This window comes from Chiloscyllium punctatum, chromosome 1 (assembly GCF_047496795.1).
Source record: "Chiloscyllium punctatum isolate Juve2018m chromosome 1, sChiPun1.3, whole genome shotgun sequence".
NCBI classification, from domain to species: Eukaryota; Metazoa; Chordata; class Chondrichthyes; order Orectolobiformes; family Hemiscylliidae; genus Chiloscyllium; species Chiloscyllium punctatum.
In genome coordinates this window covers 38,851,865-38,996,043 of record NC_092739.1, presented here as the reverse complement: position 1 = coordinate 38,996,043, position 144,179 = coordinate 38,851,865, and the positions used below count along the sequence as shown (strand labels likewise).

General features: G+C 40.8%; 2 protein-coding genes across 3 annotated transcripts in view; both read right to left on the bottom strand.

Annotated features, from left to right (window-relative positions):
• Positions 1-26,407: 26,407 nt before the first annotated feature.
• Positions 26,408-79,411, bottom strand: bmp3 (bone morphogenetic protein 3). The gene is made up of 3 exons (XM_072593808.1): positions 78,877-79,411; positions 31,251-32,158; positions 26,408-29,771 (listed from the first exon to the last, which is right to left on the bottom strand). Exons 1-3 carry the CDS (start codon positions 79,136-79,138, stop codon positions 29,580-29,582), a joined length of 1,362 nt encoding a protein of 453 aa, XP_072449909.1. The 5' UTR covers positions 79,139-79,411; the 3' UTR covers positions 26,408-29,579.
• A 27,983-nt stretch (positions 79,412-107,394) lies between these two features.
• The window catches only part of cfap299 (cilia and flagella associated protein 299), a 670,526-nt gene continuing 633,741 nt past the window's right edge, over positions 107,395-144,179 (bottom strand). For both annotated transcript variants that reach the window (XM_072593545.1, XM_072593613.1), the window contains exons 5-6: positions 110,692-110,821; positions 107,395-107,592 (exon numbers count right to left, since the gene is read on the bottom strand). In XM_072593545.1, coding sequence (XP_072449646.1) covers positions 107,497-107,592; positions 110,692-110,821 — 226 coding nt within the window. In that variant the 3' untranslated portion in view covers positions 107,395-107,496. The remainder of the gene's footprint in view (positions 107,593-110,691; positions 110,822-144,179) is intronic.

The following is a 144,179-nucleotide window of genomic DNA, read 5'->3' as shown; positions in this document are numbered from 1 at the left end:
TTAGTGGCCAGTCTCATCTCATGCTCTCTCTTTGCATTTTTAATTTCCTTTCTCTCTAAACTTTAGACAATCAGCCTGCTTCTCACTTGTATTGTCATCCTGACATCTGTTAAATATAACATTTCACTATTTCTCTGGTAGCAGTGGAGCTCCTCCAATCATGATCATAAAGAGAATTGTAGACTCTGGACATAGAAGAGCAGATGATAAGCTTAACCTGCACAAAGCTGAAATTTAAGTTGAATATTGTGCAAAGGATAAATCAAATGTCTCCACTTTCTGGTATGAATTCCAACCCCCAGTAAGTGATCATGTACTCTGCCCTGATCAATCTGAGAAACTTTAATTCCTTATTCTTAGATACCAACTAAATTATAATTCTTAAAAGAATAATCATGGTGTCATCGGAATAGGAATAGGCCGTTACTTCCTCAAACTCATTCCATTCTTCAAAGATATCATGGTTTTCTTGAAATTAAGTCTTTGCATCCACAATTGTCTCTTACCTTTTAGTAGGAAATCCCAGATGGCCTCCTATTTCAAGGACCGCAATTACCCCTCCCACATCATCAACAATGCCCTCCAGTGTACCTCCTCCATTTCACACACCTCTGCTCTTGAATCCTACCCCTCCAACCGCAACCAGGATAGAACCCCCCAACCCCATCCCGGACCTCACCTTCCACCCCAGTAATCTCCAGATATACCATATTACTCTATGCCATTTCTGCCACCTCCAATCAAACCCTACCAACAGAGATATATTTCCCTCCCCACCTCTATCAGCATTCCGCTGAGAACATTCCCTCCGCGACTCCCTCATTAGATCCACACCCTCCCACTAACCCACCCTCCACTCCCGGCACCTTCCCTTGCCACCACAAGAGGCGTTGTGAGATCTGTGGGACAGGGGAAAGGAGGGGTTGGAGTCACTGCCCACACCTCCCCTCTCACCTCAGTCAAGTCCCCAAAGGATCCTTTCACATTTGGCAGAGATTTTCCTGCATACTGAAACACCTTAACTACAATGTCCGTGGCTCTTAATGTGGTCTCCTCTACATTGTGGAAACAGGACATCAACTCACGGAACATTTCAGAGAACATCTCTGGGACACACGCACCAAAAAAACCTACTATCCTGTGGCTGACTACCTCAACGCCCCCTCTCACTCCGCCAAAGACATGCAAGTCCTAGGCCTCCCCACCGCCAAATCCAAGACACCCGAAGACTGGAGGAAGAATGCCTCATCTTCCGCCTTGGGACCCTCAAACCATGCAGCATCAACATCAACTTCACCAGTTTCCTCATCTCCCCTCCCCCACCTCATCCCAGAACCAATCCTCCAACTCGGCACTGCCCTCTTGAACTGTCCTCCCTGGTCATCTTCTTTCCCACCTATCCACTCCACCCTCCCCTCCAACCTATCACCACCACCCCCCCATCTGGATCTACTTATCACTTTCCCAGCTGCCTTGCCCCCACCCCTACCCTCCTATATATCTCTCAGCCCCCTTCCCCCCACACATTCCTGATGAAGGGCTCATGCTGAAACGTCGACTGTCCTGCTCCTCGGATGCTCTCTGGCCTGCTTTTTCAGTGCCACACTTTTAGTGTGTATCCTTTAATAACTTGGCTTAACAAACCTCCAGCAATTTGTGATTTCTGAGCACTGTTAATGATTTTATAGCCAATAGTCTTCAACTAAAACTGCCGTGAAAAATTATGATGATTTTCAGTCATAAAATGGCTGTTTCAAAATTTCTGTAGAACTGAATGTTCCATGACCATTTTTAAGACAAAGAACCCCCTCAGAGTAAACAGAATTTCAAATAATATATGCTTTCCTTCATTTACATCTGTAAAACAATGATTAAACTACTCTATGGATATAAAATTTGCAACATTTTTACTTAATTATCAATTCCTAAAATTAACCTTGGAGTTCCTAATTGTTTAAAGGAGGCAATTATAATTTATATCTATCCCACACTCAGAAACACTGAACTGGGTGTAGTCTGTAATTTACACCATAACCAGCACACAAAATGCAAAGTATCTGACTTGGGTTAGAATAAATACAGCTGCCATACACTTAATCTGAAAACTATTTTATAAGTGACTGCACCATTCAACAATCAACAAAAAGTCATCTTAACACAAGTTCACCATCTGCATTCAGTGGGTGGCAACTGGAAACGCCCTTTAAGTTATAAGATATAACTTTGGGAAAAATAAGTCTACAGGTATCACTAATTATTTTACATCCAATTCAATCAATTAATATTTTATGACTATTACAAATTGAGTTTTTGTTTTAATGATATCAGGATGTTGTTGGGTATGGAAAGTTTGAGTTATAAACAAAGACTGGGTAGGCTGGGACTTTTCTCAATGGGGCTTGAAATTGAGAGGCGACCCAATAAGTGTTTATAAAATAATGAGGGGTATCGATGGAGTGAGTGGTAGTTGTCTTTTCCCTAGGATGGAGGTATTCAAGACGAGGGGGTACATTTTTAAGATGAGAGGAGAGAGATTTAAGAAAGACATGAATGGCAATTTTTTTACACAGTTCACATGTGGAATGACTTCCTGAGGAAGTGGTGGATGTGGGTAAAATTGCAACGTTTAAAAGACACTTGGACAGGTTTGGAGGGATATGGGTCAGGAGCAGGTTGGTGGGACCAGTTTAGTTTGGCATAGACTGGTTGGACAGAAGGGTCTGTTTCCGTACTGTATGACTCTATGGCTATGACTCTATGTATCCTTCCTGAATATTTCCTGTTGCGTTATAGATTAAACAGACAAAACATTCATGTCAAGGAAGGACCATCAGGTCCATGAAATACTGGAATGCACTGTAGCCTCACACTTGCCCCCTCTCCTGCCAATCTCACCCATCCACCTTCAGCTGGCCTCACAATCTTCTGATAAATGCAAAAAACACAAAAAAAATGCAGGGCATTTTGGGTGAAACTTTAAAAAAACTTTGATACTTCTTCTCCAACAGGTCCAATTGATCACCATGACAAAGCATTCAGGATAAGGCTGATATGTAATTTAATAATGACAACTTTACTCACGAACATAACTTGCCACTTGCAGGACATGGTATAGGGAGTATAATTAGTTCCAATCATCAGGAGTATATAATATCTTCATTTGATACAATTCTCACCTCGGCAATACAAGGCATGACAAATGTTAGTTACCTATTATCAGTCAGACAGATTCACTATGATTTTAAAAATATCCCATTGATGGATGGATATTCCTTTAGGTTTTTCGGAAGGTGGAGGACAAGGTAAATTTCCAAGGGAGGTTAGCCTGTATATGAGGTAGTTAGCAAATATATGAGATTACCAAGAGAGGCTGATTCTTCAAAGTTTCTTACAATGTGAACAGATAATTGACAAGGAAGGATTATTTCTAGGCTGGGATTGCTCTCTTTCTCTATAGCCTACTTCAAGCAGCAGAAAAGTATCCCTCAGAGGCTGGAACATCAGAAAAAGCACATTGTCATTGACAGCCTGTATGCCAACCTAGGAGCCAGTGCATTAAGTAGCTATGTTGATTGTCCATGATTTGTTATGTTATGGATTAGAAGATGTACCTTTGTCCAAGTATATTATATTTTGTAAGTGTCCTGTTGTGAGAGATGGGATGCTCAGCAAGACTTGTATGATCATGTAATGGGTTGGCGCGGATGAGGTTTGCATGTGGAAGAGGCAACAATGCAGCAGACAATGTCTGCCATCCCAAAAATCCATGCTTTGCTTTCCTTCTCAGACTGATTGCAATCCTCTTATATGTGTGTATCCAGTTCCTGCAGATAATGTACACAGCATTGTGGTTATTTATCTCATGATGTCATTAATGTCCTTTGAACAAAGTACGGTGATATGTCAAACTGAACAGTCTCTGATTTGGCTCATTTAGCTGCACCTCCATTCATTATGTAGGAGGATGATGTTTTGTGCCACAGGCAGAGCACACAGCATTGTGTCTGACATGGCAAGTGACAGACGTACTTATAACAGCAGAGAAAAATGCTTCTCAGGGCCTGCACCTGGAAGATCTGACTTTATAAATTAAAAGGCTTAATCATTGTTTGAGGGCCCCTTTGTCTGGCATGCCATAATTTCAGATCCATAAAGGGACTTTCAAAAATATTAAATTGAAAAACAATTAGAAAAGAGCCAAACTAATATTATGTTAAATGAAATCTGTTTTTCAGATTAGCAGTTCATCGCTGAAATCTCCAACAAAGACATAATGTTTAAATGTTAGTTGAGGCTTCTAATTAAACTCATCATGGATGTAATCGTTGCTCGTCAAAAAGCAAAGTACTGAATTCACCAAGATGGGTAATAAGTGAATACCTAATAAGAGAATAAAGTCCAAGTCTATTTTCTGTCTGCCAAGCAACATGGAGGTTGATTCTCTTTTTTGGAGAAGTTGAGTAGTGTTGAGTTTTTCGGAAAGTTTTCCCCATGATTCCTAGCATGTCTTCTTATCAAAGTTACCTTATTAACTAAGTGAAAGTGAGGACTGCAGATGCTGGAGATTGGAGTCGAGAGTGTGGTGCTGGAAAAGCACAGCAGGTCAGGTAGCATCTGAGGAGCAGGAAAATCGACTTTTCAGGCAAAAGCCCTTCATCAACCTTATTAACTACCCAGGGACCCTCTACGCCCAAGTCCAGCTTTGCAAGGTTCCAATAACAACTCACCACTCAGAGGATAGCTGCTGAATGACTTCCCCCCAAATCATGTTTACAAGACTGCTGTGCACCCAGATGAGCACTGTCATTCCAAAGCTGCACCGCTTAGTCAGAGACATGTGTAGAAGATGTCAGAAAAGGGGAAGATGATACCATGATTCTACATTCACTGTAGATCGAAAGCGTGGTGCCAAAGAGGGCAGTTCTCTTCCCAAAAGGAGTGCCCATATTGCCAGTCCCTGGCAGCCCAGTCTGAGGTTGCTATCTAGGTCAGTGCTGTCTCCACACTGTGAGGGAATGAGCAGCAGTGTCATAAAAATATCAATGACCTTCTCCACACACTCTTCCATGTGTCAATGTCCATCTTGCACATTATCTCTGCTACTGCTTCCATCTGCTTCTTGCTCTCCCATTCTATCACCCTCATGTTCCCCAAACTCCCATACACCAACTCTGCATGTCCTCTGCCTTGCCTCCTCACTCCCTCAGAACACCTCACCTATATGGTCATGCGGGAATGCTGAGACATCCAGGTCCTGCCAACCAAGTATATCCCATTCTTCATTCTGCAGTAACTCTCACATTAAGCTCACTGTCAGTCATGACTTGGAGATGCTGGTGTTGGACTGGGGTGTACGAAGTTAAAAATCACACAACACCAGGTTATAGTCCAACTGGTTTAATTGGAAGCACACTAGTTACACTATTTACAGTGTGATGTAACTGAAATTATACATTGAAAAATACATTGATTGTTTGTTGAGTCTCTTATCTGTTGGAATGACCATGATAGCTTCACTTCTTTCATATATACATCACAAAAAGTTACATTCTCAGGTTAACTTTAACAATTGGTGTCAGCCCACATTATCTGGTATGTGATGTACATATGAAAGAAGTGAAACTAACATGGTCATTCTAACAGATGAGAGACTCAACAAAACAATCAATGTATTTTTCAATGTATAATTTCAGTTCCATCATACTGTAAAGTTTTGCTATCAATTCTGTATCTTACAATTGTGCCCTCCACAACCACCTGATGAAGGAGCAGCGCTCTGAAAACTAGTGCTTCCAATTAAACCTGTTGGGCTGTTATAACCTGGTGTTGTGTGATTTTTAACTCACTGTCAGTGTTATTCATTGCACACTAATGCATTCGGATAGCCAAAAGGGAGCGTTTGGGTTTGTATCCAGTTAAGTGTGTCTATGTGTCCACATGTTGACCCGCTCTGATCTCCAGCATATGGAGTCCTCACTTTCTCCCCTTGTCACCTAATCCATCCATTCCAAGTGTGGCCACAACCATTTTCTTCCCGTTTGCACACTTCTGATTTCCGGCATGATGGAAGGTAACAGTGAGCGCCTCAAGGTCAGTCATGTCCAGCTTCCACCTCCACAGGCCTAAACCATCTACATTCCCTTCCTGATGGCCCTTCTCATGAACGCATAGCCTTCACTCCTCCCCAGGACCCCATCCAACCTGCCTTTGTGAGCTTTCGCTTGTCTACATTTACTCTACAATCTCTGGATTATGAAGCGACCATGCCAGGTTTGCCTCTGTTACTCCACTACTTTGAAGCCAGGATGCTCTTGAGCATGGCTGCTTGACCATGGCCAATCCCCCGGACTAGAATCAGAGGCTGCACCGACACACTGCTGGGACCCCCTGACTGACAGGTGCCTTTCTGAACTTTGGTGAGGACCACTCTCCTGAACCCTTCGAGAGATGGTTGCCTGCTTGCTACACATACAATGTGTTTTCCACGTAAACTGAAGGTACAAGATGCAATTGTGAGCTTGATATAGCACACTGCCACACAGCAAGATGTCTGTCTCCTTGAATGAGGACTGCCTAGCGTTCAGAGCAAGCACACTGTCTAGTTATGTGACTGCACTGATTGGCAGAGCAAGGTGAGCCATTAATGATGTGAGCATGCTGGTAGATACTAAATGAGTGAGCACTAAGTGAGTGTGCAATAAGAGCAATAACCCTTGAGATACAGCGTGGTCCAATCCTTCACCTGGATCTCCCTCCCTGGGTACAGACTCCCTGCAGCACCCCTTCAATTCTAGTTACCAATGTGCCTTGTGATGCAAATCTGTGCTTCCAGAGTGCCAGGCCAATCTGTAGAGTGGTGCCATGATTGCTGTGCGAGGATGGCAAATGTCAGATGCCTATTTCCATGGATCAGGGCTGAGTGTGGCTGGTGCCAGTGGATGATGCCCTGAGAAGTTGTTTGGTTGGATTCAACATGGAGCAAGCACAAGGTGAAATCATCAAGTACCTGTTCTGATTTCCATGTTCTAGTTTCGTGACTTTTTATATTTTTATTAATATAGAAAACTGAATATTAATGAGTCAAGTTGGACCATCAACCAGGCTTGTAAGAAACAATAATCCCCTTTAATTGAGAACTCACCATTACCTTGTGAGAAACTTACCACCCTGCTTGCCCCTCAAGGGACTTCTCTTCAAACCTGCCACAAATCTCACCACAATCCATGTTGCTACAACATTCCACTGATGGATTTAGTGGGATTAGTTCCTGATGACCCCTGGTGGCATAACTTAGTATCTGTACATTTGCAAGCCAACGCTGTATGAGAAACAATCGGGCCAGCTGCACAAAGTATTGTCCCACTAGAATAATGAGGTTTTGTATTCATTAAATTCTTTTTTTCTAAAACTCCAGTTCTCCTTATTATAAAGTTTGCAAGTTGCTGAAAAGGTAGTTGTGTGAAGTTATAAGATTTAAAAGATATAGAAATCCTTACTAAATTTCATGTTCATTTGTCATCATTCCTTTTGTTTTTTTTAATGGAGTCATTCATCTTTAGCTTCTGCTTTCCCACTTAGTTTTAATTTCAATTTTGCTCCTTTCTAGCTTGCTGGCCACTCAAATCTCTTTAGCTTTGTTTTTTTTTGACCCTAAGTCCATTGTTTTGTCTTGAAAATTCCTTTTACAATTTGTTACTTCAGAAACTGCACTAATGTCACAATTCGTTTTGAAAGAGAATAGATCCTCTTCTTAGGATTGCAGTTATTGTTCAAATGAAAACTTATTGAATTAGCAGTTTTTCTCCATAGATTTATTGACAGAAGAAAATACAACGAAGATCATTATTATGGTGAAAAGTTCCTTAGTTATCAATCTCAATTGCTAGAATTTAAGGCTACTCAAAATCTTGCTTTTATATTTATTGGATTCCATTACATATTTTTGTGAATTCTTCTCATACTTCCTATCTGATGTCATAAAATTTAAATTGTATCAGTTCCAAAATTAAGAGTGAGGATGATAATGATTAATCAATGCCTGCTCATTGTACTACAGCTACATGCTAAACCCATGCTGCCTGCTTTTCCAACTGAATGTGAGAGCTGCCTACATTACCTATTTTTCACTGACTACGGGAGGCTTGATATGGCAAGTGGTTAGTGCAGCTTAAAGATCTCTCATCTCTTAAAGAAGTGGTTTGCTTTCACTGCAAGATTTAAAATGTCCGTTTTGTAAAGAAAGGTTCATCTAATTGTTAATGATATGTGAAAGGTTGTCATCATTGGCAATCACTTGCTAATGAGTATGATTGTCCCACGTGGAAATTCCGTGTTGCTAGTCACTGGTTCTGCGGGTCCTTGGCTCAATCCTAAAGTTGTATCTCCAATCACATGTTTGGCAGGTACTTCTGGGAGTTGGAATTGGTCCTTGGCCTCAAGATGGCTGGCATTCCTTTCCCCAGTTCCTTTCCAGCATTTTCTTTTGCCAATGGGTGTTTTCAAAGAATTGTGTCCTTCCTACAGGAGGTTCCACTAAGTCAGTTTCTTCTGAATGAGGATCTCCCAGGAATTGACATTTATGTTGAATTTCATGAGATAAGCCTTCATGGGGTCTTTATTGTGCTTTCTTTGTCCTCCACTTGCTTGATTGCCTTTCTTGACCTGGACAAAGATTTGCTTTGGCAGTCAGAACTCAGATATCCTAAACATGTGGCTGACCGAATGGAGTTGTTTTCAGATGATCACAGTCTCTATGCTGATGGTATTGACTCCATCAAGTTTGTACATGTTATACAACGATCCTCCTAGCTGTTATAGAGGTTTATAAAATCATGAGGGGCATGGATAGGGTGAATAGACAAGGCCTTTTCCCCAGAGTAGTCCAATCCAAACCTAGAAGGCAGAGGCTTTAGGGGAGAGGGCAAGATTTAAAATGGCCCTAAAGGGCAACCTGTTCACACAGAAGATGGTGCATGTATGGAATGAGCTGCCAGAGGAAGTGCTGGTCACTGATCCAATTACAGCATTTAAAATATTTCTGGATGAGTGTATGAATAGGAAGGGTTTAGAGGGGTATGGACCAAATGCTGGAAAGTGGGACCAGATCTATTCAGGATATCTGGTCGGCATGGACAAGTTGGACTGAAGGGTTTGCTTCCATGTTGTACATCTCTATGACTCTATGATGTAGAGAACCTATTTTAAAAAGTTTTAATGGCATGTCTCCAGGGTCTTGAGGTGGTCTCCATACATAGTCCAAGTTCCAAGGCAAATAGAAGAGATGGAAGGCTTACTGTCTTACACACAAGGGTTATGGTGTCAGTACAGATGTCAGGGTCATTGAAGACTAAGTTGCCTGAAGGTGCACTCACAGGTTGGATGGGGTGTTGGATCTCCACATTGATGTCAGTCCTGGATGAGAGGTGACTTTTAAAGGCAGCTTTGAAAGGTAAGCAGTGCAAAACTGATGATCACTTTCTTGAGTGTAAATTTTTCACTTTGCAGTAGATATGCTAACACTGTGGGATCTCTTATGCCAACCACAAACCAGACTTTAATTAGATTAGATTTTAGTTGAGCAATTTCACAGAATTCTGTGAACTGTATTGATGTAATTACATATTGATCAATGGATTTTTTTCACATCTTGGGCCCCTGTACTGTACATCAGTTATGTTCACTTGGACTTCAACATTTGCAAAAATTCTGCAGCCTATTTTCTTCTGTTCTTCAGAGAGATGTGGTTTGGAAACACTTTGAAAAAGTCTGTCTCCAACAATAACAGTGGAGCTATTCACAGATGACTTACCCAGTGATTTAGCTGAGGCCTGTATCTTTCTTTCTTTCCTGTGGCTTTTAGCAGCTTACAGCAGCTCTGAACATTCCTGTGGTCCTACTCTAGTAGAAGGTATTCGATATTCAATCTCAGTTCCACTGAGACACAGTGTTGTGATCACACTGAAACACCATCTGGATTGCATTGTGCTTTTATTGAACTGGCTGTAAGATTAGTCACATGGGAGAAGTCACATGCTATGACAAACCTAGATTAGTATTAATATACTATTGCATTTCTATCTCTAACACCAGAGACATTTTGATGTATACTTTTACATCCAGTCCCAGTATGTTGTCCCCAATTTGTCACAGTTCCAAGTAGGACACTTCAAACCATTAAGCCTCTGATTGGGAAGGATGTACTGGCTACCCCTTAGTTATTCGTCCACCCCTTGACTGGTTATAATAAGATCAATAATAAAAGGATTCCTTGCCTCCTGAATACCTTTTGAACCAAGTGAACTTGCTTTAAAAGGAATCAATGTGGCCAGACCTTCTTGAATTAACGAAAAGAGTGATTTCATTAATTACTAAGCATGAAAAGAAATAATCACGCAAAATCTTTCACAGAGATTGGAAATGAGAAATAAGTCCAAAAAGGTAGAACAGAGTCACAGAGATGTACAGCACGGAAACAGACCCTTCGGTCCAACTCATCCATGCTGACCTGATATCCCAATCTAGTCCCACCTGCCAGCACCTGGCCCATATCCCTCCAAAACCTTCCTACTCCTATGCCCATCCAGACGCCTCTTAGATGTTGCAATTGCACTAGCCTCCACAACTTCCTCTGGCAGCTCATTCCATACACATACCACCCTCTGCGTGAAATAATTGCCCCTTAGGTCTCTTTTATATCTTTTCCCTCTCACCCTAAACCTCAGCCCTCTAGTTCTGGACTCCCCCATCCCAGGGAAAAGACTTTGCCTATTTACCCTATCCATGCCCCTCATGATTTTATAAACCTCTATAATTTCATCTCTCAGCCTCCAACACTCCAGGGAAAACAGCCCCAGCCTGTTCAGCCTCTCCCTATAGCTCAAATCCTCCAACCCTGGCAACATCCTTGTAAATCTTTTCTGAACCCTTTCAAATTTTACAACATCCTTCCGATAGGAAGGAGACCATAATTGCACGCAATATTCAAAAAGTGGCCTAACGAATGTCCTCTACAGCCGCAACATGACCTCCCAACGCCTGTACTCAATACTCTGAACAAAAAAGGAAGGCATGCCAAACGCCTTCTTCACTATCCTAGCCACCTGCGACTCCACTTTCAGGGAACTATGAACCTGCACTCCAAGGTCTCTTTGTTCTGCAATACTCCCTAGGACCTTACCATTAAATGTATAAGTCCTGCTAAGATTTGCTTTCCCAAAATGCAGCACCTCATATTTATCTAAATTAAACTTCATCTGCCACTTCTCAGCCCATTGGCCAATCTAATCAAGATCCAGTTGTAATCGGAGGTAACCTTCACTGTCCACTACCCATCCAATTTTGGTGTCATCTGCAAACTGACTAACTATTCCTCTTGTGCTCACATCCAAATCATTTATATAAATGATGGAAAGTAGTGGACACAGCACCAATCCTTGTGGCACTCCACTGGTCACAGGCCTCCAGTCTGAAAAACAACCCTCCACTACACTCTCTGTCTTTTACCTTTAAGCCAGTTCTGTATCCAAATGGCTAGTTCTCCCTGTATTCCGTGAGATCTAACCTTCCTATCCAGTCTCCCAAGGGGAACGTTGTCGAATGTCATTCGACTCAACAAGTGGTCCATGTGGATCATGTCCACCACTCTGCTCTGCCCTCATCAATCTTCTTTGTTACTTCATCAAAAAACTCAATCAAGTTTGTGAGACATGATTTCCCACGCACAAAGCCATATTGACTATCCCTAATCAGTCCTTGCCTTTCCAAATACATGTACATCCTGTCCCTCAGGATTCCCTCCAACAAGTTGCCCACCACCGATGTCAGACTCACCGGTCTATAGTTCCCTGGCTTGTCCTTAACATCCTTCTTAAACAGTGGCACTACATTAACCAACCTCCAGTCTTCCGGCACCTCGCCTGTGACTATTGATGATATAAATATCTCAGCAAGGGGCCCAACAATCACTTCCCTAGCTTCCCTAGCTTCCCACAGAGTTCTCAGGTACACCTGATCAGGTCCTGGGGATTTATCCACTTTCATGTGTTTCAAAACATCCAATACTTCCTCCTCTGTAATTTGGACATTTTTCAAGACGTCACCATCTATTTCCCTTCAGTCCCCTACTTTTCTTACAGATAGCTGAGGTCCCCTTACAAATTTGTTTCTCAATTTCCCTCTGACTATTAGGATTATATAATACAATCCCAATAAGGTGATCATCTGTTTTTTATTTCTCAGTTCTACCCAAATAACTTCCCTGGGTGTATTTCTGGGAATATCCTCCCTAAGTACAGCTGTAATGCTATCCCTTATCGAAAATACCACTCCCTCTCCTCTCTTGTCTCCCTTTCTGTCATTCCTGTAGCATTTATATCCTAGAAAATTAAGCTGCTAGTCTTGTCCATCCCTGAGCCATGTTTCCGTAATTGCTATGATATCCCAGTCCCATGTTCCTAACCATGCCCCGAGTTCATCTGCCTTCCCTGTTAGGCCTCTTGCATTAAAATAAATGCAGTCTAATTTATCAGTCCTACCTTGTTCTCTGCTTTGTCCCTGCCTGCCTTACTGTTTGACTCACTTCTTTTCTCAACTGTACCAGTCTCAGATTGATCTCTTTCCTCACTATCTCCCTGGGTCCCACCTCCCCACCTTAATCATTTAAATCCTCCCGAGCAGCTCTAGTAACTTTCCCTGCCAGTATATTAGTCCCCTTCCAATTTAGGTGCAATCCATCCTTCTTGTACATGTCACTTCTACCCCAGAAGAGATTCCAATGATCCAAAAATGTGAATCCATCTTCCAGCTCCTCAGCCATGCATTCATCTGCTCTATCCTCCTATTCCTACCCTCACTAACTCGCAGCACCAAGAGTAATCCAGATATTACTACTCTCGAAGATCTTCTTTTCAAATTCCTGCCTAACTCTCAATATTCTTCCTTCAGAATATTCTCCTTTTCCCTTGCTATGTCATTGGTTCCAATGTGTACAATGACCTCATGCTGGTCCCTCGCTCCCTTGAGAACATTCTGCACCCTTTCTGAGATTTCCTTGATCCTGGCACCAGGGAGCCAACATACCATTCTGGTTTTTCGTTGCTGGTCACAGAAACGTCTGTCTGTCCCTCAGACTAAAGAGTCCCCTAACAAAATGGATCTCTTGGAACCTGACAAACCCCTCATTGCATTAGAGCTAGTCTTGTTACCAGAAACTTGGCTGTTTGTGCTACATTCCCCTGAGAATCCATCACCCCCTACATTTTCCAAAACAGCAGACTTGTTTGAAATGGGGATAGCCACAGAAGACTCCTGCACTACCTCCCTAGCTCTCTTACCTTTCCTGGAGTTAACTTATCTATGTGACTGTATCTGCAACTTTCCCCCTTCCTGTGACAGCCATCTATCACATCACCTTGCTCTTGTAAATTCCTCATTGCCTCTAAAGTTTTAAAAATAATGTACAAATCTGTTTCTGAATTGTTAGTGAAAAACAAATGGTTGAACCTGGTGACTATTGCAATGAAAGTTACTAGCAACACTGATGTTGATACTTAAACTGTCATTTTAGAGATTCCTGACTTTGTAGGTTGATTGAAACACTTTTGTTATGATTTCTCTCGGTAGTGGCTGTCTGGCAGCACTCAAACTGAGAGTGAGCTTTTTTCATTTCTTCACCCACAGTGCAGGGGTTTTTAAAATGGATTTTGTCAGAGCTAGGACAACCCAAGAAAGGTACAAAAGCTTTACACTTGTTAAAGAGAAACTAATTGAAGCTTTTAATGAAACAAATAAATTAGAAATGCTGGAGGATAAGTGAAAGATCTTTGGGTAGAACATCTTCTGGAGTTCTTTAATTTCCTGTCATGATTCTGTTACATGACCAATGAAAATCCCAGAGAAACACAAGTTGAGAACTTTTGCAGACATGGCGAGCTAATGATTGTCACTTGTCTCGACATCAGATAATGGACTGGATGCCATGACCAAGCAGAAAGGTAACAGAAGAGGAAATGCAATGTTAGCCAAACCATCCAATTAACAGCTGGAATGCCTGGGGACTGGCAAATAAAGGGGAGCAGGCAACGGGAAGCAACGGCACCTGAGAAACAAATGGGACATTTGAAGAGGAGGCAACTTCCTGGGTGTAAGGCTGCACAAGCATAAAGTGAAAGGAATGCCAGATCAAAGAGGTTGTAGCAAAATGGCAGCTTCCAGTGGAAATGTTATAAATATCAGTGTTCACTTCTTAAAACCTCTCACATCGCTCAATCTGAATACATAAGATACACTTTAGAAAGATCCACCAGTCTTCACACATTTGATGAGCCAACCAGGTTTGCTAGGCTCCAAGTTTTCATGTTGCAGTTGTATAAGACTCTGGTGCGGCCGCATCTGGAGTATTGTGTGCAGTTTTGGTTGCCATAGTATAGGAAGGATGTGGAGGCACTGGAACGGGTGCAGAAGAGGTTTACCAGGATGTTGCTTAGTATGGTAAGAAGATCATATGAGGAAAGGCTGAGGCACTTGGGGCTGTTTTCATTGGAGAAAAGAAAGTTTAGGGGTGACTTGATAGAGGTGTAGAAGATGATTAGGGGTTTAGATAGGGTGACCATGAAAACCTTTTTTCATGTATGGAGTCAGCTATTACGAGGGGGCATAGCTTTAAATTAAGGGGTGGTAGGTATAGGACAGATGTGAGGGGTAGATTCTTTACTCAGCGAGTTGTGAGTTCATGGAATTCCCTGCCAGTAGCAGTGGTGGACTCTCCCTCTTTATGGGTATTTAAACAGGTATTGGATAGGCATATGTAGGATAGTGGGCTAGTGTAGGTTAGGTGGGCTTGGATCGGTGCAACATTGAGGGCCAATGGGCCTGTACTGCGCTGTATTTTTCTATGTTCCATGTTCTAAGTCGTTATTGTGCTTCATTCAATCTAATCCTCCATGTACTACAACACTGCTGCTTGCAGTGTCTGCCAACACTGACCTGCTGCTGACCTCCCACCTCCTTATGGCCAGGGAGGCTCCAAAACTCCACTCTTCACACGTGGCCCTGAAAAAAGCCTGAAAACCCCCAAGAAGTGCCCCAATAGCCATGTCTTAGGGGACTCATTGGTATGTGGTACAAATAAGCAGGGTCTGCAACAGGTGGATTGGCTTTAACCAGAAACCTGCAACAGCAGTTATTCATCCATTTGGGACCATTTTCTTGCTCCACCTGCCTCCCAGTCCTATAGCCCAGCTTATGAGAAAATTATGCTTACTAGCCCTTGTATTATTGGCAGACCTTAATTAACTTGGTTGTTGACACCTTCAGTCCACAAAGGTTGAATTTCAAGAATTTCAGAACCTGAGTAATAAGCTTCACTTCTAAATGTATTGCTCACAAGTTTGAGACAAATTTACAGATTCCAGGATCTAATTCTCATCATACAAACGTACCAACAGCATGGTTATTTACATTTTTCTTGCAATAAAGCATATGTTTCCAATCTGCATTTTAAATATTCGAGTAGCAGAGCAGAATCCATTCTCATTTGGGGGGATCGATTGTATCCATCTCCCAAGCCTAATAAACGGTTGCCTGCAGACCTATCTTTAGTCGAGTGCGATTAGGATCAGATGCCACATAATGTGTCACTGTTCTCTGTTGTAATTTTCTACAGTTTCCTCCAACAGCTGGCTGAGATGTTAGATTTGCAGAATATGGGCTCAGGTTCAAGAAATGTCAACCTCAAATTTAAATGATGACTGAACATATTGGAATAAAAGCTACAAAACACCATTTAGGTTCACTTCACAATGTCTTGAAACGGCTATACATTTTATATAGCATTCATTATTAGTGGTTACTTTAGTCTAATACACAGAATATGCTAGTCTGCAATTTTATTCAGTAGCATGTCTAAAATATTTATTAATTCTGGTTTATGTACAAGTTGATTTTGAAGCGGTTCTGATAAATCCAATTTTATTGATTATCCTGAAATCATGAGGAATACACTGTAGAACTTCAAAAGACATAGACAAGTAGTGGAATGAGTGGACTGGGACATGATGAAATTAAGTGCAGAGAAGTCTGAAGTAATTCATTTTTATACAAAACACTCAGGGAGAAAACATAAAATAAAGGATACAACTCTAGTAGGGAGTAGATGCAGAGGGACCTGAATGGATGTTGTATGATTAGATTCCCTACAGTGTGGAAACAGGCCCTTTGGCCAAATATGTCCATACTGACCCTCTGAAGAGTAACCCACACAGACCCATTCCCCTACCTTATATTTGCCCCTGACTAATGCACCTAACACCCGACCTGCACATTTTTGAATTGTGGGAGGAAACCGGAGCACCTGGAGGAAACTCATGCAGACATGGAGAGAATGTGCAAACTCCACACAGTCGTTCGAGCTGGGAATCAAACCCGGGTCCCTGGTGTTGTGAGGCAGCAGTGTTAACCACTGAGTCACCATGCCACCCTCTATGAGTCATTGAAGTTAGAGAACAGGTTGAAAGAGTGGTTAAAAAGCATAAAGTATTGTAAACTTTATCAACAGGGGCAGAGAATACAAAAGTAAGATTTTGTTATAATTGTATAAAACACTGGTTTGGCCACAGCTAGTGTATGGTACCCAGAGTTAAGTAGTGTACCACACTTTCGGAAAAAGTTGAAGACGTTAGAGACCATATGTAAAAGATTCACAAGAATGGTGCCAGAGATGAAAACTTTCTGTCACAGATTGGTGAAGGTGTTTATCTAGACAGATTAGGTAGGAAGAAAAACTGATCCCATTGGTGGATGGATTGAAACTGAACCAGTATAAATTTGAAGTAATTGGAAAAAAAAAGCATTAGAGAAATAAGGAGAAACTTTCTCACACAGTGACTGGTTAAGGTAGAATCAAAGAGTCAGAGTGATCTATAGCATAAAAAAGGCTTTTTCCTGCCTATCGAGTTGGTCAAAAACAAACACCTAACTATTTTATTCTAATCCCATTTCCCAACTTCTGTAATGTGCTGCCTGAGAGTGCAGTTGATACAGGTTCAATTAAGACTTTGAAGAAGAAATTAGACTATTACCTGAAAAGGAAGAATGTGCAGTGCTACAGCCAGAAGGCAGAGGATGATCCCAAGTGAATTGCTCCTTCAGAGAGCCAGGACAGTACAGCAGAGGAACAGGCTCTTGAACCCATCATGTCTGTGCCAATCATGATGCCATTCTAAACTAATGTCATCTGCCTACATATAGTCCATGCCCATCTATTCCCTGTCTCTTCATGCCTAACTAAATGTTTGTTAAATGTTGATAATGCATCTGCTTCTACCACCTTCTGCAAGTTCCAGACACCTACCACCTTCTGTGCAAATAATGTGCACCACACATCTCCCTTAAACTTTTCCCCTTTCACATTAAACCCGAAGAAAAGACTCCAGCTATCCAGCCTATCCATGCATCTCATAATATTGCATATTTCTATCAGGTCATCCTTTTTCCTCTGACCCACCTCCCCCCACCACCAACTGAAAACAAGTTAAGCTTGTCGAAACTCTCTCTATAGCTAATAAACTCCAATCCAGGCAATATTCTGGTAAACTCCTTTTGCACCCTCTCCAAAGCCTCCACATCCTTCCTGTAATGTGGCAACCAGAACAGCATACAATATTTGGTCTAATGTGGTCTAACTAGAGTTTCATACAGCTGCAACATGACTTACAAACTTTTATACTGAGTGCCCTGACCAATGAAGGTTCTCAGAAAGTGACAACATGCTGTATGACTTATTTCCAACCTTATCTACTCCTGTTGGCACTTTCTGGGAGCTTTGGATTTATACCCCTAGATCCCGCTATATATCAATGGTCAGAAGGGTCCTGCAATTTATTGTGTACTTTCCTTTTGCATTTGACCTCCCAAAATATAACACCTCACACTTGTGTGGATTAAGTTCCATCTGCATTTCTCTGCCCAAGTTTCCAATATATCTATACCCTGCTGTATCCTTTGACAACCTTTCTCACTATCCACAACTCCCCCAATTTTCATGCTGTCTGCAAACTTACTAATCAGACCATCTACATTTTCATTCAAATCATTTATATTTATTACAAACAACAAAGGTTCCAGCATTGCTCCCTATGGAACACGACTGAACACAGACCTCCACTTAGAAAAACACCACTCCACAACAATCCTCTGTCTTCTACGATCAAGCCAATTTTGCAACCAGCTTACCATCTCATTGTGGACTTCATGAATCTTCTAGATCAACCTTGCACATTTGCCCTGTGTCTGCATGGGTTTCCTCTGGGTGCTCCGGTTTCCTCCCACAGTCCAATGATATGCAGGTTAGGTGAATTGGCCATGCTAAATTGCCCATAGTGTTAGGTGCATTTGTCAGGGGTGAACGTAGGGGAATGGGTCTGGGTGGGTTGCTCTTCGGAGGGTCGGTGTGGACTTGTTGGGCCAAAGGACCTGTTTCCACGCTGTAGGGAATCAAATCTAATCTAATCCAAACCTACCATGAGGGACCTTGTCAAATGCGTTAATTAAGTCCACGTAGATGACATCCTCTCCCCTACCATCATTTATCTCTGTCACTTCCTTAACAAACCCAATCAAATTTGTGAAACAAATTCCCTGCACAAAGCTGACTATCTTTCATAAATCCAATACATTCAGATTGAGTTGGGTGAAATAGCATGAGTTAGAGGGTGATAGAGTGTTTTGAAGTGAGGTAGTGTGAAGAAGTATGAATTTAAGTGGAATGGATTGAGTTGGAGTGAGGTAGAATGATTTGGAGTAAGGGTGAATAGAGTGAGTTGGAGTGACCAACAGAAACGTCCAACATGAAGGAGTGAGATAAAGTGATTGGGGCATTTCAGAGTGAATTAGAGTGATAGAGAGTGAGCTGGAGTGACATAGAGCAAGTTGGAGTGAGATGAATTGAAGAAGAGTGAATTAGACCGTGCTGGAGAAAGTGACCTGCAGTGAGCTCAACGGAGCAGGAGTGAAATGGAATGAGTTTGCAGTGGACATAGAGTGAATTGAAATGAGGTAGACAGACTTGGAGTGTATTAGGGTGAGTTGGATTGAAGAGGAGAGAGTTAAAGTGAGAATGAGTGAGTTAGAGGAATTTGGAATGTTACACAGTGAAATTGGGGTGATGTAGAATGAGCTGAAAATGTGTTGCTGGAAAAGCGCAGCAGGTCAGGCAGCACCCAAGGAACAGGAGAATCGACGTTTCGGGCATAAGCCCTTCTTCATGATTCCTGAAGAAGGGCTGATGCCTGAAATGTCGATTCTCCTGTTCCTTGGATGCTGCCTGACCTGCTGCGCTTTTCCAGCAACACATTTTCAGCTCTGATCTCCAGCATCTGCAGTCCTCACTTTCTCCGTGATGTAGAATGAGCTGGGTAATGAAAGAGTTTGATTAAGGTAGAGAGAAGAAGAGTGATTTAGAGTGAGTTGGAATGAGTGTGAGAGAGGAAGAGCAATTTGGAGTGAACCAGATTGAATTGGAGATGTAGAATGCATTGGTGTGAGTGGGAGGGAAGTGTGGCTATTTGGCGTGAGCATGAGTTGGAGAGTTATAGAGTCACAGAGTCATAGAGATGTACAGCATGGAAACAGACCCTTCGGTCCAACCCGTCCATGCTGAGCAGATATCCCAACCCAATCTAGTCCCACCTGCCAGCACCCGGCCCATATCCCTCCATACACTTCCTATTCATATACCCATCCAAATGCCTCTTAAATGTTGCAATTGTACCAGCCTCCACCACATCCTCTGGCAGCTCATTCCATACACGTACCACCCTCTGAGTGAAAAAGTTGCCCCTTAGGTCCCTCTTATATTTTGCCCCTCTCACCCTAAATATATGCCCTCTAGTTCTGGACTCCCCGACCCCAGGGAAAAGACTTTGTCTATTTACCCTATCCATGCTCCTCATAATTTTGTAAACCTCTATAATGTCACCCCTCAGTCTCCGATGCTCCAGGGAAAACAGTTCCAGCCTGTTCAGCCTCTCGCTATAGCTCAAATCGTCCAACCCTCATAACATCCTTGTAAATCTTTTCTGAACCCTTTCAAGTTTCACAACATCTTTCTGATAAGAAGGAGACCAGAATTGCACACAATATTCCAACAGTGGCTGAACCAATGTCCTGTACAGCTGCAACATGACCTCCCAACTCCTGTACTCAACACTCTGACCAATAAAGAAAGCATACCAAATGCTTTCTTCACAATCCTATCTACTTGTGACTCCACTTTCAAGGAGCTATGAACCTGCACTCCAAGGTCTCTTTGTTCAGCAACACTCCCTAGGACTCCATTAAGTGTATAAGTACTGCTAAGATTTGCTTTCCCAAAATGCAGCACGTCGCATTTATCTGAATTAAACTCCATCTGCCACTTCTCAGCCCATTGGCTCATCTGGTCAAGATCCTGTTGTAATCTGAGGTAACCCTCTTCGCTGTCGACTACACCTCCAATTTTGGTGTCATCTGCAAACCTACTAACTGTACCTCTTATGCTTGAATCCTAATCACTTATGTAAATGGCAAAAAGTAGAGGACCCAGCACCGACCCTTGTGGCACTCCACTGGTCACAGGCCTCCAGTCTGAAAAACAACCCTCCACCACCACCCTCTGTCTTCTACCTTTGAGCCAGTTCTGTATCCAAATGGCTAGTTCTCCCTGTATTCCATGAGATCTAACCTTGCTAATCAGTCTCCCATGGGGAAACCTTGTCGAATGTCTTACTGAAGTCCACATAGATCACATCTATTGCTCTGCACTCATCAATCCTTTTTGTTACTTCTTCAAAAAACTCAATCAAGTTCGTGAAACATGATTTCCCACACACAAAGCCATGTTGACTATCCCTAATCAGTTCTTGCCTTTCCAAATACATGTACAACCTGTCCTTCACGATTCCCTCCAACAACTTTCCCACCACCGACATCAGGCTCACCGGTCTATAGTTCCTTGGTTTGTCATTACTGCCCTTCTTAAACAGTGGCACCATGTTTGCCAACCTCCAGTCTTCCAGCACCTCACCTGTAACTATTGATGATACAAATATCTCAGCAAGAGGCCCAGCAATCACTTTTCTAGCTTCTCACAGAGTTCTCAGGTACACCTGATCAGGTCCTGGGGATTTATCCACCTTTAACCATTTCAAGACATCCAGCAATTCCTCCTCTGTAATCAGGACATTTGCAAGATGTCACAATCTATTTCCCTACAGTATATATCTTCCATATCCTTTTCCACAGTAAATACTGATGCAAAATACTCATTTAGTATCTCCCCCATTTTCTGCGGCTCCACACAAAGGTCACCTTGTTGATCTTTGAGGGGCCCTATTTTCTCCCTAGTTACCCTTTTGTCCTTAATATATTTGTAAAAACTCTTTGGATCCTCCTTAATTCTATTTGCTAAAGCTATCCCATGTCCCTGTTTTGCCCTTCTGATTTCCCTATTAAGTATACTCCTACTTCCTTTATACTCTTCTAAGGATTCACTCGATCTCTCCTGTCTATATCTTACATATGCTTCCTTGTTTTTCTTAACCAAACCCTCAATTTCTTCAGTCATCCAGTATTCCCTATACCTACCAGCCTTTCCTTTCACCATGACAGGAATATACTTTCTCTGGATTCTCGTTATCTCATTTCTGAAGGCTTCCCATTTTCCAGCCGTCCCTTTACCTGTGAACATCTGTCTCCAATCAACTTTTGAAAGTTCTTGCCTAATACCGTCAAAATTGGCCTCTCTCCAATTTAGAACTTCAATTTTTAGATCTGGTCTATCCTTTTCCATCACTATTTTAAAACTAATAGAATCATGGTTGTACAGCTAAATTTAATAGAATGAGTACAATAGAATGAAATCTCATGCCTCAGAGAACAGTCAAAAATCAGTGGATATATCAAAGTGCAAAGTGCATTCAAAGAGCTGTGGCAGACTTGGTTTTGACCAAGAAAGAGATGGTAGTGAAACCTCAACATTTCATAGTGAATAAGAATGGCTGAAAATACAGCAGGAGTTTCTATTGCTATTTTCTAGTTCAAAGAAGAAAGCTTTATGGAAATATATTGTTAAGTAAATAGTACTTATTCTTTCTTCACTAGACAATTTTGCCTGAAGCATGAAATATTGTGATCCATTTTCTTTGATTAATAACATTGAAAATAAAATTCAAATTCCCAGTTAACAGTGTCCTTGGAGATCACAACCAAATACATTTAAGTCAGATCCAGTGTAGTATTAATTATCCAGTATTTGATTATAATATTTATCAATAACTATTCAACCAACACCCTTGACTCGCTCATTGAAGAAATTCAAGGACTTTAGGGAGAAGGTGGGAAAGCTGATTTCAAATCCAGGTTTAGCCATGATCACATTGAAAAACGAAACAGGCTCGACTGGCCTTTTGGCACTCAATCACTCAAGAAAATCCAAGTCAAAGCATTCTGCATGATCAACAGTCCCTCCATTGCTTTAAGTATTCACTCCAGCAACAACCTTCACCACAATGGAACCAGTGTAAGATGCTCGTCAGGAACTCACCCTGCCTCCTTTGACAGTACCTTTGATACTCATGACCCTCATAATCTGGAAGGACAAGAGCAGTAGATGAGTAGGAAATGTAATCATCTCCAGCTTCTGCTACATGTAACACGTTATCCTGACTTGGAACTATGTCACTGTTATGTCACTCTCATTTGGTCACAATACTGGAAGAGCACTGCAGTGATCCAAGAAATCAGGCCATCACCACCTGTTAGGGGTGGGTCTGTTAGGGGTGGGTCTGTTAGGGGTGGATGAAAGATCTAGGCCTTGCCAGCAATGTTCATGAACACTTTAAAAAAAAATACAGGTTATAGTTTGTGGAGGTTTTGGTTGGGCAAGTTCAGGTCACTGGATGGATTCCATGTTTCGTATCAAAGTTTCTTGCTAAGACCTGGTCCTTGGGCAGGGTTCCCTAATTTACTTTTAATTCCAGTTTGGGGTACCCCCAGTTGTCAAGCTTCCAAGTGAGGAGGGATGAACCTGCTTCCTTTCTATATTTCCTCCACCTCGACTGGCCACAGCAAGGTTAATTTGAAAAGGATCTCTTCCCATGTGGATGCATTTCTCCCAGAACAAAAGAATTTATGATTTAAACGGAGGCAACGTCAGCAAGTTAAAGAAAGACTGACTTTATTAGTTACTAAACGTGGTAAGAAATGATAACACAACACATAAGCACACACTTTTGAAATAAGAGAAAAGATTTCTTTAAAAATCAGTTTCTTGAGTTCTGTGTAGTGTAGAAGATATGACATTGGGTGAGCCCGTGGCACTGCTATTTGTCAGTGAGCAGTTCATTTCAAGATGCTTGTTTTTCAATGACAGCTGTAAGATCTTTGTCCTGTTTCCTTTCGACTGCAGTTCCACTTGCTCTTGCTTAGAGCAACAAAAGATTTAGTGCTTTTTAACCTGCAGCATAGGAATGACTAGAGGTTTTCTGAGTTGTGACACTCCCAGTATATAATTTCACCCACTAGCACACACTGACCAGGGTTGAAATTGACATTTAGCTCTTGTTTTTGTGTGATCTTGAATGGAGAAAACACTAACCGTGTCTGCAGTTTGGGACATAAATTCAGGAAATAATTTTCTGCTGATGATGGGGTTGTTTATTCAGCCCCTCATTATCACTGTTGTTAAGGGAGGTTGTGTTCAATTTATTTTGATTTACTTCTCACCCTTTGAAGGGTCACTGTTTGCAATTCAAGTGTGCCATTCCAGGGTCCCACTCCAAAAAGCCATAGAGCTTACATTCACAGTCTTCTTTTGGCCATATCCTCTTTTTAAAAGGACATATGCTGTAATTAAATATTAAATGTGTTCATAAATAATTTGGCTTTCTGATCTGTTGTCATGATGTTCTTTATTTCAACTACTTATACTGAGTTTCTTCTGCTTCTAATCACATCCTGTGGCAACATCCAATGTCACTATATTATTGTGAATCAAATCACCATTAATTGCAGTTATGTAAGCCTTGGGCTCAACTGTCTGTTTGAATAGTATGTGCTGCAAGATTTTACGCATGAAAGTTTGAGTGAACTCAAGTTTCTCCTGGTTATCAGTGGAAATGTTGATGAAGAACACATACAGAGCTAAGCTTGTTGATGGCATGGATCATGTTGCTGTCTCTCTAACTGATATCTCTGTATTCTGATGATCCCTAATGCCTGCATGGTAGCTTTGTAACTTTAAGATTGGGCTGAAGTTGTTTAAGAAGACAGTGATTTGTACAATTGTGAACAGATCTTCATAGATCAGGTGCACAATCATAAAATTGAATATTTTATGATTCAGTACAGCTGCAGCTTTATGAACAGGAGCAGGCATGATGAGGTTTATAAAATCAGAAGAGCATTGATAAGGAGAATAAAAACGGTCATTTCTCTAGGGTAGGGAAGTTTAAAACCAGAGGGCATAATGAGAGGAAAAAGATTTAAAAGGGATTTGAGGGGCATCTTTTTCACATAGAGAGTGGTTTGTATATGGAATGAACTGACAGAGAAAGTGATAGATGTGGGTACAATTACAACATTTAAAAGACATTTAGAGGTACATGGATAGGAAAGGTTTGGGGGGATATGGGCCAAACGCAGGCAAATGGGACTAGTTTAGTTTGGGAAACCTGTAGCATGGACGAGTTGCAGCAAAAGGTCTGTTTCCACGCTGTGTGAATCTATGACTGAATGTATGCATTCAAAGGTAGTTTGATCTTTGGAGAATCTTGCAAACTGCAAAATCCTTCAGAACTTATCCTACTTGAAGTAGCTGGTGAAAGTGACAGAAATGTTAGCTGGGATATATGCAAATCACAGATGGATTGACCTGATTTGTGGCAGTATGGAAAGTGCTGGAGATGAAAAGAAAGTTGACGGTTGTCTGTAACTGACCTCTGAACAAGGTTTTGTGTGCAGTGCTTTATGTAGCGCTCTTCTACAGAATTATTCAATATGTTTTATTTCAATTACCTTTTCTTCTATGGCAAGTTGAATCTGGGAATAATCTTTATCCCTCATGTCTGTCTGCTCTCCAACATATTCTTTTGAAGGCAGTGAGCATTCAAGTGCTCCAAGTGCATCTTTACTTTGCAATAAGGCAGAATTATGATTTAATTGGATTTGAGATGATCGCACTATTTGATTATGTTTTGAGTGTAAGTTTTACTTTGATTTGTAAAACAATGATTGTTAGTGGCAAATATTTTCCCTTCTATCTTTAGACATGAGCAACCTCACATGATCAACTATCATAGAGTCGTAGAGATGTACAGTACGGAAACAGACCCTTCGGTCCAACATGGCCGTGCCGACCAGATATCCTAACCCAATCTAGTCCCACCTGCTAGCACTTGGCCCATATCCCTCCAAACCCTTCCTATTTATATACCCATTCAGATGCCTTTTAAATGTTGCAATTGTACGAGCCACTTCCTCTGGCAACGCATTCCATACATGTACCACCCTCCATATGAAAAAGTTGCTCCTTAGGTCTCTTTTATATCGTTTCCCTCTCACCCTAAACCTATGCCCTCTAGTTCTAGACTCCCCGACCCCAGGGAAAATTTCTTGTATCTGTATTATATCAAGCGATATTCTTTATCACATGGATCTCATTCAACCAACATCCCCTTGATCAATCTCTTCTGATATAAAGTCACTGGTTTTGACTCAATCAATACATTTTATAATAATATTATAAATATCTTGCTATACCATTAGGACCAAGCTGTCTTTTTAAATACTTCATAAGTCAAATGACATTCCAATTCAGCTTTTGGTTAGTGTGCAATAATGTCAGCTTTTAAAAGACTTGACCCTGGACTGATAGTTACATATGTGAACTACCCAATATGGACTTAAGTCATAAATATCAGGAACGTTCAAATTTAATCCCTCATCTATAGTTAGCTTGCTGATCTTAGCCAGGCCAGTGATGGGGCAGTGCAGTTCCAAAAGAGTAACTCAACTCAGATTTTTGCTCTTGATGCTCAATGAGTTGTCAATTTTGACTGTAATACCACTCTGCTGGCACTCACAATCATGTGCACATTGTGTTTTACCTGCGCAAGTCAGTGACTCCAGGAGAAGAGAAAATTGCAAATACTGTATGAGATTTCCTTTTAGAACACTTAGAGATAAACTAAACTGAATAAGCAATAAGAATGGACTGTAGAGAATACAGCTTTAACAGACAGAACCACAGAAAGAAAGAAAATAAATAAGCCTTATAAACGATACCTAAAGTGATCAGGATTTAGTTCTGATAAAACATTGTAAGGAAATAATGGTGATCTTGTTAGTTACATAACTAAATTTATTCATTTCCAAAGATAGTGAGGAAAGTTTCCATTAAAGCAATAAAACACTATTAAACCAGAAAGCTCAGACATCAGTAGTGACAAGTGCCCTTCACAGTTTCATTTCAGATGCTTTGTAGTGTTCAGGAAACTGAAACTCATATTATTATTGTATTTAATAAACATTCCTGCAACCAAACAGTGAAACTGGTCAAAGAAGGGAGGAAAAAACTGCAGCCAAACATAAAATAAATTAAAAAAGCATTTCAACAGGGTTTCTTACCATATACAAATATGTACTATTTTAAAACATATTGTACAATACGATATCTTAACTAAATGTTTACAGGAAGCTCTTTACAATGAATGAAATTTTGACTTTTAAAAAAATCTGCTGCAGTCAAATCAAAGTAACACACCAACCAAAACACACCAAATTTGAAAATATATTGTCATATATGTTCATAGACATAAAAATGCACTCAAAAACTATACAAAGCCACTTAATTTTATCCATCCTTAAATATCGTGGTCTTATGGCCAAAGTTAATGTTGGAAATATTGTTTTTAATAAATGAATTATAGTTGTGAATTGAGCTGCACATTTGCATTTGAAAACAGACTGATACACAGACAAGCTGCTTCACAGATGTCCGTGTATTACGACATACATTTTAAAAATTTATAACAGAAAAGCATGCAATTTGACTTACACTAGTTTAATGGAGTATAAACTATTCAACTCTGATGGAGATAGAATGGGAAACATTCATTCAATTGGCTTGTGTTTCAATTGGCAATTGATTTTGGCTGTTTAATAACACATCCAGTTTTGTAGCAAATCTAAGATAGAATTATGTACAAAGCTTTAAAATTAATAAATGCATTCAAATGTGTACCTACTTAAATAGCGAAAATATATTTGAATTTTTAAAAACTACTGAAAAATTACATGGGTGATTACTTCTTCTGAAATGAATATAAAATAATTTCCTCTAACAAAATGTTTGCTTATTGGATATACATACAAAGAAATTAAGGTTTTCTTTACTGTTATAAAGTGGTGAAAGCAGTTGACACTGGATCTAGAACTCACCTTTGGGAACAACATACGAATAAACCACCAATAGGCAGTATGTATGATAAGCATAAAAATAATATTGAAAAACAAAGAGCAAAAGAATACCTCTACTGGACTATATGAGCACTAATTAAAATATCAGTATTGTAAGGCACTATCCTCAACCGTCAATGTTCACAACTCTGACTCCATTTGGTTTCAGATACATACAAAATAATTTATCCAGACCTCCCTATCTGTGCAGACCAATGTCATGCATGATAATTGGATTTCTTTAGCCAGAAGAAAGTTTAGTTTCAAACAAGGTCCAGATAAGTTCTTCTTTCTCCATTAAATATTTGGAGTGACAAGTGGAATGCAATAATTTTGATTAAATCTTAATCATTTACACAGTTGGGTTGATTATCACTAAAATTTATCTTTACATTGAAGAGACAAATGGCATAAGCCAGTGGTTTAAGATAAAGTCAGAACTTAAGTTCAGTAAAAATAAAAACACAAGGTGATAGAAACTATGTATTATTATTGTTTGTAATGTTTGCAGCAGAAAAGCAGATTTTGTCCATTTTTAGAATTGTAATTTTTTTTACATATGGAGAATGGACATTCTAGTGATCTAAGTACAGTAGGTTAGAGTAAATATTATTACTGGGGTAATCTGTAGATATTGACAGCATTGTTGACTCGCACCATATATGATGGACAAATGTTGATCAGTTATACTGGAGGCTAACTTTAACCCACATATAATTTTTAAGCATCTTCAATTTTATTTTAATAATTAAATAGATTTTTTTTATTCTTTAAGAACACATATAGGTATGAAATTTCACAAATTACTTCCTTTCCACTGAGAAATAGATTACTCAAACAAAGCAACATATTTTAAGCATTGTTAATGAAGAACAGATGTTGCCTTTTTAATCTATATACAGAGCCTAGTCCAATCTGTTTTGTCTGAATAAGATGTAAATTGTAGGATATTATATGAACAAATAGTTAAAACAAAATTAAAACCCTAGATTATGTTAAGAAATATAGCAAAAATGAGCTAACTATTAACCAGATTTGATTTGAGGAGCATCTAATGGACTAATTTTGGGCCTGAGTGAATTTAATACTTTGCTGGGAAGTATTTTGTAATGAATGGAACAGCATTTAATGGGAGAGTAATTATTGCATTTGTGATATTCTAACATATCTCCAATTGTTAATTGATTTGGTATTAAGAAGGGCAATTCAGGAGGCAGGACTGGTGTAGGCTCTCTGTTTATCTTCTACTAATTTGGCTCCCTCACTTGATTCCTAGAGCTAACAAAATCCTGCTTGCAGAGCTGTTTCATTTGACCATTTGGGATTGGAATGGATATTTCTGAATTATTACAACTGTGGTAGTTACTGGAGCTCCCTGGTTTGTTTTAAGCTATATCAGATTTGTATTTAGCCATTTAGCAAACATTCTGTAACTCTGTCTGCTTGGAGTGAACTTTTTGGAATCATATAACATCTTCACAAATATTTTGTATTAAAATGCTGCTCACTGATATTAAATTAAAAATTGTGCACTGATCATGTGGCTTACTTTACTGTTGTAGTACATAACAAATAAATTGTTATTTTTCAACGAATACATTTGCATTGATTTGTATAGGTGATTTACATTTTGAATTACTTAATTATTTAAAAGATAATGAAATAAAATTCAAAGAATAAAATAAATTGCCCACAGCAATCTGTAATTGGCTGGGTGGACGAGATGGAGCTGAAGGAAGGGGCCAGTACATCATAAACAGTCTTGAAACACAATATCTTTAGAAGGGCAATGGCAAGAAGGAGTCTTGAAGCACTTAAAAAGAAATTTACAATAAACACAGTTCCATCTCAGAATTCTGAATTCCAGACACAAATGATCTACTGCCTTAATCTGTTGTTGGTCCAGAGAGTTGCACATTTAAATGCAGGTGAATGGGTTTGTAAATAAAATGATAAATTATCTTTCTTCTGAAGGCACCATTCAGTTTTCATTTGTTGGAAGACTTCCTTTTGATGTTCAGAATGAAAACGAACAGAAAACAAAATGTCAGCAGTGCAAACCCAGAACCAATCTGCATACTCCTGTGGGGTTATCTGCAAGCACATGACTCCACTTTCATGTTTGGGTAGACCTTCAGCACAATATTCTTGTTTTCATCGACAAAGAGGATGCTTAATGATGACATTTTCTCTGGTACGCAGCATGGTTCGGGAATCCCTGGGACCACGCCGACTGCTCTCACTATACTTTGAATCGTAGCGTGGTTTGAAGGCCTTAATGTCTAAAAGAAAAAGGAAATAAATAATTACAGAAACACATTTTAAGTGTTTTATACTTCTGTGTATCTTATGGTGACAGCTTGTGAATAAAATACACATTGTGTTCTGGCTCTTAAATCTTCAACATTTTGGAGGATAAATGAATGTCAGATACAGATTCATCATGATCTAAATTGAATAGTTGAACAGACTCAAGGAGCTAAATGGCCCATTCTATATTCTTACAAACAAACCTGTTTTACAGATTCAGGATTCAGATTTGTGGAGGTGAACTCCTGGTGCTGGAAGTTCACAGGTTTTACAACATAAATGAAGTAAAGAAAACCACTTAAATTTATAAGTTGTACAACACAGTATTTAGCACTTGATGAAAGTACGCAGCTTAATGCCAGCAATATTGCCTCACAAATGCTAGCTAATGGTTATTCTGTCACTTTTCCTATAACTTGATGAAAAGAAACAGGCTAATGCCTCCAATAAAATAGCAGGACCGTGAATTTGATGCAAGTAGATCAAACATTTCATTACACCTCTGAAGGAGTGACTGGTCATCCTCATCTATACAGATCTGTTAAGGGTAATTCTGCATCTCACATTAGCTGATTGTAACATTCCATTGGCAAATGCACTTAACACATACCATATTCAAATGCAGCAACATCTGGATAATATCCAGGCTTGGGCTGACAAATTGCAAAGTAACATTCGCACCACACAAATGCCAGGAAATGACCATCTCCATTAAGAGACAATTTAACCACTGTCCCTCAACATTCAGTAGGGTTGCCGTAATTGAATTATCTACTATCAACATCCTGGGGTTTACCATTCAGCAGAAGCTCAGTTGGACTCACTGTATAGATACAAGATCAGGTCAGAGGATAGGAATACAGCAGTGAGAAACTGGCCTAGTCAAGCAAATGATGGAATACCACCCACTTGCCTGGATGGGGGCAGCTCGAACAACATTCAAGAAACATGACAGCATCCAGGACAAAACAGCCCGCTTGATTGGTACTACATCCACAAGCATCTCTTCCCCCCACTGTCAATGCTCAACAGCAGCAATGAGTAATCTACAAGGTGTATTGGAGAAATTCAAAGATCAGACAGCACCTTCCAAACCCACAAGTTACATCCAGAAAGATAAGGACAGCAGATTCATGGGAAAACCATCACCTGCAAGTTTCCCTCTAAGTCACTCATCATCCTGACTTGGAAGCATATCGCTGTCCATTCAATGTCATTTGGTCAAAATCCTGAAATTCCCTCCTTAAAGGCATTTGACTCAACATACAGCATATGGAGTACAACGCTTCAAGATGGAAGCTCACAGTTACCTTCTGAAGGGCAAACAATGAATGCTGGCCCAGTCAGCGATACCCAAACCCCAAAAGTAAATTTTTAAAAATTGCTGGGGAATAGGTTGCCAACCAGATTCATAAGCTGCAAGTGAAAATATGAAAAAAATGAGCACCTACCTTGAGCATTGGGAACTGGCAGGCACCTGCACAGTAATAGGCATCAAAGGACTTGGGAGAGATTATCCACTCACTCCATCCTATGTCTGCAAAATCCACTTTCAAGTAACGGCGAGCACAGTTTCTGGGCTCATTCCACTGTCTCCGTCTTGCTTTCCTCAATGTTTGTTCATCATACTGAAGCGTCTGTGATTTCTGCCTGTTACCCTTCCTCTGCTTTGACTTTCTCTCCCTGTCTGCTGGCCGAGGATGTAGCTTTTTATATGGTCTTCTTGTGTCCCACGCAGTAGCTTCATTGTACTGGTATTCTGCACCAGGCAACTCATTGTTGTGCAGGGGCAAGAGTAAGTTAGTTGATCGTTTCCTTCTTACTTCAGATGTCCTGTTTGTGGTATTGATTCCTAAACCCTGCACTTTGCTAATAAACGATCCCCGGCGTCTTTGAAGAGTGCTCACCACAGTGTCCAGTTCTGAAATTGCAGAGTCAATTGCATACACCAAGATATAAGGCGAATGCTTTGAAAGTAACTGTTTCCAGAAGGTTGGAGCAGAAGGCATGATCTCAATTCCAATCAAAAGGTCACCATTTGACTTTAGATGGTTAATCACACTTGTGATGTCTTTCCACTGCCAAGACAGAAAGTCTCGATAAAAAGTGGATGCATTTAGCACATGATGACCCAGAATTCTGGTGATATTGTTAGCAGTGGCAAAAACCCAGATTGAAAGATCAATGTTGATTTGTTTTCTGCGTAAATGACGACTGCAGCCCTTTGAGGACGGGCAAATATTGCTTTTATTTTTTGCAAGATCGGCTGTATAATAATGTAAGGTAGCAGCCAAAATGTCTTCAGATTTTGACAGGGAAGTCAGATTAAAAGTATGAAGTTGCTTGTCTCCAATCCGCCCTATAATAATAAAACAATAAAAGACTTAACATCATCAGCATCAAAATTGAATAATATTGCAGCATAATGTCATTTATGACAGTTGACTGCTCACTTCATCCCAATTTATTTTATGTGTCATGCTTGCGTGATATCCTGTATTTCATAAGATATGTTCCACTGAAGTATATTAATTGACAAAATCTATTCACAAATGATAAATGATGAGATATCATCAACTTAAATTCTACAAGTTGCATGAAGTCAAAATTCTTTTCAAATATTGTATTTTTCTGAGGGTGTACATTTGAATAATAAAGGTTACTCACTACATAGGGGAGATCAGGATTCCAAACAGTGGTGCTCGATGCAACATCTCACTTTAACATTTTCAAACAATCAGCAGAGTTAAACATACAGAGAAGTTGTGAGTTACAAATGTTTAGGAAGTTGTATTAATGACCAAACTTATACCTTGTCCATTTAACACCTGTTTATAACAAGCTTTGATTCTGAACCAGAATATTGAAGACTGAAGTCAACAAGTTGATATTTGTTGGCAATGTGGCCATGATAGTCAACCCAAAATAAAAGCAGATTAATATTAATAATGCAGTCACATGCAGCCCTACCCATTTGAAGCAAATTGCTATTACCAATAGCAGTGTGAAGGCAAATCTGGGAAGGTCAGGAGAAAGGGTAGAGTGGCAACACTACAGAATGAACACAATATTGTGGAAGCACGGGTCTTGCTTTTGCTCACGACAAAATTTTATAACTGAGATTTCCAACTAAAACTTATCATACATCGTGGCATTTAAGTTAACCTTTGAAGCCTTCACAAATCCTATGAAAAGCAGCTTCCACTTATACACTCAGAATACAATGTGAAGTGCCAATGTGGGTGTAAATGGTCATTATTTTTAGAAGAACAATAACACTGGTAATTAACAGATAGTGTTTCATGATTTATTGGATAAATTAAATGTAAAGAAATATTTAATTACAATCAATATGTTTTAAAACTGCCAAATTATTGTCTTACCTGACACAATGTATGTTAAATTCATCCTGAATCATTTTGACAATAGCATCATCAAAAGAATCCCACTTTGGATCAGATGTGGTTCTTCACTTTCAAATTCTTCCCTGAGCAATAAATCAACTTGTTCTCTATCCAATGAATTCAATAATCCACATCTTTTGTACAATCTGATGACAGTTTGCGCACTGTTGGCACCACACAATTTGATAATTAAAAACATCAAGCAAAGCAGAATGCTTTGATTTTTTTGTTCTCTGTTGACCATCCACTTATGTGTGAATATGATTCTTCAAAGATTTTTTGAGGCCACATTTAAAGGTTGAACCATGAGCATTAGGCTCCTCCAGTACAACTGCAATGTGAATGTTATTTCTTTGAAAATACATCTTCATCTCACAGTTTATATGGGACATGAATCCCTTACTAATGAATGCTTTTCTTTATGTAGACCATCAGAGCAATCAGTCCACACATTATCAATCTAAAACCTCACTTCACCCACATCCATCCAAAGTATCACATTTTGTTGCTGAAAAGAGGAGTCAAATTATATGCCAAGCACATGACTTTTGACATTATCAAGATGGGGTTATCTAATCCACTGGGTCTGTGGTGAAATGTTTTGCACCTATTGGTGATGGCTGCTGCTTAGGAGCAACAGTCTTCCCAATGTGATTGAAGATAATTTTCATAGCTTAAACAGTCATGAACTCTTCCACCAGCATATGAAAGTGCCTTGCACTTGGTTAAGATGGCCGCCCAATGAGTGGGCCCAAAAGAAAACACAAGCATCCAGAAGGCCCATACGGATTGGATAAATACACTCCCATTGCCAACTTTGTCATTCTTCTGCCAGGTGTGCAACACATCCTGGAGTTCAGTGTACAATCTCAGATGACATTTCAGTTGAAATGTTTAACTGAGGCTCACTCTGTCTGATTTGGTGCTTCAGATGGGTGTTCTGCTTAGACCAGAACAGGAAAGTATCCTGGTGATATGGTTGATCTTTTCCTCAATCAGCTTATTCAGAAATGGATGAACTGGTTATTATGGTTTGTGGAAACCTTAACGCTGTATGCTGAATAATTGAAATGACAGTGATCATATTTTGATGCCATGAGTCATTTCTGAAAGATGGAAAGAACATCGCACCTTTACAATTGAGAAGCTGTATTTTTCCTCCTGCTCACACGAGATGGCGCTATTGAGCTATTAACAATAATCTGGTGAGGTTACAATTGAATTCAAATTCAGTAGGGTCAGGAGTTGCCAGTTCCCAACAATGATTAACTAAATTACAGATTTATTTACTCACTAATAAAATTGAAAGTTGCTTAATCAGACAAATATGTTAAGAGATAAACAAAAAGACCCTGAATCAAGCAAATTGACATTTTAAATTGAATACTATCAAATTCTTGTGGAATGTTGTAACGTACAGAATTTAGATAAAAAAAAACTATTCTCAGAAACATTTATAATTAAACTGAAAGTTTTGGTGACAGTGACAGTGAGTGTCCAGCAGTTTCTCAGTTATAAAGGCTTCCTCCGTTAGTTGTCTATGCGATGTTTCAGTGTATCTTTCAGAAATATATTATTGACAATGAAACACTTCCAAGATCAATAACTAATACTATGTAGTCAGTATTTTTTGATATAAAGTTTTCAATGTAATCTAAAGGTCCTGGAAAATAGTCATCTGTCCAGTGAATGGGAATGGGAATTTGAGCCTTGGAATGGTGATCACACGGAATCTGCCCTACTCTCTGTGCTCTGAGATATGTGCATACAGTGGTCTGGTCCTTGCACCACTTAAGGAGCCATGACAACCTGAATGTGGAGGAAACTGACAATGCAGCTTTATCATTTCACTAAAGCAGGAACTCAGCCAGCTTAAAACTGCAGAAGAATCAAACAAAGTCACCAGTTTCCAGAGGCTGTTTCTTATTGTCTGAACTGTAATATCCTATTCAGTTGTCAGATCCCACCTCCATCAAAATCAGATTCGGACACGTGCATCGGCAGAAATCTGGCCTGTAATTGTGGCCAAGTGATTTAGGCAATCACATTTTGGTCTCCCTGCGTAAGTCACCATCAATCATGGCAGGGGCGGGGCAGCTCTTGTGGTGCAGTGATAGTGTCCCAAATGCTGAGGCAGATGGTCCAGGTTCAAGAAACACCAGACCTAGAGGTCACAGAATCACAGCAGAATCAGGAAGAGGAGGCCGTTTGGCCCATTGTTCCTGCACCAGCTGTTCAAATGAAGATCATTATCCAGTGCTAGTCTCCTGCTTTTCACCCCAATACCCTTGCATGCAATTTTAATTCAAATGATATCCAATCCCCTCATGAACGTTTCAACTGAGCCTGCAGCCACCACACTTTATTTCACACATCAAATTTACTCCTTTGCAAACACTTTAGATCTCTGCCCTCCTGTTCTGGTTTCTTTTACAAGTAGGACACTTTGCCTCTACCCAGCCTACCCAGTTAGATCATGATTTTGAAAACCTCTATCAAGAATATTCTAAGCCTTCTTCTCTCCAACGAGAATAGTTCTAACTTCTTCTACCTATCCTCATAACTCAGTTCCTCATCGCTGCACCCTATAATTCACATCATGAACTCTCTCCAAAGTGTTCACATTCCACACTCTCTCCAACATGTTCACATTCCGCGCTCTCTCCAACATGTTCACATTCCACACTCTCTTCAACATGTTCAGATTCCGCGCTCTCTCCAACATGTTCACATTCGACACTCACTCCAACATATTCACATTCCAGACTCTCTCCAACATGCTCACATTCCACGCCCTCTCCAAAATGTTCACATTCTGCGCTCTCTCCAACATGTTCAAATTCCACACTCTCTCCAATATACTAACAATCTGCCCTCACTAAAAATGTGTACACATTCCACACTCACTCCAACATGTTCACATTCCGCGATCTCCTAACATGTTCACGTTGCGCACTCTCTCCAGCATGTTCACATTCCAGACTCTCTCCAACATGTTCACATTGCACACTCACTCCAACGTGTTCACATTCTGCACTCTCTCCAACGTCTTCACATTCCTCACTCTCTCCAACATGTTCACATGCTGTACTCTCTCCAACATGTTCACATTCCACACTCTCTCCCACACGTTCACATTCTGCACCGACTCCAACATGTTCACATTCCACATTTTCCGCAATATGTTAAGATTCCGCGCGCTCTCCAACATGCTCAAATCCCACACTCTTTCCAACATGCTCACATTTCATACTCTCTCCAACATGTTCACATTCTGTGCTCTCTCCAAAATGTTCACATTCGACACTCTCTCCAACATATTCACATTCCACAATCTCTCCAACATGTGCACATTCCGCACTCTCTCCAACATGCTCATATTCCACGCTCTCTCCAACCTGTTCACATTCCGTGCACTCTCCCACATGTCCACATTCTGCACTCACTCCAACATGTTCACATTGAGGCCTCTCTCCAAAATGTTCAAAATCTGCACTCTCTCCATGTTCACATTCTGCTCTCTCTCAAACATGTTCACATTCTGCACTCTCTCCAACATGTTCACATTTCACACTCTCTCCAACATGCTCACAATCCACACTCTCTCCAACGTGTTCACATTCCGCACTCTCCAACATGTTCACATTCTGCACTCATGCCAATGTGTTCACATTCCGCGCTCTCTGCAACATGTTCACATTCCTCACTCTCTCCAATATGTTCACATTCCACACTGTCTCCAACATGTTCACATTCCATGCTCTCCCCAACATGCTCACATTCCGCGCTCTCTCCAACATGTTCATATTCTGTACTCTCTCCCACACGTTCACATTCTGCACCGACTCCAACATGTTAATATTCTGCACTCTCTCTAACATGCTCACATTCCACACTCTCTCCAACATGTTCATATTCTGCACTCTCTCTAACATGTTCACATTCAACACTCTCTCCAACATGTTCACATTCCGTGCACTGTCCTACATGTCCACATTCTGCACTCACTCGAACATGTTCACATTCCACACTCTCTCCAAAATGTTCACATTCCACACTCTCTCCAGCATGTTCACATTCTGTACTCATTCCAACATGTTCACATTCCACACTCTTTCCAACGTGTTCACATTCCAGACTCTCTCCAACATGTTCACAATCTGCCCTCACTCCAACGTGTACACAGTCTTCGCTCTCCCCAACATGATAACATTCCACACTCTCTCCAACATGTTCACATTACGCACTCTCCCACATGTTCACATTCTATACTCACTCCAACGTGTTTACGTTCCACACTCTCTCCAACATATTCACATTCCACGTGCTCTCCAACATGTTCACAGTCCGCACTCTCTCCAACACATTCAAATTCCACAATCTCTCTCACACATTCATATTCTGCACCTACTCCAACATGTTCACATTCCGTGCTCACTCCTTGTTCACATTCCACACTCTATCCAACATGTTCATATTCTGCACTCTCTCCAACATGCTGACATTCCACACTCTCTCCAACATGCTGACATTCCACACTCTCTCCAAGATGCTCACATTCCACAATCTCTCCATGTCCACATTCTGCGCTCTCTTCAACATGTTCACATTCCACAATCTCTCCAACATGCTGACATTCCACACTCTCTCCAACATGTTCACATTCCACACTCTCTCCAACATGTCCACATTCTGCGCTCTCTCCAACATGTTCACATTCCACGCTCTCTCCAACATGTTCACATTCTACACTCTTTCCAATATATTAACAATCTGCCCTCACTAAAAATGTGTACACATTCTGCGCTCTCTCCAACACGTTTACATTCTGCACTCTCTCCAACATGTTCACATTTGGCACTCTCTCCAACATGTTCACATTCTGCGCTCTCTCCAAAATGTTCACATTTCACGCTCTCTCCAACATGTTCAAATTCCACACTCTCTCCAACATGCTCACATTCCATGCTCTCTCCAAAATGTTCACATTCCGCGCTCTCTCCAACATGTTCACATTCTGCACTCTCTCCAATATATCAACAATCTGCCCTCACTAAAAATGTGTTCACATTCCACGCTCTCTCCAACATGTTCACATTCTACACTCTTTCCAATATATTAACAATCTGCCCTCACTAAAAATGTGTACACATTCTGCGCTCTCTCCAACACGTTTACATTCTGCACTCTCTCCAACATGTTCACATTTGGCACTCTCTCCAACATGTTCACATTCTGCGCTCTCTCCAAAATGTTCACATTTCACGCTCTCTCCAACATGTTCAAATTCCACACTCTCTCCAACATGCTCACATTCCATGCTCTCTCCAAAATGTTCACATTCCGCGCTCTCTCCAACATGTTCACATTCTGCACTCTCTCCAATATATCAACAATCTGCCCTCACTAAAAATGTGTACACATTCTGCGCTCTCTCCAACATGTTCACATTCCACACTCTCTACAACATGTTCACAATCTGTACTATCTCCAACATGCTCACATTCCGCGCTCTCTCCAACATGTTCATATTCTGCACTCTCTTCAACATGTTCACATTCCACAATATCTCCAATATGTTCAGATTCCGCGCGCTCTCCAACATGCTCAAATTCCATACTCTCTCCAACATGTTCACATTCCCACTCTCTCCAACATGTTCACATTCCACACTCTCTCCAACATGTTCACATTCCACACTCTCTTCTACATTCTCACATTCCACACTCTCTCCAACATGTTCACATTCCACACTCTCTCCAACATGTTCACATTCCACACTCTCTTCTACATTCTCACATTCCACACTCTCTCCAACATGTTCACATTCCACACTCTCTCCAACATGTTCACATTCCACACTCTCTCCAACATGCTCATATTCCATGCTCTCTCCAACTTGTTGACACTCAGTGCTCTCTCCAACCTATTCACATTCCGTGCACTCTCCCACATGTCCACATTCTGCACTCACTCCAACATGTTCACATTGTGGCCTCTCTCCAAAATGTTCAAAATCTGCACTCTCTCCAACATGTTCATGTTCCACACTCTCTTCTACATTCTCACATTCCACACTCTCTTCTACATGTTCACATTCCACAATCTCTCCAACAAGTTCACATTCTGCACTCTCTCCAACATGTTCACATTCCAGACTCTCTCCAACATTTTCACATTCTGCACTCATGCCAAAGTGTTCACATTCTGTGTCCTCTCCAATATGTTCCCATTCTGCTCTCTCTCCAACATGTTCACATTTTGCGCTCTCTCCAATATGTTCACATTCTGTGCTCTCTCCAAAATGTTCACATTCCGCGCTCTCTCCAACATGTTCACATTCTGCACTCTCTTCAACATGTTCACAATCTGCCCTCACTAAAAATGTGTACACATTCTGCGCTCTCTCCAACATGTTCACATTCTGCACTCTCTCCAACATGTTCACATTCTGCGATCTCTCCAAAATGTTCACATACCACACTCTCTCCAACATGTTCAAATTCCACACTCTCTCCAACATGCTCACATTCCATGCTCTCTCCAAAATGTTCACATTCTGCGCTCTCTCCAACATGTTCACATTCTGCACTCTCTCCAACATGTTCACATCCTGCGATCTCTCCAAAATGTTCACATACCACATTCTCTCCAACATGTTCAAATTCCACACTCTCTCCAACATGCTCACATTCCATGCTCTCTCCAAAATGTTCACATTCCACGCTCTCTCCAACATGTTCACATTCTGCACTCTCTCCAATATATTCATAATCTGCCCTCACTCAAATGTGTACACATTCTGCGCTCTCTCCAACATGTTCACTTTCCACACTCACTCCAACATGTTCACATTCCGCGATCTCCCAACATGTTCACGTTGCGCACTCTCTCCAACATGTTCACGTTGCGCACTCTCTCCAACATGTTCACATTCCAGACTCTCTCCAACATGTTCACATTCCACACTCACTCCAATGCGTTCACATTCCTCAATCTCTCCCACAAGTTTACATTCCGCACTCTCTCCAACATGTTCACATTCTGCGCTCTCTCCAACATGTTCACATTCCACACTCTCTACAACATGTTCACAATTTGTACTCTCTCCAACTTGCTCACATTCCGCGCTCTCTCCAACATGTTCATATTCTGTACTCTCTCCCACACGTTCACATTCTGCACCAACTCCAACATGTTCACATTCAGCACTCTCTCCAACATGTTCATATTCTGCACTCTCTCCAACATGTTCATATTCTGCACTCTCTTCAACATGTTCACATTCCACAATTTCTCCAATATGTTCAGATTCCGCGCTTTCTCCAACATGCTCAAATTCCACACTCTTTCCAACATGTTCACATTCTGTGCTCTCTCCAAAATGTTCACTTTCGACACTCTCTCCAACATGTTCACATTCCACACTCTCTCCAACATTCTCACATTCCACAATCTCTCCAACATGTTCACATTACGCACTCTCTCCAACATGCTCATATTCCAAGCTCTCTCCAACTTGTTCACACTCAGTGCTCTCCCCAACCTGTTCACATTCCGTGCACTCTCCCACATGTCCACATTCTGCACTCACTCCAACATGTTCACATTGAGGCCTCTCTCCAAAATGTTCAAAATCTACACTCTCTCCAACATGTTCATGTTCCACACTCTCTTCTACATTCTCACCTTCCACACTCTCTTCTACATTCTCACATTCCACAATCTCTGCAACATGTTCACATTACGCATTCTCTCCCACATGTTCACATTCTATTCTCACTCCAACGTGTTTACGTTCCGCACTCTCTCCAACATGTTCACATTCCACGTGCTCTCGAACATATTCACATTCCGCACTCTATCCAACACGTTCAAATTCCACAATCTCTCTCACACATTCATATTCTGCACCTTCTCCAACATGTTCACATTCCGCGCTCACTCCTTGTTCACATTCCACACTCTATCCAACATGTTCATATTCTGCACTCTCTCCAACATGCTGACATTCCACACTCTCTCCAACATGCTGACATTCCACACTCTCTCCAAGATGCTCACATTCCACAATCTCTCCATGTCCACATTCCGCGCTCTCTTCAACATGTTCACATTTCACAATCTCTCCAACATGCTGACATTCCACACTCTCTGCAACATGTTCACATTCCACACTCTTTCCAACATGTTCACATTCCAGACTCTCTCCAACATGTTTACGTTCCACACTCTCTCCAACATGTTCACATGCCAGACTCTCTCAAACATGTCCACATTCTGCGCTCTCTCCAAAATGTTCACATTCCGCGCTCTATCCAACATGTTCACATTCTACACTCTCTCCAATATATTAACAATCTGCCCTCACTAAAAATGTGTACACACTCTGTGCTCTCTCCAACACGTTTACATTCTGCACTCTCTCCAACATGTTCACATTCTGCACTCTCTCCAACATGTTCACATTCTGCACTCTCTCCAAAATGTTCACATTTCACGCTCTCTCCAACATGTTCAAATTCCACACTCTCTCCAACATGTTCACATTCCATGCTCTCTCCAAAATTTTCACATTCCGCGCTCTCTCCAACATGTTCACATTCTGCACTCTCTCCAATACATTAACAATCTGCCCTCACTAAAAATGTGTTCACATTCTGCGCTCTCTCCAACATGTACACATTCCACACTCTCTCCAACATGGTCACAATCTGCACTCTCTCCAACATGCTCACATTCCCGCTCTCTCCAACATGTTCATATTCTGTACTCTCTCCCACACTTTCACATTCTGCACCGACTCCAACATGTTCACATTCCACACTCTCTCCAACATGTTCATATTCTGCACTCTCTTCAACATGTTCACATTCCTCAATCTCTCCCACAAGTTTACATTCCGCACTCTCTCCAACATGTTCACATTCTGCGCTCTCTCCAAAATGTTCATATACCACACTCTCTCCAACATGTTCAAATTCCACACTCTCTCCAACATGCTCACATTCCAGACTCTCTCCAACATGTTCACATTCCACACTCTCTACAACATGTTCACAATCTGTACTCTCTCCAACATGCTCACATTCCGCGCTCTCTCCAACATGTTCATATTCTGTACTCTCTCCCACACGTTCACATTCTGCACCGACTCCAACATGTTCACATTCAGCACTCTCTCCAACATGTTCATATTCTGTACTCTCTCCCACACGTTCACATTCTGCACTCTCTTCAACATGTTCACATTCCACAATTTCTCCAATATGTTCAGATTCCGCGCTCTCTCCAACATGCTCAAATTCCACACTCTTTCCAACATGCTCACATTTCATACTCTCTCCAACATGTTCACATTCGACACTCTCTCCAACATGTTCACATTCCCACTTTCTCCAACATGTTCACATTGAGGCCTCTCTCCAAAATATTCACATTCCCACTCTCTCCAACATGTTCATGTTCCACACTGTCTTCTACATTCTCAAATTCCACGCTCTCTCCAACATGTTCGCATTCGGCATTCTCTCTAACATGTTCACATTCCACACTCTCTCCAACATTCTCACATTCCACAATCTCTCCAACATGTTCACATTCCACACTCTCTCCAACATGTTCACATTCCGCACTCTCTCCAACATGCTCATATTCCACGCTCTCTCCAACATGTTCACATTCCGTGCACTCTCCCACCTGTCCACATTCTGCACTCACTCCAACATGTTCACATTGAGGCCTCTCTCCAAATCGTTCAAAATCTGCACTCTCTCCAACATGTTCATGTTCCACACTCTCTTCTACATTCTGACATTCCACAATCTCTCCAACATGTTCACATTACGCACTCTCTCCCACGTGTTCACATTCTATTCTCACTCCAACGTGTTTACGTTCCGCACTCTCTCCAACATGTTCACATTCCAGACTCTCTCCAACATGTTTACATTCCAGACTCTCTCCAACAAGTTCACATTCCAGACTCTCTCCAACATTTTCACATTCTGCACTCATGCAAAAGTGTTCATATTCTGTGTTCTCTCCAATATATTCCCATTCTGCTCTCTCTCCAAAATGTTCCCATTCTGCGCTCTCTCCGTCATTTTCACATTCTGCGATCTTTCCAACATGTTAACATTCCACACTCACTCCAACATGTTCACATGTTGCGCTCTCTCCAAAATGTTCACATTCCGCACTCTCTCCAAAATGTTCACATTCCGCGCTCTCTCCAAAATGTTCACATTCTGCGCTCTCTCCAACATGTTCACTTTGAGCGCTCTCTCGAATATGTTCACAATCTGCCCTCACTCCAACGTGTACACATTCTGCACTCTCTCCAACATGTTCACATTCGGCAATCTCTCTAACGTGTTCACACTCCGCACTCTCTCATACATGTTCACATTCTGCACTCTCTCCCACAAGTTCACATTCTGCACTCTATCCAACATGTTCACATTCTGTACTCTCTCCAACATGTTCACATTCTGTACTCTCTCCAACATGTACCCATTCCACGCTCTCTCCAACATGCTTCGCTTCTGCACTCTCGCCAACATTCTCACATTCCATACTCTCTCCAACATGTTCACATTGCTCGCTCTCTCCAACATGTTCACATTCCATGCTCTCTCCAAAATGTTCACATTCCGCGCTGTCTCCAACATGTTCACATTCTGCACTCTCTCCAATATATTCACAATCTGCCCTCACTCAAATGTGTACACATTCTGCGCTCTCTCCAACATGTTCACTTTCCACACTCACTCCAACATGTTCACATTCCGCGATCTCCCAACATGTTCACGTTGCGCACTCTCTCCAACACGTTCACATTCTGCGCTCTCTCCAAAATGTTCACATTCCACACTCACTCCAACATGTTCACATTCCGCGATCTCCCAACATGTTCACTTTGCGCACTCTCTCCAACGTTTTCACATTCCAGACTCTCGCCAACATGTTCACAGTCCAGACTCTCTCCAACATGTTCACATTCCGCACTCTCTCCAACATGTTCACATTCTGCGCTCTCTCCAAAATGTTCACATACCACACTCTCTCCAACGTGCTCACATTCCACACACTCTACACAAGTTCACATCCCGCGCTCTCTCCAACATGTTCATATTCTGTACTCTCTCCCACACGTTCACATTCTGCACCTACTCCAACATGTTCACATTCAGCACTCTCTCCAACATGTTCATATTCTGCACTCTCTCCAACATGTTCATATTCTGCACTCTCTTCAACATGTTCACATTCCACAATTTCTCCAATATGTTCAGATTCCGCGCTTTCTCCAACATGCTCAAATTCCACACTCTTTCCAACATGTTCACATTCTGTGCTCTCTCCAAAATGTTCACATTCGACACTCTCTCCAACATGTTCACATTCTGTACTCTCTCCAACATGTACCCATTCCACGCTCTCTCCAACATGCTTCGCTTCTGCACTCTCGCCAACATTCTCACATTCCATACTCTCTCCAACATGTTCACATTGCTCGCTCTCTCCAACATGTTCACATTCCATGCTCTCTCCAAAATGTTCACATTCCGCGCTGTCTCCAACATGTTCACATTCTGCACTCTCTCCAATATATTCACAATCTGCCCTCACTCAAATGTGTACACATTCTGCGCTCTCTCCAACATGTTCACTTTCCACACTCACTCCAACATGTTCACATTCCGCGATCTCCCAACATGTTCACGTTGCGCACTCTCTCCAACACGTTCACATTCTGCGCTCTCTCCAAAATGTTCACATTCCACACTCACTCCAACATGTTCACATTCCGCGATCTCCCAACATGTTCACTTTGCGCACTCTCTCCAACGTTTTCACATTCCAGACTCTCGCCAACATGTTCACAGTCCAGACTCTCTCCAACATGTTCACATTCCGCACTCTCTCCAACATGTTCACATTCTGCGCTCTCTCCAAAATGTTCACATACCACACTCTCTCCAACGTGCTCACATTCTACACACTCTACACAAGTTCACATCCCGCGCTCTCTCCAACATGTTCACATTCAGCACTCTCTCCAACATGTTCATATTCTGCACTCTCTCCAACATGTTCATATTCTGCACTCTCTTCAACATGTTCACATTCCACAATTTCTCCAATATGTTCAGATTCCGCGCTTTCTCCAACATGCTCAAATTCCACACTCTTTCCAACATGTTCACATTCTGTGCTCTCTCCAAAATGTTCACATTCGACACTCTCTCCAACATGTTCACATTCCACACTCTCTCCAACATTCTCACATTCCACAATCTCTCCAACATGTTCACATTACGCACTCTCTCCAACATGCTCATATTCCAAGCTCTCTCCAACTTGTTCACACTCAGTGCTCTCCCCAACCTGTTCACATTCCGTGCACTCTCCCACATGTCCACATTCTGCACTCACTCCAACATGTTCACATTGAGGACTCTCTCCAAAATGTTCAAAATCTGCACTCTCTCCAACATGTTCATGTTCCACACTCTCTTCTACATTCTCACCTTCCACACTCTCTTCTACATTCTCACATTCCACAATCTCTCCAACATGTTCACATTACGCATTCTCTCCCACATGTTCACATTCTATTCTCACTCCAACGTGTTTACGTTCCGCACTCTCTCCAACATGTTCACATTCCACGCGCTCTCGAACATATTCACATTCCACACTCTATCCAACACGTTCAAATTCCACAATCTCTCTCACACATTCATATTCTGCACCTACTCCAACATGTTCACATTCCGCGCTCACTCCTTGTTCACATTCCACACTCTATCCAACATGTTCACATTCCACACTCTCTCCAACATGCTGACATTCCACACTCTCTCCAACATGCTGACATTCCACACTCTCTCCAAGATGCTCACATTCCACAATCTCTCCATGTCCACATTCCGCGCTCTCTTCAACATGTTCACATTCCACAATCTCTCCAACATGCTGACATTCCACACTCTCTCCAACATGTTCACATTCCACACTCTCTCCAACATGTTCACATTCCAGACTCTCTCCAACATGTTTACGTTCCACACTCTCTCCAACATGTTCACATGCCAGACTCTCTCCAACATGTTCACATTCTGCACTCTCTCCAAAATGTTCACATTTCACGCTCTCTCCAACATGTTCAAATTCCACACTCTCTCCAACATGTTCATATTCTGTACTCTCTCCCACACGTTCACATTCTGCACCTACTCCAACATGTTCACATTCAGCACTCTCTCCAACATGTTCATATTCTGCACTCTCTCCAACATGTTCATATTCTGCACTCTCTTCAACATGTTCACATTCCACAATTTCTCCAATATGTTCAGATTCCGCGCTTTCTCCAACATGCTCAAATTCCACACTCTTTCCAACATGTTCACATTCTGTGCTCTCTCCAAAATGTTCACATTCGACACTCTCTCCAACATGTTCACATTCCAGACTCTCTCCAACATGTTTACATTCCAGACTCTCTCCAACAAGTTCACATTCCAGACTCTCTCCAACATTTTCACATTCTGCACTCATGCAAAAGTGTTCATATTCTGTGTTCTCTCCAATATATTCCCATTCTGCTCTCTCTCCAAAATGTTCCCATTCTGCGCTCTCTCCATCATTTTCACATTCTGCGATCTTTCCAACATGTTAACATTCCACACTCACTCCAACATGTTCACATGTTGCGCTCTCTCCAAAATGTTCACATTCCGCACTCTCTCCAAAATGTTCACATTCCGCGCTCTCTCCAAAATGTTCACATTCTGCGCTCTCTCCAACATGTTCACTTTGAGCGCTCTCTCGAATATGTTCACAATCTGCCCTCACTCCAACGTGTACACATTCTGCACTCTCTCCAACATGTTCACATTCGGCAATCTCTCTAACGTGTTCACACTCCGCACTCTCTCATACATGTTCACATTCTGCACTCTCTCCCACAAGTTCACATTCTGCACTCTATCCAACATGTTCACATTCTGTACTCTCTCCAACATGTTCACATTCTGTACTCTCTCCAACATGTACCCATTCCACGCTCTCTCCAACATGCTTCGCTCCTGCACTCTCGCCAACATTCTCACATTCCATACTCTCTCCAACATGTTCACATTGCTCGCTCTCTCCAACATGTTCACATTCCATGCTCTCTCCAAAATGTTCACATTCCGCGCTGTCTCCAACATGTTCACATTCTGCACTCTCTCCAATATATTCACAATCTGCCCTCACTCAAATGTGTACACATTCTGCGCTCTCTCCAACATGTTCACTTTCCACACTCACTCCAACATGTTCACATTCCGCGATCTCCCAACATGTTCACGTTGCGCACTCTCTCCAACACGTTCACATTCTGCGCTCTCTCCAAAATGTTCACATTCCACACTCACTCCAACATGTTCACATTCCGCGATCTCCCAACATGTTCACTTTGCGCACTCTCTCCAACGTTTTCACATTCCAGACTCTCGCCAACATGTTCACAGTCCAGACTCTCTCCAACATGTTCACATTCCGCACTCTCTCCAACATGTTCACATTCTGCGCTCTCTCCAAAATGTTCACATACCACACTCTCTCCAACGTGCTCACATTCCACACACTCTACACAAGTTCACATCCCGCGCTCTCTCCAACATGTTCATATTCTGTACTCTCTCCCACACGTTCACATTCTGCACCTACTCCAACATGTTCACATTCAGCACTCTCTCCAACATGTTCATATTCTGCACTCTCTCCAACATGTTCATATTCTGCACTCTCTTCAACATGTTCACATTCCACAATTTCTCCAATATGTTCAGATTCCGCGCTTTCTCCAACATGCTCAAATTCCACACTCTTTCCAACATGTTCACATTCTGTGCTCTCTCCAAAATGTTCACATTCGACACTCTCTCCAACATGTTCACATTCTGTACTCTCTCCAACATGTACCCATTCCACGCTCTCTCCAACATGCTTCGCTTCTGCACTCTCGCCAACATTCTCACATTCCATACTCTCTCCAACATGTTCACATTGCTCGCTCTCTCCAACATGTTCACATTCCATGCTCTCTCCAAAATGTTCACATTCCGCGCTGTCTCCAACATGTTCACATTCTGCACTCTCTCCAATATATTCACAATCTGCCCTCACTCAAATGTGTACACATTCTGCGCTCTCTCCAACATGTTCACTTTCCACACTCACTCCAACATGTTCACATTCCGCGATCTCCCAACATGTTCACGTTGCGCACTCTCTCCAACACGTTCACATTCTGCGCTCTCTCCAAAATGTTCACATTCCACACTCACTCCAACATGTTCACATTCCGCGATCTCCCAACATGTTCACTTTGCGCACTCTCTCCAACGTTTTCACATTCCAGACTCTCGCCAACATGTTCACAGTCCAGACTCTCTCCAACATGTTCACATTCCGCACTCTCTCCAACATGTTCACATTCTGCGCTCTCTCCAAAATGTTCACATACCACACTCTCTCCAACGTGCTCACATTCCACACACTCTACACAAGTTCACATCCCGCGCTCTCTCCAACATGTTCACATTCAGCACTCTCTCCAACATGTTCATATTCTGCACTCTCTCCAACATGTTCATATTCTGCACTCTCTTCAACATGTTCACATTCCACAATTTCTCCAATATGTTCAGATTCCGCGCTTTCTCCAACATGCTCAAATTCCACACTCTTTCCAACATGTTCACATTCTGTGCTCTCTCCAAAATGTTCACATTCGACACTCTCTCCAACATGTTCACATTCCACACTCTCTCCAACATTCTCACATTCCACAATCTCTCCAACATGTTCACATTATGCACTCTCTCCAACATGCTCATATTCCAAGCTCTCTCCAACTTGTTCACACTCAGTGCTCTCTCCAACCTGTTCACATTCCGTGCACTCTCCCACATGTCCACATTCTGCACTCACTCCAACATGTTCACATTGAGGACTCTCTCCAAAATGTTCAAAATCTGCACTCTCTCCAACATGTTCATGTTCCACACTCTCTTCTACATTCTCACCTTCCACACTCTCTTCTACATTCTCACATTCCACAATCTCTCCAACATGTTCACATTACGCATTCTCTCCCACATGTTCACATTCTATTCTCACTCCAACGTGTTTACGTTCCGCACTCTCTCCAACATGTTCACATTCCACGCGCTCTCGAACATATTCACATTCCACACTCTATCCAACACGTTCAAATTCCACAATCTCTCTCACACATTCATATTCTGCACCTACTCCAACATGTTCACATTCCGCGCTCACTCCTTGTTCACATTCCACACTCTATCCAACATGTTCACATTCCACACTCTCTCCAACATGCTGACATTCCACACTCTCTCCAACATGCTGACATTCCACACTCTCTCCAAGATGCTCACATTCCACAATCTCTCCATGTCCACATTCCGCGCTCTCTTCAACATGTTCACATTCCACAATCTCTCCAACATGCTGACATTCCACACTCTCTCCAACATGTTCACATTCCACACTCTCTCCAACATGTTCACATTCCAGACTCTCTCCAACATGTTTACGTTCCACACTCTCTCCAACATGTTCACATGCCAGACTCTCTCCAACATGTTCACATTCTGCACTCTCTCCAAAATGTTCACATTTCACGCTCTCTCCAACATGTTCAAATTCCACACTCTCTCCAACATGTTCACATTCCATGCTCTCTCCAAAATGTTCACATTCCGCGCTCTCTCCAACATGTTCACATTCTACACTCTGTCCAATATATTAACAATCTGCCCTCACTAAAAATGTGTTCACATTCTGCGCTCTCTCCAACATGTACACATTCCACACTCTCTCCAACATGGTCACAATCTGCACTCTCTCCAACATGCTCACATTCCGCGCTCTCTCCAACATGTTCATATTCTGTACTCTCTCCCACACTTTCACATTCTGCACCGACTCCAACATGTTCACATTCCACACTCTCTCCAGCATGTTCATATTCTGCACTCTCTTCAACATGTTCACATTCCACAATTTCTCCAATATGTTCAGATTCGGCGTGCTCTCCAACATGCTCAAATTCCACACTCTTTCCGACATGCTCACATTTCATACTCTCTCCAACATGTTCACATTCCCACTCTCTCCAACATGTTCACATTCCACACTCTCTTCTACATTCTCACATTCCAGACTCTCTCCAACACGTTCACATTCTGTATTCTCGCCAACATGTTCACATTCCACACTCTCTCCAACATGTTGACATTCCACACTCTCTTCCACATTCTCACATTCCAGACTCTCTCCAACACGTTCACATTCTGTACTCTCTCCAACATGTACACATTCCACACTCTCTCCAACATGTTCACATTCCACACTCTCTTCTACATTCTCACATTCCACACGCTCTCCAACATGCTCATATTCCACGCTCTCTCCAACTTGTTCACACTCAGTGCTCTCTCCAACCTGTTCACATTCCGTGCACTCTCCCACATGTCCACATTCTGCACTCACTCCAACATGTTCACATTGAGGCCTCTCTCCAACATGTTCACTTTCCAGACTCTCTCCAACATTATCACATTCTGCACTCATGCCAAAGTGTTCACATTCTGTGTCCTCTCCAATATGTTCCCATTCTGCTCTCTCTCCAATATGTTCACATTTTGCGCTCTCTCCACTATGTTCACATTCTGTGTTCTCTCCCACATGTCCACATTCTGCACTCACTCCAACATGTTCACATTGAGGCCTCTCTCCAAAATGTTCAAAATCTGCACACTCTCCAACATGTTCACATTCCGCACTCTCTCAAACATTCTCACATTCCACACTCTCTCCAACATGTTCACATTCCGCACTCTCTCCAACATTCTCACATTCAACACTCTCTCCAACATGTTCACATTCCACACTCTCTCCAACATGTTCACATTCCACACTCTCTCCAACATGTTCACATTCCGCACTCTCTCCAACATGCTCATATTCCACGCTCTCTCCAACTTGTTCACACGCAGTGCTCTCTCCAACATGTTCACATTCCGTGCACTCTCCCACATGTCCACATTCTGCACTCACTCCAACATGTTCACATTGAGGCCTCTCTCCAAAATGTTCAAAATCTGCACACTCTCCAACATGTTCACATTCCGCACTCTCTCCAACATTCTCACATTCCACACTCTCTCCAACATGTTCACATTCCACACTCTCTCCAACATTCTCACCTTCCACACTCTCTTCTACATGTTCGCATTCCACAATCCCTCCAACATGTTCACATTCTGCACTCTCTCCAACATGTTCACATTCCAGACTCTCTCCAACATGTTCACATTCCAGACTCTCTCCAACATGTTCACATTCTGCACTCATGCCAAAGTGTTCATATTCTGTGTTCTCTCCAATATGTTCCCATTCTGCTCTCTCTCCAACATGCTCCCAATCTGCGCTCTCTCCATCATTTTCACATTCTGCGATCTTTCCAACATGTTCACATTCCACACTCACTCCAACATGTTCACATTTTGCGCTCTCTCCAATATGTTCACATTCTGCACTCACCCCAAAGTGATGACATTGCTCGCTCTCTCCAACACGTTCATATTCATCACTCTCTCCAACCTGTGCACATTCCATAGTCTCTCCAACATGTTCACATTCCACACTCTCTCCAACATGTTCACATTCCACACTCTCTCCAACATGTTCATATTCCGCGCTCACTCCAAAATGTTCACATTCCGCACTCTCTCCAGCATGTTCGCATTCCACACTCTCTCCAAAATGTTCACATTCCGCGCTCTCTCCAACATGTTCACATTGCTCGCTCTCTCCAACATGTTCACATTCCACACTCTCTCCAACATTCTCATATTCTGCACTCATGCCAAAGTGTTCATATTCTGTGTTCTCTCCAATATGTTCCCATTCTGCTCTCTCTCCAACATGTTCCCATTCTGCGCTCTCTCCATCATGTTCACATTCTGCGATCTTTCCAACATGTTCACATTCCACACTCACTCCAACATGTTCACATTCCTCGCTCTCTCCAACACGTTCATATTCATCGCTCTCTCCAACCTGTGCACATTCCATGCTCTCTCCAATATTTTCACATTCTGCGCTCTCTCCAGCATGTTCGCATTCCGCACTCTCTCCAAAATGTTCACTTTGAGCGCTCTCTCGAATATGTTCACAATATGCCCTCACTCCAATGTGTACACATTCTGCGCTCTCTCCAACATGTTCACATTATGCACTCTCTCCCACAAGTTCACATTCTGCACTCTATCCAACATGTTGACATTCTGTACTCTCTCTAACATGTTCCCATTCCACGCTCTTCCACCATGCTTAGCATCTGCACTCTCTCCAACATTTCACATTCCATACTCTCCAACATGTCCACATTCCGCGCTCTCTCCAACATGTTCACATTCCACCCTCTCTCCAATATGTTCACATTCTGCACACTCTCCAATATATTAACAATCTGCCCTCACTAAAAATGTGTACACATTCTGCGCTCTCTCCAACATGTTCACATTCTGCACTCTCTCCAACATGTTCACATTCCACACTCTCTCCAACATGTTCAAATTCCACACTCTCTCCAACATGTTCACTTTCCGCGATCTCCCAACATGTTCACGTTGCGCACTCTCTCCAACATGTTCACATTCCAGAGTCTCGACAACATGTTCACATTCCACACTCACTCCAACGTGTTCACATTCCGCACTTTCTCACACATGTTCACATTCTGCACTCACTCCAACATGTCCACATTCCGCGCTCTCTCCAACATGTTCACATTCCACGCTCATTCCAATATGTTCACATTCTGCACTCTCTCCAATATATTAACAATCTGCCCTCACTAAAAATGTGTACACATTCTGCGCTCTCTCCAACATGTTCACATTCTGCACTCTCTCCAACATGTTCACATTCCACGCTCTCTCCAACATGTTCAAATTCCACACTCTCTCCAACATGCTCACATTCCACGCTCTATCCAAAATGTTCACATTCCGCGCTCTCTCCAACATGTTCACATTCTGCACTCTATCCAATATATTAACAATCTGCCCTCACTAAAAATGTGTACACATTCTGCGCTCTCTCCAACATGTTCACATTCTGCACTCTCTCCAACATGTTCACATTCCGCACTTTCTCACACATGTTCACATTCTGCACTCTCTCCCACAAGCTTATATTCCGCACTCTCTCCAACATGCTCACATTCCGTGCTCTCCCCAACATGCTCACATTCCGTGCTCTCCCCAACATGCTCACATTCTGTACTCTCTTCAACATGCTCACATTCCGTGCTCTCCCCAACATGTTAATATTCCACACTCTCTCCAACATGTTCACATTCCACACTCATTCCAACATGTTCACATTCCGCACTTTCCAACATGTTCATGTTCCACACTCTCTTCAACACGTTGACATTTTGTGATCTCCCCAACATGTTCATATTCTGCGCTCTCTCCAACATGTTCACATTCCGCATTCTCTCCAATGTGTTCACATTCCACACTCTCTCCAACAAGTTCACATTCCAGACTCTCTCCAACGTGTTCACATTCCACACTCTCTCCAACATGTTCACATTCCACACTCTCTCCAACATTCTCACCTTCCACACTCTCTTCTACATGTTCACATTCCACAATCTCTCCAACATGTTCACATTCTGCACTCTCTCCAACATGTTCACATTCCAGACTCTCTCCAACATGTTCACATTCCAGACTCTCTCCAACATTTTCACATTCTGCACTCATGCCAAAGTGTTCATATTCTGTGTTCTCTCCAATATGTTCCCGTTCTGCTCTCTCTCCAACATGCTCCCAATCTGCGCTCTCTCCATCATTTTCACATTCTGCGATCTTTCCAACATGTTCACATTCCACACTCACTCCAACATGTTCACATTTTGCGCTCTCTCCAATATGTTCACATTCTGCACTCACCCCAAAGTGATGACATTGCTCGCTCTCTCCAACACGTTCATATTCATCACTCTCTCCAACCTGTGCACATTCCATAGTCTCTCCAACATGTTCACATTCCACACTCTCTCCAACATGTTCACATTCCACACTCTCTCCAACATGTTCATATTCCGCGCTCTCTCCAAAATGTTCACATTCCGCACTCTCTCCAGCATGTTCGCATTCCACACTCTCTCCAAAATGTTCACATTCCGCGCTCTCTCCAACATGTTCACATTCTGCACTCTCTCCAACATGTTCACTTTCCGCGATCTCCCAACATGTTCACGTTGCGCACTCTCTCCAACATGTTCACATTCCAGAGACTCGACAACATGTTCACATTCCAGACTCTCTCCAACATGTTCACATTCCACACTCACTCCAACGTGTTCACATTCCGCACTTTCTCACACATGTTCACATTCTGCACTCTCTCCCACAAGCTTATATTCCGCACTCTCTCCAACATGCTCACATTCCGTGCTCTCCCCAACATGCTCACATTCCGTGCTCTCCCCAACATGCTCACATTCTGTACTCTCTTCAACATGCTCACATTCCGTGCTCTCCCCAACATGTTAATATTCCACACTCTCTCCAACATGTTCACATTCCACACTCATTCCAACATGTTCACATTCCGCACTTTCCAACATGTTCATGTTCCACACTCTCTTCAACACGTTGACATTTTGTGATCTCCCCAACATGTTCATATTCTGCGCTCTCTCCAACATGTTCACATTCCGCATTCTCTCCAATGTGTTCACATTCCACACTCTCTCCAACAAGTTCACATTCCAGACTCTCTCCAACGTGTTCACATTCCACACTCTCTCCAACATGTTCACATTCCACACTCTCTCCAACATTCTCACCTTCCACACTCTCTTCTACATGTTCACATTCCACAATCTCTCCAACATGTTCACATTCTGCACTCTCTCCAACATGTTCACATTCCAGACTCTCTCCAACATGTTCACATTCCAGACTCTCTCCAACATTTTCACATTCTGCACTCATGCCAAAGTGTTCATATTCTGTGTTCTCTCCAATATGTTCCCATTCTGCTCTCTCTCCAACATGCTCCCAATCTGCGCTCTCTCCATCATTTTCACATTCTGCGATCTTTCCAACATGTTCACATTCCACACTCACTCCAACATGTTCACATTTTGCGCTCTCTCCAATATGTTCACATTCTGCACTCACCCCAAAGTGATGACATTGCTCGCTCTCTCCAACACGTTCATATTCATCACTCTCTCCAACCTGTGCACATTCCATAGTCTCTCCAACATGTTCACATTCCACACTCTCTCCAACATGTTCACATTCCACACTCTCTCCAACATGTTCATATTCCGCGCTCTCTCCAAAATGTTCACATTCCGCACTCTCTCCAGCATGTTCGCATTCCACACTCTCTCCAAAATGTTCACATTCCGCGCTCTCTCCAACATGTTCACATTGCTCGCTCTCTCCAACATGTTCACATTCCACACTCTCTCCAACATTCTCATATTCTGCACTCATGCCAAAGTGTTCATATTCTGTGTTCTCTCCAATATGTTCCCATTCTGCTCTCTCTCCAACATGTTCCCATTCTGCGCTCTCTCCATCATGTTCACATTCTGCGATCTTTCCAACATGTTCACATTCCACACTCACTCCAACATGTTCACATTCCTCGCTCTCTCCAACACGTTCATATTCATCGCTCTCTCCAACCTGTGCACATTCCATGCTCTCTCCAATATTTTCACATTCTGCGCTCTCTCCAAAATGTTCACATTCCGCACTCTCTCCAGCATGTTCGCATTCCGCACTCTCTCCAAAATGTTCACTTTGAGCGCTCTCTCGAATATGTTCACAATATGCCCTCACTCCAATGTGTACACATTCTGCGCTCTCTCCAACATGTTCACATTATGCACTCTCTCCCACAAGTTCACATTCTGCACTCTATCCAACATGTTGACATTCTGTACTCTCTCTAACATGTTCCCATTCCACGCTCTTCCACCATGCTTAGCATCTGCACTCTCTCCAACATTTCACATTCCATACTCTCCAACATGTCCACATTCCGCGCTCTCTCCAACATGTTCACATTCCACCCTCTCTCCAATATGTTCACATTCTGCACACTCTCCAATATATTAACAATCTGCCCTCACTAAAAATGTGTACACATTCTGCGCTCTCTCCAACATGTTCACATTCTGCACTCTCTCCAACATGTTCACATTCCACACTCTCTCCAACATGTTCAAATTCCACACTCTCTCCAACATGTTCACTTTCCGCGATCTCCCAACATGTTCACGTTGCGCACTCTCTCCAACATGTTCACATTCCAGAGTCTCGCCAACGTGTTCATATTCCAGAGTCTCGACAACATGTTCACATTCCACACTCACTCCAACGTGTTCACATTCCGCACTTTCTCACACATGTTCACATTCTGCACTCACTCCAACATGTCCACATTCCGCGCTCTCTCCAACATGTTCACATTCCACGCTCATTCCAATATGTTCACATTCTGCACTCTCTCCAATATATTAACAATCTGCCCTCACTAAAAATGTGTACACATTCTGCGCTCTCTCCAACATGTTCACATTCTGCACTCTCTCCAACATGTTCACATTCCACGCTCTCTCCAACATGTTCAAATTCCACACTCTCTCCAACATTTCACATTCCATACTCTCCAACATGTCCACATTCCGCGCTCTCTCCAACATGTTCACATTCCACCCTCTCTCCAATATGTTCACATTCTGCACACTCTCCAATATATTAACAATCTGCCCTCACTAAAAATGTGTACACATTCTGCGCTCTCTCCAACATGTTCACATTCCACACTCTCTCCAACATGTTCACATTCCACGCTCTCTCCAACATGTTCAAATTCCACACTCTCTCCAACATGCTCACATTCCACGCTCTATCCAAAATGTTCACATTCCACGCTCTCTCCAACATGTTCACATTCTGCACTCTCTCCAATATAGTAACAATCTGCCCTCACTAAAAATGTGTACACATTCTGCGCTCTCTCCAACATGTTCACATTCTGCACTCTCTCCAACATGTTCACTTTCCGCGATCTCCCAACATGTTCACGTTGCGCACTCTCTCCAACATGTTCACATTCCAGAGACTCGACAACATGTTCACATTCCAGACTCTCTCCAACATGTTCACATTCCACACTCACTCCAACGTGTTCACATTCCGCACTTTCTCACACATGTTCACATTCTGCACTCTCTCCCACAAGCTTATATTCCGCACTCTCTCCAACATGCTCACATTCCGTGCTCTCCCCAACATGCTCACATTCTGTACTCTCTTCAACATGCTCACATTCCGTGCTCTCCCCAACATGTTAATATTCTGCACTCTCTCCAACATATTCACATTCCACACTCTCTCCAACATGTTCATATTCTGCACTCTCTTCAACATGTTCACATTCCACATTTTCTCCAATATGTTCAGATTCCGCGCGCTCTCCAACATGCTCAGATTCCACACTCTTTCCAACATGTTCACATTCCAGACTCTCTCCAACATGTTCACATTCCACACTCACTCCAACGTGTTCACATTCCACACTTTCTCACACATGTTCACATTCTGCACTTTCTCCCACAAGCTTATATTCCGCACTCTCTCCAACATGCTCACATTCCGTGCTCTCCCCAACATGCTCACATTCCGTGCTCTCCCCAACATGCTCACATTCTGTACTCTCTTCAACATGCTCACATTCCGTGCTCTCCCCAACATGTTAATATTCTGCACTCTCTCCAACATATTCACATTCCACACTCTCTCCAACATGTTCATATTCTGCACTCTCTTCAACATGTTCACATTCCACATTTTCTCCAATATGTTCAGATTCCGCACGCTCTCCAACATGCTCAGATTCCACACTCTTTCCAACATGCTCACATTTCATACTCTCTCCAACATGTTCATGTTCCACACTCTCTTCTACATTCTTACATTCAACACTCTCTCCAACATGTTCACATTCCACATTCTCTCCAACATGTTCATGTCCCACACTCTCTTCTACATTCTCACATTCCACACTCTCTCCAACATGTTCACATTCCACACTCACTCCAACATGTTCACATTGAGGCTTCTCTACAAAATGTTCAAAATCTGCACTCTCTCCAACATGTTCATGTTCCACACTCTCTTCTACATTCTCACATTCCACAATCTCTTCAACATGTTCACATTCCACAATCTCTCCAACACGTTCACATTCTGCACTCTCTCCAACATGTTCACATTTTGCGCTCTCTCCAACATATTCACATTCTGCGCTCTCTCCCATATGTTCCCATTCTGCTCTCTCTCCAATATGTTCACATTCTGCACTCTCTCCAAAATGTTCACATACCACACTCTCTCCAACATGTTCACGTTGCGCACTCTTTCCAACATGTTCACATTCCACACTCACTCCAACGTGTTCCCATTCCTCACTCTCTCCCACACGTTTACATTCCGCACTCTCTCCAACATGCTCACATTCCATGCTCTCTCCAAAATGTTCACATTCTGCGCTCTCTCCAACATGCTCACATTCCACACTCACTCCAACATGTTCACATTCCGCGATCTCCCAACATGTTCACGTTGCACACTCTCTCCAACGTTTTCACATTCCAGACTCTCGCCAACATGTTCACAGTCCAGACTCTCTCCAACATGTTCACATTCCGCACTCTCTCCAACATGTTCACATTCTGCACTCTCTCCAAAATGTTCACATACCACACTCTCTCCAACGTGCTCACATTCCAGACTCTCTCCACAAGTTCACATTCCAGACTCTCTCCAACATGTTCATATTCCGCACTCTCTCCAACATGCTCACATTCCGTGCTCTCTCCAACATGTTCATATTCTGTACTCTCTCCCAGACGTTAACGTTCTGCACCTACTCCAACATGTTCATATTCAGCACTCTCTCCAACATGTTCATATTCTGCAATCTCTCCAATATGTTCAGATTCCGCGCTCTCTTCAACATGCTCAAATTCCACACTCTTGCCAACATGCTCACATTTCATACTCTCTCCAACATGTTCACATTCTGTGCTCTCTCCAAAATGTTCACATTCGACACTCTCTTGAACATGTTCACATTCCCACTCTCTCCAACATGTTCATGTAACACACTCTCTTCTACATTCTCACATTCCGCGCTCTCTCCAACATGTTCACATTCGGCATTCTCTCTAACATGTTCACATTCCACACTCTCTCCAACATTCTCACATTCCACAATCTCTCCAACATGTTCACATTCCACAATCTCTCCAACATGTTCACTTTCCACAATCTCTCCAACATGTTCACATTCCCACTCTCTCCAACATGTTCACATTCCAGACTCACTCCAACAAGTTCACATTCCAGACTCTCTCCAACATTTTCACATTCTGCACTCATGCCAAAGTGTTCGCATTCTGTGTCCTCTCCAATATGTTCCCATTCTGCACTCTCTCCAACATGTTCACATTTTGCGCTCTCTCCAACGTGTTCACATTCTGCGCTCTCTCCAACATGTTCCCATTCTGCACTCTCTCCAACATGTTCACATTTTGCGCTCTCTCCAACATGTTCACATTCTGCGCTCTCTCCCATATGTTCCCATTCTGCTCTCTCTCCAATATGTTCACATTCTGCACTCTCTCCAAAATGTTCACATACCACACTCTCTCCAACATGTTCAAATTCCACACTCGCTCAAACATGCTCACATTCCACACTCACTCCAACATGTTCACATTCCGCGATCTCCCAACATGTTCACGTTGTGCACTCTTTCCAACATGTTCACATTCCACACTCACTCCAACGTGTTCACATTCCTCACTCTCTCCCACTCGTTTACATTCCGCACTCTCTCCAACATGTTCACATTTTGCGCTCTCTCCAACGTGTTCACATTCTGCGCTCTCTCCAACATGTTCCCATTCTGCACTCTCTCCAACATGTTCACATTTTGCGCTCTCTCCAACATGTTCACATTCTGCGCTCTCTCCCATATGTTCCCATTCTGCTCTCTCTCCAATATGTTCACATTCTGCACTCTCTCCAAAATGTTCACATACCACACTCTCTCCAACATGTTCAAATTCCACACTCGCTCAAACATGCTCACATTCCACACTCACTCCAACATGTTCACATTCCGCGATCTCCCAACATGTTCACGTTGTGCACTCTTTCCAACATGTTCACATTCCACACTCACTCCAACGTGTTCACATTCCTCACTCTCTCCCACTCGTTTACATTCCGCACTCTCTCCAACATGCTCACATTCCATGCTCTCTCCAAAATGTTCACATTCGACACTCTCTTGAACATGTTCACATTCCCACTCTCTCCAACATGTTCATGTAACACACTCTCTTCTACATTCTCACATTCCGCGCTCTCTCCAACATGTTCACATTCGGCATTCTCTCTAACATGTTCACATTCCACACTCTCTCCAACATTCTCACATTCCACAATCTCTCCAACATGTTCACATTCCACAATCTCTCCAACATGTTCACATTCCACAATCTCTCCAACATGCTCACATTCCACGCACTCTCCAACATGTTCACATTCCACAATCTCTCCTACATGTTCACATTCCACACTCTCTCCAACATTCTCACATTCCACAATCTCTCCTACATGTTCACATTCCACACTCTCTCCAACATGTTCACATTCCACAATCTCTCCAACATGCTCATATCCCACGCACTCTCCAACATGTTCACACTCAGTGCTCTCTCCAACCTGTTCACATTCCGTGCACTCTCCCACATGTCCACATTCTGCACTCACTCCAACATGTTCACATTGAGGCCTCTCTCCATCATGTTCACATTCCGTACTCTCTCCAACATGTTCATGTTCCACACTCTCTTCTACATTCTCACCTTCCACACTCTCTCCAACAAGTTCACATTCCAGACTCTCTCCAACAAGTTCACATTCTGCTCTCATGCCAAAGTGTTCATATTCTGTGTTCTCTCCATTATGTTCACATTCTGCGATCTTTCCAACATGTTCACATTCCACACTCACTCCAACGTGATCACATTGCTCGCTCTCTCCAACACGTTCACATTCATCACTAACTCCAACCTGTGCACATTCCATAGTCTCTCCAATATTTTTTACATTCTGCGCTCTCTCCAACATGTTCACATTCCGCGCTCTCTCCAAAATGTTCACATTCCGCGATCTCTCCAAAATGTTCACATTCTGTCCTCTCTCCAACATGTTCACTTTGAGCGCTCTCTCGAATATGTTCACAATCTGCCCTCACTCCAACGTGTACACATTCTGTGCTCTCTCCAACACGTTCACATTCCACAATCTCTTCAACATGTTCACATTACACAATCTCTCCAACATGTTCACATTCTGCACTCTCTTCTACATGTTTACATTCCAGACTCTCTCCAACAAGTTCACATTCCAGACTCTCTCCAACATTTTCACATTCTGCACTCATGCCAAAGTGTTCATATTATGTGTTCTCTCCAATATGTTCCCATTCTGCTCTCTCTCCAAAATGTTCCCATTCTGCGCTCTCTCCATCATGTTCACATTCCACAATCACTCCAACATATTCACATTCTGCGCTCTCTCCAACATGTTCACATTCTGCACTCTCTCCAGTATATTCACAATCTGCCCTCACTAAAAATGTGTACACATTCTGCACTCTCTCCATCATGTTCACATTCTGCACTCTCTCCAATATGTTCAAATTCTGCACTCACTCCAACTGGATCACATTGCTCGCTCTCTCCAACATGTTCACATTCATCACTATCTCCAACCTGTTCACATTCCATAGTCTCTCCAATATTTTCACATTCTGCGCTCTCTCCAACATGTTCACATTCGGCAATCTCTCTAACGTGTTCACACTCCGCACTCTCTCACACATGTTCACATTCTGCACTCTCTTCAACATGTTCACATTATGCTCTCTCTCCCACAAGTTCACATTCTGCATTCTATCCAACATGTTCACATTCTGTACTCTCTCCAACATGTTCCCATTCCACGCTCTCTCCTACATGCTTAGCTTCTTCACTCTCTCCAACATTCTCACATTCCACACTCTCTTCTACATTCTCACATTCCGCGCTCTCTCCAACATGTTCACATTCGGCATTCTCTCTAACATGTTCACATTCCACACTCTCTCCAACATGCTCATATTCCACGCTCTCTCCAACTTGTTCACACTCAGTGCTCTCTGCAACATGTTCACATTCCGTGCACTCTCCCACATGTCCACATTCTGCACTCACTCCAACATGATCACATTGTGGCCTCTCTCCAAAATGTTCAAAATCTGCACTCTCTCCAACATGTTCATGTTCCACACTCTCTTCTACATTCTCACCTTCCACACTCTCTTCTACATGTTCACATTCCACAATCTCTCCAACATGTTCACATTCTGCACTCTCTCCAACTTGTTCACATTCCAGACTCTCTCCAACACTTTCACATTCTGCACTCATGCCAAAGTGTTCATATTCTGTGCTCTCTCCAATATATTCCCATTCTGCTCTCTCTCTAAAATGTTCACATTCTGCACTCTCTCCAATATATTCACAATCTGCCCTCACTAAAAATGTGTACACATTCTGCACTCTCTCCATCATGTTCACATTCCGCACTCTCTCCATTATGTTCACATTCTGCACTCACTCCAACGTGATCACATTGCTCGATCTCTCCAACATGTTCACATTCATCACTCTCTCCAACCTGTTCATATTCCATAGTCTCTCCAAAATGTTCACATTCTGCGCTCTCTCCAACATGTTCATACTCGGTAATCTCTCTAACGTGTTCACACTCCGCACTCTCTTCAACATGTTCACATTATGCGCTCTCTCCCACAAGTTCACATTCTGCACTCTATCCAACATGTTCACATTCTGTACTCTCTCCAACACGTTCCCATTCCACACTCTCTCCCACAAGTTCACATTCTGCACTCTATCCAACATGTTCACATTCTGTACTCTCTCCAACATGTTCACATTCTGTACTCTCTCCAACATGTTCCCATTCCACACTCTCTCCAACATGCTTAGCTTCCGCGCTCTCTCCAACATGCTGACATTCCATACTCTCTCCAACATGTTCACATTCCATACTCTCTCCAACATGTTCACATTCCACACTCTCTCCAACATGTTCACATTCCTCGTTCTCTCCAACATGTTCACATTCCACACTCTCTCCAACATGCTCACATTCTACACTCTCTCCAACATGTTCACATTCTAGACTTTCTCCAACATGTTCACATTCCAGACTCTCTCCAACATGTTCACATTCCACACTCATTCCAACATGTTCACATTCCGCACTTTCCAACATGTTCATGTTCCACACTCTCTTCAACACGTTGACATTTTGTGATCTCCCCAACATGTTCATATTCTGCGCTCTCTCCAACATGTTCACATTCCGCATTCTCTCCAATGTGTTCACATTCCACACTCTCTCCAACAAGTTCACATTCCAGACTCTCTCCAACGTGTTCACATTCCACACTCTCTCCAACATGTTCACATTCTACGCTCTCTCCAACATGTTCACATTCTGCAATCTTTCCAACATGTTCACATTCCACACTCACTCCAGCATGTTCGCATTCTGTGCTCTCTCCAATATGTTCACATTCTGCACTCACTCCAACGTGATCACATTGCTCGCTATCTCCAACATGTGCACATTCGTCACTCTCTCCAACCTGTTCTCATTCCATAGTCTCTCCAATATTTTCACATTCTGCCCTCCTCCAAAATGTTCACATTGGGCGCTCTCTCGAATATGTTCACAATCTGCCCTCACTCCAACATGTACATATTCTGCGCTCTCTCCAACATGTTCATATTCCGCACTCTCTCCAACATGTTCACATTCTGCACTCACACCAACGTGATCACATTGCTCGCTATCTCCAACATGTTCACATTCGTCGCTCTCTCCAACCTGTTCACATTTCATAGTCTCTCCAATATTTTCATATTTTGCGCTCTCTCCAACATGTTCACATTCCACGCTCACTCCAACATGTTCATGTTCCACACTCTCTTCAACATGTTCACATTCTGCGCTCTCTCCAATATGTTCACATTCCAGACTCTCTCCAATATTTTCACATTCTGCGCTCTCTCCAGCATGTTCACATTGAGCGCTCTCTCAAATATGTTCACAATCTGCCCTCACTCCAACATGTTCACATTCTGCAATCTCTCTAACGTGTTCACATTCCACACTCTTTCACACATGTTCACATTCTGTACTCTCTCCAACATGTTCACATTCCACACTCTCTCCAACATGTTCACATTCTGCGCTCTCTCCAGTATGTTCACATTCCACGCTCTCTCCAACATGTTCACGTTCCCCACTCTCTCTAACATGTTCAAATTGAGCACTCACTCCAACATCTTCATATTCCGTGATCTCTCCAACATGCTGACATTCCACGCTCTCTCCAACATGTTCACGTTCCGCACTCTCTCCAATATGTTCAAATTGAGCACTAACTCCAACATCTTCATATTCCATGATCTCTCCAACATGCTGACATTCCACGCTCTCTCCAACATGTTCACATTCCGCACTCTCTCCAATATGTTCACATTCCACACTCTCTCCAACATGTTCACATTCCGCACTCTCTCCAATATGTTCACATTCCACACTCTCTCCAACATGTTCACATTCCGCACTCTCTCCAACATGTTCACATTCCGCACTCTCTCCAATATGTTCACATTCCACACACTCTCCAACATGTTCACATTCCGCACTCTCTCCAATATGTTCACATTCCACACTCTCTCCAACATGTTCACATTCTGCGCTCTCTCCAACATGTTCACATTGAGCGCTCTCTCCAATATGTTCACAATCTGCCCTCACTCCAATGTGTACACATTCTGCGCTCTCCCCAACATGTTCACATTCTGCACTCTCTCTAACATGTTCACATTCCATACTTTCTCCAACATGTTCACATTCTGCGCTCTCTCCAGTATGTTCACATTCCACGCTCTCTCCAACATGTTCATGTTCTGCACTCTCCCCAACATGTTCAAATTGAGCACTAACTCCAACATCTTCATATTCCATGATCTCTCCAACATGCTGACATTCCACGCTCTTTCCAACATGTTCACATTCCGCACTCTCTCCAACGTGCTCACATTCCACACTCTCTCCAATATGTTCACATTCCACACTCTCTCCAACATGTTCACATACTGCGCTCTCACCAACATGTTCACATTCCGCACTCTCTCCAACATGTTCACATTCCACACTCTTTCCAACATGCATATGTTCCGTTCTCTCTCCAAAATGTTCACATTCCGTGCTCTCTCCAACATGTTCACATTGAGCACTCTCTCCAACATGTTCACATTCTGCACTCTCTTAACATGTTCACATTCTGCACTCACACCAACATGTTCACATTCCACACTCTCTCCAACAAGTTCACATTCCGCTCTCTCTCCAATATGTTCACATTCCACACTCGCTCCAACGTGTTCACATTCCGCACTTTCTCACACGTCACATTCCTCACTCTCTCCAACATGTTCACATTCCTCACTCACTCCAACGTGTTCACATTCCACACTCTCTCCAACATGTTCACATACCACACTCTGTCCATCATGTTCACATTCCAGACTCTCTCCAACAAGTTCACATTCCAGACTCTCTCCAACATGTTCACATTCCACACTCTCTCCAACATATTCCCATTCCACGCTCTTTCCAACATGTTCATATTCTGCGTTCTTTCCAACATTTTCACATTCTGCACTCACTCCAATGTGATCACATTTCTCGCTCTCTCCAACATGTACACATTCGTCGCTCTCTCCAACCATTCCATAGTCTCTCCAACATGTACACATTCCACACTCTCTCCAACATGTTCAGATTCCACACTCTCTCCAACATCCTCACATTCCACACTCTCTCCAACATGCTCACATTCCACACTCTCTCCAAAATGCTCACCTACCACACTCTCTCCAAAATGCACATGTTCCGTTCTCTCTCCAAAATGTGCACTTTCTGCGCTCTCTCCAACATGTTCACATTGAGCGCTCTCTCCAATACGTTCACATTCGTCACTCTCTCTAATCTGTTCACATCCGCATTCTCTCCATCATGTTCACATTCTACACTCACTCCAAAATGTTCACATTCTGCGCTCTCTCCAACATGTTCACATTCCACGCTCTCTCCTACATGTTCACATTCTGTGCTCTGTCCAAAATGTTCACATTCTGCGATCTTTCCAACATGTTCACATTCCACACTCACTCCAACATGTTCACATTCCACACTCACTCCAACATGGTCAACGTCCACACTCCCTCCAACACACTCACATTCTGCGCTCTCTCCAAAACGTTCACATTCCACACTCACTCCAACATGTTCACATTCTGCGCTCTCTCCAACATGTTCACATTCCACACTCTCTCCAACATGTTCACATTCCACACTCTCTCCAACATGTTCCCATTCCACGCTCTCTCCAACATGCTGACATTCCACACTCTCTCCAATATGTTCCCATTCCATGCTCTCTCGAACATGCTGACATTCCACGCTCTCTCCAACATGTTCACATTCCACGCTCTCTCCAACATGCTGACATTCCACACTCTCTACGTCATGTTCACATTCTGCAATCTCTGTAACGTGTTCACATTCCGCACTCTCTCCAACATATTCACATTCCACACTCTCTCCAACATGTTCACATTCCAGACTCTCTCCAACAAGTTCACATTCCAGACTCTCTCCAACATGTTCACATTCTGCACTCATGCCAACGTGTTCACATTCTGTTCTCTCTCCAACATGTTCCCATTCTGCGCTCTCTCCAACACGTTCACATTCTGGGCTCTCTCCAACATGTTCATATTCCACGCTCTCTCCAACATGTTCACATTCGGCGATCTTTCCAACATGTTCACATTCGTCGCTCTCTCCGACCTGTTCACATTCCATAGTCTCTCCAATATCTTCACATTCTGCGCTCACTCCCACATGTTCACATTCTGCACTCTCTCCAACATGTTCATCTTCTGCACTCTCTCCAACATGCTGACATTCCACACTCTCTCCAAAATGTTCACATTCTCCACTCTCTCCAACATGTTCACATTCTGCACTCTCTCCAACATGTTCATCTTCTGCACTCTCTCCAACATGCTGACATTCCACACTCTCTCCAAAATGTTCACATTCTGCACTCATTCCAAAATGTTCACATTCGGCACTCTCTCCAACCTGCTGACACTCCACAATCTCTCCAGCATGTTCACATTCTCCAATCTCTCCAAAATGTTCACATTCCGCGCTCTCTCCAACATCTTCAGATTGATCGCACTCTTGAATATGTTCACAATCTGCCCTCACTCCAACATGCACACGTTCCAACTCTCTCCAATATGTTCACATTCTGTACTCCCTCCAACATGTTCACATTCTGCAATCTCTCCAACACGTTCACATTCCACACTCACTCCAACATGTTCACATTCCGCGATCTCTCCAACATGTTCACGTACCGCACTCTCTCCAACTTGTTCACATTCCAGACACTCTCCAACACGTTCACATTCTGTACTCTCTACAACATGTTCACATTCTGTACTCTCTCCAATATGTTCACATTCCACGCTCCCTCCAACATGTTCGCATTCAGTGCTTTTTCCAACATGTTCATGTTCCGCACTCTCTCCCACATGCTCACATTCTGCACTCACTCCAACATGTTCACATTCTGCGCTCTCTTCAACATGTTCACATTGAGTACTGTCTCCAATATGTTCAAAATCTGCACTCACTCCAACTTGTTTACATTCCTCGCGCTCTCCCACATGTTCACATTCAGCACTCACTCCTTGTTCACATTCCACAATCTCTCCAATATGTTCAGATTCCGCGCTCTCTCCAACATGCTCACATTCCGCTCTCTCTTCACATTGAGTGCTGTCTCCAATATGTTCAAAATCTGCACTCACTCCAACTTGTTCATTTTCCTCACTCTCACCCACATGTTCACATTCAGCACTCCCTCGTTGTTCACATTCTGCACTCTCTCCAACATGTTCATATTCTGCACGCTCTGCAACATGTTCATATTCCACAATCTCTTCAATATGTTCAGAATCCGCAGTCTCTCCAAAAATGCTCACATTCCACACTCTCTCCAAAATGTTCACATTCCGTACTCTCTCCAACAGGTTCATATTCCGCGCTTTCTCCAATATGTTCACAATCTGCCCTCACTCCAACGTGTACACATTCTGTACACTCTCCAACATGTTCACATTCTGCTCACTCTCCAACATGTTCACATTCCGCGCACTCTCCAACATGTTCACATTCCGCGCACTCTCCAACATGTTCACATTCCGCGCTCTCTCCAACATGTTCACATTCCACGCTCTCTCCAACATGTTCACATTCCGCACTCTCTCCAAAATGTTCATATTCCGCACTCTCTCCAACATGTTCACATTGAGCGCTCTCTCGAATATGTTCACAATCTGCCCTCACTCCAACGTGTACACATTCTGTGCTCTCTCCAACATGTTCACATCCTGTGCTCTCTCCAAAATGTTCACGTTCCAAGCTCACTCCTACATGTTCATATTCCGCACTCTCTCCAATATGTTCACAATCTGCACTCATTCCAACTTGTTCACATTCCTCGCTCTCTCCACCCTGTTTACATTCCCACTCTCCCCAATATGTTCACATTCTGCACTCTCTCCAACATGTTCGTATTTTGCACTCTCTCCAATATGTTCACATTCCACACTCTCTCTATAATTTTTACATTCTGCACTCACTCCAAAATGTTCACATTCGGCACTTTCCCCAAAATTTTTACATTCTGCACTCTCTCCAACATGTTTGGATTCTGCACTCTCTCCAAAATATTCACATTCTGTATCTCTCCAACATGCTGACATTCCACACTCTCACCAATATGTCCATGTTCTGCACGCACTCCAACATGTTCTCATTCTGCACTCACTCCATGTTAACATTCCGCACTCTTTCCCACAACTTCACATTCCGCACTCTCTCCAACATATTCACCTTACGCACTCTCTCCATGTCCACATTTTGCACTCACTCCAACATGTTCACATTCTGAACTCACTCTCTCCAACACATTCACATTCCAGACTCTCTCCAACATGTTCACATTCTGCACTCACTCCAATGTGTTCACATTCCACGATCTCTCCATCATGTTCACATTCCACAGTCTCTCCAACATGTTGACATTCCGCACTCTCTCCAAAATGTTCATATTCTGCACTCCATCCAAAATGTTTGCATTCTGCACTCCCTTCAAAATGTTCACATTCTGTACTCACTCCAACACGTTCACATTCTGCACTCTCTCCAACATGCTGACATTACTCACTCTCTCCAAAATATCCACATTCTGCACTCACTCCAAAGCATTCACATTCTGCACTCCCTCTAAAATGTTCACATTCTGCACTCCCTTTAAAATGTTCACATTCTGCACCCCGTCCACATTCTGTACTCTATCCAACATGCTGACATTCCACAATCTCCCAAGATGTTCACAGTCCACATTCTCTCCAACATGTTCAAATTCCCAGTCTCTCCAACATGTTCATGTTCCACACTCTCTTCAACATTCTCACATTCCACAATCTCTCCAACATGTTCATGTTCCACACTCTCTCCAAAATCCTCACATTCCACACTCTCTCCAATGTTCTCACATTCCACACTCTCCCAAAATATTCACATTCTGTACTCTCTCCAATATGTTCACATTCCACGCTCTCTCCAACATACTCACATCCCACACTCTCTCCAACATTCTCACTTTCCACACTCTCTCCAACATGTTCACATTCTGCACTCCCTGCAACATGTTCATGTTCCACAGTCTCTCCAACATGTTCGCATTCTGCACTCTCTCCAACATGTTCATATTTCTCACACTCTCCAAAATGTTTACATTCTGCACTCTCCCCAAACTTTTCACAGTCTGCACACTCTCCAATGTGTGCACATTCCACAGTCACTCCAACACGTTCACATTCTGCAATCTCTCCAACATGCTGACATTCCACAATCTCTCCAACATGTTCACATTCCCACTCTCTCCAACAAGTTCACCTTCCACACTCTCTTCTACATTCTCATATTCCACAATCTCTCCAACGTGTTCACAATCCACACTATCTCTGAACATGTTCACATTCTCCACTCTCTCCAACATGTTCACATTCTGCGCTCTCTCCAATATGTTCACATTCTGCACTCATTCCAACTTGTTCACATTCCTCGCTCTCTCCAACATGTTCACATTCTGCACTCTCTCCAACATGTTCACATTCTGCACTCTCTCCAACACTTTCACATTCCACACTCTCTCCAACATATTCACATTCCGTGCTCTCTCCAACATATTCACATTCATTGCTCTCTCCAACATGTTCACATTCCACAATCTCTCCAACATGTTCACATTCCGCACTCACTCCAACGTGTTCACATTCCTCGCACTCTCCGACATGTTCTCATTCTGCAGACTCACCACCGTGGTCACATTCAGTGCTCCCTCCATCATCTGCACATTCTGCACTCTGTCCAACATGTTCACGTTCCACACTCTCTCCAACATATTCGCATTCAGTGCTCTGTCCATGTTCACATTCTGCGCTCTCTCCAATATGTTCACATTCCACACTCTCTCCAACATGTTCACATTCTGCACCCCCTCCAATATGTTCATATTCTGCGCTCTCTCCAACTTGTTCACATTCCACATCCTCTCCAGCAGGTTCACATTCCGCGCTCACTCCAACATGTTCACATTCCACACTCTCTCCAACATGTTCACATTCCACGCTCTCTCCAACATGTTCACATTCCACACTCTCTCCAACGTGTTCACATTCCGCACTCTCTCCAACACGTTCACATTCCGCACTCTCTCCAACATATTCACATTCCGTGCTCTCTCCAACATATTCACATTCCGTGCTCTCTCCAACATGTTCACGTTCCTCACTCTCACCAACAGGTTCACATTCCGCAATCTTTCCAACATGTTCACATTCTTTCTTGAGGTCCTGAAGAAAAGTCATACCTGTCTTGTAACATCAACTCTGTTTGTATCTCGATCGATGCTGCCAGACCTACTGAGTTTCTCACTCTCTGCTGGTTAATGCTTTGCATAATCTCGAGATAAGTATCTCGCTCTTGCTTTCTCTACCCTTCATCAAGAATAGAGTATTCTAGGCTTTATTATAAACTCCTCAACCTGTCCAGCCACCTTCAATTACTTGTGCATACATCCACCCAGATGCCTCTGCTTCAGCAGCCCTTTTCATCCCCTTTTATTTTATACTGGCTCTCCATGTTCTTCCCATCAAAATACATCTCTCCCTTTTCCCCACATTGAACTTCATCCACCCACTTGACTGATTTATTTGTCCTTTTGAAGTTTTACATTGTGCTTCTCATAGTTTACACCCCTTTTTATATTTGTTCATGCCTGCGTGACCATCGCTGGTTAGGCCAATATTTATTGCCTATCCTTAGTTGCCCTTGAGAAGGTTGTAATGGGTCACATTTTAAACTGTTTTGAATGCTTGTGCTATAGGTATACCCACTACATGATGGTTGGGAGTGTGAGCTGGGACTTTGACCCTGGATCAATGAAAGCATATTGATGAGTGTCTACTTCAGAATAGTGTATGGCATAGAATGGGACTTGTAGGCAATGGTGTTTCAATGAAGCTGTTGCCCTTATCCTTGGGGATCAGAGGTTTGGAAGATGGCAAAGGAACTTTAGTAACTGCATATTATAGATAAGGATATCTGTCACTCTGTGTTGCTATTGTTGGGAATTAATATTTAAGGTGGTTGCTAGGGTTCCAGTTAAGGTTAGCTACTTTGTCTTGGATGATGTTGAGATTTTGTTCATTGTTGGAACTGCAATAATCAAGTATTCCCACAGAAGCCTGATTTGTATCTTGTAGATGGCAGACATGCTTTGAGAAATCAGGAAGGCAGAGTTAGTTTCTGCTAAACTCCCATGCTCCAACCTGTACTTGCAGCCACAGTATTTAATCAGTGGTAACCCCCAAGATGGTAGTAGTGAGTGATATCATAGCAATGGTAATGTCATTGTACAAAAAGAGGAGATGGTTAGATTTTCTCTGTTTGATGATGGTTATCGCTAGGTCTTGTGTCTAGCACATGACTATGGAATATCTACAGAGATATTCTGGGACTGACACAATTGATCTCCAACAAACACTGTCCATTTTATCTACCCCAAACATAATGCACAAAATATATCTAAACTATTGGATTCAGGTTTCTGATGCATTGTCCTATACATGCACAATGATGAACTGTACAGAATTAAATTTTGAATTAACTAGACTTCATATAGCAAAAGAATTGATAAATTAATTTCATATACACCTTTGGTACAAGTGAGATCAGCTCTCATCTTTATAGTATAGTTGAGATAATCTTTACTTGAGAAAATAGTTTACCTAATGCCAAAGATTATTCAAATTTGCTTTAATAGTGCTATAGGAAAGACCTAAAATACCATTTCTAGTTAATCACCTTTTCCTAATAAGAAGGTGTAATCAAGATTTTATCTTAAAGGTTTTTTTTTTCAATTTAAGATATGGGTACCAGAGAATATATCATTGATGGCAACAATTTCGTTTATGTTATTTCTGGTCATGAAATATGAGGTGTATTATTTCTAACTGCATTCTCAATATGGGGAATTGTAAGGCATATTATAGGTCAAAGCCAGCTAGAGGACAAATTCAATGTGTCTTATTTTCACCTAGCATGGTTGCATATCAGGAAAATAGTATTCATAATGCGTGTTGTGTAATTTACTTCCTGGAGTAGAAATGCTGGAATTTATTGGGGTACCAACAATAAATCAGAGACATCTTATGTCAAAATGCATGACGATGCAATCCTAGTTCGACCTTTGGTAGGTATCCCTGTTTGAACTTCTGCTTACAAGACACAAATTTCTAGGTGAACTATCTGGGAAAGAGTTCCACTAACAGAAGTAAAATGAGAAATTTTAATACAGGTTTGAAATTATACAGCATGTTAAAATAGATCTTATGTTTTTTTTCCAGAATAGGGTAAAAGTTTGGCTTAGTTCTTGGCTATTTGGGGAAAATGCTTTAATCACAGTTGTGTAGATTAGCAACAACTTTTAATATACAATAAAACGTGCATTGAAGCATACTGTCATAGCGCTGAAACAAACAATTCAATCCATTAAACACAAAACATTTAATGTGTGCCAATACTTTTCTTTACCGTTTTCTCTCTCTTCATCCTAAATTTACTCTCCTTTCTTCTCACAATGTATACATTCTTCTTCCTCAAGCTGTATTTGAGTAAGGGAAGAACAACTTCACTTTTCCTCATTTATAGGATGATAAATGGCTGATCATGAGGTAGTTTGTTCACTGTAAAGGTTCAGATGCTGTTTACTCAGTTACACACAGTTTGCCCTGAATTATTGGTGAGAAGTTTTCCAGCACAAAGTAGGATAGCTGACATCGAAACCAACATGAGTCTCAAGGTTGCACGGTCAGCAGTGGCACCGTGGTGACTGATTTAAGAGGACACAATCAGGCTTGCTCTCCATGCCACCAATCCAATCAGAGTGCCAGTGGTTCTGCAGCCTCCGCAAAACCATCAAGAAAAATGGCCACTGCTCAATCTGCAAGGGGACTGAGAGAGTGCCTCCACTTTGATCCATCGTTTAAGTGAAGGTGAAAAATCTGATGCCGTACTGCAGTCAGGCAGACAGACCTGAATGAATGGTAGGGAGGGTCTAACCTACCCCATAGGGAAATCCAATGATCAAAACAAATGATACTTGGAAATAACCACACTGAACCTCCATTTTGATGTATTTAATACAAGTTGGACCAGTATGTCTCATTCTCCCATTTTACCAGTTTTTCCTTCTGGCACAGAGCTTCTAGAAACCAATATCACACCCTGGGAATCTCCTGGGAGGCTGCTTTCATGAATTTGCTGGCCTCCCAATAAGAAATGGGAATCACTTTGCCCATCATGAGAAAATGATCATCAGTTTTATTTTAATTGTGCGAATTAACTGAGTATTGTTAGGAAAATAGCCAGAGTTAGATCTGCTGTGGGGTGCCATCCTTATTGGGTTCACTGGCATTTTACTGCCACTTCCACCACCTGTTACCATGTCACCCATAGGCCTGGTTAAACATCGACCATTGAATTACTATCTCATGATTCACTGTACACTATTTATCATCCTTCATATTTTAAATGTAATTACAATTTAACTTGGGTTTTATAATGTCTTCATCTCCATATCTCTCAGGCAATGTGAGAAGTGTAAACATAGTTACACCCAAGTAGAGTGAAGCTCATTGGCGTGCACCTCAGAGTTATATAAATTCTTGTTGAATGTGAGTCTTAACTCCTTCTTCTATTTCTGATAATGCTGTGTCCAGTTATTCCTTCTACATCAATTACATGTTTAATTATAGACAACATTCTCTAAGTTCTGCCACTGGAAACACAACAGAGTAAGTATCATATTTTGAGATCAACATTGTGTGAAACCAGTTGATTTACACACAGATCAAAATTGATGACAGAGGGAGCTCTTTCCCTATTAAATACAACCTATCCCTATTAAATATTAACCTTCCCAAAAAAAAGTGCAATTCACTATAAATGATGTTAGCAAAGTTTTACAAAATAGGGGGGAATTCCTAACTTCTGGGCATTTCAGTGTTTGTAGTTTAGAAGCAATCTAAATATGAAGGATGTTCAATAAAGAAATATTGTGATATTCTGGGTCGAGAGAGGTTACTTTCCAAGAAAAACTGTTGCAAAACAATTTGATGTTCAGATATCAAATGATTGCATGACATAAAGTGACTAATTGGTGCACCGAACTAAAGTCCACCTTCAAGTAATGGTTAAAGTTGAAGCAGTAGAAAAATTTAAATTGCAAAAGATGGTCAAATGATATAGAATATGATTTATGGTCTTATAGCCTCACTATTCTAAAGAGGTCCAAATGATTTTGATCTTTGTAAGCATCATAAAAGAAAAAAACATTCAACAATCATAAGAACTTGGAGATTGATTTTCTCAAAAGCAAAAGATGTGATTTGTATTGATGTTGCATATTATTTTAGCAATATCCAAGTCCAAATGGACTTTCTGTTTTTAATTAAAATTAAAGATTAAATGACAAAATGATGACAAGTTGAAATTGTTGAATTTATGCATTCTTGGGAGAATGGCAACACAAAACAAATTATAATTTTTTATTGTTGTCAGAAAATTTAGATTCCTTGCCATTTAAAATTCTTAGATTTAATAAGTAATATAAAAAGACTGTCAAAATGTTATTGTCTTAAAGTGGCAGCAGCATGTGAGTAACAGAGTACCCTAACCAGACAATCATAAACCACCTTTACAAAGCATTGGCTATTCTTGTGCTCAATGCACAGGCCATGGGTTCATCAATTTAAATGTACATGACAATGGCAGAATAAAATAAAAAGGCTGCATTCAAAGTGCTGTTGTCTCTCCATCTCCTTAGACCATCAAGTACATTGAGTTATCCACATATCTCCCTAAATCAAAAACAATCTCATGTATCCAGAAGCAGATATAGACAAAACTTTTGTCAAATAAATGGTTCTCTTTATTTCCTTTCAAGTTAATAGCTTCAATTTAATAAACCACTTTATCACAACTCTAATCATAACGCTAACCCAACTGTAAGATTGTAATGCCAATGTACCATCCAATTCCTGACACTTTACAGTTCTAAACAATGCCTGTGCAATGGTTCACTAATGTCTTTTTGGGAAGGAAACTGCCATGTGTGATTCCAAACTTACAGCAATGTAGCTGACATTTAACTGCCTTCTGGGCAATTAATGCTGGCCTAACCAGTGACACTCTCATCCCATGAATGAAGTTTTTTTAAAAAAGTTTATTATTTACTCCTTGGGTTGAATAGTTGTGCAGTATGAGTTAACCAATTGTATGGCAAAACTGACACATTACTGTTCAAATCACAGAACAATCCAAGTGGTCTTTAGCCTTTGAGATCAGGTAGGTAGATTGTAATAATGAAAACAAAAAAAAATACTGGAAATCACAGCAGGTCAGGCAGCATCCATAGAGAGAGAGCAAGCTAACATTTCGAGTCTAGATGACTCTTCAGCAGAGTTGCTGCCTGACCCATTGTGTTTTCCAGCATTTTTATTTCAGTACTGCGGTAATTTTCTCCTAGATTGTAAGAATGTTTTCCGGCCTTGTGTGTTCTGATCTTATATACATGGATTTTTTTTTGCAAAGATTCAACAACATCAATATGCTCTTGCAGTTCATACCAGTATAATTGATAACCAAATCACATGATCACACAATTTAATTTGAATACAGTATTTATCACATACATTAAATTCTTCTAAAGTAGACTAAAACACAATGCCCTTACTAACTTTTGTTTAACTTCAGTTGTTGGGAACCAAGCTGGAGGGCTAAGGTGAGTCAGAAAGGTAGGTATTCTGACAGTTGCATATAACATCCCAAATTATACATTCCTCTTTCCTTCACAAGGTTTGGTGTAATTTCAAGACTTTAATCTAATGCTAGGATTCAAATATGTATAAACTGCATGAGCTTTGCTCTCATGGTTTATGATAGCATGGAAACCATTTATTGGATTACAGTTTTATAACTATAATTTTCTTCCAAACATCCCATCATTTCAATTTAAATAAAACATCTTGGGTGACATCATAAAGTCCGTAAGTGAAGATTTAGAACTCAATCCAGGGTTTAAAACCATGCCACATTTTCTTTGAATGACAAAATTTAAAAAGAAAATGTTGTGAATATGCCTGAGACAGACCATGCTATTAAGAATGCACACTAAGAGAGTTCTCGTCTCTGTCACCTTTTTTTTTGCTGCAATTTTAAATTATCCGCCTCGTGAGGGGACAAGACTTGTGCAGTAAGTGTGACGCAGTCATTACAACTACTGATATTAATACTGGGAAGGTACAGTTTTGCTCAGGGTACAGATCGTCCTATAGTCAAAGGGTTAGTAACACTCCAGGAAGACAAGATACATGGGAACACCGTCACCTGGAAATTCCCCTCCAAGCCGGTCACCACCCTGACGTTGAAGTTTAGTATCGCTCATGCAGCTTCACTGGGTCAAGCTCCTGGTGTTGCCTCCCTGATGGTATTAGCCCATGGACTGCAATGGTTCAAGAAGGCAGCTCAGCACCACGTCAAAGACACTGAGGGATGTGCAATCAATGCTGCTCCAAGCAGCCATGCCTACATCTGATGAATGACCTAAAAAAAAGGGACTTATTTACCCTTCCTCACCTATTAAGAGTAATTTGATGGGCGGTGGGTGGAGGAGAGAGGTAAAGTCAGTTGATCAGATGGCTAAAGTATGTTTCAGAATAACAGGAGAGCACGGATTTCCCCCTGGCTGTGGGCAAATTTGGAACTTACTTGCTGGGCGTGCCTTCGAGGTTGGAGGGCCAGAAATGATCAAACAAAACCGGTCAAGAAAACGGATGAGAAAAAGAGAAAACGGTTCAAGAGAGAACATCAAGGACTATGAGGCAAGGACCAGGCTCTGCGATGAATATCCATCCCACAGCATTTGATTGAAGTGCTGTCACAGCTCACTGAATCTGAGCTCAAAATGAAAATCGCCTTTTGGAGAACATGAGAGAACCAAATAAAAAAAACTAGAAGATTACGGTGAAGTTTGCAGATTTGTTTTAGTCTATTGTGGTCTCATCATCTAAACTGGCTGCTGGGAATAATGGTTTGGAAACACCATTGCTTGATATGTATTTTAAAAATGTTTTGTAGTTGATTACAGGAAACAACTTGTCCGGGTCCAGAGAGTAGTTTAATCGGTACAGTGACTCGAGGAAAGATGCGCAGATGAACAGCGACAGTAGCAGGGTTGAAGTTACAACTGGTTAGACGGGAATGTTGCCTTTTATATGTTCGACAGTCCTAATGGACAGCGGAATTGTTATTGCATTAAGACTGGATTTTTAGTTGCATGAAGAGAGATCCCAGTTATTTACAGAGTGAATACTGAAGACAGCAAAGGTACACCAACATATCCCTCTGCACAATAAAGGTTAGGACCACTGTTTGGAATTCCCGAGTAATAAACAGGCCGGTTAAAAAATCTCCGGCGATCTGTAGGCTGCAAGGCTACCCTATAAAATCAGAGGCATGCTAAATCACGCTCAGCACCATCCAACCATCACCCCCAACCTCTAAAGTTAGAACCACATCACATCCCACCCTGATATACTCACCCAGTGTAGCTTTGTAACTGCGGACTGTATGACCATCCTTGAAGCGGTCGCCTGCTTTGTTGTACTTGTCATAAAGCAGCAGCATGTGCTCGGACAGCGTGTCCTGACTCTGGTCTGCTTCTGTGGAGCCGGGGCTTCCCTTCTCTCCCAAGGCAGGAATTCTCCTAAGTCCGCGGAAATGATCCTTCAGCAGATCCGAAAAGCCCGCGGTTAAACAGCTCCATCCGACACACACAAACACCAGCGTGTGAAATTTGCCCATCCTCTTTTTTTTTCAGAAGGGAAGGAGTAGAGAAACGCAGCAAAAAGTAGGAATTGATTGCCCTCGGAAAAGGAAGAAAATAATGCTCAGGGAAAACGTCCTAGACTTGTTTTTTTTTTGAGGTTGGCGTTTTTCTGAGCGGCTGCTGGAATATATTGAGGGTAGTTCTCTCAGCTCCTGGGATGTGTGTGTGTGTGTGTGTGCACACGGAGCTCGGCTCACTGTGATGCCTCTGATCGCTGGCTGTTTGCTAGTGCCGTCTGCCGGTTTCGGACTCGCCTGTTCTGTTCCTCTCTGACTGCAGACGCACGGTGTTATGTGTCCCAGCTCAGGGCAGAGCTTCGGTCTGACCAATCAAACTGCTTCCCTGCCTCAAAATCAAATCAGACTTCCAAAAGCCAACGACATCTCAGATTGTGACTTTATAAATGGTTAACGTGGTCCCAACCGATTGCCACGAGGTACAGCTCTTACACACAGCACTTTAAACCGAGAGTGTGGAGTTTTAATAGCAGGCGTTAACTTGAGGGGCAGGAGATAGTTATTTTGTGGCTGGACTGCGAGAAAGCATTTCGTGTTTAACTCTCACGTTCAGTCGCTTCTTGAAGTGTCATTTCTGTACAGCAGCACGATCCCGATAGGATCCAGGTATCAGCATTAGTTGGACAGTCACTTTGATCCGTGTCAACCTTTCTTTTGGCGGGGGGGGCTGGGACAGTACAAACCTTTATAAACAACAGTCCATCTTCATGGTCATTACTTCCAGTTGAGGTTGTTATGAACCTGTCAGATTTTGGCAGATCGCTCCCCAGATGTTGTCACTTACCCGCACGTTCTCAGCGCTGATGTGAAATGTCTAACTCCATCGCCTACCTATAACCCGCGGGGTTAGTTGACATGCTCTTTCAGCTGGTGAACAACCTCATCAAGATTATCGATAATTAGCACATCCGAAATTCTCTGGGACTCATCCGGTAAACAATAGCGCAGGTCAAGTTGAAAGTGTTTCAGCAAAGTTGGGATGGTTTGAGGATAATGCAGTTTATTCCAGGTTTTAAGTGGGATCTACTCTCTGTTCAGAAATGAATAGCGTTAAGCGGACACATCCTGTCGAGCTCCTGGCCCGGACACAGTCGCTGAGTGTCTCACACACGCCAAATAAAGATAGGAAGAAGGCTTTAAATACTCTCTTTCACGGGCATCCATGAGTAACTAATGATTTCCCGTAAACCCTCTATTGCTTTGATGTCTATTGGTTGATTCAGATATGTTTAGGTTTCTCCCCGAATAATTTTAACTAAGATGTCAGTTTTTTTGCTTTAATATGTGAAACAGTTCGTATTTTAGATCTATTTACAACGCATACTAAAGAGTAACTAGGGTTGATTTATGATTTGTCAATTCAGTTTTAAAGTGAATAATATGACAAAACACAATGAAAAGTTTCAACTGATTGAGCGTCGTTACTGGCTGCTGGGGTTTGTGGAAAGAGCCTTTCTCCCTCACTTTGCAAACACCAAGTGTCACTCCCTACTGAGGTTCTACCTGTCCCTGGTGTGGTGAAGCATGGGACTGGCCTCGCTGCTGCGGAACGCTCCAAACAGTTGGACTGTTCCATGTTACCTGTGCTCCACGGAGAAATTTGCAAAGGAAAATAACTGACAAGTCCATCACAAAGTGGTCAGCACGTAGCCCCATTGAGACACTGTGGGGAAAGAAGACTGGACCTGTCTGGTTGTTCCCTGAGCAGATTGTCAAAGTCACTTGGCAGCGTGCCTCATGCGGAACTTTCCAACAAGCTCCAAGATATCGCTTGGTTGATAGGGAGAAGGGCACTGCCTCTGAGATCCTTCATGTATGCCCTGACTCTGCACCATGGCATGTTGCCCTCTAAGCATCCACAGGGAGGTAAAGACTATCACCCATCTCCTTCTGGAATGTGCCTTTGCAGAGGAAGCCTGGGGAAAGATGCAGTGGGTTTGTGTTGAGGTTGATCCCGACCAGCTCCCTGTCAGGCAGGACTCTGCACTCCAGGCCTGTTTCCCTGCACTCACACCCAGACAAACAGTGATTGTACCTGGAGGACCATCAGCTGGGTGAAAGATGCTCTTTGGTCTGCTCAAAACTTGTTGGTCTTCCAGAGCAAGGAGTTGATCTTGACCTGGTGTTGCAGACTGGTATATTCCAAGATCCAGGATTATTTGCTGAGGGCACCTACCGCCAAGGCACAGTGGAGAAAGACCACTGTCTAAGGTCCTTCTGCTATCAAGCACCTACATACGCCAAATACATGTAAATGTGGTCTTTGGCGTGCTGTTGGGTTCAGTGAAACTCCAATGTCTGTTCCTTGATATGCTACTGTGCAGAACCGAACTGCGTTAGTGACTATGTAAACAACTTTTTTTTTAAAGAATTACATATATATACGTGAAATTTTAAAGTCACAAATCGTGAAGAGTAGCCAGGTGTATGTTGAATACAATAATGCAAATACTCCAAGGTGTTCACGAACAGGAGAGATGGGCTTTTGCCAATGGCCGTCAGTCACCAGCGAACTGTGTCCGAATGAAAGGCGAACGTTTTGCTGAATTCAGCTCACATCGTGGAGGTCGGTGGGCCGCCGTGCTAATCTTCTCACATTATTCTAAATCCAAGGCACAAGCACAATACCGCATTGTGAGTGCTCCTGAGCTGACCAGTTTAACTGATCTGCCATCAGATTTAAGTTACACCAACTTCCCAACACGCATTTCGGAAATCCCCAAAAGGAGAGGCCTTGCCAAGAACTGACAGACTCACCTTTATCCGCATCTGACTTCAGTCACAATCAGCTTTACATTCCTGGTCTTTGATTGACTCCAATATATCTGCACTTGATCCACCCAATAGATCATCTTTTGAACTGATTTCTGGGTAAATGGCTATTTTCCTCATTGGTTAACTCTGCACTCTCAGGTGGACGGCAGTTGTGGGACCTGTCCCGTTTAGCCCTCTTTCCAACTTCTCATGAACCTTCTACCCAGGTTCATTGTCCGAAGCTGTGAACAAAACTGTAGCCCATCATTGGACAGGAAGGTCCTTCTCTGGGCATTAATTGTTTACCTGGTCTTCAGAAGACACGAGAAGAGTGTCTAAAATTCAATAAGTGAAATAGTTACAAGATACTCTAAATCTTGGAAATGGGACGGGAATATTTTGACAGCGTGTACATGCAGGGTTTATGTTCCTAGTCTCCAACAATCAGGAGTCAGAATTGCTAAAACACCATCTCTGACCATTGCTGAACTTACTCATATAACTTGGCGTGTTCCTCTCCTAACCCGAAAAGTCAATCCTGGCGGATGGCACAACTGTTAAAATTGCAGCATGACATTATTTACTTTAACTGCGCAGTCAGCGGAGGGAGGGTTAATGAGTAACCACATAAATGTTTCCAAAAGTCTTCTTAGGTATGAAATGATTAATAGGGCAGGGCACACTTCTTGAAGTTGGACGAGTGCCCAGTAAATATCGTCAGGTTGCAACCAAAACAGAATTCGAGGGACATACACGACAGGTCGGTCAGCATTTGAGAAAGGGTAAAGACTTGGGTGGGACCTTTACATCAGAATTGATCTTATAAACAGTCACAGCCCAAACACGAGCTTGTATTCGGCATTCAGATGTTGTTTGGTTTGCCACATTCCAACATTTTCTATTCACTCTTTCAGATTGCATTAAGTTGTGCGTATGCTTATTTGTAGTGTCTGCATATTGGTGTCCACATTCGGGGGTGGGAATGTTGATGGTAAAGGATCCGGCCGTTTAAGAGTGATTCAGATAAATATCAGGCGTATTTCCGATGGCCTAGATTCTCCTGGAGATGAACAGAGCCAGAGTACGTTCGGCAACCATATCCTTTGAGCAGAAGTTGCTGGGTTTGTATTTCCCGCTTCGCATTGGGGGAAATTGTTAAGCTTTTAGAATTATTGTTCATTATAGTTTGAGGCGGATGAGCAACATGTCCGTCGTTTACGGGATGTTACTACAGTTTATCATGAAATAGCTGAGGCATCTCTTTCACCAAGCCAGAATTTGTTGGGAAGTAAGCTCAGAGGGCGGGGAGTGGGGATGGCAAAACTCTGAGAAAATACAAGCAAAGCCCAGCCTAGACAACATTCAGAGAGACGGAAGACAAACCTGAAAACGTTAACTCTTTTAATTTTCATAGATGCTGATACACCTGTTATTTCCAGCATTTCATATTTTTATTTTAGATTTTAAGATTCTGCCGATTTTGTACCAAATCTATCAAATGGGGTTTCTTTGATTTACGATTGAATGCAACGCCTCATGTTGAATGAAATGAATAAACTGATACAATCCAATTCAACAACTAAGCGTGTGGACATTACTAAACACAACTAATCACTTTAATAATTAAGCATTGTTCCATCTTACATATTCTTACTTTCACACACAAGGTGTAACGTATGATGTATATTACGATTTGGAGATGCCGGTGTTGGACTGGGGTGTACAATGTTAAAAATCACACAACACCAGGTTATAGTCCAACAGGTTTAATTGGAAGCACTAGCTTTCAGAACGTCGCTCCTTCATCAGGTGGTAGTCACCTGTTGGACTATAACCTGGTGTTGTGTGATTTTAACAATGTATATTACGTTTTGGTAATTAGCTGTATTTTTCGAACACAGCGGGAAATAATAGTGAAGAAATTACATTGCAGAGTTAAACTGTAGATAATCTGTTACGAAATATCTTTTGTGAGGGACTTCTGTTTCTATCCCTGTTATGACTGACGCTAACCAAACTAGAAAGAGTCGTTTGCAAACTCTGCATTTGCGCTCGCAGAGAAGGCGGCAACATTGAGTGAACACAGAAATTGAAGAAAAGCGAGTGAGAATCCAGGCAACACAATGGGCACACAACAAATACTGTGCACAAATTTTAAATAAGACACAAAAAATAAAGTCGCATGATGTTAGTTTTTTTTCATTGAAACGAGTGGTGCAGCCATGATACTGCCCTCTTGTGGCTGCAGGCAGTGCCGCACGCTCCCCGTCACCAACTCAAGCCCCACAGGTAACAGGACAATAAGACCCACCAATCACGCTCCAGAGAAGTCTCATGACATCAGCTGCTCTCCTGGCACCAGAAGGTGTGTGAATGAAATCAGAGAGCGTGCATTGTTTTTTTTTGCTTGATGAAGGATAGCAAACGTTAAATGTTGTGCTGATCCTTATTGATTATAATACCATTCAGAAAAAGGAAACCATGTTATCAGACTGTAGGCCTAAATTACTGAAAGAACAAATCCACGGTTTCTATCCTGGTTGACTTTGCCTCCTTACAGACAGCAATTTTGGCTAGTCCAATCTCCTCGCTTGACCCCTTTCTTACTTCTTTCATTTGCTGGAGGCTATTCACAGTTTTATTTTGCCTTTTCCCACTTGTTAGTTTCACTCCACCCATCACTGCCACTGGAACTCTGTCAGTAGATAAGCAGTCACTACCATCTCTGTATTTCCCTCCAGAACATTTATTTGTTTGTGAAAAAGATTCTTATCACCCACAAACTTATTGTGGTAGGAAGTACTTTGACAGTGAGTTGCTCTGTAGATTGCAACGCTTTACTACATTTTAATACCTCTTCTCAACAGCTGTCCTTCCAAATCATTTGTGTTGTCTCTTCCCACCAAATTGGTTTAATCCTCCACCTAATCTTCTGAACTCCTTTTTTCCTATGATTCCTCTTCCACTTGCAGATCTTGAAGTATTAATCAATGAACTGTAAACCAGACATTTATTTAGCCCCTTCAGTTTGCCTGTCAAATCTAAACAAGGTTAGAGTGTCAAAATTGTGGATTTTGTTTCACAACCTTGAATCCATGATGATTCAACATGGCAGTTCTCTAGTGGGAAAATAGGGCTCTTTGTCTCCATTGATTTTACTCATTGAAGATTTTACACTGGTCATCTCTCTAGTGCTTCTCATTGTGTACTGCTGCTAATTGTTTATCTGATATCTAGATTGGAATATCCTGTTTTTTTTATGCTTGCAAATCTCATTCTGTTGATCAGCTACCAGTCTTTCTGAGCCCACCACGTGTCAAGTTCAGGAAGTCAAACCAAACAAATATAAACACAGAAAAGCACAAACAGAGGATTTTGTTTCCAGAAATGTGGAGGCCTATGGGTCCAAGATTGAAATTTCACTTCTGTTTGACTATATAAATGGAGTGCTGAAGTGAATTTCCAATTGAATGTAATTCAAGTCATTTCAAAAGGGGAAATAAAGAAACTTGCTATCTAAAATGATGAATGAGTAATAATGTTACAAAGATATCAGGAAAAACATGGGAGATTAAGTGTACAGATTGATTGATTGAATCAATGATAGTGGTATGTTTTCATGTGAAAAGCCTGGATTTTTATGCAGTTGGGTTTGGTTGTTTCATATCATTAGGTAATGTAACATTAATTTTGATGAAAACTATCAAGAGCAGAAAGAATCTGGCATTTTTGGAGTAAGGTCCTACAGACTTGAGAGAAAAGGAAAATAAGTATTTGATCTTCCAAACTGAATAAAGCTAAAAATGTAGCATAAGCACATTACAGATAAAAAAAAGGGTTGTCTTTTTGACAGATGGTTCATTTATTCACTCTACTATAGTATTTGTTGAACTGGAGTTGATTAAATGTTTTTGTCCATAAGTAATGACAAAGGTCTGTCTATTATGTTAAAAAGTTAATTCAGCTTATTTGTTACATCAGTTTGTTAAATTTGTAACTCTGCTTGTTGGATTGATTTATGTTGATTCATGACCATTACATTTATATAATAAAACTGGCTTACTTTCATTTTCTAAATTACACTTGATAATGATAGGTATCACAGCAGGCAGAAAACAAAAAAATTTAAAATCTGGAAGTGCCACTCTTACCCAGCAAGAATATTTGTAAATTTCAAATACCCCTATTTATATCTTAAGTGGCATAAAATAGTAAACCCTGTATAGTTTGCACCTTCATCGACTATACGTAAGTAGGAATTACATGTAAGCATTATCACATTTTATATAATGGAAACTGTTGCAAAAAAAAGTTCATTTATATCAGTACAACATCACTTGATGTGTCAAAGCAATTACAAAACACTGTATACCATAAAATAGAGAACCATACACAGGCCATTAAGTAAGATTAGTAATTTGACCCAGATCTTCAACTCTTATGATCAAATAGGAGTGATGTTGAATATTTGCATTAGGTTGTGAAATTCAGTAAAAGCCTAGTATCTGGACACGTTCCTTTTGTCTGTGGAGGTCAGAACTCTGTGTATGAATATATGTAGCTTCCAACAAGTTTAAGTGCCTACATTGTGAGCCTGTCTGATAACCTTAAATTGGTGGTTAGTGTAATTCTTAGTACCAATTTACCATGATCATTGATTATCACAATTGCCATCAGTTCTGCAGTGCCGTAGTGGAAATAACTTTGAGATCTCAATCTAATAAGCAATTACTTAATGAACAGTTACAGTAGCAGCAAACAGAGCACTAAATGCATCAATGGGACCCATCAGATAGTACCAAATCAAAACATATATCTAAAATGAACTTTCATCATGCTACTGTTATTTCAGTTAGGTCAACACTTCTTCATAAATTAAAATACCAAACTGTAAAATCTGGAAATCTGAAACAATGACACAAAACACTGGAGATGTACTGTTAACTCAGCTGGAAAGTGAAAATGTTTTGGGTTCAGATTTGAAACATTTTCCTTAGAAAAGAAAATTGAAAGGAAATGCCTTAAATCCAATTAAACATAAAAAGAAGAGAAGGAAAGTAGCAGACACTCCATTTGTAGTAAGCAATTTAATGTTAGAAATGACCTGTGAACTTCAGAGGGCAGAAAATGGATATACTGCAACCTGTCCAAACTAGAAATCTTCTGCTTTGCAACACCAGTTGTCTGGAAATATTTTGAGCAGACCCAAGCAAGTCATTACCACAATTTCATTCCAGTACTTTGGGAGAAGAGCCATTGAAGATAACTGCATTTAGTGTAAATTTTTAACAGGATGAGATTTTACTCTTTTAATGCCCAGCTCGTTTGTGATCACAGGTAATGGTTCCTGTGGTTTTAGAACATCCAGGAATCTACCCTAATGGTTAAATTCTGCACAACTTCCAGGTTCTTTGAATATTTGCCCTGGCACAAATCAGTTCCAGAATTGCTCCCTAATACAGTTCAGGTTTAGAATTCCTCACAGTACAAATCCCATTTACACAGTATTGATACCAGTGCTCCATGAAACAGAACCCACTCATTTGAGCCGCATAATCACTTCTTTAATCTTATTCATCCAATGTCAATTTATTAATGGCTAAGGTAGTAATTCAGAGGTTATTACCTTTGAGTTTCTGCTTTCTAAATTAGCAACCAATTTCTCATACTACCTCACCTAAACCTCTTTCCTAGTTCTGCCTATGATGTCAGTACTGACATAGACCAGGACTATTGGATTCTCCCCTTCCCACTCCATGTTCTTCTCCAGCCCAGTGCAGAAGCCCTGAACCCTGGCAGAGAACACAGCTGTTTGGACTCTCACTATTTGCTGTAGCAAACAGTATCAATTTCCCTCATTAGACCTTTGTCTACTCCCATTATATGACTTCTTACTTCTCACCTTTTGAATGGCTCCTTGTACCATAGCCAGTCGGCCTAACCACCTTGAAGTCCTCATTGACATCCAAAGCTGAGAATACCTCAAACCTGTTGGACTATTTCAAAGAAGGACGCTCCTGAAATTGGTTCTCCTAATTATGATGGAAAATCATGTGTCTGCATGATGTTTGTCTTGAGGTTTGATACTCAAGTGACTTTTTGTGGTGGTGTCCTTCTTTCAGTCAGGCCTTTGATGAGCAAGTGTGTGATGGATTAGTTCTCTCAGTTGTGATCAAAGGTGAATGAGCTGGTAGTGTGTGAGCTGCTGAATGCTATAGGTTCCTTAATCTTTGAAGGATGAAACCATAGCAAATATATATCATTGTGTTGCTCTGAGTTCAAATTGGGTCAGTGCAATTAAGTGAAAAAGCTGAAACCTTTTGAAAGGTGTAAGATGTATTAATGATATCTTAGATAATTAACAATCCTTAATCAATTAGTACATATTAGATATAGCAGGGCAAATGATATGCTCTGGTTGCAGAATCCGGAAGTTTTTGAACCTGGTGTGATTCAGGGCAAACACACTGTAGTTCTTGTGGCTGCAGGAACTTTGGCTCAGTTATTGAGCTGGAGACTGAGCTGATGATTTTACTTAGAAATCTATAATTGGAGGCTATCAAACATACTATAATCATGGCCACTTGGCATTTGCTAATCTTTTATGCTATTTTGATCAATTTGACTTGGTTGTGTTCTATTATTTTTTTCATTCATCTTTTCAAGAACTCATCATCATGACAGCAAGAAGGTTAAATCTCGGGGTCATCATCCTTTTCTTTAATATGCTCCTGTTAAGTGCCAAGGGACATTTTATTACTCTGTTTTTGCATCAGTTATTTTTATGTAGAAAACCCCTGAACAAATCGAAACAACACAGATCACAAAAGATAACTAGTGAAATAAAAACTAACATCTACCCCATGTAACTAATGTGGACCAAATTAATTTTCACAACAGTTGAAGCAGTCACACTAACCAAGTATTTTTTTTAATTGCTTCAAGTAAAAATTATCATAAACTACATAGAACTATGGAATTAGGCAGGGGGAAACGGGGAACTGTTCCAGTAATGAATATTACTAAAAGCTTGTACGCCCTTAATTTGTTTATATAAGCATAACAAACATTTTAAAGTACTGCCCAACTCAGATCTCTAAGCAGGTTACTGCTTCCTAAATACCTCTATTGGGAATAAAAGTAAATGCTGTCTGTCATCCATTGGGAATATAAACAATTCTCAGTCTATGCAAAACAGAGTGCAGGGGAATATTTTACCAGTCTGTTTTAACCTAAGAGATCAGATTCTTAGACAGCCATATCAAAGTTTTTAAAAGCTAAACCAAGCATCAAAAACAACAAGCAGAGTAGTACAGTCACGCACGTCTCCTGGAAATTATGATGAGGGTCCTCTTCGGTATTCTCCCTCATTTCCCAAAAGGGAAAAACAGAGCAAAGTGCTCATGTGAAATTGCACTGTTTGTCAACATTTTACTGGTTTTTTTGTACGTAACATTAGAATGTGAAACTCAGTGGAACTACCACAGACATTGTGCATGTGTGATCTCATTCTTTACTTCATGAAAGAATTGTGCATGGTGAGGTTTTGAAAGACATATTGGACAGCTTAACTCTAGCTGATAAGACTTAGCTCAACTACCTACACAGTTTTGAATGCTGCTGTGAAGAAAATCCATTACATTTGGCATGACAAAATGTTTTTTCCATTTTATTACAATATCTGGTATTTCTATTTAATTATATTAGTAAAATTAAGGAAAATGTGCTTGATATCAGTTAATTTACTTGTCCTGGTTACTTTTTATATGGTGATAATCTTGAAGCTGTGGAGGTGCAGAGACTTGGAGGCTTAGGCAAGCTTGTCATTAAACTGGTATGAACAGGTACAGAGAAAAATACAAAAAAAGGACAACAGATTATGAGATAACTGGCACATATCCAATTTGCCAGTGACACACAGATGGACAGGATTGTAAGTAGGATTGATAGAAGTGTAACATTATGAAGAGACCTAGTTAGTAGATAACAATGTGCGAAATAAATTTTAATGTTGGTCATCCAGTTTGACCCAATGGGATAGAACGGGCTACAGTCAAAAAGGTGAAAAGCTTGAAACAGTGGAAATTCAGAGTCTTGGGGATTGCTATTCCCAGATCAGTAAAACAAAACATTCACAGACAGGAAATAATCAAACTGGGAAGTGGAATCCTGGTCTTAGTATCTAACGGAACAGAATACAAGGGGGTGAAGTTATGTTTCAGCTATACAAAGCCCTGAGTAGACCACATTTATTGTATGGTGAGCATTTCTGAGCACCACACCTTGAGAATGAAGGAGTCAGAAAGCAGGAAACTATAGATCAGTTAGCTTAACGACTGTCATAAGGAACTGCTGAAATCTACTATTATGAAGGTTATAGTTGGGTGCTATGAAAATCTCAATGCAAGGAGGCAGAGTCAACATGAATTTGTGAAAGGGAAATCATGTTTCACTGATTTTTACTGGAGTTCTTTGAGGAAGCAACAAGCAACTTAGAAGAAGGTGAACCTGTGCATGTGCTGTGCTTTGATTACTAGATAGCATTTGACAATGTGCCACATTTCAAAATAAGAGCTCATTGTGTAGGGAGTAATATATTTGGATGGAGAGAGAATTGGTTAGCTCCAAGGAACCGAAGAGTCGGCATAAGTGGGCCATTTTTGGATGTGTGTAGTGCCACAGTGCAGGATCAGTGTTGGGGCTGAATTATTTTGCAATTTGTTTTAATGACTTGGATGAAGAGAATATGTTTTCTAAATTTGCTGATGATGCAGTGATATGAAACGGAAGTAAGTATCTGCAAATTGATATAGATAGGTTAATGGCAAACAAAAATATGGCAGAGGGATTATAGCATTGGAAAATATGAACTTGTCTGTTATTTACATAGAGAGGAATTGCAAAACAGAGGGATCCTGGTGTCCTAGTATTTGATCCACAGAAGATTGGCAAGTGGGTGCTGCAAGTGATTAGGAAGGCATATGGAATGAGAGATGTTTTTATTGAAGTAAAGTCATGAGAGGATTTGACATGGTGAACACTGAAGGGATGACCTTTCTTGTGGAAGGGACTGCAATTAGGGAACATCTAAAAGTAAGAGATAACCAATTTAAGATGGAAATGAGGAGAAAAGTTTTCTCTTTGGGACTTTTTACCCCAAAAAGCAGTGAAGGCAGAATCATTGAACATTGTTCAAGCCAAGCAAAGATGGCTTGCTTCCTAACCAGAGGCTTAAAGGTTATTTAGGGTAGATCATAACGTGGAGTTGAGGCCACAATCAGATCAGAAATTATCTTATTAAATATTGGAACAGGCTCAACAGCCACACCTACTATTTTGTATATTTATGTAAGTTGGTATGTTTTAAATGTTGACCTTTAGGTGAATGCAGCATGGATTTACCACATCCTACCTATATTCCAAGAGTTAAATTACGAGGAGAGAATACACCAACTAGGGATGTGTTCGTTGGAATTTAAAAGGTTAAAAAGTAATTTGATCAAAGTTTTCAAGAGAGTTAGGGGAACAGATCAGGTAGGTAGAGAGAAACTATTTTCACTGTTTGTGGAGGCTAGATAAAGGAATCATCTAAAAAATCAAGCCAGAACTTTCAGGACAGAACTGCAGCACAAGGGTGGTCAAATTTTGGAATGATTTTCCATGGATGGAAATTAATGCTCAAAAATTGTTAATTTTACATTGGAAAATTATAGTTTTTTTAGCAAAGGTATTTTGTAATGTTCCCTTGCACTTGTTGCATTCTGCTTAATTCTTAACTAACTTAGGATCCTGACATTTATTTTTTGTTAGTGTATGATTGTGTTGTTATCCATGGAGCTCTAGCTGTAGTGATTAGTCCAGGCTGTACCCACAGTATCGCCTCTTTGAAGGTCTGCTCCTGTTTTTTCAATCCATCGTTTCTGTAACTACGTTTCACAGTAATTTTACTGGTCACGTGGTATAATTGGAAACTGTCTTCTATAATTAACCTTGAGCAAAGAACAAAATGACATGTTTGAAGACAATTTCCAATTAAGTACAAGGATAATGAATTTTGTACAAGAATCTGTGATGTAATGGTTAAGGTACTTACCTAATAATCCAGAGGATTGGCAAAATGAACCAGAGAATTTGAAATCATGACATCATAGGAATATGAATATAGTTTATGAAATCCGAAAATAAAAGTTGGGAATCAGATTTAAAATAAATGACCCTAAAGCAATTAGACTGTCATAGAAACAAAATTTTTATTTGTTTCTGGTTTACAAATCATTTGAGGGTCAGGTATATACATGATTTTAGTTCCATACCTTTGAGATGGAGCCTAGTAAGGATCTTACTTCATTCAAACACCATCTCAGGGTATCTCGTTGTATATATTGTTTGCAGAACTTATTAACTTGATTATTTGACAGAAGAATTATGTAAGTTGTTCTTATTATTCTTATCATATTAAATACATAAAGGTGTACATGTGTAATGTTATTGTCCAGTTCAGAATGAAGGTATAATGCATATTTGAGCAAGTTTAAAAATAACTTTACATTTCTATGTTTGATCACCCTATGTTGGATTTTATTAATGTTGTATGGGTGGGGGGAGTTGGGACTATGAGGGAGAAGACAGTTTAATCACATAGTGTTAGACTGTGACCACAAGGCCTGGCACCCTTCTTGCTCCTGAGAACATGAACTATCTTAGACCAGTATCCCACTCACCCTGGTTTGCTAGTGCCAGTCACTGTCCTGATTGATTTTAGAGCCAGGTCTGCACTGGGGAAGGCATGCAGCGTTTTCAGTATTCTGTGCTATTTCTTAATCCATGCAATGAAGGAGATATGGGCCATGCAATCGTACTGGACATTTTGTGGGCTGTATCCTCGGTGGGAGTGAGATGACAAGATATTTTTGCTGTTTGATCTTTAAGTTAAGATGATACAAATTGGAGAGCAGCGTAAATCAGAGGAAATCAGAAGAGCAGAGATTTGGACAAATCACAGAGAGTTGAAATAGGAGTAATCAAAGGGGAGCAGGTACGGATAAAAATGGACAGAAATTGCTTTGAATTGTAGTGGAATCATGTAGCCTGCGTTATGTGGTGTCATTGCAGCTTTTGCACTCTTTCTGCTGTAACCACAGTGAATTAAATTAATTATATGATGAATTCTAGGGTAGGTTACTTTTGAGTAAAAGATTTGGGGCGAGAATGGGGAAGGAAATCACTGCCACATTTGACATAATTGTAGTTGTGGTCTAAAATTAACAGTTTTCAAAAGTTCTTTTATACTATTCACAAGTGCAATGATTTGCTCTGTCATCGATTGTACTTGGCAAGAAGGTAATGTTTAAATTCTTGTTCAGCCTCCTGATGATAGAAACGCATTTGCTAAACTGCAGTGATGGCATTTCCCTGTTGTTAACACTTAATTTGAAAATGCCAAAGAAATATCAACAGGCTTATTCATCATCCACTACCATGACTGAGACAAAATCACAAATCTGGTGAAAATGGCTTGGAAGTGAGAGGAATGGTTCTCTTTCTCATGATTCTTGTTGTCCCCTACAGAGGCAGCACTCCAAATTGATGTGAAACCCTGAAAAGTTTGGACCCAATTATTTGTTTTGTTTGGAAGATAAGGTGATTGAAGCAATAATTTTTAAACTAGTGGGGAAGGTGGGAGAGTTTTCCAAGGTGTTCTCTTACTTGCCTGCCATATTTGGGCTGAAGTCTGACAAATTTGCATGAAACACATTAAAAATCTATTGCTGAGCTGCAACTGATAAACAGGAACACACAGATGTTGGCAAGAAGTTGATCAACTGCTATATAGAGCCAGGTCCAGCCTTTGCAGGTATGTTGGTGAAATGTCTATCGTCCTGAACGTGCAATTCCCAAAGAAGTTGGCAGAGAGCCAGAATCTGTGTTGGCTCAGTATGAAACACTGTTCCTTTTCTTAGGCTCCTAAAAGTAAAAACTGAAAATCCTGGACCTTGTTAGATTAAATTCCCTACAGTGTAGAAACAGGCCATTTGACCCAACAAGTCCACACGAACCCTCCGAAGAGTAATCCACCCTGACCCATTTCCCTCTGACTAATGCACCTGACACTATGAGCAATTTAGCATGGCCAATTCACCTGACCTGCACATCTTTGTATTGTGGGAGGAAACCGGAGCATCCGGAGAAAACCCATGCAGGCAAGGGGAGAATGTGCAAACTCCACGCAGTCACCCAAGACGGGAATCAAACCTGGCTACCTGACACTGTGCGGCAGCAGTGCTAACCACTGACCCACCATGCAGCTGTATTCTTTCAATGGTCCTTAGATGGCTTAACCAAGTGAGTCTTCATGGTGTACCTGAATTTTAGTAGAGGACATGATTTGCACAGTTGAATACTCTTTCTTCTTTGGGCGGTCCCTTCTGACAACAAAAAGTCTCCTGAGCCCTGATGAGACAATTTTGATATAGTTTGGGCATGGCAGAGCATTACGTAAAATGGGAAGACCAAATGCAGATTTCTACAATGGAGAAACAAGTGACCTTGAGTTTGATGTTCATCAGTGTCTCAACAGTCAAATCTTACACCTCCCACGAAAGTAATCTGTAACCAGCCAGCTGACTGTTTACATGATGCTGGACTTTTCTCTCATTCCTGAACAAACCTGTCAGATGACTGGTCATGTACTCACCCTGATTTGTTTTGAAACAGTTGCAAGGTAGCTTATTATAAATGTGTGGCTGAGCTCAAAGACTCAACTCTTTGGATTTTTGTTACACAGCAGAGCAGGACTGCTATCTTTGTTTGATTGAGTTTGATTATCTTAGAAGTTTATCTTTCTTTGAAGTCATGATATGGAGGAGCCAGTGTTGGACCGGGGTGGACAAAGTTAAAAATCATGCAACATCAGGTTATAGTCCAACATGCTTAGTTGGAGGCACTAGCTTTCAGAGCACTGCTCCTTCCTTCAGGTAGATTAGATTAGATTAGATTAGATTAGATTACTTACAGTGTGGAAACAGGCCCTTCGGCCCAACAAGTCCACACCGCCCCGCCGAAGCGCAACCCACCCATACCCCTACATCTACCCCTTACCTAACACTACGGGCAATTTAGCATAGCCAATTCACCTGACCTGCACATCTTTGGACTGTGGGAGGAAACCGGAGCACCCGGAGGAAACCCACGCAGACACGGGGAGAACGTGCAAACTCCACACAGTCAGTCGCCTGAGGCGGGAATTGAACCCGGGTCTCTGGCGCTGTGAGGCAGCAGTGCTAACCACTGTTGTGAAGCAGGATCTTAAGACACAGAATTTATAGCAAAAGATTACAGTGTTGTGCAAGTAAAATGATATATTGAACAAACCTTGATTGTTGTTGAGTCTTTAATCTTTTAGAATGGCTTACAGGTTTTGGTTCATTAATATGTAATTCCCAGAACTTCTTTTAAGTCACATTCTCAAGATAAGTTAAGGTTTTATTAAAAAAAAGGTGACATCTCAGCTCAGACAATGCCTTAAAGATGTGAGGTTAGAGTCTGTCTGTATCCCAATCTTCACTCAGACTGGTTCTATTTCCAAAGTGGAATTTACAAAATATTATATGGATTGACTGTCTGCCTCGCAGTTGTGTATTTTTTGAGCAAAATGTAACCCATTCAAAAAGACGAAAGACTTAACAACAATTGAGATTTGTTAAAATATATTATTTGACTTGCATGACACTGTAATCTTTTGCTATAAATTCTGTGGCTTATGGTCCGACTCCACAACCACCTGAAGGAGCAGTGCTCCAAAAGCTCATGCCTCCAAATAAACCTGTTGGACTATAACCTGGTGTTGTGCGATTTTTAACTTTCTTTGAAGTGGTTTTTCAATGACTGTTTATTTGGTCAAGTTTAGGAGATAAGTAGATTAAAGATTTTATTTCATGGGAGTAGGAATGCCTGTGCTTATTCACAGTTTCATAAACCAGTAGGTGAGGCAGTCTTTTCAAAAGGATTAAATTGGCTGTACCTTTATTTCACAGCATTTCAAAGACTTGCCCATGTTGTTATATGGCTCATGAGTTCTGCAACTAGTTGTTACCAGATGAATCAACATGATGGATGCATGAGGGTATGGAGGAAGTTTAAGAGATGTGAGGAAGCAAGAGTTTCCCAAGGAGTATAAGGCATCAGGTTAAGGGGAGGGGTGGTTAGGGGTGAGCAGCAAGTGCCAGAAGGCTGAACAGCCATGAATAGAACTGAACTCATGTCATGGTAAATGAAGGCAGAACTGTGTTGGCCTTGGCACTTTGCTAGCACTGTGGCCTTCCCTCGGAAAGTAACGGTGTTGGTTCTAACTTGTAACTGATTCTCAGACCCCAAAAGTTTTAGATGAAGACACTGACACTCCTAGCTTGAGAATGTGTCTGCAGGGAAGGGTCTGACTTGCTCTTCCCAAACTAAAGACAAAACTTCAGCCCATAAATTAAGGGAAAGAAGATTTGTATCGATATATCACCTTTCTTGGTCAATGGTCATTTCAAAGTGCCAGTCAATCAAGTACTTTCTTAAGTGTAGTCATTATTGTAATGTAGAAAATATCGCAGCCAATTTGTGCTCAGCAACTTCTCACAAAAGAGCAGTATAATTATTCCCAGGTAGTCTGTTTTTTATGATGTTGATTGAGGGATAAATGTTGGCTTAGGCACTGGAGCTAGATTTCTGGCTCTTTCTTGGTATTGTGCCAAATCTTTTATATCTACTTGAGAGTACAGGGCGGGTCTAATTTTAACATTTCCAATAGTGTACTTAAGCTGGGATATCAATTTTAATTTATGATGTTTACATCTGGAGTTATGTTAGAAACTTGTCAAACACTCTGGCTCACAACCAGAATTACCCACTGAACAATGCTTGATACTTTTAATAGGGTCGTCCAACATTTTAAACTGGGGTAGAGGGGCTGGTGTGAGCAAATTTCACAGAAATAACGTTTATCACAACGTAAACATGAAATTCAGGAACAAACTTAATTCCAAAGTAATAAATTGATCATTTAAATTGATCTTTAATAAAAATGACCATTTTGATAAGTGCTAAGCAACAGAACAGAGAGGAGGTGACTGTGTTGTCATAATCTCATTGGACTTGTGCGACATCAGCTAATGCTCTGGGACATAGGGTTGAACCTCGTCATGATAGTTGTTGACATTTGATTTTCGTAAATGTGAAATTTTAAAATGGCCGATTAATAAAAGTTTGTTTAAGAAGCAGAGGAGAGCTTTTTTAAAAATTGAGTTGTATTTACGGAACCTTTGGAGATGCCGACACATGGACGGCTCTGGAGTGAGATCAAAAGATTGAAAGCTGTCTGCTGGACCACTTGAGCAGGGGTATTTTTAAAAATTTGATTGTTTAGCTAAGTGGTTGATTTTATTTAACATATATATGTTTGATTTATTTTATTTCTTATTTTGCACATGCTTAATATTACATCTTTATGCAAAGAAAGATATTTTATTTTATATATAAGGTGCTATTGTAAGAAATTTCTTTTTAGGGTAAATGACATTGAGAGTATATAAGAAACACATAGTTAGATGGCTAGTAGATTTGGAGAAGTGATTACACAACAAGATCAGATAGTTGGATCACTTAGAAAAGGTAAGAAAGTAGTTCTTCCTGTGGCTCTTCCTGTTTCAAACAGATATTCAGTTTTGGAAACTGTTGGAAAGGATAGTCTCTCAAAGGAAAATAGAAGAAGCAGTCAAATCTCAGGCACTAAGAATGAATCTTATGTTAGGCAGGGTTTGACAAAATTTAAAAGAATAATTGTTATGGGGACTCTCCTGTCAATGGTACAGGCAGAAGATTCTGCGGCAGTGAGCGTGAATCTATGTTGTTTTCTTGATGCTAGGATTAAGGGCGCCTCAAAATGTTTGTAAACATATTTTTAAAGGGGAGAGTGAGAAACCGGAACTTATTTTAGACGTTGCTTTGACAAAGGGTCAGTTAGACTCGAAATGTCAGCTCTTTTCTCTCCTTACAGATGCTGCCAGACCTGCTGAGATTTTCCAGCATTTTCTCTTTTGGTTTCAGATTCCAGCATCCGCAGTAATTTGCTTTTATTATAGAAGTTGATTGGAATGGCATAGTTAGGGAAAAGATTGAATATAAGAAGTTAGGTAGAAGATTAAAGAACAGAACCACAAAAGTAATAATCTTTGGTTGACTCCCGGTGCCAAGCTCAAATGAGGGAAAGAATAAAAAGGTAAAGGAGATCAATCAGTCGCTGAAGAGGGGGTTCAGAGATTCAGGTTCTTGGATCATTGGGATCTCTTCTGGGGCAGCAAGTTATATGTTTTATTAGGATCTATCTCTTGATTAAAACTTAAAAATATATAACATAGGTACCAAGTTAGGCAGCATCCAAGGAGCAGGAGAATCGACGTTTCGGGCATGAGCCCTTCTTCAGCCTTCTTTGGGCTCATGCCCAAAACGTCGATTCTCCTGTTCCTTGGATGCTGCCTGACCTGCTGCGCTTTTCCAGCAACACATTTTCAGCTCTGACCTCCAGCATCTGCAGTCCTCACTTTCTCCCATAGGTAACAAGTTAGCCTGGAGCAGTGATTTTTACAGCAGTAAGACTGGGCTATTGATAGTGATAGGGGACTATCTAGTCAGAGGCACAGACAACTGTTTCTGTGGTCGACAGCAAGGCATCAGAATGGTGTGTTGCCTCCCTGATGCCAGAATCAAAGATATTTCTGAGAGGGTGCAGGATCTTCTCAAAGGGGAATGGGACTAGCAAGCAGCTGTTGTACACATTGGAACTAACGACATGGGAAGGGAAAAGGATAAGAATCTGAAGGGAGAACAAGAGAAGTTAAGCAGGAATTTAAAAAGTAGGTCCTTGAGGGTAGTATTATCTGGATTACTCCCGGTGCTACTGCTCGTGATGTTAGGAAAAGGAGGAAAGAGCAGCTGAATGCATGGGTGAGGAGCTGGTGCAGGGGAGAAGGGTTCACAATTTTGGAACATTGGAACCTCTTCTGAAGTGACCTGTACAAAAAGATTGGATTGCACTTGAGTTGGAAGGGACTAATACACTGGCAGGGGGATTTGTGAAAGCTGCTTGGGAAGATTTAAACTAGTAAGGTAGGGGGAGGTGGGACTCAGGGCGAAAGTGAGGAAAGCGATCAGTCGGAGACTCATACAGTTGGGAAAAGGAGCAAGTCAAAGGAGCAAGTCAAACAGTCAGGGCAGGCAGGAACAAAGGAAAGAACAAGATAAATTAAACTGCATTTCTGTCAATGCAAGAGGCTTAACAGGAAAGACAGAGGAACTCAAGACATGGTTAGCAACGTGGGACAGGGATATAATAGCAATTACAGAGACATGGCTCAGGGATGGACAGGACTGGCAGTTAAATGTTCCAGGATGCAAATACTATAGGAAGGGTAGAAAGGGCGGCAAGAGGGAATTGTGGGGGGGAGATGGTGGTGGTGTTTTTGATAAGGGATAACATTACAGCTGTACTTAGGGAGGATATTCCTGGGAATATGTCTAGATAAGTTAGTTGGGTGGAACTGAGAATTAAGAAAATGATGATCACCTTATTGGCATTGTACTATCGACTCCCCCAGTAGTCAATGGGAAATTGAGAAACAAATTTGTAACGAGAACTCAGTTATCTGTAAGAATAATAGGGTGGGTATGGTAGGGGATTTTAAGTTTGCAAACACAGACTGGGAGTGCCATTGTGTGAAGGGTTTAGATGGAGAGGAATTTGTTAAGTGTGTACAAGAAAATTTTCGATTCAGTATGTGGATATACCTACTAGGGAAGGTGTAAAACCTGACCTACTGTTTGGAAATAAGGCAGGGCAAATGACTGAGGTGTCAATGGGGGAGCACTTTGGGGCCAGCGACCATAATTCTATGGAAAAGGATAAACAGGATCTAAGAATTAAAGTTCTAAATTGGAGGAAGGACAATTCTGACGGTATTAGGCAAGAACGTTCAAAAGTTGATTGGGTGCGGATGTTTGCAGGTAAAGGGATGGCTGGAAATGGGAAGCGTTCGAAAATGAGGTAACAAGAGATCAGAGACAATATGTTTTGTTAGGGTGAAAGGCAAGGCAGGTGGGTGTAGGAAATGCAGGAAGACCAGAGAAATTGAGGTTTTGGTCAAGAAAAAGAAGGAAGCATATGTCAGGTATAGGCAGTAGAGATCGAATGAATCCTTAGAAAACTATAAAGGCAGTAGGAGTATGCTTAAGAGGGAAATCAGGAGGGCAAAAAGGGGACGTGAGATTGCTTTGGCAAACAGGGGTTAAGGAGAATCCAAAGAGATTTTATAAATACATTAAGGTCAAAAGATAACTGGGGAGAGAAATAGGACCCCTCAAAGATGGAAAAGGCAGCCTATGTGTGGAACCACAGGAGATGAAGGAGATACTAAACAAGTTTTTTGCATCGGTGTTTACTGTGGAGAAGGACATGGAAGGTACAGAATGTGAGGAAATAGATGGTGGTTTCTTGAAAATGTCCATTTTATAATTCCCTGTAAGGTCATGCCGCAGCCTCCTATGCTCCAGAGAAAAACCTCCCAGCCTAACTGGCCTCTCCTTATAATTCAAACCTTTAAGTCTAAGTAACATCTTTGTAAATCTTTCTGCACCATCTTAAGTTGAACAACATTCTTCCTGTAAAAGAGCGACCAGAATTGTACGCTGTACTCAAAATGTGGTCTTACCAATGTCTTGTTCAGCTGTAATGTGATGTCCCTACTCCTGTACTCAGTTCTCTGACTAATGAAAGCAAGTGTGTCAAAGGTTCTTCACCACCCTGTCTACCTATGACACGACTTTCAAGGAACAATATACCTGCACCCCTAGGTCTTTCTGTTCAACAACACTTCCCAGGGCCCTACCATTAACTGTGAGTCCTGCCCTGGGTTGTCTTATCAAAAAGGCCAACACTACGTGAAGGCATCAACAGTCTATTAACTTTACAAGGTAATGGCACTCTAAAGAGGCACATGACATGTCAAACACCAGATGATCAGTGTCAGTGCTGTGGAACAATAAGATCTTACAGGCATAAAAAATGTGGGAAAATGGATGTTTCAGGCCGGAGCCCTTCATCATGAATGTTGATTTTCCTGCTCTTCAGATGCTGCCTGACCTGCTGTGCTTTTCCAGCAACGCACTCTCAACTCTGATCTCCAGCATCTGCAGACCTCACTCTCTTCCGGACACAGAAAATGTCAAGCCATCAGTAAGGAATACTAGATTTGCAAATATTTAAGTCATTTCTGGAAGATATGCAGATCTAAGACACACAGTTTCAGAACAGCAGAAGTATTGGTAGCCATACATAATAGAACACCTACAGCTTTTAGAAAAGAAAACTGCATTTGGTTAGATACATAAAGATATCTGAGGTGTTTGTAGAAGAACTAGCAAAGCAAGACAAGCCAGAATAGACAGAACATGTATATTCAGTGGGCATTGCATTGATACTATGCTAGATAAAGTTGCAAGTGTTACTGTCCTATCAGAAAAAGCAACTGTTTTGGCCTATAGGGATAACACTGCATGATACAGGAGAAATAAAGGTAAGGGTAATGTTGCTAAAGGCTTTAGGGGTGCTCTTTCATTAAAGAGAGATGACTGGTGTTGGTGCAACTTGAAGGTCATCGCACCTCATGCAAGGGGAAAGGTTGAGGAGAGTCTTTCATGGTAACCTCAGTGAATGTACGAATTGCATCTATGTCTTTGGCATAACTCTGCATCACAATTCAGCTGTCCAGGCAGCTGAGCTAACCAAATCTCACATGTGAAATAATTGTCAGATGCATAAGAATTTTACAGATTAAACTACAATGCAACTCATGTTGAAAACATGTCCATTGTTTGCAATCAACTAACTTCACCTTTGACTCTGTATACCTGCCTTGACTTCTCAAATTGGAGGAGATCAGTAATATCCTAGAGAATATCTGGGCCAGAAGTGAACAATATTCCAAACACTGGTCCAGGCACAAACTGTTATTGGCGATCTAGTCAAGAGGTAGTGCATTGAAGACTTCATTGGGCTTCCAGGACTCCTGGTGGAATCCAGACAGAATAATAAATCAAGTAAGATCACTTAGGTTGGTGTAGAAGAGTTGTTTAACTTTTTCAAGATTTGGAGTGCCGGTGTTGGACTGAGGTGGACAAAGTTAAAAATCGCACAACATCAGGTTATAGTCCAACAGGTTTATTTGGAAGCACTAGCTTTCAGAGCACTGCATCTTCATCAGGTAACTAGATGAAGAGCAGCGTTCCAAAAGCTAGTGCTTCCAAATAAACCTGTTGGGCTATAACCTATTGTTGTGTGATGTCGAACTTTGTCAACACAGAAGAAGTGACAAACTTCACAGGACTGATTTGAAATGTTCAGTCCTGTGACTTGTAAAACAGGACAGTCAATGTCAATCATAGTGCTGAGTGAGGAGTAACCTTTCAGTAACACAACTAACAGTTTGAGTAAGTTTACTTCACCTGTCAAACAAATACAATGGGCAGGTAAAGATATCCAGCCTGATCAACATATCCCTCAGTGCAGCCAAGAGCACCATGCTAAATTATTTTGTTCAAATCTATTAAATAAAGCTTTTATGGATTACCTAAGATAAACAAACAAGTCCCCCCACCCCAGACCCATAGTCTCACTCCCTGGCACACTAACATACAGACTAGCAAAGGAATTCCAACAAAAACTGAAATACCTAATAGAAGACTCATGCCACTCTATCCACTCCACCCAAGAATTCCTGAACATTATCAAAGACACCAAGGTAGAAGAGGACAAAATAATTGTCTCCTTTGACATAACATTAATTAACATCAGCCTGACCAAAGAATCACTGACCTTACTTCTAGATGAACCAAGGACACAAACACCAGACAGCACCAACTCCATCAGCAAGGACAACATCCTCAAGCTGGTAGACCTGTGCCTCACTACCCACTTCACCTTCAATGACAAAACCTACAAACAAAACAATGGAACACTCATGGGATCACCAATATCAGGCTTCTTTAGCAGAAGCAGAAATGCAGAGACCTGAATGAACAGCCCTCCCCAAGATCCAACCCAAACTTTGGGTCCGCTATGTCATCACTAAACAACAAATTAGAAGAAACCGACAACATCATCAACAACATCCTTACTGGCATAAATTTCACAAAACAGGAGGATAACAACAACAGATTCCCCTTCCTAGATGTTACAGTGGAATAAACAGTTAATGGAGAACGGCAAACCAGCATCTGTAGGAAAGCAGCACACACAGACCAGATACTTAACTACAAAAGCAATCATCCCAATCCTCCCAAATGAAGCTGCATCAGGATATTACTTAAATGGGCTCCAGCACACTGCAGCACCCAGAAACTACAAATAGCAGAAGAAAAATACCGATACAGCGTATTCAAGAAAGACAGATACCCAATAAACACAGTCTGCTGATTCTTAAACAACGACCTCAAACAAGTGGATACAACATGCCCAGAAACTGTAGCTACACTACCACACATCAAAGATATCTCAGAGATGACTACCAGATTATTCTTTGCATCATGGTAGCCCACAAACCTACCAAAACACTGAAACAGCTACTGATGAACTTAAAGGACCCGATACCAACAACCAGCAAAACGAATGTCATTTACAAACCACCATGCAAGACTGTAACAAACACTACATTGGACAGACAGACAGAAAACTAGACATCAAGATACACAAACACCAACTAGCTACCAAAAGACATGACCCACTATCACTGGTATCCTTACACGGAGTTGAAAAAGGAAATGACTTTGATTGGGGCAACACATCCATCTTAGGACAGGCTAAACAGAAACATGCACGGGAATTCCTAGAGGCCCGGCATTCAAACCAGAACTCCATCGATTTGGACCCTATTTACCAACCTCTTAGAAGAAGAACCGGGAATAATACCACCCACCTTAACAGACCAAGATACGTAAATAGAAAGTGGGACAGAACACTAGCACTTCACTGGAGACTCACTGATGATGCTACCTAACATGGTGATGAAACATCTGAGAACAAACCTGCCAGCTCAGTGAGCAAACTTACAACCTGAACCTCAACTTGAGCTATAAATCTTCTCGAAAAAAATGCTTATGAAACTTAGATTACAGACGAAATGCTTTGATATTATAAGACCATAAGACCATAAGACATAGGAGTGGAAGGAAGGCCATTCGGCCCATCGAGTCCACTCCGCCATTCAATCATGGCTGATGCGCATTTCAGCTCCACTTGCCAGCGTTCTCCCCGTAGCCCTTAATTCCTCTAGACAACAAGAACCTATCAATTTCGGCCTTGAAGACATTTAGCGTCCCGGCTTCCACTGCACTCCGTGGCAATGAATTCCACAGGCCCACCACTCTCTGGCTGAAGAAATGTCTCCGCATTTCCGTTCTGAAATGACCCCCTCTAATTCTAAGGCTGTGTCCACGGGTCCTAGTCTCCTCGCCTAACAGAAACAATTTTCTAGCATCCACCTTTTCAAAGCCATGTATTATTTTGTACGTCTCTATTAGATCTCCCGTTAATCTTCTAAACTCCAACGAATACAATCCCAGTATCCTCAGCCGTTCCTCATATGCTAGACCTGTCATTCCAGGGATCATCCGTGTGAATCTCCGCTGGACACGTTCCAGTGCCAGTATGTCCTTCCTGAGGTGTGGGGACCAAAACTGGACACAGTACTCCAAATGGGGCCTAACCAGAGCTTTATAAAGTCTTAGTAGTACATCTCTGCTTTTATATTCCAACCCTCTTGAGATAAGAGACCTTGTTCACTGCCAATGTGTATACAGGTTGAAGGTGAAGTTATCTGCTGTAGTGCAAACTACAAAGAAAAATCCTGTGCTGTTGTGAAATGTATTTGTTACCTTAATATACACTGCAGAGCTATTCTTGCAGGCAATTTGAATTCATTTTTATTTGCAGGCATCAGTTGATTAGAACCAGAGTGGGAAATTTGTGGCATGTTATTTGGGAGGGGCTATTGGGTGTTGGTAGCTGTATATATTTCATTGCCAGTGTATGCTTTACAGTCTTATTGAAAGATTAATAGCTGTTATAATCATGTTCAACTAAACGAAATGATAATTAACAGTTGATTATAAGCAAATATACCACATAATGAATATTCCGTATGGGATCTGTGTCTGGATTTGTTCCCAATTATTTATTTGTCATTATTAAATACATAGTATTTATCTACATAGCCATTATTTTATATTCAATCGTTAGATTAGCAGTCGAGCAATGAAGACACTCTAGTTAGTCTAGTGAATGTTTATATAATATGATCTAATCTGAATTGGCACAAATCTGAAATGTACTTCCTGGGTGGACTTGTATAGTAGCTATTCAGAGCAAGTCATTCACCAAGGTTTATATTCACAAACAAAAGCTTGATTTTGATAGAGGTGAGGTTTGCTCTAATTGCTGCTTGTCATTGTAAACGAAGCACAGCAGTTCTTTGAAAACTAACAACTCTGATTAAGGTAAAATGTATTAATATAACATCCTTTAATCCTAAAAATTACTGGAACTTTACAATTTAATGCATTGTACTGGCCAATGCATTACAAGAGTAGCCAACTTATGCTATAAATGAACAAGATTTACTATGTTCTATTAGCTATTAAGGGAATACCGTACAGGCCAAAAGAATTCCAGCAAATCTTTTTCAAATTATGGTGTTAAGAATAGCTAGATTTTATCTTTATTGAATATATATTTTGAACATTTCCTTTTGAAAACATGCCCTGTCTCTGCAGTGTGTGTGATAGGTTTTCAGCCTCATAAATGTAGTAAAGTTGTTGTTCAAAAAGGTTTTCATTTTGATATTAAATTTTCCATTTATCATAGGAAATTAGTGTCATAATGATTACCATTGAAGACTAGAGTGCAGTATGTATGTTTGATGCAGCATGCAAATAAATTCATAGGGGTTAATTAATTTTCTTGGGTTCTGTAACAATCTTTTGAAGTATCTAGAAACCATTAAATTGTTTTTCAAGGTATCACAAAGTTTGTGTAATAGTTACATCAGCATTGCAATAAAACTAAGATTTAAACAAATGCAACATGAATTTAATGCATGGTTCATGAGCATGGCTGAAATCATTTGTGTAGGCTAAAACAATGCTGACCCCACTCTGTGAGTGTTATTTTTAACTATGTTCACCATTCCTGGTATAGTAGCATGAAGTAGAAGGATGGATTCTTCACTCGGCTGACTCTATCATCTCAGTCATGCTGTGCAGGGCTAAGATAGGGGTTAGATACTACTTTGTGGAAGCAAGGGTGGAAGTGAATGTTTGGAAAATTGAAGACAAGCCTTCACCTGTTTTGTTTTGTTTTGTATTGTGAGGCAACTCCTGGGTGAAGCCTGCCCCATACAATTAATGATAGAGCCTTCGTTATTGTTGGAGAACAGAGGGACCTAGGGGTGCAGGTAGATAATTCTTTAAAGTTAACATCAAATATAGACAGGATGGTTAAAAAGGTGTTTGACACACTTACCTTCATTGTTCAATCCTTTGACAGTACAGGTGTACAGGAGTTGGGACATTATGATGAGGTTATATTGGTGAGGCCTCTTCTGGAATACTGCGTCCAGTTCTGATTGCCCAGTTAAAGGAAGGATATTATCAAACTGGAGAGGGCTCAGAAGAGATTTACTGGGTTATTGCTGGGTATGGAAGATTTGAGTTATAAAGAAAAGTTGAATAGGCTGGGACTTTTCTCACTGGAGCATAGGAGGTTGAGAGGTGACCTGTTAGAAGTTTATAAAATAATGAGAGGATAGAGTTCTTGATAGTTGTCTTTTTCCCAAGATGGGGTACTTTAAGTCTAGGGGGTACATTTTTAAGATGAGAGTAGACATTTTAAGACATGAGGTAAATCTTTTACAGAGTGTGGTTTGCCTGTGGAATGAAGTTCCTGAGAGGTGGTGGATGTGGGTACAATTACAGCGTTTAAAAAGCATTTGGGTGGATACATGAATAGGAGGGTTTGGAGGGATATGGACCAAGAGCAGGCAGGTGGGATTAGTTTAATTTGGGATTATGTTCAGCGTGGACTGGTTGCACTGAAGGGTTTGTTTCCATCTGTATGACCAAATGACTGTGCATTTTTGGCCAGCGGTGGTGTACAAGACCTAAGAGAGGAAACAAAATTGGCTATTACATAATAACAACCAAAGGTGTAAATCTAGTTGTCTTTAGCTGGTTTTTCAAGTATTTATATGTAATAATTTTAAATGCAAAACAGGTTTAATGCTCTTAAGTAAGAAGAGCTTTCAACGGCAGCAAGTAAAATACTTATTTAATGTAAACAAAAGAGGATGAATGTTTATTAAATTTATGTAAGTTTAATTATTTGTTCACTGTAGTTGTTACAACTGTTTAGCCATTATTCTGAATGGTAACAAGAACAAGTAATGTGATATCACACTGTGATTGATCCAAGATGCTCATGACTTTCTTCTTGTGGTGTGATCATAAATGACCACTTGGACATAAAGATCTGTTTCAATTATGTTTCGTGTGGTATTATCCCCGGGAGAGACCTGTGGGGGGAGAAAGACCTTGTTAAAATAAATTATACGAGTGAGGATGTTATTTTGAAATTTCTTTGCTTTGACTTAAAGCACCATTTTAAACTACTCATTCTTCACTCTTTACAGTTACAGGAAGGGATTCAAAATTGTGCTGAACCACCCATAGTTTAGATTAGATTCCCTACAGTGTGGAAACAGGCCCCTCAGACTGTAACCCACCCAGACCCATTTCCCTCTGACTAATGCACCTAACACAATGGGCAATTTAGAATGGCAATTCACCTGACCTGCACATCTTTGGACTGTGGGAGGAAACTGGAGCACCCAGAGAAAACTAAATGCAGACGCGGGGAGAATTGTGCTACCTCTTTGAAGAAATTGTGCTCTCTCAGAGATATCACTGTGTCTCTAACTTGGCAGAACAGCAAGCTTCTAGAAATATTTACCAAGTATATTTGGAATCTAACGTGATCGAACATTGAACATTTTCTCTATTTACTCATAGATGTAGGCATTGCTGGCTATGCCAGCATTTATTACCAATTACTAATTACCCCTGAAACACTGAATTCCATGATGGGGGATGGGAGGTGCAGTGTAGGCAGAATTAGACACACACATAATGCTGTTAGGAATGGAGTTCTTATCTTATCCTTTCAGCAACTAGCATTCAAATTCCATGTAGTCTACATTCATTCCAATTTGTGCAATTTTGGACCAAGTTGCAAGGGTAATTAGTTCCTTCCCTAACATTTGTTGTCTCCACCCCTGTGTGATGAGATGCATCAATAGTTTTGTTGTGAATAGAGTATTTACTTCATGACAATAGATACTACAGGAAGTGTTGAGGAAGCTAGGAAAAGAGACCTAGTCATCTATATGACAGAAAGTCTGACAGAAGTTTGGATTCAAACCCTCACAATAACTATACTAATTAAAATGTATAGGATCAACTTAAGCTGATCCTCTTTTGGTGACTGACAAAAGCTCAGCCCAATTTATCAACACTTTTGCAAATAATTATGAATCTACTTGACATTGCGAGATAATATAACTGTAAACTATATGTTCTTAATTTGAAGGACTTCAGATAGTGATAAATCTCAGCCAACTGAGTAGTATAAATTTACCACTCCATTTATAATGAATTTATCTCAACTTTGCCATATTCAGCTGTATTTCATGGGATGCTAAAGTAGGTGATAATAGTCTATCATAAAAGTGACAAATTCCCTCTGTGTCAAACATTGGAATTCACTGGAGGGGTTGAATCTGAATCTTTTTTGTGTTTTACATCTAACCAACACTTTGTTAGTTAATTGGAAATCTGTTTTACTCAGTGTGCACATATGATGGTTGAGCATGAGTACAGAGGAAAATAATTCTGGAGGTGCACATTTCTGTTTGCAGTAAACCTTAACATCTGTAAAATGGAATATTCCACGACATAAAAATAAAATGATGCTGCTGGTTAGTTTTCACATTGAAACACATTAAAAGTAAATAAGGATTAAATATTTTATACAAATTCCTAGTTACCAGCCACTCTGAGGACACAGTGATGTGATTATGGCATTTATATTCCTTTATATTGCCAATAACTCGTGGAGCTAATGTTTAATGAAACTAAATACCTGATCATAACAGATTTCCCTACACAGAACATTTATATTTAATTAAAGAGCAAAAATAAGCTGCAGACACTAGAATTCTGAAAAGTTGGGTTGAATTTTTCTATTGTGAATCAAGTCCTGTCACCAGGCCCAGTAGTGAGAGTTGCTTTTATCCGGGGTAGCAGAGAGACTGAGATGTTGCTAGTGGTGCCAATTAAGTGCCAACCTCTGGGCAAAGGCTGGCCAGTTTCCAAAGCAGCCTAAAGCTCAGTAACCTCAGGCATCATTATTTTGAGTGCTTTTGAAGTCCAGATACAGTAAAATCGCCTGTTTGCATCTCTGCTCTTTATTCATTCATTTATCCACACAATAATTACCTCACTTGTCTACGATATTAAAATAAAAAAGAAAAACCTAATTTCCTGGAATAAAACTATGTACGATATGTTTTGTTCTGTCCAGAATGCCTTGTTGGTTGTTTGCATTCTCTGGGATTGTACGCTCATGAACGATGGGTCTTCAGATGAATTTTGAACAGCCAGCTCCTGGCAATCGCGCACTAGCAATTGGGGTTAGGTGGATGGTAATTGTGATGCACTAGCGGTAAATTAGGCATAAAAGGGGGTAGTTATTGTTGCCGTGGGTGACAATCAAGGGAGAAAATGTCCTAAAACCTGACTGTGGAGTCTGTCAGAGCCAACTGGCATTCTTTGTTCTCTGCAGTAATTCTTCCTGCTGCTGGGAGTATCTCTAAGGGGCCAGAATGAGCAATTCTCATAAAATAAAAGCACTTCAATCTGAGGTGAAGAGTTTGAGGTGGGGGGAGACTTGGTGGTGGGGTCCTGATGGAGGTGTGTGTGGGCTTCTTGTGGCAGCCAAAATAAAGGGCAGTGCCTTAAAATAGAGAAGTTAATCACTCTGACAGGAGGGCATTTGCCATTATGTGCCTCAGAAGGATGGCTGTCCAACTGACTTTTCTGATGCTGACAGTATGTCATACCAAAGAGACACCATTGGGCCTCTTCCGAACATGTTCCCTCCCCACCAAATAATCAGCCTTGCCACTTAACAGTCTATTCCTAATTAGCTTACATAGGTAAGTTGCCAAAGCTCCATAGGGCCCCTCTCATTAGAACCAGCATCTGGTGCTGAGTTTAACCTGATGATTATCTTGCCTGACAAGGCCTGTCCTTTATGCTGATCTCAGCCAACACAGGAATTGAACCTGCACTGTTGGCATCACTCTACACTGCAAACCAGCTGTCCAGCCAACTGAGCTAACCAAACCTGTATGGGATAATTTTACCCATTAATTCTTCAATTCCTTTCATAGATGCTAATTGTTGAGCTGGGTGCTTTTAACATATATGGTTTTGTCTCTTCCATATTTAACTTCTATTCTTTTTGGGTTATCAGAATATTAGTTATACTTCAAAAAATAATATACAAAATCTGTGACAGATTATAAAAGAACAAGAAATAAACAAACTTTTACCTTTGGATCCACGTGTACTGTTTTTCGATCTCTTTTGTTTTTGAAAAGGAGTCCTGAGGCATTATCTGTGGCTACCTGGTAAAATGGACTGGAATTGCACGTGCAGTTCTGTGTGTCCCAATTGTAGAAGCTACCAGAAAATTAGTGGAAATAAGTGTGTTAAGATACAATTAATCATTCAAGTATTTCTTACTCCATGAAAGAAAAAGTCTGGAAATAAGAACATCCTGATGATCAAGAAACCATTGCCAATTGTTGGAAAAACCCATCTGGCTCACTAATGTCCTTCAGGGAAGGAAATTTGCCATCCTCAGACCTGGTTCTGGTCTGCACGTGATTGCAGGGTCAAAGCGATGTGGTTGACTCTAAGATGCCCTCTGAAATGGCATGGAAAGCCACTCAGTTCAAGTGCAGCTAGGGCCAGGCAATAAATGCTGGCCAGCCAGTGACGTCCACATCCCACAAATGAATAACAAAAAATAAAAGTTGGACAGTGCACATGTTACTTCTCAAGACTTTAACATCAGTGTCTATTGTGTTTAAATCTTGACCTTGTATTGCTTTGTACTGTTTTGCTGCACACAAGAGAGAGAAAGCAAGGGATTATTATGGAGGCATGGCTTTCCTAATATGCACGTTATTAACATAAAAGCAAATTATGGCAAATGGTTGAGATCAGAAAGGTTTTGGACAAGCTGTTAGAGCTGTCAGCATCAGTAGGGAGAGAGAAACAGAGTTAATGTTAATACTGTTTCTCTCTCCACAGATGCTGTCAAATCTTCTGAGTTTGTCCAGCTCTTTCTATTTTTATTTCATGATATTAATGTCAATTTTCTAATAAAATGCCAAGTGCCACGGTTTAATAAGGGCCTGACCTCCTATGTGACTGAACAGCTGCAACAGCAGTAATGGAGCAGCAAATTTGGATTGAACAGATTCTTTCATCCAAGATCACTGTTGTTGTTTACATGACACTTGATAGTTTTAACATATTTGTGTTTTGGTGTGAGACAATGCCTCAGGTATGTGACTAAACATTTCACACCTAGCTTTGTGCAACGTTGGCAACTCTGAATTCTGGGAATAAATACTTGATTGAAAAACGTTTGCTGAATAAAATTTTGAGGGACCAAAACTAAAGAGAAATTAATACTGCACTGGAACTAATTAGAGGTGTCTGCATCTTATTAAATCAAACCTTAAAATAACATGAAGGACGTCATTCCTATTCGGTACTTTACCAAGAACTTCAACTCAGTGCTTATTTTGCTGAATGTTTATGGCTTGGGCTTTGGCCAGAACAAATGTTTTGTGCCAGTTGAGTAACGCACCCCAGCAGTTAAATAAAGATTTAGTTTTTATTGCCTAAAAGAAATGTTGGATCAATTAAAAAGTTTCTGGAACCTTTTGCTTTATTATGCTCAAAGTACAACTGAGTTCATGACCACATCCGGTGATGCCAGATGCTGGTATGATATGACACCACTGTTCTTTCAAAGAAGACTGCTGGTTCTTAGCAGGATAAATGAGATGGGAAAAGTATCCTTCTTAAAATTGAATTGTTACAAGTCTTGGTACAGAATTGTCTGTCTATTGCAATATGAATTAATGATGATGCTGTAAAAAGTAACTATGCTACTGCAGATTTGTTATTGTAACCAGTTGGATCATTACTGTACTTTAAGGAAGGAAATCTGCCATCCTTATCCAGTGTGGCTTGTATGTCTTTAGTCCTACACTAAGGTGGCTAACTCTTCAATAAGGTAACTAGGAGATAATTATTCAACGGTGTCCTACACAGCAAACTAATGCTTTAACTGCCACTGATATGCATAAGAGTGTTCAATCTCACTGGACCAATCCAGTAGAGTAGAATTTTTTTTAAACACCTATCCTTGTGTATCCTTTAATGAGAAAAATACAAAATGTATCTGTAGTTTGGGATGTAATCCGCAGAGGGTGATTTGTTGTTGAGCAGGAGGTTGTCAGCCCATCGTTATCTTTGGAGTCATAATATAATCTATTTGAAATTCCTTTAATGCCTTTAGGTGTTACATTCCACTGGTCTCACAGTATTCTTTACACCTGCAGTTACATTATCTCTAGCAGTCCTCTTTTTAAAGACAAATTTGAAATTAAGAGCTAAAAATATTCATAGTCCTTTAGATATTTTGACCCATTATTGTAACACTGAAAAATGAAAAGATCTCAATCATCACAGACCATATAGACTTTGCGTGAACTTGTTAAATCTTGAATTTTATGAACAATAATAAAAGTAGCGAGCTCAGAAGTGAAGAGTATAAAGAATAGATAGGAGAAACTATTTATATTAGAAGTAAAATTGGTTACCAGAGGTCAGATTTAAAATAATTATGAGCATGGTGCTATATAATGGACCTATTTGTTTATCTCAATAGCTCAGGATTATAATAATTGTTCGTCCAAAAGTGTCACTGGTGTAATGGAAGAAATTTGACAGCATCATTTGAGTTTCTATTTTGAAAGCTAAAATTGGGATCAGTTCTAGGTCTTTACTTTGACCAGCAAGTTCCAGATGTATCCAATTAGAATTCTAAAGAGTAAAGCCAGTTAATGACAAAGAGCAGACTGAGCCTGGGTGACTGATCTGAATTCTATCTTCTGTGATTGAAACACTTTTTCTAAAGATTCTTGATTTTTACTTCATGCACGGCAAACAACTTTACATGCAGTTTATTCCATGGTCAGCAGCTCTGGTTTGGACAGCGTTCCCCCTTCTTACCATGGTGTATACTGCAAGTTCTACATCCCCAATCTGGACAGGTATGACATACGCTTTCCTTTTTATAGTCTGGAGAGAGTCATTAAGCTCCCTCCTTACCCACCACCACCACCCTACAACCCCAAACAATACCTGGTTCAGTTAAGATGGGCTAAATGTTCTGGAGGGGCTCCCAAAGGCCACCAAGCATAACCATAGTAACAGACCCACCTGCTGCAGAAAGAGATGATGCCTCAATGAGGAGGTTCCTTTGGAAGCATATAGCAACATTTTGCTTATTTAGAAATAGCACAGTTATAGAGACATAGAGATGTACAGCATGGAAACAGACTCTTGGGTCCAACTTGTCCATGTCGACCAGATATTCTACATTAATCTAGTTCCATTTGCCAGCATTTGGTCCAAATCCCTCTAAACCTTTCCTATTCATATACTCATTCAGATACTTTTTAAATTTTGTAATTGTATCTATGACCTCTTCTGGCAGCTCATTTTATACACATACCACCCATCCAGGTAATGACTATGGAGAGGCAACCACACTCATGGATGGTCAGCAACTGTGGTCTAGTGGCTATGACCAATTTTGGTGGGTGGGGTTCTTCAGTAATGAAGCATCAATTTCAACCTTTGAAGACAAGGGCCCACCAGGGTTTTCTGGTTACTGTCAAAGCTTATGCTTCTTATCTGCATTGCTGAATGGAAATACAAATAGGAATGGGGCTCACTATGGGCCTAATTTCCTGCTGATGGTCACCTGCCACATATTGTTCAGGTAGCCATTCTAACTTCTACCTGCCTGTTCAAAAGTGACTTGCCGTTGGGATCGTCGTTCCAATCTGGCACAATGGTTATTAACATGAAACAGTGGACCCACTCACCAACCTTCTTTTACTTGACAGTATGTGGAGCCCACACATCGTTAGTAAAATGGGGAAATTTGAAAGAAATTACTGTCAAAGGCAACTTGGCTGTCCACAGGAAGCACTGTTGCAGTCTTTGCTGACAGATTTGGCATTGACATGACTATTATGGCATAATTTTTCTGTACCTTTTCCAATAAGTTCCATACTAAAAACAGTTGAAAATGTTAGGATGAATTCAAGTGAAAATTAGTTCTCAATAGCTTAATATGTGACAGTTACTTCCGAATAGCCTCTCTGTGCCCAAACAATATTTAATAAATTGAAAATTTCATTCTTTCAAGGAAATCAGAGTCAAATTTTTTAAATAAAATCTACATTTTACTGTTTCTGCCTGTCTTTCATCTCTTGTCCTTAATTCTATGTGTTCCCAATCTTTTCTTTACATTCTGTCATATCATTAAACTTCGCGCTTTGGTACTTTTTAGATTTGAGTCAGTGTGTGAAGATTCTTCAATCTGAAGCACACTAAATGTTTTAAAGTAGTATAAGTATAATCAAAAATAAGTATTTGTTAATTGGTTGAATAGCATCATTTTGCTTTTCCTGCATAGACATATCGTATATCTCCTGTGGAGGGCATTGTGCTGGAAAAGATGCTAGCTTGGAGGGAATTTCTGCTGTGGAGTGCATAAGAAATCTGTGGCCAATTGTCAGAGAGATGAATGGCCAATGCTATTGAGAGAACTGAAATAACTTCACAGAGGACTGTATCTGTCACCAAGTCACCCTTTATTTACATGTGGAGAATCCTTGATACTGATCCAGCTCCCTCAGAGCCAGTTCTGAGAATGAACAGATTGGTCTGACGTTCCTCTTGTCATCTGTCAGCCAATGCTCCCTGATTGTCCGTGATTAACAGCTCCAGTCAGAGAACTGATATCCTATCCTGGCTGACCTCATTGCTGTCACTATAAGCACAATCTGTGTCAATGTATTTGGCTTTTACAGAAATAAACATAGAAATATTGGTAATGTGAAATAAAGTGATTAGCGTCCTAAACTGAAAAATAATTTAACATTTTGAGCAAGACCTTTCTACCACCAGAACTCTAGCTAATGATTGTACTTGCCATGTTTCCTTTAAGATACTGAATGACCTGCTGTGCATATTCACTATTTTTACTTTTGTTTCAAACTTCCAGCTTTGTTCTTTATCTTAAGAATGATAACAAGTGCATAAGGAAAACATATTTTTGGACACAGGAACAAAAATGTAGAAGATGCTGAGGAATCTTGCTCAAACGTGGCAACAGGCTGACTATTTAAAGTATATTCTGCATTACAAGCAAATCATTTTATGTTTGGATCAGAATTTTGCATCAAAGTGTTATGCTTGGATCAAGAATCCTGCACAATGGGACTGAACAGAATGTGGCTTGGATCACGAAGTCTGATCTTGATTTAGGTATGACTTTATCTAGACAATGTTTCTTTCAATGTAAGACTGAAAACAGAAATGGAAGTGCTGATACTCTTACCTTTCAATGGCTGTAGAATATTTTTATGTCTAACTGAACAATGAATCATCTCTGTCCAGGTTTCTCTCTAGCAGGTTTTCCAACATAATGTTTACGACTCTCTTAGCAGATAATGCAGTTTATTTAATTTTCCATTTATTCATTTAAATCCTCCGTGACAGGCATTCAATATTCCCAGTCTGAGATTTCTCTGTGTGCTGTGACTGGGTAACTAAGTGTTCAAAAGCAAAAATGTTGAGCAATCTGGGAGTAGCGTGGTAAGGAAAAGCTGCAACATTTTAAAAATGTTGAGAAAGATCTGTCTTTTTTTAAGCATATCTTTGCAGTTAGATTGATCCTTTGTAAATGACTGTTAAGAGTAATTTTATTGTAGGAGAAATATTGGTTCATATGACCAAATAACCCTTGATCTGGAATATCAACAGGGTCAGAAGTTAAGATTTGCAAGCCATGAGATTGGACACAAAGATGTTCTGCACCAAAGATAAAGAGGAAACAGATAAAGAAACTTTTGTTGTAAATGTACAAATAAGTTCTCTAGTAGAAGAGACATAAAGAAGGCAGATGAAGAAACTTCTGAAGGTGAAGATTGAGCTGAATGCAGAAGCACAGACGCAGACCAAGAGAGAACGCAGGCAGAGACAGAAAGGGGAACACAGTATTTGTTTGAGGAAAACAAGAAAGGTTTTCAATGAAAAGGTTAATTTTCCATTTGGCAGAAAGATAAAATATAGAATTCCAGTAGTTCTTAGAGAAGTAATGTATCTGAGTACTATGAAACCATCAGACTGGTATGATTTAAGTGAGGGTGGACTCATAGATGTGTGCCTTGTTGATGTTAATCTTATTCTGGGACTTCAGATGGAATATAATTGCTGGTAAACATTACCTGAGGACTATAGGGATTGATTGGGAAACTGAGAGATCCTATGTATCAGAGCTTAGGCAATCTAACTTCGGAACTTCCTGCGGTGACACATTTGTGTGTGGAGTGATGCAAGTACCTGTGGTTGTGTAAAACTTGTCTTTGTTGTTTTGATTATTTAAAATGAAATTAATACTTCCATTTTAAATCTAATTTACTTGTTAATTCATGTTCAGTTTACATTAATTCCGACATGTATTAAACTAGAGTTATGAGACATGAAATTTTTGTTGGTAGTTTCTTCATTTGGTAAATTATTTTTGGTTTACAATTTCCCCATAGCAGTGTTTTATACTAGGATTTAGAAATGCTGATTTCTAAAACCTGCTAAACTTTTATTCTTCATGATCCTAATTATTATTTGTTAGCAGGTTGTCTAAAAATAGGTAAGATCACAGTTGAGTGTTCATTTTTCCTGACATGCACGTGCGTGCTTTTCAATGCCTAGTCCAGTTATACTTAGTCTGACTATAACTTCAATGCTAGCATTTAACTGACACAGTATAGCTAACTCATCTTAGGATTGAGAAAGTCTCCTCAATGTTATAATATCCTTGATAAGTCCTACTTGGATTTATCGATTCAACAATTTCCACAGAGAGTACACAATTTGAATAAATTAAACCAGAAATTCAAGCTCAATACAATTATACCATCACAGACTTTGTCTCAAAATGGGAGTTGAGTAGATAGAGACTGAGGAGGCCAATAAGTCCTCATTATCTGACTTGGTACAGTGAAACCTTTTAATATCTTGACTTCCTTTGCATACCGCTCGTGAGCTTCCTTCCTTTTACTGTCAAGAAATAGTAATGTACCTGCAAGCAGGATCACAGTAATTGAAGGGGAGAAGATCCTTCCGCAGGAATGTTTCATGGTAAGTAGGTAGAGCACCAGTTTATAATATGATGCGGAGATAGACAGCCAAACCAAATCAGCCTTTCTACTTATAAAATCACAACACCGTAAAATCAAAACCTTCAAAGATCCTCAAAACTGACCCAAATGGTTCCTAATCAAGCTTTTTTGGATAACCAATACAAGACTTTGTCAGTAATCAATTCTCAACACAGATGTATTGTTTCAATAAAAGACTTAATGATGTATTGACAATACAATAATCTTATGACAGTAAAATTAAATAACAAAGAAAACTAATTGGTCTATGCCATATTCCCAAAGAGCCTTTGTTTTCGGTCCATTTCACACATAAGGCAGACAAACAAACATAGTTAAGGGATATATGAAAGAAAGTAACACAACTGGCCAGATGATTTAAGTGATTTTCACGATATGTTCCACAGGCATAGATGATGGTTTCTTGGTTGATTTTCTGAAGCTGTCGATCTTGGTCAAATTTACAGTTCAATTAAATAAAGGCAGAATTACTTACAACTTAGGTTTCTGTTCTCTGAGATTCCAAGAGCTGCTAATGGGTGGGTGGGCAGGGAGCTTTTCAAATCTTCATGATGTCGCATCAATAGCCTTTTTTTGAAAACACAGTCCTAAATCCAATTTAAACTCTGACCACTCCCTTATAGAATAACGGTCTCCTCTATAAGCTTCCAGTTGCCATCTGCTTGAGCTTAAGATCATTCCAGACGAGCAGAAAATTTCCAGGTATTGACCTCATTAATAGCCAACTTTTGACATCTATTTAAACATCATGTACTTCCCAGTAACAAAGTATCTGCAGAACCTTTTTATCAGAAACCAATCTGGAATGAACTTCCAGGCCTGCCCGCCCAAATCAACAAAAGCTTGTTTGGTGTGTTTTCCTTTTAACACAAGCTGTGACCCACAATCCAAAAGTCACCTTTGCCTCACAGTTCCCAGTTCACAGCTCCAAACCAAAATTGATAAAAGATTGAAATAAAAATAGTGTAGATCAGCATGGGTCTAATACAAGTGGGACTTGTGATTTGGAGGTGTGAGGGAGAGGGTAATGGTGACAGAGGGCCTCCTATGGAAAATTGCAGCTTCTCCAGCTTTCTCGAGGAAAAGCAACAAAATATAAGGCCAAAGTTCTGGTGTGAACTGGCTGATGCATTGGAAATCCATAATGGCTTTTCTGTGCGGACCTCATTATTATAGCCACCAGGCCATGATGATGACATTACTGCCCTATGTATAGACTGAAAGAAGAATGCTGCTGGCTTCCACTGGGAATTTTCCTCATATATATAATATATATAAATGACAAAATCTGAGATCTGAAACAAAAATAGAAATTGCTGATGAAACTCAACAGGTGTGATAGCATCAGTGTGAAGATGGCAGAGTCAACATTTCGAATGCAGTGACTCTTCAGAATTTTCCTAACTTGCTCATAGGAAAAGGCCAAAATTGTAACCATAGAATTGATGCTTTGCATCACTGAATGAGTGCTGCAGATGACAGAACCACCTGATGCTTGGTTTCTATTGGGGAAGCAGTGTTAAAATCCACAATATTGTGTGATCATAACATGACTTACTATACACTGTATATTATATAATATAAAATACTTTTAACATGGATTCTTGTGCTTTAAATCCAGTTCAATCATCTAGTTGATATTTGCAGATGGCTATATGCCAGTCTCAATTGGAGAATTAGCTTCTATAAAAAAAGGATGATTTAGGTCAAAGGTATGCAAAAGCATTTTGTGTTTTGGTTTGTAAACTCCTGGGTGCAGTGAAATGACACACAGGCTTTGGTTCATAAATAAAAATACCTGGGGATCAAATTATTACTGAAAACAAGAACAAATAATTTGTACAGTTGTGAGCATGAATTCCCTTCAGTAACTGAGGTAGATCAGAATGTTCTGTTGCAAACAGTCCGTGGCTTTGGTGTTTCACATGTGCAGAACATAGCAAAACATATTGGCTCACTAAAATGCAACAACATGTGTTTGCCACTGGCAGCCGTTTGCATCAAAGGGTAAGTGTGGACAAATTTTGGAATGATTAACACCACAATTTGGCAATATTGTAATGTGGTTTAAGAAGGTTTAGGGTTTAAAATTTTAAGCTCTTGAAATCCTACTGCACATGTTGTCTCCAGGTTTTATACTGTTTTTGAATAGTGGTGAGTTCTAATTCCGATACCAGTCTCTGGTTTGTTTTATCTTTCCTCCTTCCTGAATAGTCTGAAGATTTCAGCTACAATGTGAATATTGTTTGCAATATACTGAATATTTCTGAAAGTGAGAACTGTCATCATAAAAGTTGATTTTGGGGCAGTTTAACCTAACACCTTTGAGGTACTAATGAAAGCAGAACAATGCTCGTTGTTTTGCCCCCTCTCAACTTCACTGCCTGCTAAAATATTGGGGAAAGATTAAAACTGTTTCATCAGTTCCTTTGTACTTGGAAAGTTAATATGCTGTAATTATTTTGTACTTACTCTTTTCACATCTCCCTGAGTTGTTTACTCTTGGTCAAAAAGTATGGGGCTGGAAAAGCACAGCCAGTCAGGCAGCATCAGAGGACTAGGAGAGTCGACATTTCGAGCATAAGCTCTCATCAGGAATGAACGTCCCTTGGATGCTGCCTGACTGGCTGCACTTTTCCAGCACCATACTTTTTGACTGATCTCCAGCATCTGCAGTCTTCATTTTCTCCTTGTTTATTCTTGTACAAGCATCTATTCCTCATTGCAATCTAACAGTTATTGTGCCATGTATTTCTTCGGTTGCTCTGGGAAGCGGGAAAGGAAGTTGCTAAGCTGCTGGCGAAGATCTTTGCTTCCCCACTCTCCAAGGGGATTGTATTGGAGGATTGGAGGGAGGTGAATGTCTCTCTTTTTAAGGAGGGGAATTGGGAAATCCCTGGCAATTACAGATCAGTCAGTCTTACATCTGTGGTCAGCAAGGTTTTGGAAAGAATTCTGAGAGATAGGATTTATGACTATTTGGAAAAGTATAACGTGATTAAAGGCAGTCAACATGGCTTTGTGAGGGGCAAGTCATGCCTTACAAATCTTATTGAGTTTTTGAGGAGGTGATGAAGGTCGAGCAGTGGATGTGGTGTATGTGGGCTTCACAAGGTATTTGATGAGATTCCCCACTGTAGGCTCATTCATAAAGTCAGGAGGTATGGGATACAGGGAGATTTGCCTCTCTGCGTTCAGAATTGGTTGGCTGATAGAAGGCGGAGAGTGGTTGTAGATGGAAAGTATTCTGCCTGGAGGTCAGTGGTGAGTGGTGTCCCGCACGGCTCTGTTCTTGGGCCTCAGTTCTTTGCAGCTTTTATAAATGACTTGGTTGGGAAAGTTGTGGGGTGGGTTAGTAAGTTTGCCGATGACACAAATGTTGGAGGTGCCATTGATAGTATTGAGGGCTATTGCAGGCTGCAGCATGACATCGACAATATGCAGAGCTGGGCTGAGAAATGGCAGATGGAGTTCAACCTGGATAAATGCGAAGAGATGCATTTTGGTAGATCGAACTTGAATGCTGAATATAGCATTAAGAACAGGATTCTTGCCAGTGTGGAGAAACAGCAGAATCTTGGTGTTCAAGTGCATAGGTCCCTCAAAGTTGCCACCCAAGTGGATAGGGTTGTTAAGAAAGCATATGGTGTTTTGGCTTTCATTAACAGGGGGATCAGGTTTAAGAGCCATGAGGTATTGCTGCAGCTGTACAAAACTCTGGGAGACCACACTTGGAATATTGTGTCCAGTTCTGGTTGCCCTTTTATAGGAAGAATGTGGAGGCTTTGGAGAGGGTGCAATGGAGGTTTACCAGGATGCTGCCTGGACTGGAGGACTTGTCTTACGAGAAGAGATTGACTGAGCTTGCACTTTTCTCTCTGGAGAGAAGGAGGAAGAGAGGTGACCTGATCAAGGTGTACAAGGTAATGAGAGGCATGGATAGAGTCAATAGCCAGAGACTTTTCCCCAAGGAAGGATTGACTGCTATGAGGGGAGGTGTTAGGAGGAAGATATGGAGGAGACGTCAGAAGTAGATTCTTTAAACAGACAGTTGTGAGCACATGGAATGCGTTGCCAGTGGTAGTGGTGGAAGCAGAGTCATTAGGGGCATTTTAGAGACTGCTGGACATGCACATGGACAGCAGTGAATTGAGGGGAACGTAGGTTAGGTTATTTTATTGTACATTAGATTAATCCTTGACTCAACATTGTGTGCTAAAGGGCTTATACTGTGCTGTACTTTTCTATGTTCTATGTATATAGTGTTGAAAGACATCGGAACCCCATTCAGTCTTCACCAATATTAACATGCACACACCTTCCCAAAGAAGTTGTGCACAATAATATAGAACAGTGATCCCTGACTGTATTTTTCACTTCCTTTCCTGGGGCCAGTGATTTTGTTTTCAGCCAATTATTATTATGGCTTTGTGCATGGGAAATCATGTCTCACTAACTGAATTGATTTTTTTTTGAAGAAATAATGAAGAGGATTGACGAAGGCAGAGCTGTGGACGCAATCTATATGGACTTCAGTAAAACACCCTACAAGGTTCCGCACAGTAGACTGGTTAGCAAGGTTAGATCACATGGAATACAAGGAGAACTAGATATTTGGATTAAGAACTGGCTTGAAGGTAGGAGAGAGAGAGAGAGGGTGGTGGTGGAGGGTTGCTTTTCAGACTGGAGACCTGTAACCAGTGGAGTGTCACAAGGTTTGCTGTTGGGTCCACTGCTTATCATTATTTATCTAAATGATTTGAATGTGAACTTAGGAGGTATTGTTTATAAGTTTGCAGATAACATCAAAATTGGAGGTGTAGTTGGCAGCGAAGAAGGCTACCTCTGAGTACAACAGAATCTTGATCAGATGGCCAAATGGGCTGAGAAGTGGCAGATGGAATTTATTTTAGATAAATGTGAAGTGCTGCATTTTTGGAAAGGCAAATCAGAGCTGGATGTAAGGTACCAGGGAGTATTGCTGAACAAAGAGACCTTGGAATGCAGGATCATAGTAAAGTTGCAGGTAGACAGGATAGTGAAGAAGGCTTTTGCTATGATTTATTAGTCAGTACACTGAGTACAGACGTTGGAAGGTGTCATCTTGAGGCTATACAGGGCATTAGTTAGGCCACATTTGGAATACTGCATTCAATTCTAGTCTCCCTGCTATAGGAAGAATATTGCAAAACTTAAAAAGGTTCAGAAAAATTTACAAAGATGTTGCAGGGTTGGAGAGTTTGAGCTAGAGGAAGAGGCTGAATAGGCTGGGGCTATTTTCCCTGGAGCTTTGGAACCTGTGAAGTGACCTTATAGAGGTTTATAAAATCATGAGAGGCATGGATAGGATAAACAGCTAAGATCTTTTCCCCAAGGTAGTGAAGTCCAAAACTAGAGGGCATAGGTTTAAGGTGAGAGAGGAAAGATTTAAAAGGGACCGAAGGGATGATTTTTTCACACACAGGATGTTGCATGTAAGGAATGAGCTGCCAGAGGAAGTGGTGGAGACTGGTACAATTACAACATTTAAAAGGCATGGGTAAATAAATAGCAAGGGTCTAGACGGATATGGGCCAAATGCTGGCAAATGGGATCAGATTAATTTGGGATATCTGGTCGGCATGGACGAATTGGACCGAAGGATCTGTTTCCATGCTGTATGTTCCTATGATTTTATTACTGTGGCTCAGTTGAGATCAGCCAACATAACAAATATGAAAATTTCCTGCTTTTTGTCAATTACATTGTACATTATGAATTACATTTGTTAACTAAAAGATATTTTGGGGTTGTTTGTCATTTAAACCTTTTTTTAAGATGCAATCATTTTTTTTGCCATGTATCCTGCAACATGGAAAATATTTATAATACATATATAATTACAGTTAAAACTGACCTTAAAAGGTTAACCATTTCACTCTGATGAATTTGAGGAATTTCTGTTTTTTCAATGGGAATTGGCCAGCCACTTTTGGCCTGGTATGTTGGATGGGAATTGATACATATAACTGTTGTATCAAGAAATAGTTTAGACACCCACATAAGACATTTTAAAAAATGGCTGAACATAATCCAAGTATGATTCCCATCCAAGTGTAGAATTCAAGTGTACCAAATCACTCCCTATTCTTTCTCATTCTTGAAATTTCCTGATTAAAAACAACATTTGCTTTGGTTATTCATGCGTAAAAGGCTCAGCATACTGCATATTATCTGTTGTTGAATTCTGATCTTATATAGTGAGACCTTTAATTTTAAAAAATATTTTTGCTTTTATCTTTTAAAACTAAGATCATCGCATGCAAATATATGGGAAATCTAGGTACCATCTTCACAAAGCCATCACGGACGTCAAGAGACAATACCAGACTAAACTAGAATCCCCGACTAACCACATGAACACACATGCTGACCATGGCAAGGCATACATGATATAACAAACTACAAAGTCACGTAGAATCTCTGGCAACAATATATCCCTCCCTGATGAGCTTCTAGCATTCTGTGCTCGCTTTGAACAGAAGGTCAGGGAAATGATGCCACCTGCCTTGACAGCCTCGGGTGCATGTACCCACAGTCACCGCTGCAGATGTTTGATCAGCCTTTTTGAGAGTGAACCTATGGAAAGCGACTGGCCCAGATGGAGTCCCCAGCTCCTGTGCTGACCAGCTGGTGGGAGTAGTTGCAGACATCTTTAACTCCTCCTTACTCCGATGTGAGGTTCTCACCTGCTTCAAGAAGACTACTGTCATCCTGGTGCCAAAGAAAAATCAGGTCATGTGCCTTAATGTCTACAACTGGGCGGGTCTGACATCCTTCGTTATGAAATACTTTGAGAGGTTAGTAACGGTGCACATCAGTTCCAGCCTCCCAGACTGCCTTGGTCCACTACAATTTACCTACTGTCATAATAGGTCTACTACAGACGCCATCTCCCACCCTTTTACCTAGCCCTGGAGTATCTGTATAACAAGGACACCTGTGTCAGACTCCTATTTATTGACTTTAGCTCCACCTTCAACACCATAATTCCAACTGAACATGTTTCCAAACTCCAAAACCTAGGACTCTGCTCCCAACTCTGCAATTGGATCCTTGATTTCCTGACCCACAGACTGCAATCAATCAGTAAGCATAGGTGATAACACCTCTTCCATGATAATGCTCAACACCAGTAGCCCACAAGGCTGCATACTCAGCCCCTTACTATTCTCATTATACACTCAGAACAGTTCTAAATCCATTTACAAATTTACTGATGACACCACCATAGTAGATTGGACCTCAAACAATGACAAGACAGAGTAGAGGAAAAAGTTAGAGAACTTAGTGGCACGGTGTAAAGACACCAATCTCTCCCTTATTGTCAACAAAACAAAGGAACTGATCATCAACTTCAGCAAGTGGAGTGCAGGACATGCCGCTGTCTGTATCAATGGTGCTAAGATGGAGATGGTCTAGTGCTTCTAGTTCCTAGGTGTAAATATCACCAACAATCTGCCCCGATTGATTCATGTTGACACTACACAAGAAAGCACACCAATGCCTCTACTTCCTCATAAAGCTAAGGAAATTCGGCATGTCCACCATTACTCTTACCAATTGATATAGATGCACCATAGAAAGTATCCCATCTGGATGCATCCCAGGTTGGTATGGCAAGTGCTCTGCCCAAGACCACAAGAAATTACAGAGCATTGTGAACACAGCCCAGTCCATCACACTAACCAGCCTTCCTTCCATTGACTCAGTCTATACTTCCCGCTGCCTCAGGAAAGCATAATCAAAGACCCCTCCTATCCCTGTTATACTGTCTTCCATCCTCTTCCATTGGGCAGAAGATACAAAAGTTTAAAAATATGTACCAACACAATGAAGAACAGCTTCTTCCCTGTTGTTATCAGACTTATGAATGGGCCTCTCATATATTAAAGTTCCTCTTGTCTGTACCCGTAATGCTATATTCTGCATTCTGTTCTACTACCTTGATGTACTTATGTAAGGTATGATTTGCCTGGATAGTACACAAAATAATACTTTTCACTTGATACATGTGACAATAATAAATCAAATCAATCTGAAATACTGTACAGGCTTTAACAGCATTGTGGAACGCATATTGAAACATATCATTGAGTCAATTCACTTTGGACGTTAATTGGCAAAAAAGATTCACATATGAAATAAAATGAATGAATTTAAATGTAGGGCCCTACCTGAAATATTAAACTGTCAACTCACAGCATAGTTTAAAAAGTTTTCTTTCTTTAGACTTTTTGTTTGAGCCCCCACATTTTGTTTGAGATTCTTTTTTAAAAAAGGTGTGGGATGCTTGGCTTCATTAATAGTTCAATAGATTATAAGGTTGACACATATGTAACATTTTTTGTGACTTAAGAATTTCTCAAGGCACAGTAAGCTTCTACAATGAGCAACGTTATAATGATCAGATAATTTGTTTTTATTGATGCTAATTGAGAGATAAATATTGGTCATGGCATTGGAAATAACTTCCTTACTATTCTTAAAAGTAGTGATCTCTATATTCCCATGAGAGAGAATACAGAGCTTGAATTTCATGTCTCGTGCAATAATACAACACTCCCTTTATATTGTTCTTACGTGTCAGCCTAGATTTCAATGTTCAAGGCTCTAGATTGCAACTTGAACCTGTCGCCTTCTGACTCAGAGGTGAGTGCTAATACTGAGGCACAGTAAAAAGCAAGAATGTTATTTCAAAATTTTATGAACCACTGTTAAAACCTCAAATGGAGTAGTAGTTCTATTCTGGGCAGCACACGTTTTGAATTGTATCAGTAAAAAAGGACTGTTACAGTTCAGTGGAGAAGCAGCAGTGCTCCTTGTGATTGGTGGCAGTAAATTGTATCAGGGAAGTATGAGCTTCCTGTGTGGTATGCGTAGTGCGCCACATGAAAAATTATTAAAAATTCTACCTCTTCTGGCCCAGTCCCTTCCTCAATGGGTTAGCTTGGCAGAACATCAATTTCTGGTCAGGTCAACAAGTAAAAATTGGGTCTCAATTATATCATCTGGACGTGACTAGCTTTTGGGCCAATGGACTTGCAACCTGCTTATGAGAGCTTGTGAAAAACTGAACAGCTAGTTTCTCAGTGGCTCAAGGGCAGGTAGTTGACCTAGCATCTGTAACTGCTCAGTTTCCAGTGAGAAGGAAGGGCTGAAATAGCATGGCATCAGGTCAAACATGAGCAGAGAAACCTCCTACTAATTACCAACTACTACACCACCCATTCCTTCAGAAAATGAACCAGTATCCTCCATGTTGAGTACCAAGTGGAAGAAGTACAAAGGCTAGCAAGCATTATGCACTCAGAATGGGGGTGCCTTCAGTGTCCACGATTTGGTAGCATCAACACAGACCGAGTCCTAAAGGACACAACTTCTAACTAGGACTGCAGCAGGTGGTGAGGGAAATAACAAGAGGCAAAAATGTACTTGACCATTTCCTCACCAACCTACTGACCATAGATGAATCTGTATGTGACAGAAATGGTAGAAGTGATTACCATACTGTTTGTGACGACTAAAGCCTTCATCACATTGAGGATACCCTCAATCACATTGTGTTGTACTGTCAAACTAAATGGAATCAATTTAAAACAGATGTAGCAATTCAAAAATAGGCATCCAAGAGGCATTTTGGACCATCAGCAGCAGCAAAATTTATATTTTACTACAATCTTGCACCTCACAATCCAGCACATTTCACATCTTTTCTCAGGTAGGGGATGTCAAGAGGAGAACCACAAGGCAAATCTAAAACAGAGATGTCAATCTAATGAGAGCACAGTAAGAATACTTACATGTTCAACAGTGGAAGCGGCATCCAATAGAGGTATATATTCCACAACCAACAGATCAAATCAAAACTGTGCAACTTTACCATATTCAGCTGGGAGTGGTGGTGGATATTTGAACAATGATAGAAGGAGAAGTCTCCACAAATAACTCATCCTCACCAAAGGGGAGCTCTGTCAAGTTTCAGATTGTTAAGAATAGGTTTCTTTGAATGTAAGGAATTTAGTTTAAAATTTCCAGAGCTGAAGTTACAACCATGGAGGAGTATTTTGAACCTGGGAGAGTCTAACTTAAGTTGTATGAAGGTTCTAGGAAGAGCCTATTAAATTCTGAAGTCAGGGAGCTGAAGACAATGTTAAATTAAGTCCTATATCTGTGACAGAGAAGGGAATTCTGTCTGGTGTGAGTAAAGGAATGTTGTTGGGATCGATGGGATTGTATTTTCCCATATATTTAGAAATATTTAAATTTGTTTTATTTAAATTGTTCAGTTCATCTTATTTTAATTCATTTCTTAAATTATTTTATCCTCTCTGTGAAGTGGAACAGCAGTGGCTCAGGAAAAGGTGACTGACATTTGTGCTGTTGGTGCTGTTCTCCTTCATCAGAGGCATTGGGTAGAACTGCACAAGTTGCTGCCATGTTGCTGTGGTGATTTTCAGCTGAGGAGTGCCAATTGAAGTCAAAACGTTAGCCTAAATGTCTTCTTTAATACTGGAAATCACCCCAAACATAGGGAAAGCACACCCTGAGAACGAGTCCAGTGAACAAAAGCCTTTCACACAGACAAAGGAATAGTGGTTATAGCTTTGAATTTAATTGTCAGCTTCTTTATCTTATGTGTAATACCATAATGTCAATTAGTTATAAACTAAAAAAAATTGTGTCTGTGGTTATTTCTGTTGTGCAGTTATTATTCGGTTATACTTATGCAAACACTTTTTCTGTCAAACTTTGTTGATTACATCGTATGTGAATTCGAATAGAAAAGGTAGGGAATGTGAACACCAAAAGTGAGAAAAGTGGCAAGAAAATTGCTACTGAAAAATAATAAAACAAACCAATTAAAAGGAGATAGCAAATCATGCATCTTACTCAATGGTTTTGGAAAAATGTCTACATGCCTATATTCTTTTTAAATTAAAAATGCATAGTTCACAATGATATAATTGCTTAAGCATAGAAATATCTCTGATGTCTTTAGCAATTCTTCACTGATGAAATCTTTAACAGGAAGGTTTGCCTGAACTTGATATTTTTGGTTAGATTAATGACTCTGTAAGATGTAAATAGATCATACAATTTGGGTTCTGAAGAAGAGCTGTGGGACTCAAAGCATTCACTCTGTTTCTCTCTTCATAGATGCTGCTAGACCTACTGTATTTCACCACCACTTTATACATGGTCAAATTTTAGTAAAAAACACAATGTGCATGGATCTCCAGGAGTTATCAGGAACATTTACTATGGAAAAAAAGTCTTTGGCCTCCAACTGTATGTTTAGTTGCTTCTAAAATACTTTGAAGAAAAGCTTACTAACATATTTCTGAACTTCTCTTCATGCAGTGTAAACAGAAATGTTCTGCACATTTTCTGAGAATTTCTGGATGAGCTCACAGAATGGCTGATTATTTAGAGGATCACAATTTTAAGGGTTACAAAAACTTGTGACTAAATATTGCTACTTGAAAATAAAATTATATTTAAAACAGCATGTTCACTGAAAATACAGCTCACCTTTCTCTCATTCTTCCACTGACAGAAAATCAAAAGCAGAGAAGATATACTGAATACCAGAATAAAGGGTAACTAACCAATAACAAAACACAAAACCCGATAGAAGGAAGAGGAAAGGAAAACTGAGGCAGGGCAGAAGGACATATTTTCTGAATTCTCGCCCATAATGAGGTAACTTGTCTGCTGTGAGTGGTCAGTCTGTGGTCTCATCAAAAAACTGGATATCTGAACACAATTGGATTAACAATGACTAACAAAATCAACAGCTGCTCTGTTCAGTATTATTAAACCCTGGAATTTGCCTGCCAAGTTGGAAAATGCCCAGCTTCGTCCTCTCCACAATTTATAACAGGAAAGTTCCAGCCAACTAATATCACCTCCCTTTTATCCCCTGACATATACGGCCTGCTCACAATAATCAGAAAAGTGATAGAAGGTGCCATCTACAGTGCTATTTAGTAGAACTTGTTCAGCAATGACCTACCTGCTCACCAATGTTTGGTTTGGCTTCTGCCAGGACAACATGGCTCCATATTTCATTCTGGCACACGTGGTCAAAAGAGCTAATTTCCAGAGCTGAGGTCAGGGTGATTATTCTTGACATCCAGGCTGTAGTTGACCAAATGTGCCAGAAGGAAATCCAGCAACATTGAAGTCAAAGAGAAGCAGCAGGTAATCTCGCCACTGGCAGGAGGCACATGTAGTAAAAAGGAAAATGATTGTGGTTGCTGGCACTAATCATCTTTGCCCATCACAGCAGCAGTTCTTCAGGGCAATGTAAAAGCACCCAAACCCTTCAGCTTCTTCAATCATATTTCACTTAACCTGAGGTCCCAAATGGAACGATAGTTGATTGCATTCATATCTGCTCACAGTGAAGAAACTAGTGTCCTTATGCAACAAGAATTAGACATCATTCACTCTTGTGCTTATAACTGGCATTGGAGTCTGATGTTCGTGCGTGACAATCTTGCATCAGTGACCAGAAACAGAACTAGACCAGCGAATACTCTAGCTGGAAGAGCAATGGAGTGGCTCGGAATCCTGCAGAGAGTAACTCTTCCCATGAATCCTCAGAGCTTCTCTTCCATCTACTAGGCTCACGCCGGAATGTGATGGAATATTCTCCACTGAACTGGATGAGTGCAGTGCCAACAACTCTCAAGAAGCATGACACTGTGCAGGACAAAGAAACCCACTTGATTGTGCTCCAGAAACTTACCAAGGTTGCTTAGAATGCACCTTCCAAACCAATGAGCATCACCACCTAGAAGGATGAGGCATAAATAGATGTCAAAACCACCACTTTGAAATTCTGGTCCGAGCTATTCACCATCCTGACTTAGAAATATAATACTGTTCCTTCACAATTGCCTGGTGAAAAGTATGGAATGCTGTCTTGAACAGCATTGTGAGCATACCTAAAGCAAATGTACTGAAGTGGTTCAAGATGAGTAATAAATGCTAGCCCCATCAGCAAAGTTCACATCCCATGAATGAAGTAAAGAAAACTGGATATAAATATTCTGGCTGCAAGAGCAAGTCAGACCCTAGGAACTGTCCAGTGAGTACTGCATCATCTGACTCCCCAATGTTTGCCAACCTACAAGGCAAGAGCCAGGAGTATGATATAATGGTTTATGTTTGTCTGCAGATCCAAAACACTCACGAATCTTGACATCATCCAATACATTCTGCCGGCCTGGCCCTCAGTCACCACTTTAAACCATAAACTCTACCATATAGAATGTAAATAACAGACCCAAAAGAACAACGCCATCTGAAACTTCTCACCAAATTACACAACATCCTGACTTGGAAGTATACCAGCATCCCTTTGCTGTCACTAGATCAAAATCCTAGAAAATCCTTACAAACAGCATAATGAGATATACTTCCACCACAAGGATTGCAGCAATTTAAGAATGTGGCTCACTAACATGTTTTCAAGGGCAATTGGGGATGTGTGATAAGTGGTGGCTTTGTCAGGGATCCTCACATTCCAGGAATGAATTAAACAGTCACTGAAAATATAGCCAGTGTTGGCTTAGCATAAGGTCACTGTCAGTAGGGTTAAAAATAAAATTGAAATTGGATGCAGTGATATAGAAAAGTGTCAAAGATAACTTAACAAAACTTTAGCAGAAAGAAATTGCAAATTATTTGACAAGGATACATATACTCAATTCTTTTTCATTCGTCCTTAACTGAAGCATTACATGTGTTGAAATAGCTTTTCTTGTTAAAAAAAAGGTCTTTCTGCAAGCCTGTTATTTTCACCATGTCACTTGGAGTGTTCATTAATAATTCTTCCTAACCTATATATGATAACTAATAGTTTTAGAGACTTTACAAAACTGCACTATGATGTAAGGAACTGGTAGCAGTATTCATTGTATAGTTTCAAATACGGTTATTAAATACTACTCAACTTTGACTGATTACTGCACTGTGCAAACCTCTGATAAATAACCTATTCTTTTGCCTCATTCTGTCCTTACACAGAAGACAAGTTTCAAATTGTGAAAGAACTACCTTGCCTTGCATGAAGAATAGACAATATTAATCATTCACTGCTTAAGATGTAGACAAAATACACAGATAAACTGGTAGGCATTGAAAGAAAAGGAAATTGGAATATTTTTGGTTTACAAATGAAAGGACTAGAATCATTATCCAGTGTTGATTTCAAAATTTGCCAAAATGGCATAATTATCCAGTTTAAGTTTTGAACATTTTTTATAAAATTAAAATGTTCTTTTTATGATAATATAAAACAAGGTTTTTCCTCTCAGTAAATAGAAAGGAATGATGCAGCAGCTGGCTTCTGATGTTAAATGATGGCAGTTCACAAAACATGATTTACAATGTTTTTTTTCAGACTCTGAAAAATTCAAAATAATGTTTATATTTCTACTTAATGTTTATGGAAGTTCTCAGTCATACTTGAAGAATGGATCAGCATCCAAGACTTGACTTTACAAAGAGTAAACAGCATTTTTTATTGTGTATTCCATAACTTCTATTAACTTATTCACTGAAAACAATTTTCATTTTCATGCAAGTTTTGTTATGTATTCAAACAATGAATGTATACAATACAGAATAAATATTCTGGTAGGTAGTCATTCTTATTTGAAAATAAACACTGATTTAGTTAAATTTGCAATGTTGTACCATTCTACATTGTCAACAACAAGCAGCAAAATTTCAAGCTTTCCTCCTGTGTAGATCAAAACACTTTTCCAGACACAAATGCTGGAAACTTTTGCAGGCAGTAATTTTAATGCATGTGTCATTTTTAAGGTAATCAGAGAAATGATAGACCTGTTCATTGCGCTGTATCTGATTGCTGTAAAGGTTAAGAGGCTTTTCTGTGCCATTGCACTGGAGATAAACATGTCGATGTCAGGATGATGTCACCATGTAGAAAATGAAGTATATTCAAAGGTTCTGTTTAGAAATACTTGAGCATACTAAAAATTTTGAAAATGCTTATTGCTAGCTTATACACTTAGGTTGTACTATAATCAGCTGACCATGGTCAACATGAGCTGGCAGAGCTATCAGGTAAACAATCTAGCACCACGGCTATGGCACCCATTAGTTTAATATTACAGATATCAAGTATTGGCAGAAGGGCAGAGCATTAGGAAGCTACGCTTAGCAATCTGTTGGGGTTTGGAAGCAGCCTTTCTAAGTATTAACAGCACAAAGAATGTATTGCAACAGCGATTCCTCTCTGCAATACATTTAGGAAAGCAAATGGAATATTGTTGCTCAGTACAAAGGGAATGGAATATAATGATAGTGAAGTTTTGCAGTTTTATGTGGTGTTAGTATGATATCTTGGATGTGGTGTACAGTTTTCATTATCTTGAGAAAGAACAAAATAACATAATAAGCAGTTAGGAGAAAGTTTAGTTGATGGATTCCTGGGATTAAGGGGTTATCTCATGATGAAAGGTTGGACATATTGGGGATTGAAGTTCAGAAGAATAAGAGGTGAGCTCATTAAAACATATAAGGTCCTGAGGAGAATTGACAGGATGGATCCTAAGTGGATTTTCCTCTTGTGAAAGATTAGAAAGAGTGAACACAGTTTGAAAGTAAGGGGTCTCCCATTTAAGAGGGAGACGGGGAGAAGTTTTCTCTCTCAAAGGGTGATTGTTCAAGAAATTCTCTTCGACAGAGAACAGCAGAGGGAGGGCCATTGAATAGATTTTAAGGTGGACTTTAGTAGATTCTTAATTGACAAGGAAATCAAAAGATATAGAAGCTAGTCAGCAAAATGGAGTTCAGGCCACTAAACAGATACACATGATCATGGAGGGAATACTGAGGGGGCAGGATTTACATGTATTTGGAAAGGCAAGAACTGATTAGGGAGAGTCAACATGGCTTTGTGTGTGGAAAATCATGTCTCACTAACTTGATTTAATTTTTTGAAGAAGTAATGCAGAGGACTGATGAGGGCAGAGTGGTGGGCATGATTTATATGGACTTCAGTAAGGCATTTGACAAGGTTCCTCATGGTAGACTAGTTAGCAAGGTTAGATCACATGGAATACGGGGAGAACTAGCCATTTGCACACACACCATATATCTTTTGCATTTACATATTTTTGACTATTTACTCACTTTGCACTGACTTGGAGGCTGACATTCTCTGTAGCTTGCATTGCTTTTTAGCACACAGGACGAGATGGCACCTGTTTGCACTTCAAACCACTGAAACATCAAGGGACATGGACATGGTTTTGTATGGTATTAGTACCATAATCTGTATCACAGTGACAGCATGTGCCAACAGCTTACATAGCAAACACACATTATGTCTTCAACAAAATCTCCATGAGTGAAAGCCAAGGGAAGCAGCCCTGGGTGAAGTCAAGGGGTCTATAAGTCTGGGGATACAGCCACAGTCAGTCAAGGGGTTCTTCCCAACTGGGGGTTGGTCACAGTTTGTTCTCCAGATCAGATGCAACCAACTCAGCCAATACACCAGTGAGAGTGCTATAGAGACATCAATCGAAAGGGTGGGGCCAATTTTTCCTGCAATGAGACAAAGGGAGGCACTCTGTATGGTAACAGTGGACGGAAGAGAAGTTAGTGGTCATGGAGAGGAGGTGCTGAGTGAGTAGGAAGCACAAAGGATGGGAAGTGAGATGTGGGAGCTTACAGTGTGATTAGCACTGTTGCTTCACAGTGCCAGGGACCCGGGTTTGATTCCAGCCTCAGGCGACATTCTGTGTGGAGTTTGCACATTCTCCCCAGATCTGCATGAGTTTCCTCCCATAGTTCAAAGATGTGCGGGTTAGGTGAATTGGCCATGCTAAGTTGCCCATGGTGTTCAGGGATACGTAGGCTAGGTGCATTATTCAGGGCAAATGTAGAGTAATGGAGTAGGGGAATGGGTCTGGGGGTAGGATACTCTTCGGAGGGTTGGTGTCGACTTGTCAGGCCACATGGTCAGTTTCCATACTGTGGGAACTCGATGATGATGAAGGTCATTGATTTGACATGACGCATGTGATAGTGAGAATTGTAGTCCGTATGCCTTGGTGCAAGTTATGTGCAGTAGCAGAATTACAGTGAGTGGTGGCCGTGTGAGTGTTAGGTAGCCTGGAGAAGATCATTAGTCTTCCCTTGCATTGCTGTGTGTTTGCCTTGCTTGGCAACTGCAATAACCTAGCCACTGTCTTGGTTCAGGCTGACTAAATCTGGTGCTCATAATTTGGAGATGCCGGTGTTGGACTAGGGTGTACAAAGTTAAAAATCACACAATACCAGGTTATAGTCCAACTGCCTGATGAAGGAGCAGTGCTCCGAAAGCTGATGCTTCCAATTAAACCTGATGGACTATAACCTGGTGTTGCGTGATTTTTAAATCTGGTGCCAGGCCTCAGTTTCTGGTCAGCAGGAATAAGCACTGCCTTCATTTTTACCACCCTTTCACTAGTTTCTCTAGATTCCTGGTGGTGAACTGACTTGTCTTTCTAGGCCATTTCTTGAGAACACCACATTAGGACACCACAATGTTAAGACAAGTTCCTGGTTTGCAGCACCTGATGTGCTGTGGGGCTGGGGTTTCAATGTGGCACCTGTGGTGTGAGCATCATAAAGTCCTTATAACAACAAGCACTTTGGCCACACCAACCATACGGTTCAATGAGGTGGGTACCAAATGGCCAGTTGCATAATTAATGAGATGAAGAATGGTAGAATGTTTGAGAAAAGTTGACACAGCCATGGTGGACCAGTTGCTTTGATTCTCACTCAAAAAATACTTTGCCAGAAAATAGGAAAATTCAGCCCAATTTAACAGAACTGCATAAATTCAAGAATGCATTGCTTGCTAGAAATTTAAATGGTCATATCTTGTGTGAAGACCCTTAAGAAATGTTGTTGTGCGCACAGATTGCCTTAAACATTGAGCTGTATGCTGTACTTAAAATTAAGTGTCCTCAATCATGCAAGCATTCCATGAAGTGTCTCTTCTGAGGCAAGACTGAATCTGGTTAAGCTTCTGATGCAGTTCAGCATGTTACAGGAGAAAAGGATGAAAGAAACAGCAAACAGAAAATTCTTGCTTAAGTACTTGTGGCAGGTGCTTGTCATGCATAACAATATTGTTGGCTTATCTTAGCAAATCAGACATCTTTCTTACATGTTTCCCTCTATTTGTGAAGCTGAAAATAAACTGACCTTTTCTGTAATTTCTTCTCAGACTTGCTGCATTAAGGCCCTGCTGCAGGTGCTGAATGTCCATTTGAACCACACATACCTTTCTCTCCTTCACTTCTCTAAACAAGGCCAGCATAGCTGTATCTGTGAATCTGGAACATCTCTGTGCTGAAAGTTACATTCTTCAGAAAAATTACTGTGGTAACAGCTGGCCTGAATTCTGTTAGGACTCTAATGTCACATCATTGCCTTTATTTAGTTTTCCTTTGTGTTAACTAACATGCCTCCACATTGGAAACTGCTCTTTACAAACTGCTCTTTACAGCATAGATTGCAGCAGACCTAGTGAAAACAGTCAAATCAGATGTTTAGTTTTTTTGTGTAATTCTCAAAAACCCAAATTAATGTCTGATTAACCCTTTGTAGTCCACAATCAAACTATATTAAAGCTATTATCAATTGAAATACTGGTTTTAGCAATAAATGTAATTAGAGGTCAGGACTTTCACAATCTATCTTCTGTTCCACGTAAGACGTTACAGCATAGAAGGAGACGATTTATTGCTTTGTGCTTATGCCAGATTTTTGCTAAACTTATCCCACTTTCTCATTCTTTCAACACAGTCTGCGCCTTCCACTGCTTCAAGCAATAATTAGGTTTTTGCTTAAACAGTAAAAGGATTTTTGCCTCAACTACTTCTTTTTCAAGAGTTCAGCTCTGTGCTTAAGAAGTTCTAACTCTCATCAGTTCTAAATTAATGCAGCCTTATTGTTAAAAACATATCCCTATTTATCCTATCAATTTCAATAATTTAAAAAACTTATATTAAATCTACTCTTAGTCACTGAAAAGGGTCGAAGCATCTTATCTTTATAATTGCACTTCTTATCCCTGGTATCACTTCTATGAATCTTTGATGAATGCATTCTTTGGGCTAAATTTCCAGCCTCTCCCCGTGGACAGTAATCTGGTGAAGTGGATCCAGATTGATTTTTATTGCATTGATTTTGGGAGAGGCTACTAACAATCCCTCTAAAAGCACATGGAAATAACCTTCAGGTATTTATTATTAAAGTTGCAACAGGTGTTTAGCAGACATAATGGCCTGAATTGCATAACTAACAGTCAGCCATCTGTTTTGAGTAGAAACATTGCCCATCTTTTTCAAAGTTTGCCTGAAAATTGATAAGAGACAGGCAAATGATCCAAAAGGTGCCAAGCAGATTTTCAATTGGAATGCATTTGCTATTCATGTTAAAGTTTTATCATGCTTGGAGTTTCTCTGTGTAGAAGTACCCTCCCCTTTTACCACTATTTTCTGATTCTAAATTCCTATTCCTCCATACAGCCCTTTCGATTCCATCCTCTCTCCCCTCTTTCTGTATGTCCTCAGAGAATTCAATAATTAGATTGGATTCACTACAGTGTGGAAACAGGCCCTTTGGCCCAACCAGTCCACACCGACCCTCCGAAGAGTAACCCACCCAGACCCATTTCCCTCTGACTAATATGCACCTAACACTATGGGCAATTTAGTCTGGCCAATTCACCTAACCTGCACATCTTTGTGACTGTGGGAGGAAACCAGAGCACCCGGAGGAAACCCATGCAGACACAGGGAGAATGTGCAAACTCCACACAGTAGCCTGAGGCAGGAATCGAACCTGAGGCCTGGTGCTGTGAGGCAGCAGTGCTAACCACTGAGCCACCGTGCCGCCCTTACTAATCATCAGATGATCAAATAAAGGAGGAAAGTAAATCTGACATAATAGGACTGACTACTGAGGGCCATAAACGGGGACCACAGCTATCCATTTTTGGTAATAAAATGAGGAGAAACATCAGAACTGCAGTGATATGTCATTAATAAGTATTTGGTTAAATTGTAATCCAAGCAAATTTAGTTAATTTGACTAGTGAAAGCGCCATTGGGTACACATGAATAAAGACAAATAGTAAGGAAACAGTCAAATTGTAGAATTTCCAGGAAAGATGATAAAACTATAAATTAAACAAACTGAATGGAATTCTCACAAACTAAAAACTGTAGCGAGCTGACATCTATAATATTGATTAGGATAGATTTTTACCACCCCGCCTGGGCATAAGTCTGGAATTGCAAATTGCCTGTTACAGAAGGTTCCTGATTTTCATTTTTATTGAAATTTAATTTTGTAATGAGTGGTAAATTGCAAATCAATCCCACTATATTTAATAGATTGAACAGATTGGAGAACTATGAACTGTAATAGAGAACTTTAACTCACTAAAGGGAGCAAAGATGAATATAATCACAATCTGACAGATGACGAAATGTTCTCTGGAGAGAAATACAGATATCTGATCATAGCATCATTCCAAACCCAATAAAAACAACTTTAATTAATATGACAAAAATACCATCAATATTAATTGTCATTATGGACAAAAAAAACACGAAAATTAGTTGGAAAAATAACAAATATTGCTTCCCTTACAGAGTGAATTGACATATGTAACCATAATTGTATATCATTTCAGATAGTACAGTTCTGCTACAATTTTGATATTTAAATTGCAGAAATGTACAAAGTTCTTCTCTTTAATGAAATTAGAAAATCAACATTCTTCTTGTCCTGTTTACTGATCTGTGGCACCTGGACTTGGACACAATTTAACTGTTCAGTGCCAACTGGGTCTCAGCCAAAACTGAATTTTTGATTTGTAAATTTTTTCCAGGGCTGGCATCAAACATTGAGATGTTAAACCCAACTCAGTTTAACTGAGACAGATCCACCCAGATTTGTTATCTGAGCAGTTCTTTTGTGCCAAACTCCATGAACTTGCATTTTAACTGATAAAATGCAGACTGTAACTTCTCAGGGAATTATTAGAATTTGCTGAGAAAATAATGGCAGGTCAACATGCCATTATCAGTGCATAAAAATTCCAGCAATTTGTCGAGATCTGTGCGAATTGGAAATCATGACTAGCACCACTGCACAGTTAGCTTAAACAAAACTGGAGGTTATTGTTAGCTTTCCACTGAGTGTCAAGAAATTGATGCATTATCCTGCAAAACTAAAATTACCCCAGACACTCAGGGCCAATATTTATTGAAAAAAGGACAGTCCTTAATTATGAAACTTATGTTTCTGTGAACCCAAAATGCAAGGCCCAGAACATGAACTACTAAAACTATTTACATAGTGACAGATTACTTGTCCCCTAACCAACTGAAAACTCATTGACATCGTGCTAACCAGAATCTCCACTGTTCCCCTCCCTCCCCCCACCAGATAATATGCTCAGTGAGGGGAACTTGAATGGCATTAAAATGGGACTTCTGCCCCCATCAGGAAGTTCCATCCCTAGAGAGTTGTCAGACAGTCAGCTCTGTTGTGTCAGCAGCAGCAGAATTGAGTATTGTCCACTGGTGAGACCACGGACAGTCCAGAAAACTGAAGAAGTATTTGAATCGGGACTCCAGATCAGTCAAGGAGTTTGGATGGACCTGCCTAGCAGAAGCTAGTGACAAAAGGGAAAGAGGAGTGGTCGGTATGGTATTATCCAGAGGACAGGGTAGCAAAAGAGGGTGAATGATCTTGAGAGTTTCCCCTCAAGGGCACTGGGGACACTCCCAGAGGAGGTATTCGCATTGGCTTACAACAGGTCGTATAATGAAAGTTGCTGCACTGCACACCTTGTCTCTGATTTCCCCAGCCATACTTGTAAAGTTGTGATGGAGGCAGAATGTGGTCCACCTTACTCTTTCGGCAGAGTGTAGATGTTAGTATCATTGTAATTAAACAGAATTAAATTTTGGTGTAAATTTTAAGACTATATTTTTAAAAATGTTTTGTTACACAATGTTGACAATTGCTCTCACAGTTCTAACTTATGCATGAGTCTCATGGGAATTAGTTTGCTCCCTGCTTGCCAGATGAGGATGATTCACTTCCTCTCCATATCAGCTCGCTTCGAGTATTTCTTTAAACCAACCCAAACCCACAGAAACGAAAGACAGCACTCTATTACAATAGCAGAGATAAAAGACAAGTGTATTGATAAAGAAAAGGGCATACTGCTCATGAAAAACCAATTGTCTGTTTGTGACGGCATAAAACTCAGTTGTGCCAGTAGTGGCATTTTGACATAGTGTCACACCCGAAGAACAATACAAAGTGTTTAACTTGATTTCTGCCACTGCACTTAATGTATAAGGAGGACCAATACAGGTAACGTTCTGGAGCAAGAAACAGTTCATAGGTTGAATTAGGCCACAGTGTTGGCAGTTTTGCTGGAAGTGGGGAGGTTGTAAAAATTCAGATAAAGTCACCATAGTCCTACCAGACCATAGAGCTTCTGTCTCATTTGAGAGAGATGACTGGTGGTTGTTAAACTTGCATGTCACCATGCCGAGAATTCAACCCACACTGTTGGTCTCACATTGCATCACAAACCAGCCATCTAACCAACTGAGCTAAATCAAACACTGAGAAAAGTCAGATAGCTGTCCTGCTTTCAGATGAATTTCCAAGTCTCAGCCTGCTGGGAATTGAAAACTCAATCCAAAGAAGCCAGGAAGCTTTTAGGATAATTAAACTCCCACTTAGTGCATCTTCAGGATCCACCAGCATTTTCCTAGCATTTGTCTGGTCCACTATTGAGTCCAGAAGCAAGCCACAGCATAGAGGTGGCCTCCCAGAAGTGAGCTGAACAACCATCTGTTATCTTCTCTTATTGGCCTAACAAACAAAAACCTGAAAGCTTGAAAATACTACAGCTGTGTCCAAAACCATTCCTATGGAGGGGTTTCTCCTCAATGTTGATGTACCTAACAACCTTAAGCATTTTTTAATATTAAATTTTAAGCATGTTCCTAAATGGACTTCCATTATGAGTTGCCCTTACACTCATCTTCTGCCTCAGTAGTGCCAATGTCTTCTGGTTCATGGTATGGGCCAACTGTTTGGAACTCCCACCTCAGGAGCTCACTCATCATCCTTGTTTGATGGTAAATAGAGATAGTCAATTAGGAGTCTGTTCCACATAAAACTGTAGGCATCTTGAAGACAAGCTTGGATTTTGGATCTGTTTCTGGTCCTAACATTGGGTTCCTGATACTCATGAGAAAATTAGCCAATCTTTCAAGTTACCTTTCATCAGAACTAGACACATTTAGAGATGTAATTGGTTTGAATAAAGAATGTAAACAGGGAAAATAAAGCAGGTGGCCTTCATCTCATCCTTAACCTTGAGTGAGTAAGGGAGGCAGGTTCCATTGCAGGAATGGGGCATAAACATGAGACATCGTGCCTTTAGCTGCACATTGAGATGTGCTTCATAAGTTGTATGAATTTATAAAAAACATTGCTTCCTGATTTCAGTCATAATTCTGTCTGTTCTCATGAATTGTGGTAGGGACTCATTCAGGAATCAGTTTTGTGAGATGGGGTGATGATGGCAGTGGAGAGCCCATGCTCCACATCTCTGTGTGGCTTATCCAGATACATTTGCTGGCTGGAGAACCTCTCTTAATGGTTCACATTCAGAGTGAGGTCATAGACTTGCTGTCATTCAAGTGAATGGCCATGCCATCCTGCCATCAGGTATGCAACACTGTGGGCAGTCTCTTTCCAAAGGATGGTTACCAGGCTGTATTGGATCACCCTATCATCTTCCTTTTCTTTTTTCTCTTTATTCTCCAACAAAAAGTGGAGTGTCATTTTCTCCTCATCATCCAGCTCCCGTACTCTTTGTCATAAAAATAGAAAGTGCAGAAGAAATTCAGCAGGTCTGGCAGTATCTATGGAGAGAGAAATAGAGTAAACATTTTGAGTCCAAAGATGACTCTTTGAAACTGGAGACATCAATCTTGTTTGATTTGTCATAATGTGAAGTACACAATAGTTGACCATACCATGAACTCTGGCTGGCCCATTCTGCAAGAGACCACTTTACAGGTCTATGCAACAAAAGCATATCAGCAAGCCAAAACACTGCTCAAAGCAGATTTGTGTGAGCAGCTGACTCTTTTAACTATTCTCTGTGTCTAGGTCCTGAAAGGATTCAAGAGCCAGCTCCTTGGGTAATAACCCTTGTTCTCTAATAACCACCTATGGAGTTTGGAAACTGACCTGTAGAGATGCAGTACCTGAGACTTTCACAAGATAAAGGAATTATAACATCTAGTGAAGCATTTTATTGTTGAGAAATCTGGCTTGCTGCTGTCTCAGGAGGAGAAAGTGAGGACTGCAGATGCTGGAGATCAGAGTCGAGAGTATGTTGCTGGAAAAGCACAGCAGGTTAGGCAGCATCGAGGAGCAGAAGAATCAACCTTTCAGGCAATAAGCACTTCATCATTCCTGATGAAGGGCTTATGCCCAATATTTTGATTCTTCTGCTCCTCGGATGCTGCCTGACCCGCAATGCTTTTCCAGCAACACCCTCTCGACTTGCTGCTCTATCAGTGCACTGATGTCTATATGAGTACAATCAACGACCTTCTGGACAGGGAAATCATCCATGGTGGTCAAGGCCAATGCTCTCTGTGACAACAGTGTCCTGTATATGTGAAAATGAATGAATTTCCCACTGTCTAAAAGAGTCTCCATTATCTGCTTGATGACATGATATTTTAGGAAACAAACCTAATATATAGAAGTTCAGGGTGACAGTAAACTTGATAGTCACAAGGACTGCCTGGTGTACCATTAGACATTAAATCAGTGTTTAGCACAGACTGATCCTTCATCACCATCTGCTTTGCTAGTGTTACGACACAGGCTAAACTCCCCCACTAATTCAAATCCGCAACACAGACAAGATTTACCCTGCGTGGTAATCTGTGAAAATTTGATAGGCCAAGAATTATTTCAAAGGTCACTATTTAAAGTAAAAACAAACAACTTAAAAAAAAATCTAACAGAGAATAATTAACTAAGAATTATTTACAACTCCTTTCTCTAGCCTATCTTTTACGTTCCTATCTATAATACTGGTCCGATAAAACCACCCAATTAAGATTTACCAAAAATTAAATTTCAAAACCAGCCAGCTGTTGAATCTTCTCTTTGTATCTTCCACTGTCTTCTTTTTGTCTTCTTAGGGTTTCTGTTTCACAGGTAATTGATAGATAAAGGTACCTTTAAGAGAACTATTCAGTGGGCAGTCTGCATATGTTAGTGGCTTGGCAGTTCTCCCCCAACTATTCAATTTCCCTGGTGTTATACACCCAAAGCATCGGATCATTTCATTGGTTTTAATATTGCCAAAATACTAAATTCAAACTTGATTGGAGTTTAGTATCTTGGGGCATAATTTAAACTGAATGGCCAATTTTGAATTTGTTTTTGTCTTATCACAACCCAGGTAGTGCTAGCTGCTGGACCAAATGTTACGTTGTAAATTCTCCAGCACTCTGTGTGCTTGCTAAGTCCTTCAACTCTTTTAAAGGTACAGTACTCCTTACACTTCCATAACACTAGCCTGAACTTCCTTTGGCTCTGACATTCTAGCTTTTAGATATTGCTGATTGGCGGTGGTACCCCAGATGTCAAAGTTAATACCTTTTTATTGCGGACCCTCAGTGTGTAACTTGAGCCATATTCTGACTAAAAAACACCTCTGCTGAGGCTCCTCCTCATTGCTGTGCCGAGTCTGAGTATCCCACTTTCATCTCCAATCCAGAGCTGGCTCTGATTTGTTCAGGAGGCCAATCTCTGCCATCCTCTGATGCCCCAAAGGAACAAGTAACCTGCCACCACACCCTAGACTCCAACCTCTCACTAGTAAGCAGAACATATGTCTCAACACCAATAATAACAACTCTATGCCAGGTGGTAAAGATATGAGTATTTTTGCTGATCTATCTCCCAGTGCCTCAATGCACCTAATGCCTTCCCATTGTGTTCATGCTAAGTGCACCCTGAAGGGTCTGAGACATCACGAAATGTCAATTTCAGGGAGTTCCATAGAGGTTCTCATTGTGTATGTACCACACTTTTACAATGCCATGATTGTGCTATCTTGCATTTGCCAGTATCAGAGGTACTCATTGCTGCCATTACCTTTGGGGTTCCCACCACCAGTGCCAAAGTAGACATAGTGGAGAGCGATGAATAAGAAAGGTTTCTGAGGGCACATTGGGGGCACAGGCAACACTGCATTAGAAATAGAAGATTACATTTGTAAATGTATTGCTACTTTACATCATCCCCCTTGACTTGCAGTG

What these genes read in the sequence shown, in the direction of transcription:
- bmp3 (XM_072593808.1), bottom strand. Translation starts at nt 79,138, where the DNA reads ATGGGCAAATTTCACACGCTGGTGTTTGTGTGTGTCGGATGGAGCTGT. An exon ending in CAGTTACAAAGCTACACTGG is followed by an intron (nt 32,159 to 78,876) that starts GTGAGTATATCA and finishes TTATTATTATAG; the next exon opens with GGCGGATTGGAGACAAGCAA. An exon ending in GCCAGTTCCCAATGCTCAAG is followed by an intron (nt 29,772 to 31,250) that starts GTAGGTGCTCAT and finishes TTTTTCTTTTAG; the next exon opens with ACATTAAGGCCTTCAAACCA.